Source organism: Populus trichocarpa, chromosome 10, assembly GCF_000002775.5.
Source record: "Populus trichocarpa isolate Nisqually-1 chromosome 10, P.trichocarpa_v4.1, whole genome shotgun sequence".
Lineage (NCBI taxonomy): Eukaryota > Viridiplantae > Streptophyta > Magnoliopsida > Malpighiales > Salicaceae > Populus > Populus trichocarpa.
Window position 1 is genome coordinate 7,644,816 of NC_037294.2, and position 132,714 is coordinate 7,777,529.

The 132,714-nt window shown below is 33.5% G+C and overlaps 13 protein-coding genes and 1 long non-coding RNA gene across 20 annotated transcripts; 6 read left to right on the forward strand and 8 right to left on the reverse strand.

The window, feature by feature from the left end:
- Nucleotides 1–1,175: 1,175 nt before the first annotated feature.
- LOC7492386 (L-tryptophan--pyruvate aminotransferase 1) lies at nt 1,176–4,576 on the forward strand. Its single transcript, XM_002315641.4, has 5 exons — nt 1,176–1,397; nt 1,609–1,912; nt 3,269–3,549; nt 3,711–4,003; nt 4,120–4,576. Exons 1-5 carry the CDS (start codon nt 1,291–1,293, stop codon nt 4,323–4,325), a joined length of 1,191 nt encoding a protein of 396 aa, XP_002315677.3. The 5' UTR covers nt 1,176–1,290; the 3' UTR covers nt 4,326–4,576.
- A 168-nt stretch (nt 4,577–4,744) lies between these two features.
- LOC7492385 (putative disease resistance protein At1g58400) lies at nt 4,745–6,811 on the reverse strand. Its single transcript, XM_052456838.1, has one exon. It carries the CDS (start codon nt 6,329–6,331, stop codon nt 5,000–5,002), a length of 1,332 nt encoding a protein of 443 aa, XP_052312798.1. The 5' UTR covers nt 6,332–6,811; the 3' UTR covers nt 4,745–4,999.
- A 4,726-nt stretch (nt 6,812–11,537) lies between these two features.
- On the reverse strand, nt 11,538–20,858 carry LOC127905819 (uncharacterized). Its single transcript, XR_008060262.1, has 2 exons — nt 20,793–20,858; nt 11,538–11,709 (listed from the first exon to the last, which is right to left on the reverse strand). It is a non-coding gene; the product is annotated as an uncharacterized LOC127905819 (long non-coding RNA).
- A 7,386-nt stretch (nt 20,859–28,244) lies between these two features.
- Nucleotides 28,245–32,715, reverse strand: LOC7492384 (AP-1 complex subunit mu-2). The gene is made up of 11 exons (XM_002314568.4): nt 32,366–32,715; nt 32,112–32,258; nt 31,942–32,004; nt 31,662–31,838; nt 31,450–31,553; nt 30,582–30,689; nt 30,339–30,435; nt 30,141–30,238; nt 29,885–30,026; nt 29,641–29,763; nt 28,245–28,852 (listed from the first exon to the last, which is right to left on the reverse strand). Exons 1-11 carry the CDS (start codon nt 32,492–32,494, stop codon nt 28,754–28,756), a joined length of 1,287 nt encoding a protein of 428 aa, XP_002314604.1. The 5' UTR covers nt 32,495–32,715; the 3' UTR covers nt 28,245–28,753.
- Nucleotides 32,716–37,468: 4,753 nt separating this feature from the next.
- LOC7460762 (protein POOR HOMOLOGOUS SYNAPSIS 1) lies at nt 37,469–39,878 on the reverse strand. The gene is made up of 8 exons (XM_002314567.4): nt 39,435–39,878; nt 39,204–39,320; nt 39,057–39,122; nt 38,840–38,943; nt 38,573–38,775; nt 38,432–38,478; nt 38,175–38,202; nt 37,469–37,810 (listed from the first exon to the last, which is right to left on the reverse strand). The coding sequence occupies exons 1-8, from the start codon at nt 39,738–39,740 to the stop codon at nt 37,752–37,754; spliced, it is 930 nt and encodes a 309-aa protein (XP_002314603.3). The 5' UTR covers nt 39,741–39,878; the 3' UTR covers nt 37,469–37,751.
- A 752-nt stretch (nt 39,879–40,630) lies between these two features.
- LOC7492383 (uncharacterized) lies at nt 40,631–48,163 on the forward strand. Of its 2 annotated transcripts, none has more exons than XM_024610370.2 (10): nt 40,631–41,216; nt 41,365–41,850; nt 41,965–42,122; nt 42,447–42,530; nt 42,610–42,662; nt 42,785–42,866; nt 46,057–46,164; nt 46,374–46,497; nt 46,853–46,938; nt 47,325–47,618. In XM_024610370.2, exons 1-10 carry the CDS (start codon nt 40,856–40,858, stop codon nt 47,421–47,423), a joined length of 1,641 nt encoding a protein of 546 aa, XP_024466138.1. In that variant the 5' UTR covers nt 40,631–40,855; the 3' UTR covers nt 47,424–47,618. The 2 variants fall into 2 exon arrangements, with proteins under 2 accessions (XP_024466138.1, XP_024466137.2); XM_024610369.2 differs by lacking the exon at nt 47,325–47,618 and adding an exon at nt 47,625–48,163 and having other exon boundaries at nt 40,637–41,216.
- A 289-nt stretch (nt 48,164–48,452) lies between these two features.
- Nucleotides 48,453–55,326, reverse strand: LOC7460761 (ribose-phosphate pyrophosphokinase 4). The gene is made up of 7 exons (XM_002314566.4): nt 54,803–55,326; nt 54,411–54,726; nt 54,095–54,190; nt 53,937–54,005; nt 52,900–53,028; nt 51,624–51,723; nt 48,453–49,014 (listed from the first exon to the last, which is right to left on the reverse strand). The coding sequence occupies exons 1-7, from the start codon at nt 55,198–55,200 to the stop codon at nt 48,869–48,871; spliced, it is 1,254 nt and encodes a 417-aa protein (XP_002314602.4). The 5' UTR covers nt 55,201–55,326; the 3' UTR covers nt 48,453–48,868.
- A 5,115-nt stretch (nt 55,327–60,441) lies between these two features.
- On the forward strand, nt 60,442–66,279 carry LOC7460760 (glutamate--glyoxylate aminotransferase 2). 2 transcript variants are annotated; one of them, XM_002315639.4, is made up of 14 exons: nt 60,442–60,718; nt 61,254–61,397; nt 62,273–62,338; nt 62,461–62,578; nt 62,948–63,029; nt 63,167–63,254; nt 63,445–63,603; nt 63,926–64,099; nt 64,195–64,326; nt 64,755–64,820; nt 64,938–65,002; nt 65,220–65,311; nt 65,412–65,568; nt 66,032–66,279. In XM_002315639.4, exons 2-14 carry the CDS (start codon nt 61,281–61,283, stop codon nt 66,159–66,161), a joined length of 1,446 nt encoding a protein of 481 aa, XP_002315675.1. In that variant the 5' UTR covers nt 60,442–60,718; nt 61,254–61,280; the 3' UTR covers nt 66,162–66,279. The 2 variants fall into 2 exon arrangements, with proteins under 2 accessions (XP_002315675.1, XP_024466139.1); XM_024610371.2 differs by lacking the exon at nt 60,442–60,718 and adding an exon at nt 60,757–60,913.
- Nucleotides 66,280–70,733: 4,454 nt separating this feature from the next.
- Nucleotides 70,734–71,691, forward strand: LOC7460759 (cyclin-dependent protein kinase inhibitor SMR6). Its single transcript, XM_024609787.2, has one exon. The coding sequence runs from the start codon at nt 71,167–71,169 to the stop codon at nt 71,500–71,502; it is 336 nt and encodes a 111-aa protein (XP_024465555.1). The 5' UTR covers nt 70,734–71,166; the 3' UTR covers nt 71,503–71,691.
- A 3,582-nt stretch (nt 71,692–75,273) lies between these two features.
- Nucleotides 75,274–79,032, forward strand: LOC7492382 (F-box protein At1g70590). 3 transcript variants are annotated; one of them, XM_002315637.4, is made up of 5 exons: nt 75,274–76,155; nt 76,511–76,644; nt 76,731–76,913; nt 77,491–77,671; nt 78,336–79,032. In XM_002315637.4, the coding sequence occupies exons 1-4, from the start codon at nt 75,636–75,638 to the stop codon at nt 77,656–77,658; spliced, it is 1,005 nt and encodes a 334-aa protein (XP_002315673.1). In that variant the 5' UTR covers nt 75,274–75,635; the 3' UTR covers nt 77,659–77,671; nt 78,336–79,032. The 3 variants fall into 3 exon arrangements, with proteins under 3 accessions (XP_002315673.1, XP_024466906.1, XP_052312627.1); XM_024611138.2 differs by having other exon boundaries at nt 78,341–79,032; XM_052456667.1 differs by having other exon boundaries at nt 77,491–77,657; nt 78,334–79,032.
- A 1,493-nt stretch (nt 79,033–80,525) lies between these two features.
- Nucleotides 80,526–82,747, reverse strand: LOC7492381 (uncharacterized). The gene has a single exon (XM_002314565.4). The coding sequence runs from the start codon at nt 82,585–82,587 to the stop codon at nt 80,755–80,757; it is 1,833 nt and encodes a 610-aa protein (XP_002314601.3). The 5' UTR covers nt 82,588–82,747; the 3' UTR covers nt 80,526–80,754.
- Nucleotides 82,748–99,375: 16,628 nt separating this feature from the next.
- On the reverse strand, nt 99,376–105,662 carry LOC7492380 (amine oxidase [copper-containing] zeta, peroxisomal). Of its 2 annotated transcripts, XM_002314564.4 has the most exons (13): nt 105,493–105,662; nt 105,155–105,331; nt 104,972–105,081; nt 104,573–104,878; nt 104,005–104,117; nt 103,566–103,896; nt 103,257–103,472; nt 102,912–103,148; nt 102,443–102,628; nt 101,418–101,558; nt 100,239–100,507; nt 99,840–99,921; nt 99,376–99,685 (listed from the first exon to the last, which is right to left on the reverse strand). In XM_002314564.4, the coding sequence occupies exons 3-13, from the start codon at nt 105,068–105,070 to the stop codon at nt 99,563–99,565; spliced, it is 2,103 nt and encodes a 700-aa protein (XP_002314600.1). In that variant the 5' UTR covers nt 105,071–105,081; nt 105,155–105,331; nt 105,493–105,662; the 3' UTR covers nt 99,376–99,562. The 2 variants fall into 2 exon arrangements, with proteins under 2 accessions (XP_002314600.1, XP_024466626.1); XM_024610858.2 differs by having other exon boundaries at nt 105,155–105,630.
- Nucleotides 105,663–116,484: 10,822 nt separating this feature from the next.
- LOC7460758 (60S ribosomal protein L27a-3) lies at nt 116,485–117,204 on the reverse strand. The gene has a single exon (XM_002314563.4). It carries the CDS (start codon nt 117,053–117,055, stop codon nt 116,615–116,617), a length of 441 nt encoding a protein of 146 aa, XP_002314599.1. The 5' UTR covers nt 117,056–117,204; the 3' UTR covers nt 116,485–116,614.
- Nucleotides 117,205–123,577: 6,373 nt separating this feature from the next.
- LOC7460757 (ABC transporter B family member 26, chloroplastic) lies at nt 123,578–131,378 on the forward strand. Of its 2 annotated transcripts, none has more exons than XM_024611362.2 (18): nt 123,578–124,447; nt 124,539–124,666; nt 124,822–124,864; nt 125,114–125,158; nt 125,278–125,400; nt 125,485–125,588; nt 125,810–125,864; nt 125,960–126,030; nt 126,185–126,287; nt 126,515–126,725; nt 127,397–127,470; nt 127,803–127,859; nt 127,940–128,014; nt 129,458–129,532; nt 129,612–129,893; nt 130,021–130,085; nt 130,165–130,225; nt 130,849–131,378. In XM_024611362.2, exons 1-18 carry the CDS (start codon nt 123,947–123,949, stop codon nt 130,927–130,929), a joined length of 2,154 nt encoding a protein of 717 aa, XP_024467130.1. In that variant the 5' UTR covers nt 123,578–123,946; the 3' UTR covers nt 130,930–131,378. The 2 variants fall into 2 exon arrangements, with proteins under 2 accessions (XP_024467130.1, XP_024467131.1); XM_024611363.2 differs by having other exon boundaries at nt 124,298–124,447; nt 124,539–124,677.
- The last annotated feature ends 1,336 nt before the right edge of the window (nt 131,379–132,714 follow it).

Genomic DNA, 132,714 nt, shown 5'->3' on the forward strand with positions numbered 1-132,714 from the left:
AATTTTTTTTACTGTTATTTTTTTTTAACTTTGACAAGTTTTTTAAACTATTATTGTTTTTCCTATTTAAGAAAACCAATAGAAGCAACAATTGCAGAATTTAAACCTTTCAAATTCTTATTTGTTCGAGTATGGAAATAAATCGCGAATATGATCCAAGTAATAAATGCCCAAGTTTCTTTTGGATTCACCCTTCAATATTAAATTGGTTAGTGATTTAGCTTCTGTATTGAGTCCAGATCCAGGATTTTAAAAGTTATGAGTTTAGAGGTTAACCCAAGTATAAGAGGTTCGTCTGGATTTACTTGATTTGTTTTTTAATTTTGTCCTTCATCATTTATTCAATTGGAGATTAGGCTCTGTTATTTTTATTTATTTATTTTTTGTTGAATTTTTCACTGATTTTGAAAATATCCCTAGTTATTTCGATTTTTTTTATTTTTCATTCTTTCTTGAATTTTCTTTGGCTAATTTTCTAAATTGATTTTTTTTATGATTCTATCATTCAATATTAAATTAATTGGAAATTGAGCTTTTCTAAAATAAATTTTAAAAAATTAAAATTTTTTAAAATAAATTTTTTAAATTTATTTTTTATATTAGCACATCAAAACAATAAAAAAAATATAAAAATTTTAAAATCTTTTAGCTGCAAGATTCGATCACATTCTCAAACAAGGTCTTAATTCATTGGTTGATATATTGCCTGTTTCTCATTTAGGAACTTCATTTTCTACAATTTCTCTCGTGATTTATGCTATGTGTGTTTTAAATATCATGTATACATGATCAGATTCTGTCTTGACAGGTTTTGGAGCCCGTGAACAGCGTTATATATGTACATTGCATGTGAGCTTTTTTTTCAACAATAAGGGTATTGAGATTATTATTTTTTTCTAGATAAATTAAAAATACACCCCTTATATCGGTTTAGTATGTTAAAAAAAAAACTAATAAATTCTCTTAAACGTTATCGTCAAAGTTTAAACCTGGAAAATAAAATAAAAAAGCAGCAAATATTCTAATTAACCATCAAACTAATTCTTTAAGATTACACATATATATGATGTTTGAATTCATTGTATCTTTCCGTCAATGATAATATGTTAATATGGGTTAATTAGGAATAATTATGGATTGGAAACAAGCAAAATTGCATTTGACAGATAATCATTAATTTAGTATAAATACAGGTATTTGCATATCCCATCAAAGCACGTAAACGAGAAACCACGAGCACTGACTGTAGTAGAGGAAACCAAAAGAAGAGAAGAAAAAGAGAAGAGAAAAATGGGCGGTTTAGAGAATGGAGCAACCAATAACCAAAACTCTTCTCCGACGACAACTAAGCCCACAAAGACAAGTCTCTCGCCGGATTCCATGATCAATCTAGATCAGTAAGTTCACGTTTATTAAATTCTTTTGTTTTCTATCGGAAATTAAAAGCATACACCACCTCGTTGTGGCTACATTGCGCCGGTGCAATGGCCTGGCTAGTCATTTAGGGTTTAACAGTTTTAGTTTGGTATAATTATCACGTAGTGTTGTTATCTGGGATAAAGTTTTTTTAACGTACGAGAGGAAGTGATGTGTTATGCGGAAATGCAGGGGAGATCCAACGTTATTCGAGCCATACTGGAGGAAAATGGGAGACAAGTGCACGTTGGTGATTGAAGGGTGTGATTTGATGAGCTATTTCAGTGATATTAGCAACATTTGCTGGTTTTTGCAGCCACAACTTGGTGATGCCATAAAGCGACTGCATCGTGTTGTTGGAAATGCAGTAACAGAGGATCGCCACGTCGTGGTTGGGACAGGTTCAACACAGCTCTTAATGGCTGCTCTGTATGCTCTCTCTTCTCCCGCTGATCGCCACCCCGTCAGTCTTGTAGCCGCCGCTCCTTTTTACTCGGTAGCCACCGCTCCCTTCCTCATCAAACTTCTTTCAGTTTACATAATTTGGTGCAAGTCTTTACATGCTTTCATCACTTGATCTGACGGTGTAAAACCAGACTCAATACTGGCTTAATAACCTACTCATGGAACTCAATGACGATCTTCAAACGATTGGATTGAGCTCCCTTTAATATAGGGATAGCATGATCCGTTATATTAAGAAAATCTATATATTAATCTAAATCACAATATTTGAGATTTATTTTACTTGGTGGGAAGAACTTTTTTTATTTTTAAAAGTAATAGCTATCTTCTTTATTTGAGAAAATTCAAATTATAAATTTCAAAATCAACGTTCTAATTTTGTTTTTTTAACATGACGAGGCATGTCGCCTCTGACATTAGAGGAGTCAGATCCTTTTAGGATGTATATACATAGGAGATCTGAAACCAGCCAAGACAGTTTTGACAAGTCAAAGTCAAACCAACAAGAATATATAATATAATAATTTTTGTTGTTTATTTGTCTTGCATAAAACAGAACTGCTTGAATTTAGTTTACTTTTTTAATTTCTCATGTATTTATTTATTTAGAGAATCATCTTTGCCTGGTTAAGGAAATTAAGCTTGGCCGGCAGCCATGAGTGAAAAAGTCGTACGTACGAGATCATTAAGATTATTTCTGAAAAAGAAAGAGCTTAATTTAATAAAAACATCACGTTAATGGTATTTCTTACAAATAAAATAATTCATTAATCGATAAATAAAAAGGAGTGCTGTTTGTAACAGAAGACATGGCGACAAACATGTTTCTTAAAGAGAAACTAAGATTTAGGTAACATGACCATGTCTAGTTTGTGTCAAAACTTGGGAGAACTTGCGCCTGGCGTTTGCTACGAGAGCAGGAACAAAGATGTTTCATCTTAGAAAATAGCAAATCCATCTCCCTGTTGCGGTCCTTGGAGCAGACAACTTTGCATGTTACCCACATTTTCCACAAACTTTGCTGCAGAACCTCATGCACTTGCTTAATATTATAACACTAAGTTCTTGAGTTCATTTAATTAAATCATGTGCAATTGGCCATCAACAGAGTTGCTTGACTGCTTGCATGCTTATTCACATGCATTTAATTATATATGCATATGTAATTAATTAATCCATAATGTGATTGCAAGTTTTCTTAATTTCCTGTTCATGTTACTTGACTGACAAAATACTAATTCAAAACATATATTGGTTTCTTACCTCATGGTACGTCTATGGTGAAAAAAAGAAAAGAAAAAAGAAGACGACAGGTCAATTCTCTGGCGCCGTTATTCGTCGTGGAAGATTAATTCATTTATGTGCTTGTGATGTTCATTGCCTGCAGGGATATAAAGATCAGGCAGAATTCCTGCGTTCAGGACTCTATAAATGGGAGGGAGATGCACACACCTTTGAGAAGGATGGACCTTATATTGAGGTCGTGACCTCGCCAAATAATCCTGATGGTGCTATGCGAGAAGCTGTGGTGAACCGTGGGGAAGGGAAGCTTGTCTATGACCTTGCCTACTACTGGCCACAATACACGCCTATCACTCAACCCTTGGATCTTGATATTATGCTGTTCACATTTTCCAAATGCACTGGACATGCTGGTTCCCGGATTGGGTGAGCAGGACATTCTTTAGTTAAGAGATTAATGTCGCAATGCATGACTTGTTGTTGGAATAAGAAGATCGCCACAATATATCATTCTGCTTTGCGGCCTGTGTTTAATTTGTAGTTCATTCTTGTTCTTTTCTGCTAATTATTTTGTTTCCAAATTGAAGCTGGGCACTTGTTAAGGATAAAGAGGTAGCTAGAAAGATGACTGAATACATGCAGATCAGTTCCATCGGTGTATCTAAAGAATCTCAGATTCGAGCTGCAAAGATTCTTGGAGTGCTTGGCGAAGGTTGTAGGACTGCTGATTCAGAGAACTTCTTTGAGTATAGCCATAGCATTCTGAAAGAAAGGTGGGAGAGATTGCGAAATGTTGTCAAGAACAGCAGAGTCTTCAGTCTGCCAAAGTACCCACGAGATTACTGCAACTTCACTGGAAAGTACATGGATTCAAGTCCTGGTAATGCTCATAATTAGATCAATATTATTTTTGTTACTTTTGAAATAGGACACCCCAACTTTAGTTTAGGCTCATTTGAAAAGGTCTTCTAACATATTTTGCTTTTCTGCAAACAGCTTTTGCATGGTTGCACAGCAAGGAGGATATAGACTGGGAGAGTCGTTTAAGAGAGCATAAGATAATAGCAAGAAGTGGGGAGCGGTTTGGGGCTAGTCCAAAGTATGTCAGAATAAGCATGTTTAGTCCACCAGAAGCCTTTAACCTTTTCTTGGAGAGGTTATCAGCAATCATCGACAATACCACTGGAAATGTAGTGACTTGATACATGGGACGAGAAGAAAGCTCTATCATCAAATAAAATGTTCTTAACACGCCTGTATTAGAGAACATTAAGAGGACACAGCAGGATCTAGGCTAACTAGGGATACAGGGTAGTTCATGCTCGTACATCCGATGGTGTTTTCAAATTTTAATGCGATGTAGATTGCTACGCCATTGATTCTATGTAAACACGGAATGGGATGTCTAATTTATATGAACTGTTGCCAATATAATAGACGTGTTTCTTATCTAGCAAGTCCAATTCCAAACGAAAAAAAGAAAATTAAATTTTCACTGGTAACCCGAAAGACAGATCTGTCTCCTTGATTTTCTAATGATTCAATCCTTAGAGAGAAATCTACAAGAAGGGCAATTCTATAGAATAATTAGATAATAATCCAGATATTAAGGAAACGCAAATAGATAAACACATCGTTCATCATTAAGATAGATTTTTTGAAGTCTAGTACACTGGTTTCTCCGCTGGAGATTGCACAAATTTAGGTATACAAGACAGTAGAGGTCCAGAGGATAGCATACTTCACCAGAATATTGAGGTAAATGAACAGAAAGCAGGAGATGATATTTGAGGAGTAAAGCAAAAGCATTTCATCCTTGAAAAACTTCCTATGGAAACTATTGTGGTTAATGTTTTTCCATTTCTTGGTTGGAAAATCAACGGTTCTCAAACCCCCGAATATTTGGGACATGCTTGATCTTGTAATTCTCTTCACCCATCAATCGCCTTTTAAGGTCTGGATTCCAGGGGAAGAAACACAGATCTTGAAGTGTGGAAATGTTCTGCAACCCTTCAGGAAGAAAAATCAAGTTTCTACAGCGACGAAAACAAAGATATCTTAAACGTGGAAAAGCTCCCGTTTCAATTTCAGTCCATTCCGCCAGGAACTCAGAAGCAATTGTGAGAGTTTCCAGCACAGGGAAACCACCTGCATTGCAAAATTCTTTACCAATGTGCCTTGCCTTGTAGGCTTCCCAGAGTTGAAGATGCTTCAATTTGGGAAGCAACTGAAGGACTGAAGTTGGATTCTCCGACAGATAAGAATAGAATAATGATAGGCGGGTGAGGTTTTCCATGGAGGCAAACCAAACGGGCATCTCAATTAATCCCCCAAGTAAGAAAAACTCTTGAAGAAGTGGCGGGGGAGAAAACGCATCCAATTCAGCAAAAATAGAGAAACTTGTATCTTCAAAGTAGTTGCGCTCTGCTTCTAGCGATAGGGATGTGAGGTTTTCCATCTTCTTTATAGCTGCAAACAGCTCACTGGCATGATCGTCAGTCACACGCTTAACGCCGAGCTCTCGTAGCTGGGTTAAGGCAATCAATTCTATGGCAATATCATCTCCACCATAAATACCAGACAAAGTGTGAAGACTTACCAATGTTCCAACGCCCTTCGGAACTCTAATTTCACAATCATTAATGCTGTCGGACATTAGAAGGTGTCTCAACTGTTGGATATGCAGAATTTCTATTGGTAGTTTGCGTAGATGTCGACACATCCTTATATCCAAAGTTTGCAGTCTTTTAAGATTCCCTAAAGTCCCTGGAAGCTCATCTAGATTTGAGTTAAACAAGCCCAAGTACCTCAGGTGAATCAAGTCTCCCAATTCATCAGGTAAGCACTCTATCAAGCCACGCAAATCCAGCACCAACAGAAAGTGCATACCACAAACATTTCTCATATAGGCCCGTGAAAGGCCTCGGGGAGCACCAAAAGAAGAATCACGGCGTTCACTAATAATAAATAGAGATTGAATTAGAAGGCCTTCAACGTTAGGATAGATATCCCTTCCATCATCTCTGATCCGTAAACGCACAGGTGAGTTTGCAGTTTTAGAAACAAAATCTTGTTTCTCCAATTTAAGAATACATAACTGGACATACGAGGCAGGGACTTTTACTTCAGTCTCTTGTTGTACTTGTTGAACTTGAAGCATTCCTAGGTCAATCAATTCCTTGAGAACATTTTCTGCTACATCCTCCATGATATCCCCTGGTCTGTCTTCTATAAGACCTTCAGCCAACAAAAGCCGAACTAGTTTTCCTATCTCTACACGATAAGATCTCCAACAAACAATGGCAGAGTAGTCTAGGCATGACTTAAGGTAATCAGGAAGCTTTGCATAATTTGATTTGAAAGATTCTGAAGAAGAACTCTCACCTGTGATGTCAGCGACTCTTGATGAGCGCGATCCTTCTGCTGCTGATGTGCTTAGAAAAAAACTAGCTTCAGATTCAATCCCCAGAATTTCCTCGGTAACAAGTCAGGTTTGCCTATCTCTTGAGTGAAGTTGAAATAAGGCATGGTTGGATATTATCAGCTCAAACAAACCCTAATGAAGTCCTGATTTGCATCTGCTGTGCATCTCAGAACAGAATTTATATTGGAAGATTATTTATTTTGTATCTAGTAATATCTGTAGTCAACGTCAGTGATGGCAATACCAGCCGAGGTGCTTCCTGTGTTTGGGGGGGGGGGGGGGGGGGGGGTTATATAATGCTTGGTTAATAAAAAATAAAGCATTCTTGACTCTCTCCTAAGCTCTATAATAAGTCAGTAGTTTTTTACTTACATTACTGCGCGAGTTAGATAATTTTCTTTTATCTTTTAAAAGATATAAATATATCGGAAATAAAAAATTTAATGTATATTAAATGAAATATTTTTAAAATATTTAAATTATGATGTATTTTACACAATTCTTTTAACAAAAAATTTTGAGCGTGATATATTGATCCCGGTCAACTATGGTAAACCTCTGAAACCCGTGATTTAAAGCTTGAGATGATAATGAACTTATGAAACCCATATTGAAACAAATTAGAAAATTTAATTTTAATGAATCAAATATTAAGGTCAGAAATAAAAAAAAAAAAAAAACACTTATGGTTAAAGACATTTTCTAATATGGTTAAAGGGGAAAATCACCTCCAACAGACTTTCTTCTTATAGCCAAACTCACTTACATCAAAATTGATCAGTTTCCTCTTATTTCTTTTTTTTTTTCTTTTTTCTTTCTCAACTTGCACAAACTAAAAAGTGAGGAAATTGTTGTTTAAGACCCCAATGCAAACTTATAAAACTATACTAATAAAATATAAAAAAAATTGAAAAATATAGAGGCTAAATTGTTTTTTCTCATGACCCATGAATATTAAAATAAACACAACGGATGCACAGTGGAATTCATAGTGTTTTGTTTCTAGAAAATAATAAGAATCATTAATAAAAATCTCCAAAACTTTTAGTTTTTTTGTCCGTAAGTTAAATAATTATTTGTAATAATTCCAATAATTTAAATCTTTGACTAAAAAATGTATTTTCTTAGTGAAATTTCCCCTTTTTATTCATAAATTTCTTGTTTTTACTAAAACATGTCTTTGTTTTCATAATTAAGGTTTTTTAAATAAAAATATATCATGATTTGAAAAGTAAGATACAATAAATAAATAAACAAATAAAAGAATCATGCTTCCGTATTTTTAAGAAATCACAGGACTACCACCAATTAAAAAAACGAATCTACTCTTATAAATGATTATTTTGATGTATTATAGAAATTTTTTTATAATGCAAGAATTTATTAGTTTTTATTTAATTTTTTTTATTAGTTTTGTAATAAAAAGTATAGAGTTTTGAAACCTCTCCATTAAACACTCCATTAGCAAGGATTTTATTAGTTTAAACACTTATTATTAAAGTAAAATTGATTCAATTCGAAGTTGTTGACATCTATCATTTATAAAATAATTGTTAATATTATCATAAAAACTATAATTTTATTTAAAATTTGTAACGCAACATGATAATGTTTTTAATATCATCTCAATAATTTTATTTAGAATAGAATTTTATTCTGTTTTTTTTAAGATAAAAAATTGATTGAAAAGAGAAGAAAAAAGGTGACGGGCAAAAAAATCAAGCCCAGGTGCACCTAAAGTATGTAAAAATACATTACATAGATAAATATGTAAAAATTAAAAACTTTAGGTATCAAAATAAACTTTTTCGTTCCCTAGGAACAATATAAAAAAATGCATCGCTCCCCTATAGTGCAATTCACGGTTGTTTTATGTCTAGGGAACGATTAAGATCTACATAAATCTTTTAGTTTGTTTTACTAGTTTATTATCCACGTGATGTCGCAGGGTCATTTTAAAACCTGTTTTTATTTGATTTTATGACTATTAAAATAAATACTTGAAATAATTTCAATAATTTGACATTGCCATGATTTTTTTTATCAGCAACATGATTTTTCAATACAAACTTAAAGAAATTAAATAAAAATTCCTAATAATTTAAATGATTTAAATTTAGAAGTAAAAAATTATTTCTTTAGACAAATCCCTTTGTGTTATTCATTCATTTCTTTTTTATTTTTCTGAACAATGCTTTTTTATTAGAAGCTTGTTTCTTCGTATAAAACCTTATCATGACTTGTAATGTAATTTTCAACCAACAAAAAAATCTTAATTTTTATGTGATGGTATAAAAAATTAAATAATTTGAGTTTTGTACATAATTATTTATAAAATAATTGTTAATATTACCGAAAGAAACTGTAATTTTATTTGAAGACCGTGGCATAATCAAATAAGTTTTATAATTTTATTTAAAGCTAATTTTATTAAAACATTAAAAAAAATGTAAGAAAAAAAACAAAAGGTGAAGGGCAATCACGTTTAGGTCTGGAAGGAATGACAGAATACATGTAGTCTACCCTATTTTTTAAAAAAAAAATTGAATGGACAACGCATTATCTGCTTTGGTAGACTATATATCTTCTACAGTACAATTTCCGAGTACTAGAAGAATCTGAGTTTTTTGGACCCCTAAAATCAAAACTTCAACTTATTTTCATCTAAAAACACCTAAAAATATATATTAGGAACCTAGATAACTTCATTTACAATCCTAAATTATCATTTAATCACTTAAAAAATCATAAATCAAGACAAAAAAAAAAAAGATTTACAGGCCTCAATCTACCTTTTCCATCATAGTTTAAGGAAAAATACCACCTCCATTAATTTATTTTTTTAAGATTAACTCATTAACACCAAGATCAGTCTCTTTTATGGCTAACTAAAATATTTATCTTCTTTATTTTTCAACGACTTTCTTTCTACTCTCTTAAAATTTAGGAATAAGAATATTGTGAAAATGAAGTTTGAAGACTAAAATAAACAAAACAAAAACTACATGGATTGAATATGAAAAAAAATTGAAAACTCCAATGATCAAAGTGTAAAATGAATAGTGTTTTGTTTCTTCCTAAACAATAGAGATTTCATAGGTTTTATCAGTGCTTGAACAATACCAATGCTATAATAAAATGCTTTGATCTACTTTTTGGTATGGTTAAAAAATAAAAACACCTTCATTGACCTTTTTTCTCTAAAACAAACTCATTAATACTAAAATTGATTTTTTTTAGGATAAACATAGATGAGTGAGAACTGAAATATTATAAAAATGAAGTTTGAAGACAAAAACTAACAGACTTTAAATTAAAATGACAAAAAATTAAAAGCTGACTAGAGCATTCAATCAATATTTTTTATTTGTAGGTGGACAATAGAGATTGCATTGTTTTTCCACAGAGTAATCCACCATGTTTTATTTCTATTTGAACAATTTCAGAGTTACAATAAAAAGTCTAGCTCTTTTAATATATTTACTAATTTTTTCCCTTGTGTGGCGGTTTTCAAATATGTTTTTATTTAGTTTTGTGGTAATTAAAATTGATATTTATATAAAAAAAATACAATGATTTAAATTGTGGAGAGAAAAAAATATTATGTTATGTGAGTTTTTAATTTCTTATTCATGTATTTTTGTTTGGCAAGAACATGTCTTTTTTTAATTAGCAGCATGTTTTTGAATAAAAACTAAAATTAATTAAAATAAATATTCATAAAAATATTAATGATTTGAATTAAAAAAGAAAAAGATATATATCTTTTTCAATTAAAAATCGCTTTTATTATTCACGTATTTCTTCTCGGTTTCCAAAAAACATGCTTTTTAATAGAAGTATTGTTTTTTAAATAAAGATTTATCATGATTTGAAAAGCAATTTTCATTAAAAAAAATATAAAAATCATGAATCAATAATTTGTACACAACAAAAGAAAAACATAAAAGAATAATTAATCATCAAAATTCTGTAAAAATTATACAATAAAAAATAACAAAATAGTAATATTCCTTTTTTAATAAGAAAGAATGGGTGCCACATTCTAGTTTGAATTTTTACCATTTGTATGATTTGAATTTAAAGTATGAGTTTTGCAACTTCAAATACTATTTTTCAATTTATTTTTATCTCAAAACATTTAAAAAAACATTTTAAGAACCTAATTAAACTCATTTTAACTCCAAAAACACTATTTAATCTGTCTAAACATCTAAAATCAAACCAAATAAAAAAAAACTTTTTAAGTCTTGATTTATGTTTTTGACAGGATAAAAGTTATAAACCATCTTCATAGAACTCATATTTGTAAGACAAATTCATTGATAACAAGATTGGCTTTTTTTCATAACAAGAATGTGACTGAATGACTTCTTTTCTTTTCTTTTTTTTTCTTTTCTAACATATCTCAACACTCGCAGACTAAAATAAATAAATAAATAAAGAAGTCTACGATTGAAACTTATAATTCTAAGACTATAGGGATCATTTATGCATAAATTAAACTTATATATATAAAAAAGAAGCAAATTCAAATTTAACTTGCAAGAATACAACAATAATGACAATGATCAAAAGAAAAGAAAACAATGTACCATTGTTTTTTTTTAGTATATAGTGGTAATAGTCAATATGTAACATCCCCCATTTCTGGGATAAAACCACAATCTCATGTCAATAGAAAAACAGAGTAGTTAAATTTTTTTTTTATATATATATATACATATTCATGGTCTTCGTATTAACATCTACCAGAATTTCGACAGAGTACCCCTATACCGGAAGGTCCCAAGTTACCGACATGTAACCTGTTTACACTTCTAACAGTTCGCATCTCATAACTTAATTCCCGACCCAATCATCCTGGGTTTCAATTCCACAATTATACTCACACCTATCAACCATAATATTTATGATATGCATTATATAACAAAAATATCATTATGGATGGATAATTTAAATAAATATAAATACATAGACATGAAATATGGTTATATAAACTACAACGTTAAATTCATCCAATCAAGTTTAAACATTTATTATACAAATTAAGTTATACAACCATTTTCATGTTTACAAAATACAAGGGTATACTCCCTAGAACCTAGACTTCAAAAAGGAAACATAAGCTAGGGTCTACTCCTGTCGTGCATGCGATGATCCTGAAACAAAATACATATTATTGCAAGGTGAATATTTCCATAAATATAACAATATGAATATCTAATAATTTCAACAGGGTAACATGCATTCATATTTCATTTACTTCTCCCTTCTAGTTTTTTTTTTTATTTAAAAATCTCTTCCTTATTCAAACTATTAATAACCGTTCCCTCTGCCACTATCAACCTTCATTCCAAACTTTATAAGATCAACGTGATTACTTTTGCTTATCACATTACCGATACCAATTTCACTGATATTGTCATCACCACCCCATAGGAGTCGATATAAGGCGATCCCTTTACCCGGAATCCTAACATACATTAAATGTATGGTGGCCATTCCATGGTGATCCCCTTACCCGGGATCCTAACATACACTGAATGTATGTTAGCCAATACGTGGAGATCCCCTTACCCGGGATCCTAACATACACTAAATGTATGCTAGTCCATTCGTGACGATCCCATTACCCGGGATCCTAACATACACTAAATGTATGCTAGACAATACATGGTGATCCCCTTACCCGAGATCCTAACATACACTCAATGTATGCTAGTTTATGCCTCAAATCACACTTCTAATATTTTCCTTTTTCAGTGATAATTTCATTACTTGGCAATTCACATAACAACTTTTCACCTTGAATACACATACATTCAGTAATTCACATTTCACATCAAAATATATTAAATCATGGAATTTAACTAGGAAGCATAGGTGTGAAACACCTACCTGCAATAGAAGCTCTACTCATGCTCCCCTGCTGCTGTTGTTGCACCACGTCTATGGTCCCTCCTGCAAATCACAGGTTTATCTCATAAATTTTCCTCACTCAAGGATATGTTTTATAATAACCATATCAACAACCAATAAGTCTTTCTTTCAGTCATTTCTTAGTACTTTATGTTTTTATCATCTCACTCATTATTACTGTCGTTCTTTGTCCAATCCTAGTTATCATTCCTTTCTTTATATTTGGACTTTCACTGTCCAACTGTTACTGCCTCGTTTTTGAACTGTTACTGTCTGACCTCTCCTCAGATTTTTAACTATATCTGGAGTTATAGAACTCCGATTCAAGCGACATTTGTGGCGTTGTAAAGGTAAGACATGAGGCTACAAGTTCTATGTTTTGAGAAGAACCCAGTTCTGCCTCTAAGGTAGTCAAAATCGCTCATTAACAAACACTTGGACTGTTACTGTTCAACTGTTACTGTCCATTTTTGAACTGTTACTGTCTGACCTCTACTCAGATTTTTAACTATATCTAGAGTTATAGAACTCCGATTCAGGTGAAATTTATGGCGTTGGAAAGGTAAGACATGAGGCTACAAGTCCTATGTTTTGGGAAGAACCCAGTTCTGCCTCTAAGGTAGTCAAAATCGCTCATTAACAAACACTTGGACTGTTACTGTCCAACTGTTACTGTCCATTTTTGAACTTTTACTGTCTGACCTCTCCTCAAATGTTTAACTATATCTGGAGTTATAGAACTCCGATTCAAGCAAAATTTATGGCGTTGGAAAGGTAAGACATGAGGCTACAAGTCCTATGTTTTGGGAAGAACCCAGTTATGCCTCTAAGGTAGTCAAAATCGCTCATTAACAAACGCTTGGACTGTTACTGTCCAACTGTTACTGTCCATTTTTGAACTATTACTGTCTGACCTTTCCTCATATTTTTAACTATATCTGGAGTTATAGAACTCCGATTCAAGCAAAATTTGTGGTGTTGGAAAGGTAAGACATGAGGCTACAAGTCCTATGTTTTGGGAAGAACCCAGTTATGCCTCTAAGGTAGTCAAAATCGCTCATTAACAAACACTTGGACTGTTACTGTCCAACCGTTACTGTCTATTTTTGAACTGTTACTGTCTGACCTCTTCTCAGATTTTTAACTATATCTAGAGTTATAGAACTCCGATTCAAGCGAAATTTATGGCGTTGGAAAGGTAAGACATGAGGCTACAAGTTCTATGTTTCGGGAAGAACCCAGTTCTGCCTCTAAGGTAGTCAAAATCTCTCATTAATAAACATCCAAAACTACAATTTCTATGAAGGAACTTGATCCTAATTCCTTCATTCTCCTACCCAAAATCTCTTTGAAGGTCAAGAGACGAAACTGTCCAGATTCATCAACCTTTCCATTTACACACAACACATGAAGTTCTTTACTTTAACAACTCTTACTCTTTTTTTTTCCTCAATTCAAGTCTAAGAACTCAATATATAAATTAACATCCAGGCATCAATTCATAATCGACTTGAAATGACTCATAAGACCATGTTTAGAATATCTTACCTGATGCGAATCAAGGCTTCGAACCCTCCTTTTCTTTCTAATGACAGCCGACCCTCCCCTCTTCTCTTCTTATTCAATTTTTTTCTTGTTAATCCCTTTCCCACCAGGGTTTATTTTACCTATAACCCTCAATCTGGGATGGGTTCTTGAAATTTTGGTGTTTCTCTCTTAATTTCTAAAAATAGATATAAAAACTCCCTCTTTTCTTTCTTTACGTAGCTGCAGATCTGTTTTTGGTGAGAATAAGAGTATTTATGCTCTATAATTATTCTTATTTGCATTTAGGCCCCATTTTCTTTAAGTGTATTGGTTCTTACCCCCACTTCTTTTTAGTTTAGTTTATTTTCTTTAATTTAATCCAGCCTTGGTTTTTCTCGGGATTTACAATCTCCCCTTCTAATAAAAAATTCATCCTCGAAATTCAAGTTACGTACCTATGTCGGAGAATAAGTGCGGAAACTTTTCCTTCATCTCGGATTCTCTTTCCCATGTTTCTTCTTCTATTTGAGAGCTTCTCCACAATACTCTCACCAAGGGAACTCTTTTATTCCTCAACAATTTCTCATCTCGATCTAAGATCTTGACGGGCTTAGTTTTCATGGTTAGATCCCCTTTAATCTTCATAGGAACTTGTGGCAATACCCGTGAGGGGTCTATCTTGGCCTTTCGTAGCAATGATACATGGAACACATTGTGAATCTTATCCAAATATACAAGCAATTCTAATCGATATGCAACTGGCCCGATTCTTTCTTTAATCTCAAAAGGGCCAATATATCTCGGGGCTAATTTCCCTTTTACTCCAAATCGAATGATGCCTTTCCAAGGAGCCACCTTCAAAAATACTTTATCCCCTACTTGGAATTCCAACAGCCTTCTTCGGCGATCTGCGTAACTTTTTTGTCTATCTTGGGCTTCCTTCATTCTCTTTTTTATCACCCTCACCTTGTCAGTTGTCAGTTGCACCATCTCAGGTCCCAAAAACTTCCTTTCTCCTACTTCCTCCCAACAAATTGGGGTACGACATTTCCTCCCATACAATGCTTCATATGGAGCCATACCAATAGTAGTTTGATGGCTATTATTATAAGCAAACTCCACCAATGGTAGGAGATCCTCCCAATTCCCTCCAAACTCCAGCACACATGACCTCAAGAGATCCTCCCAATTCCCTCCAAACTCCAGCACACATGACCTCAAGAGTTTGGATGGTCCTTTTAGATTGACCATCCGTCTAAGGATGAAATGTCGTGCTTAAATTCAACTTTGTCCCCATTGCCCTTTGTAAGCTAGGCCACAATCTTGATGTGAACCTTGGATCCCGATCCGATATAATTGAAACCGGCACTCCGTGAAGTCTGATTACTTCATTTACATACAATTTTGCCAGCTTATCCACCGAATCAGTCTTCTTCATTGGCAAAAACAAAGCAGATTTTGTTAGTCGATCCACGACCACCCATATGGCATCATTCCCCTTCTTTCCCCTGGGTAATCCCGTCACAAAATCCATAGAAATATCCTCCCATTTCCATTCCGGAATTGATAATGACTGTAATTCCCCTGCAGGTTTCTGGTGTTCTATCTTTACTTGTTGACATATCCCACAATTCGACACAAATTCTGCTATTTCCCTCTTCATATTTGGCCACCAGTAGTTTTCCTTTAAATCCATATACATCTTTGTACTCCCAGGATGAGTAGCAAATCGAGATTCATGAGCTTCTCTTAATACTTCATCTTTCAAAATCTTATCCTCATGCAAATAAATTCGTCTACCCATAGCTATTAGCCCATCGGATAACATTTGAAATGATGTCTCTATACCCTTGTTTACCCTCTCCTTGATCTCTTTTTCTTTCCCATCTGCTTGTTGAGCCACCAAGACCCTGTCTCGAAGCACAGATCGGATCTTTAACTGAGCTAACAGTGATCCTTCGGGCCCTACCCTTAGCCGCAAGCCCATTTTCTTTATTTCCACTATACTTTCTTGTTCCTTAAGCTCCATATCATTCATCACTGTTTTTCCCTTCCTACTCAAGGCATCGGCTACTACATTAGCCTTACCAGGATGGTAATCAATAACACAATCGTAATCTTTTATTAACTCCACCCATCTTCTCTGCCGCATGTTTAACTCCTTATATGACATCAAATACTTCAAACTTTTATGGTCTGTAAAGATTTGAACTTGTGTCCCATATAAATAATGTCTCCATACTCTCAAGGCAAACACCACCGCTGCAAGTTCTAGGTCATGAACCGGGTAATTCACCTCATGCGACTTTAACTGTCTTGATGCATAAGCAATGACACGCCCATTTTGCATCAATACACATCCCAGACCCCTTTTTGAGGCATCACTATATACCACAAACCCTTCTGTCCCTGATGGAAGGGCCAACACAGGAGCAGAAGTGAGTCTCTCCTTCAGTTCTTGAAAGCTTGCTTCACACTCTTCCGACCAAACAAACCGGACTTCCTTGCGGGTCAGCTTAGTTAAAGGTGATGCTATGGTGGAGAATCCTTCAATAAACCTTCGGTAATATCCAGCAAGACCCAAGAAACTCCGGATTTCTGTCACGTTGGTAGGCCTTTCCCATTTTAACACGGCCTCAACCTTTCTTGGATCTACAAATATTCCTTCTACGGATATTACATGGCCCAAAAATACCACTTCCTCGAGCCAGAACTCACACTTATCCAGCTTTGCATATAATTGATTTTCCCTTAAAGTATGTAGCACAACCCTTAGATGTTGTTCATGCTCCAAATGAGAGTTTGAATACACCAAAATATCATCAATAAATATAACCACATATTGGTCCAGGTAAGGCCGAAACACCCGATTCATCAAGTCCATAAACATGGCCGGAGCATTGGTTAACCCAAATGGCATCACCGAAAACTCGTAATGCCCATAACGGGTTCGGAAGGCAGTCTTTTGTATGTCTTGTTCCTTGATTCTCAACTGGTGATATCCAGATCTCAGATCTATCTTAGAAAATACCCTAGGACCCTTCAACTGATCAAACAAGTCATCTATTCGTGGGAGTGGGTACCTGTTCTTCACCATCACTTTATTCAATTGACGATAATCAATGCACAAACGAAGGGTGCCATCCTTCTTCTTTACAAACAATATCGGAGCTCCCCAAGGTGAGTTACTAGGTCGGATGAAGCCTTTATCTAACAATTCCTGAAGCTGGACCTTCAGTTCCGCCAATTCCATAGGTGCCATCCTATAAGGAGACTGGGCTATAGGAGAAACTCCTGGAATAGTTTCTATGGAAACTTCAATTTCTCTAACTGGAGGTAATCCAGGCAACTCTTCTGGGAATACATCTTGAAACTCCCTCACAACTAGGAATACTAGCCAAACCTATGCTACCCTTTTCCAGCTCTCTTACATGGGCTAACCAAGCAGAACAACCTTTCCTCGGTAATTTTCTAGCCACCAAGACTGAGATTACACAACTTGGAATTACCTTTCTTTCCCCTTTTAAACACTACTCTTTTATCACTTATTCCTTGGATTGTCACCGTCTTGGTGAAACAATCCACTTGTGCCTTATGTTTACTTAACCAATCCATGCCCAGGATCACATCAAAATCATATAACTCTAACGGCATAAGATCTGCCCTCAACTCTAATCCTCCAATATATAGTTTTACCCCTCTATAAATATCATCAATATGTATATTCTCTCCCAAAGGTGTACTAACCGTCACCCCTACTCCCAAGTTACTAGATAACACATGCAAGTTATTCACAATTCTATAAGATACAAAGGAATGACTAGCTCCAGGATCAATTAAAACATAAACTTGCATTGTATCTAATTGTAAAGTACCTGCCACCACATCAGGTACAGCTCTCACATCCTCGTAGGTCATGTGATATACCCGACCCTGAGTCCTCCCCTCCTGATTTTTGGGCCTCCCACGTGTAGCACTCGTGCCTGACTGGGTAGGCCTGATAGGACGATTGACTGTCACCGATTGCTGCTGGCTCTGAACCTCAATCCTCTGACCATGGGCTCCCTCGGTAGTTCTACGAGGACAATCCTTCTTTCGGTGACTCGTGTCCCCACAATAGTAACAACCTCTTCCTACATGCGGGCACTCTCTCCATCGATGCCCCTCACTTCTACAGATATAACATCTCCCCGGCATCGCAGAGCAATTTCCCGGGTGTCGCTACTCACACCTCTGACAAAATGGATATACTAGTCCCTTTTGCTCTGTAGACCCTCCAGCAGTTTTGACTCCCTGTCTAGACTGTCCTCCCCAAGCTCCTCTTCCACTGACTTGTCTAGATCCTCCTGAGCTCCCTCCTGGGGTGAAACTCCCACCCCTTCTCTGGAACTGTTCTGATGATGGCCCGCTCTTCCCCTTCTTTGGGAGAGGAGGTCTCCCAGTTATAAACTCAAAATCTCTCCTCTTAGCTCCCATTGCCTGACTCTGCTCGACCACTGGCTTCGGGGTATCCTTTATTACCCTCTCCATACCCTGAGCAGCACGTACCAATTCCCGTACCGACTGAAACTGCATGGCTATCAATATCATCCTCAATTCCCGCCTCAGTCCATCACGGAACCTCTCCACCCTGTGGCGCTCTGTGGGAAGGTAAGTGGAGGCAAAAGCTGCTAAATCCTGAAATCTCCTCTCATACTCCAGCACTGTCAAATCTCCATGCTTCAATTCCAAGAACTCCTGTTCTTTCTCCCTCTTATGCTCCCAAGAATAGTACCTCTCCTCAAACTCTTCACGAAAATCCCTCCATCTCAATACCTCCCCTGATCTCCTTTCTCTAATGGTCTCCCACCAAGAGTGGGCACCTTCAACCAATAGCTGAGTCACACAATCCACCCGTAGCTCCTCTAGCACCTGCATCTGATTTATAACTCTTTCCACTTTCCTCAGCCAATGCCCAGCAACCTCAGCATCCTCTTCACCCCGGTAAGTCATACAACCCATCTCTCTCATACCCTTCACCCATTGCACTATGGTGACTATTCCCCCTGATCTAGGAGTCGTATTGGAGGCCCCCGCTACCATTCCTGCTGCCACAGCTCTCACTATATGTTCCATAAAAGTAGGATCCGAAAATAGGTTTGATTCGGCTACCGGTGCCACTGGTGGAGGTATATTATCTCCCCCCTGTCTGTCTGATCCCTCGAGCATGGATACATCTGCCTGACGGAACAATGAATCATCTCGAAGTCTCACTGACTCGCCCCCTTCTAAGTACACTGATGCTGCAGGTATATGAGAGGAGGTGTCTGCCAAGGGATCCCAGTCTGGATCACTTTCATTACGAATACTCTGGCCACTTCCCCGAACTAGGGATGTATCAGTCCTGGCTCCTTGCCTTGTTCTCACCATCCTGAAACACATTCCAAAACCATATAATCATTCATATCCCCGGAATAGCAACCTGAGCTCTGATACCAAATGTAACATCCCTCATTTCTGGGATAAAACCACAATCTCATGTCAATAGAAAAACATAGTTAAATTTTTTTATATATATATACATATTCATGGTCTTCGTATTAACATCTACCAGAATTTCGACAGAGTCCCCCTATACCGTAAGGTCCCAAGTTACCGACATGTAACCTGTTTACACTTCTAACAGTTCGCATCTCATAACTTAATTCCCGACCCAATCATCCTGGGTTTCAATTCCACAATTATACTCACACCTATCAACCATAATATTTATGATATGCATTATATAACAAAAATATCATTATGGATGGATAATTTAAATAAATATAAATACATAGACATGAAATATGGTTATATAAACTACAACGTTAAATTCATCCAATCAAGTTTAAACATTTATTATACAAATTAAGTTATACAACCATTTTCATGTTTACAAAATACAAGGGTATACTCCCTAGAACCTAGACTTCAAAAAGGAAACATAAGCTAGGGTCTACTCCTGTCGTGTATGCGATGATCCTGAAACAAAATACATATTATTGCAAGGTGAATATTTCCATAAATATAACAATATGAATATCTAATAATTTCAACAGGGTAACATGCATTCATATTTCATTTACTTTCTCCCTTCTAGTTTTTTTTTTTATTTAAAAATCTCTTCCTTATTCAAACTATTAATAACCGTTCCCTCTGCCACTATCAACCTTCATTCCAAACTTTATAAGATCAACGTGATTACTTTTGCTTATCACATTACCGATACCAATTTCACTGGTATTGTCATCACCACCCTATAGGAGTCGATATAAGGCGATCCCTTTACCCGGAATCCTAACATACACTAAATGTATGTTGGCCATTCCATGGTGATCCCCTTACCCGGGATCCTAACATACACTGAATGTATGTTAGCCAATACGTGGAGATCCCCTTACCCGGGATCCTAACATACACTAAATGTATGCTAGTCCATTCGTGACGATCCCATTACCCGGGATCCTAACATACACTAAATGTATGCTAGACAATACATGGTGATCCCCTTACCCGGGATCCTAACATACACTCAATGTATGCTAGACAATACATGGTGATCCCCTTACCCGGGATCCTAACATACACTCAATGTATGCTAGTTTATGCCTCAAATCACACTTCTAATATTTTCCTTTTTCAATGATAATTTCATCACTTGACAATTCACATAACAACTTTTCACCTTGAATACACATACATTCAGTAATTCACATTTCACATCAAAATATATTAAATCATGGAATTTAACTAGGAAGCATAGGTGTGAAACACCTACCTGCAATAGAAGCTCTACTCGTGCTCCCCTGCTGCTGCTGTTGCACCACGTCTGTGGTCCCTCCTGCAAATCACAGGTTTATCTCATAAATTTTCCTCACTCAAGGATATGTTTTATAATAACCATATCAACAACCAATAAGTCTTTCTTTCAGTCATTTTTTAGTACTTTATGTTTTTCTCATCTCACTCATTATTACTGTCGTTCTTTGTCCAATCCTAGTTATCATTCATTTCTTTATATTTGGACTTTCACTGTCCAACTGTTACTGCCTCGTTTTTGAACTGTTACTGTCTGACCTCTCCTCAGATTTTTAACTATATCTGGAGTTATAGAACTCCGATTCAAGCGAAATTTGTGGCGTTGTAAAGGTAAGACATGAGGCTACAAGTTCTATGTTTGAGAAGAACCCAGTTCTGCCTCTAAGGTAGTCAAAATCGCTCATTAACAAACGCTTGGACTGTTACTGTTCAACTGTTACTGTCCATTTTTGAATTGTTACTGTCTGACCTCTCCTCAGATTTTTAACTATATCTAGAGTTATAGAACTCCGATTCAGGTGAAATTTATGGCGTTGGAAAGGTAAGACATGAGGCTACAAGTCCTATGTTTTGGGAAGAACCCAGTTCTGCCTCTAAAGTAGTCAAAATCGCTCATTAACAAACACTTGGACTGTTACTGTCCAACTGTTACTGTCCATTTTTGAACTGTTACTGTCTGACCTCTACTCAGATTTTTAACTATATCTAGAGTTATAGAACTCCGATTCAGGTGAAATTTATGGCGTTGGAAAGGTAAGACATGAGGCTACAAGTCCTATGTTTTGGGAAGAACCCAGTTCTACCTCTAAGGTAGTCAAAATCGCTCATTAACAAACGCTTGGACTGTTACTGTCCAACTGTTACTGTCCATTTTTGAACTGTTACTGTCTGACCTCTCCTCAGATTTTTAACTATATCTGGAGTTATAGAACTCCGATTCAAGCAAAATTTATGGCATTGGAAAGGTAAGACATGAGGCTACAAGTCCTATGTTTTGGGAAGAACCCAGTTCTGCCTCTAAGGTAGTCAAAATCGCTCATTAACAAATGCTTGGACTGTTACTGTCCAACCGTTACTGTCTATTTTTGAACTGTTACTGTCTGATCTCTCCTCAGATTTTTAACTATATCTAGAGTTATAGAACTCCGATTCAAGCGAAATTTATGGCGTTGGAAAGGTAAGACATGAGGCTACAAGTTCTATGTTTCGGGAAGAACCCAGTTCTGCCTCTAAGGTAGTCAAAATCTCTCATTAATAAACATCCAAAACTATAATTTCTATGAAGGAACTTGATCCTAATTCCTTCATTCTCCTACCCAAAATCTCTTTGAAGGTCAAGAGACGAAACTAGTCCAGATTCATCAACCTTTCCATTTACACACAACACATGAAGTTCTTTACTTTAACAACTCTTACTCTCTTTTTTTTCCTCAATTCAAGTCTAAGAACTCAATATATAAATTAACATCCAGGCATCAATTCATAATCGACTTGAAATGACTCATAAGACCAGGTTTAGAATATCTTACCTGATGCGAATCAAGGCTTCGAACCCTCCTTTTCTTTCTAATGACAGCCGACCCTCCCCTCTTCTCTTCTTATTCAATTTTTTTCTTGTTAATCCCTTTCCCACCAGGGTTTATTTTACCTATAACCCTCAATCTGGGATGGGTTCTTGAAATTTTGGTGTTTCTCTCTTAATTTCTAAAAATAGATATAAAAACTCCCTCTTTTCTTTCTTTACGTAGCTGCAGATCTGTTTTTGGTGAGAATAAGAGTATTTATGCTCTATAATTATTCTTATTTGCATTTAGGCCCCATTTTCTTTAAGTGTATTGGTTCTTACCCCCACTTCTTTTTAGTTTAGTTTATTTTCTTTAATTTAATTCAGCCTTGGTTTTTCTCGGGATTTACAATCTCCCCTTCTAATAAAAAATTTCATCCTCGAAATTCAAGTTACGTACCTATGTCGGAGAATAAGTGCGGAAACTTTTCCTTCATCTCGGATTCTCTTTCCCATGTTTCTTCTTCTATTTGAGAGCTTCTCCACAATACTCTCACCAAGGGAACTCTTTTATTCCTCAACAATTTCTCATCTCGATCTAAGATCTTGACGGGCTTAGTTTTCATGGTTAGATCCCCTTTAATCTTCATAGGAACTTTTGGTTCTTTCTTTTCATCTCCAATTCTAGATAATTATCACAAGCACAAATCCCATTTTTATAGGCCTAAAATTTCTTACGCAAAATAATTCATCTTTTTTGGATTTATTAGTTTTGTAATAAAAAGTATAGAGTTTTAAAACCTCTCCAACAATCACTCCATTAGCTAGAATTTTTTTTTAGTTTAAAAAATTATTGTTAAGGCAAAATTAATTCAATTCAGAGTTGTTGATCTTTATCATTTATAAAATAATGGTTAATATTACCATAAAAGCTATAATTTTATTTAAAAATTGTAGCACAGCATGATAATGTTTTTAATATCATCTCAATAATTTTATTTAGAATAGAATTTTATTCTGTTTTTTTTAAGACAAAAAATTGATTGAAAAGAGAAGAAAAAAGGTGACGGGCAAAAAAAATCAAGCCCGGGTGCACCTAAAGTATGTAAAAATGCATTACAGAGACAAAATATGTAAAAAAATAAAAACTTTAGGTACCAAAATAAACTTTTTTGTTCCCTAGGAACAATATAAAAAAAATGCATCGCTTCCCTGTAATGCAATTCACGGTTGTTTTATGTCCAGGGAACGACTAAGATCTACAAAAATCTTTTAGTTTATTTTACTAGTTTGTTATCCACAAGATGTCGCAGGGTCATTTTAAAACCTGCATTTATTTGATTATATGACTATTAAAATAAATATTTGAAATAATTTCAATAATTTGACATAGCCATGATTTTATTTTTTTTATCAACAACATGGTTTTTTCAATACAAACTTAAAGAAATTCAATAAAAAATCCTAATAATTGAAATGATTTAAATTTAGGAGAAAAAAGATTATTTCTTTAGACAAATCCCTTTTTGTTATTCATTCAATTCTTTTTTATTTTTTTGAACAATGCTTTTTTTATTAGAAGCTTGTTTCTTCATATAAAACCTTATCATGACTTGTAATGTAATTTTCAACTAAGAAAAAAAATTAATATCTTATTTTTTATGTGATGGTATAAAAAATTAAATAATTTGAGTTTTGTATATAATTATTTATAAAATAATTTATTAATATTATTGAAAGAAGCTCTAATCTTATTTGAAGACTATGGTATAATCAAATAATTTTAAAAATAAGTTTTATAATTTTATTTAAAGATAATTTTATTAAATAAAAAAAATATAAGGAAAAAAAACAAAAGGTGAAGGGTCATCATGCCTATGTCCGGAAGGAAGGGCAAAATACATGTAGTCTACCTTATTTTAAAAAAAAAATTAAATAAATAGACAACATATTATCTGCTTGGATAGACTACATATCGCTATTAGTATAATTTCTGAGTACTAGAAGAGTCTGAGTTTTTCGAAACTCTAAAATTAAAATTCCAACATCTTTTCATTTAAAAATACCTAAAAATATATATTAGCAACCTTGGTAACTGTATTTACAATCCCAAAATATCATTTAATCACTTAAAAAAATCATAAATCAAGCCAAACAAAAAGGATTTACAGACCTCATTCTACTTTTTTTTTCATAGTTAGAGGAAAAATACCACCTCCATTGAATTTTTCTTTAACCATTTGTTTGGAATTGTGGTTGAGGTTGTGGTTTAAAGTGTTTTTTGCTTAGAAATGCATCAAAATGATATTTTATTTATTTTTTAAAAATTATTTTTTAGATAAGCACATCAAAACGATTCGAAAACATAAAAAAATTAATTTTTAGCAAAAAAAATTAATTTTTTTAAAAACACGGATTAGACCACATTTCCAAACAATCCTTAAAATTAATTCATTAATGCCAAGATCAGTCTCTTTTATGGCTAGCTAAAATATTTATCTTCTTTGTTTTTCAATGACTTTCTTTCTCTTTTCTTAGAATCTAGAAACAAAAATATAATGAAAATGAAGTTTGAAGACTAAAATGAACAAAACAAAAACTACATAGATCGAATATGAAAAAAAAGAATTGAAAACTATAATGATCAAAGTGTAAAATGAACAATGTTTTGTTTCTTACTGAACAATAGAGATTTCATAGGTTTTATCAATGCTTGAACAATACCAAAGCTATAATAAAATGCTATGATCTACTTTTAGGTATGGTTAAAGATTAAAAGCACCTTTATTGACTTTCTCTCTTTATAACAAACTCATTGACATCAAAATTGATCTCTTTGTGAGATAAATATGGATGAGTGAAAACTTTCTCTCTCCTTTCTTATAATATAGGAATTGAAATATTATAAAAATGAAGTTTCAAGACCAAAACTAACATACTTTAAACTAGAAGGACCAAAAATTAAAAAATTAAAAGCTTTAGAGACTAGAGTATACAATTAATATTGTTTTATTTGTAGGTGAATAATAGAGATTGCATTGTTTTTCTACTGAGTAATCCACAATATTTTATTTCTCTTTGAACAAAATCAGAGTTACAATAAAGAATCTAGCTCTTTTAATATATTTACAAAATTTATGCCTTGTGTGGAGGTTTTCAAAATCTTTTTTCATTTAGTTTTGTGGTAATTAAAATTGATATTTGTAAAAAAAAAATACAATGATTTAAATTGTGGAGAAAAAAAATAGTTTGTTAGGTGAGTTTTTCATTTCTTATTCATGTATTTTTGTTTGACAAGAACAGTTTTTTTTTTAATTAGCATGTTTTTGAATAAAAACTAAAAATAATTAAAATAAATATTCATAAAAATATTAATGATTTGAATTAAAAAATAAAAAAGGTATCTTTTTCAACTAAAATTCGCTTTAATTATTCATGTATTTTTTTCTAGAAAACATGTTTTTTAATAGAAGTATTGTTTTTTAAATAAAGATTTATCATGATTTGAAAAGCAATTCTCATTAAAAAAATATAAAAATCATGAATCAATAATTTGTACACAATAGAAGAAAAACATAAAAGAATAATTAATCACCAAAATTATGTAAAACATATACAATAAAAAATAAAAAAATAGTTTCATTCTCATTTAATATTTATGAACATTTTTTTAAAAAAATTGCATGTTACCTTCTTATATCATAATTCACAAAGTAATGGTTCATTTTACCATTAAAAAGCTTTTATTCCAAGCTTTATTTTTTCTAATATTCCTTTTTTAATAAGAAACAATAGGCGCCACATTCTAGTTTGAATTTTGACTATCTATGATGATTTGAATTTAAAGTATGAGTTTGACGACTTTAAAAAAAAAAATTTAATTTATTTTCATTTAAAAATATTATATAAAAAAATATTTTAAGAACCTTATTAAACTCATTTTAACCCCAAAACATTCTTTAATCTGTCTAAACATCTAAAATCAAACCAAATAAAAAAAAACTTTTTAAGTCTCGATTTATGTTTTTAACAAGATAAAAATTCTAAACCATCTTCATAGAATTCATTTTTGTAAGACAAACTCGTTGATAATAAGATTGATCTTTTTCATAACAAGAATGTGACTGACTAACCTCTTTTTTCTTTTTCTTTTTCTAACATCTCTCAACTCTCATTGACTAATATAAATAAATTAAAAAAAAAAAGGGGAAGTCCAAGATTGAAACTTATAATTCTAAGACTATAGGGATTAAATATGCATAAATTAGACTTTAAGGACGAAACTAGATTTTTATGTGTCTTTCGAACAATAAATAATATTTTTATTACTAATTTTGATCCTTGTATCTTTAGTTTTTTTTTAACTATAAATTCAATGTTTAGAACAATGAGCATACAAAGAGAAGCAAATTTAAATTTAACTTGCAAGAATACAATAATAATAACAATGATAATGATATTCATGATCAAAATAAAATAAAACAACAATGTTATTTAAAAGTCCTGTCCAAATTGAGCACAATAATGTACCATTGTTATTTTTTAGTATATAGTGGTAATAGTTAACAACAGTAATAATATGATATATCAGCCCAATATCCTCTCTATCAAAGCTACACTTATTTAACTAGCACTTTATAATGGGTTGGATTTTTTTATAAAAAAATAAATGTGTATGTTTTTTTAATTTTTTTAAAAAAAATCAAAATCAAAAAACTTATATAGACATCTAATAAAATAAATTGAGAAATATATGTGTTAATAAATAAAAAGTCACTAACAATAAATAAAGATGAAAACTAAAAAATTGAAATTCACAAATAGACCAAGATATTCGGTCTTACAACTTGGATCTTCGAGACAGTTGTCTTTAACAATTTTGTTAACAAAAATTATTTTTTTATTTAAATAAGTGATAATAAAAATAAACACACATGAAATTAATTAAATAAAATAAAAGAAAAAAGGCATATTATGCATGGTTACACATATTAAAAATATTATCCTAAAATAATTTTTTTAAATGAATTTAATTTATATAAAATATAAAAAAAATTATAGATGAATTAAAATAATATATCAGAAAATTAAATGCATATAAAATAACTAAAAAATAATATTTATTTAAAAAAGTCTAGATAAACAAAATAAAAGAGAAATGAGGTATTATTTACATATAAATTTAAAAATTATTTTGTAAATATACATATAAAAAAGGGCATTAATAAAGAAAATATATATTTTTTTAAATCAGGCGATGCTAGGTCTGGCTAGCGTGCTTGTGCTTTAATTGTTTTTTTTATGGAGAGAACGGCATGTCATGGGCCCTAATTTTTTTTTTTTGAAAAATAATAAGTCGGTCAACACGTTGTCTGATATAGCTCAATTTTTAGCTACCATAATGGCCAGAAAAACAAGGAAAAGTTTTTTTCGACAAACCGATTTTCTATCTATTTTTGACCCAAAATACCTAGAAAACATCTTAGTCAACTTAATAAACTCATTCATTACCTCAAAAAACCTAAAATAACCATCCAAAAAACTAAAATAAAAAATCTTACCAACTTAAATTTGTTTTTCTAGGCATTTCAAGGTAAACCATTTTTTATGGTTAGAATTGATAACAATAAAAATTTTCTCTAGCACTAGATGAAGCAACTTTCTCTCATCTCTCTCAAATCAAGAGTTAAAAAATAAAAAAAATAAAAGTTAAAACCAAAATTGATCTTGCCCATAAATTTTGAAAACTAAAAGAACCCAATATTTTTAATTTGAATTTCACCCAAAATATGTTATAATGCCCTATGTTTTTCACTTTAATCTCTGGTCTTTCAATCCCATCTTTCCTCTAACAAATTGGCCTATAATTTGATTCAATAAGAGTCAAATTAAAAATAATAACAAAAAGGACAAAAGAAATACACTTAGATTTATAGTTAATAGTTCATAATAATAGTTAACAAGATGAGTTTCTACAGCACAGCCTCAAAACTTGTCCAATGTATCACTTATTCACAAGACCGACGGAAGAAAAAAAGGGCTAAGCCCCCTCATACGCATCCCAAGGAATGAAGTCCATCTATCAGGCCCCAGAGGAGCAATCAGATCGACTACAGGCCCAAAGACCCAAATTTCCATTTGCTCCCAGCACAAAATTCGAATAACATAAACGCTGAGAAATCTGAAATCCAATAACAGATAAAAAATTGCACAGGCCTAAAGGAATTCTAAATATTACAATAATGATGCACGAACAGAAGGTAACAAGGCCAAAAGGAAAAAGGTGGTAAGCTCAACCATCCATTAGACTATCACAGCCGGCTTCCCATGGCTCCCTCCAGTTTTGTCCTCAAAAATTCTACATTACAGATTGGAAACCTCAAGAGATATTTGAAAAGCAAATTGATAGAGCACCTTTAGATAAGCCTAAGCTCATACTCGCCGGCCATTGTTATGTATCTCACCCATGGGAGGGCCTGATAACCACTTTTCTCAATAATCTTCAGGTATCGAACCTACAAAACATCAACATTTTAATCAGAGATTAAATTACCTAAACTTGCTAAAGCAGTATTTTTGGAAATTTGAGCATGATTTATAAAATGAACATTTAACAAAATAATCGCTTATAGCAAGTTCCAAAATTCAAGCCATCCAGTGGACCAGTCATGTTTGAGAAATAAAACAGATTTCTTTGAAATCGTTGCTAACCTACACATAAACTACTAAGATTAAAAACTCATCAATTTCAATCAGTTCTTTTTCAACAACGCCACAATAAAAAAAAAATCTGCTTTTCAGAAAAAGAAATTTATTTATTTGTATTTGTTGGAATACAATGTGAAGTTCAATTTAAATCATGCTCCACATTAGTAGGGACATCTACATTTTCGATGAGAGAAACAGACGTGTTGCAGATTTATCGGTTATCCATTTGGAAATTAGAAGTTAAAAGATATAGACAGATCCTGTATTTCCCCATCTTGGTGAGACATGATGTTGCCACTCGCACACTCTGGATTATGAAAACAACAATTCTAGATCCCATTACACAAGAATCCAAACTTTCAGGTACCACAATTCATAGTTTGGGGTAATCAACACCAGCCCTGATTTGGAAATCTTGGCCCCTTTAACGTCATCCAAATTTAGACAAAAGAAAGCAATTCCAGAATGAACAACTCCATGATAATTGGTAAGTCTCGTCTCAGTCGGAGAGGCAGTGAGAAAGAGAGTTAAAGATATGCCATTCACCACCGGATATCATAAAATACAACAAACAATTGTGTTTTTCAAGGTGTACCTGTATTCCTGAAACAGTAAAATATGGTATTTCAAACTTCACTCGTATAGGAGCTTTTCTCTCAGGAGTTGCTTCTTCGGCAGTTATACTGGGAAGACTGAACTCTGCCCTCAACATGTACTCCTAGATCACATTTAAATGCAAATAGAATCCAAACAAGGGTGGTTACTAATACAAACTACAGGCCAAGGTTAACAAAGACTACAAAATGATCCCATTTATTTTTGGGAAAAAAAGAAAATACCTTCCCACCAGGAAAAGATTTAATTTTCCACAATAATGCATCATTTTCAGGTGCATATGATGCAGACCCCATTGACGTCCGAATATTAGGATTGGAAACATCGACTGACACCGGCAACTCAATCTCAACATTTGTTGCTGTACTGTGCAGTTAAATTTTTTTGAATACTCAGGAAACATAAACATTAGCAAACCTAAAACTCTGATCTATAGATTAAAAGGAGACTTGGTTACATATTACTGGTAAAACTTCATACCTACGCTCCTTGAACTGGCTCCTAGCCTTTACCATTATCTCAACACGACTTCTTGAATGCCTTTCAACTTGAGCTTCTACCCAAATCAGAGGCTTTACCTGAAACAAGGCATAATGGAACTCATCAAATGCTCAGAAAAGTAACCAAGGTGGTTGTCTTTTTCTTTTTAAGAAAGATCTCAAAAACTACAGAATGAACCTGAGTGCTGAGTCTATATGTCATGAGATCAAAAGCCCCATCAGGTGGTATAAATGATATTGTCCGATCATTTTCAAATCGAGCCAAACGCACACACCTGAACCAAATTGCGTATTTAGTTTCAAAAGGTCTAGATTGTAACGAGTAACCTTCACTCATAATAAATTGGCATCTATTTCCATGAGTAACAACTGTACAAACCAACACAAGAATTCAAGTAGACCAGAGAATTAAGCTACATACTGATGAAATTTGATGTCCTCCAAATCAATGGCCTTTCCCTTTGTTGCCCGTCCTTGGGCCTCCAATAAAACTCTATCATTTAGGCCAAGCTTACACTCAGGCATGCCGCTGCAACATAACCATGGAAAACTTGTAATTAAAGGTAAAGTTCTGTGCAAGTCACGTCACACTTTGAAGGTACACATTAATACATTTATAGAATGGAGTCACTTCATGCAATATTGCTAAATAGTGGAACTAACTCCAAAGTTCCCTTTCTGAGACAGTATGGCCCCATAGAATTGGGTGACATCATAATGAATAGATGGTTCTGTTTTTAGAAAAGTGAGCATGTTCTCCCATTTCAACTGTGTTACCAAACAAGTTAATTGTTGCATTATATAACTTAATATATTGGAAAAGAAGAAAAAAGTTGTGTTTTCCAGGAAAGTTTGTTGCAAGGAACCATGAGTTTGATTGACAAAAACAAGAGTCACAAAGTACTACATTTGGAAACAATTTGAAAGAAAGTAATGGTCTAGTCACAAAATTTCTCTACCACATTAATCAACAACAATACTAGCTGGCATATTAAACTAAGAGTTCAACAGCAAAACTTACAAAAATTGTGTAGCACTTCAAGAGCAGCATCACTAATGAGTGGGACCAAAAATTCATCAATACAAATACTTTACAGACCAGAACTACAAATATCTGCTTAACAAAGTAACATATATACCAAACAGCATCTGAATATCCTAACAGTTATCTTCACAAAACAAGCATGCAAGTACACTACCTTAAAGAATAACAAGCTAAACCGTAAATGAACCAAGAAAAAACTACCAGCAATGATTAATTCCAGATAACTGATTGTTTCTAACTGTACCTTAGATACGTTCTCATTTTTAAAGCCCCCACAACATCAGACCTAATCACTTGTCCATTGCTGTTGACAAGTATATTTACACTCTCAACAACATCCAAGAAAACCTGAGCAAATAATAACAAAGCTTCATCATCATCCAGTAATATTAATTATTCAATTAAAAAAAACAAGTTGCTCTGACAAAAAAAAGAATGAAAAGGATGAGAAAATACTTCATTCTTCTTGTAATTTATCCCTTCGCTGCGCCAGGACACTGCATTAGTGACAGCCATGGGAGGCCTCTGTGAAGTTTCCATCCTGTAGGCATTAGTCTTGATAAACTCGCTAAGAATTTTTGCTTCGGTATACTGAGGGTAACCAAAGTCCATCATTTCATCAAGTAACTCGTACTGACAAATGCACAACAAGGCACCACCCCTGTCATTGCCTCAATAATAATGATAATAATATGTTTTGAATCAAATGAGCAACAAAATTCATTATAAAACCTACCACTACCACAAAGTTATCCCTGAGTGATTCCTCTTCTAATTCTTCAAAATAATGCTTAAAAACCTAAAAGAAAAGGGGAAAAAACTATAATTAACATAGAAATGAAATTATTTTATTTATTAAATAAGAAACGGCATGGAATTGATAATTATAATAAATTACGGAATTACATCAACAACGCGGTGGAGAAAGGAGAGGAGGCTGGCAGCATTACAATTCTGCCTTGATGCGGTCATTAGATAAACATTGCTATGTTGTATGTACATGTAAGAGACTCCATTATCATACACTACTGGATCTTGAGATTGCGGATCTCCCTGTACTCAACCATAACCATAACCATAACCAGATCCACTCATTCATTTAATTAATTAATCAATTGAATTGAAGTAGGTGCAAAATAAATGAAGGAGAGGAAAGAGACCTCCTTCTCGATGAGCTTGGTGAAGAAGCGCTCGGCCTGAACGGCAGAGACATCGCCACGGTAGTCGCGCCACACAAGAACGCGCCCCTTTATGTCTAATAGAAACAGTGCGGAGGCTGCCCCGGCCATACTAGATCAGATCCGATGGTAAGGCTGCTTAATTAATTGGAATGACGATCGATGGATGATAGCAATCCAACTTCAGAAGGTTTCATTTTAGGAGCAGATGCATTATATAGTTGCTAATAACTAGAATCATCATCGCCAGCTCCCTCTCTCTTTTGTTTGATTTTTTTTTTCTTGACAGCTGAACATGCTTTCTCTTTTACTAGCTAATTAAACCTCGTTTGTCGTTGCGGGTTTTTCATCCAAAAAAAAATTTAGTGTTTTTGAATTGATTTATTTAGTTTATATTTATATATTAAAAATAAATTTTAAAAAATAAAAATAAATATTATTTCTATACATATTTAAATAAAAAATATTTTAAAAAGTAATATTTACAATATTTCCATACTTCCATGTACTCAATCTGCTATGCTATATGTTTTTTTTTTCTTCAAAAAACTATAGAGTATGCAAAGCTATTTTAATGTATTTTTTTATATAAAAACTTTAAGGTATAAATAAAAAAATATGTAATTAAATAAATAGATGATCATCTATATAAATAAACAAAAATATTGTTAATAATAATTAAAATAGAAATTAAGAAAATTAAAAAGTAAATAAAAATAAAAATATTCAATTATACAAAATGAGACATTTACCTGGTTGTTTACTGAACTTGAACTTGTTTATTTGAATCAATAAAAAATATTAGAAATAAAAACACAGATAAAATTAATTGAATAAACTCACACTCTAAAAAATATATAACTCAATGCCAAAAATATCATAAATATTATTTAAGAAAAAACATTTTTTGTTTTGAAAAATAAAGTCTATTGTATACAACAACAAAAATTATAGATAAATTAGAATATTATCTTAAAAAATTAAATACAAAAAAAAATATGCAAAACTCATTACCTGAATCATGAAACTAAAATAAATTTATAGAAAAAAAATTGAAGATGATAAAAAACTATTTTAAAAAAAAACTAATGTAAAATAATAAGATAGTAAAAGAAAATGAGAAAAAAAAATATTTAACCACATTAACTTTTCAAATTTATGACCAGTTTATGAGACCGGAGACACTATAAATGAAAAACATATGAAGCTCAATCCCCAATAAATCAAATATCAAATATCAAAGGATGAAAATCGGGAAACAAAAATCAATTACACAAAAGGATCTAAAATTAATTATAATTAAAAGAATAAAGGTGAAAATTAAAATAAAAAATAAATTAGAGGGTGACAAAAAATTAATTGGAAGATTAAAACGGATTAGAAAATAACATTTATATAAGGAAAAACAAATCAAAAGAATGATGGTCAAATTGAATAAAACAAATCAACATAAACTTTGATTGAATGATAAAATCGTAAGGCAACAAAACTTTAACAAAAAGACCAAGGAAAAAAAATTAAGAATAAAAAAAAAAAGGACCGAGATGAAGAAAATAACATGTGAGAAATTGTAATTGAAGGATTAAATTGAAAAAAAAAACTGTTATTAAAAAAATAATGAAAATAACAGATCAATAGAATAAGGATTGAAATTGAAACACAAGGAGCAAGGAGAACAGTCGTGCACTTTCGTAGGGAAAAAAGAGAAAAGGGAAAAAAAAGAAATGACCATCAGTAATAATTCGCCCATCATATACCATTTCGCGCCACACAAGAAGGAAGATGATACAATGACACTTCAAAAAAGACAGTGAAAAGCCAAGTTAGGCCACCAGGTAACGTTGCACTTGCCGTCTAAATAGCACAGACACCATCTACTCGTCAGCGTATAATGAGCATGGATCAACAACTTTTCCAAATAAAATTTTTATAAATTAACTAAAAAAATACTAAAACACTCATATTAACATTGAAAAATACAACAAAAAAAAAACATTTGAGATAACAAAAGCATCCCAAATGTATACCTTGTTTTTTTTTTCTTTATCTTTTTTAATGTCAAACATATTTCTACCATATACTAAGTAGGGAAACATCACAAATCTCTTGCCCAATTACTTTACATTTTGTTTACCCTAGGGTAAAAAAATATTTTTATTGTTTTAAAGCTCATTTGTCAACAACTCTAAATTTTTTTGATCTTGGGCCAAAAATGTGTTTTTAAATATAAAAATTTGAAAAGAACTAAGATATTCTAGAATAATCTCTAAATGACCAATAAACCTTTGAAAATGATCAAACTACCCTCAACACAAAGCCTTCCATATTCTTCATTCAAAGGATAAAAGGGTAATTTTATTGTAGCAATCCATAGTAAAATATATCTAGTGCTACAATAAAAAACACATGACATATATTTCATGTTAATAAATGAGTGGAGGTTGAAAACTAAAATGGGCAAAATCAAGACGATTTCTTATGTAAAAAAGACAAGTTATATATTATAACTAAATTATTGATTCACGCTAAGATGTGAATTGATCTAGATTTTTCTTCAAACATAAGAAAATACTCAGATATTGCTAATGTTTTTTTTTTAAGGAAAAAAATGTAAACCGTGTTAGAGTTGATCTGATGTAACTCGGTTGATTTTGTGCGTTCAAAAGCAACCCATACAACTTGTAAAAATATAGTTTGACTAAAACTAATTTCAAAATGACATTTTTTTTAATATTAAGATAACAATATATTAAATTGACTTGGGTTAACCCGGGTTAACTTGTCAAATTCACGACCTGGGTTATGAGACTAAGATAACCCAATAGAAAGCAAATCAAAATAAATTATGATGTCTAATTTCCAATCTATCAAATGTTGAAGGATGAAATTGAAAAACAAATCAATTAAAAAAAGACCTAAAAAATGATCCGAGTTAACCTGTTAAACTCACGACGACCCATATCATAAGACTGAGGTAACCTCATAAAAAACAAATCAAAATAAATTATGAATTTTGATTCTTAGTCAACTCAATACTGAAGAATGATATCAAAGGAAGAAATCAATTAAAAATAAAATAAAAATAACCCAAGTCAATCCACAAAACTCATGACTCGGATAAACAAATTGAGATAACCTCATAAAAAAATAAAAAATAAATTGATTTAACTCAGGTTGGCCTGCTAAATCTGTAAAAGAAATTATAAAGCTTAATCTTTAATCACCCATGTCGGACACAATGTTAAAACGCTAAAACCCATGACCTTGACAGTGAGACCAATATATCCTCATAGAAAGCAAATCAAAACAAATTATGAAACTCAATCTCATATTGACCTAGTGTTGAATGATGAAATTGAATTAAAAAATCAATTAAAAAAGGATATAAAACGACCCGAGCCAACTTAGTTAACCCATCAAGCATTATTCTTAGGTCATGAGGTTGGAATAACATAATAGAAAGTAAACAAAACAAATCACGAAGTCTAATTCTCAATCAACCTAATATTAAATGATAAAATTAAAAAAAAAGTTAATTAAAAAAAAAGCCTGAGTCAATAGGGGTAACGTGAGATCCATGTCATAAGAATGTGATAACTTAATAAAAAAACAAATCTAATATTAAAAGATAAAATAAAAAAAATTAATTAAAAATAAAATCAGATAAAAAAAAAATAAGGAGAGGTACAATAAAACTCCAATCAACCTAATATCAAAAATTAAAATTGAAAAAAAAAGTTAAATAAGGAAAAGAAAAAAAAATTAAATCAATCGAGTTAACTCATCAAACCTGTAATCCATGTCATGAGAGTGTGATAACTTAATAAAAAATAAATTTAATATTAAATGATAAAATTTTAAAAATAATTGAAAAAAATCAAAAAATAAAAGATAGAAAAAAGAAGCAAACCATAATAGTACGTACAATAATAATAATTTGTTATTGAATCCTGCCTGCTGCTGGAACCTAAACGACACCGTACCGTTTTCATTTGACATCTTTGTTTTGGTTAGAAACGATGACGTTTAAGACATTTCCGGATCTAAACACCACATGCTAAATCCTGCATGCTGCTCTGCTGGAACCTAAACGACGCAGTTTTTAGCTGAGTGGTTAGAAACGATGACGTTTACGGCTTGTCTGGATCTAGACGCCACATGAAAAGATATTATCAATTTTTGCCTTTAATGGTCAAACTAGGATGTTACCTTTCTGTTTTAAACTGCTTGAATAATGGACTTAAGAATTGAGATCTCAGAGGCCATACCAGACACCAGTATTGTGCATTCTGTTATATTTTTTCCCCTCCGCGCGTGATAAATGGAGCACACCATGCTATACGCAAAACAACAGCAACAAAGCTTCTCTTTTCTTCTGTATTGATTGCTTTGCCCACAAAAACTCAGCAGACCAACCTCCCACGTGCTATTCACCCTGCATAATTGCAACGGCTCCCGCCATATCTTTCTAGCAATAGTACAAGTGAAGAAAAGATGATCATGATCCTCATTACCAATATTAAAGAAAACATTAAGAGTCGAATTAAGAACACTGTAGTTAAATTCTTGCAGTCATGATATAGCGATTATGTGGGTACAGATGCTGATTGCAGAGCCCCTTGAACGCAAGTTACTTCACGATGGAAGCTGTCTCTGATCACCGTTGATCTGTGTTTTTTACAATAAATTGCGGCTTTGTTATAGCTTTCTCCGTAGCATGTACTGAAAACCCCAAAATGCCATTTTCATGCTAATTTTGTTTCAGTAGAGCTTAGAATGCAAGGAAACCATTGGTTTCCCCAGATCCAGAGGTTTTTTCAGCAGCCTCACCTCAGATTTAGGACTTATAGTACAGATCTGGAGCCAAGAAGTGCCTCTTTTGGCTATAAAAGTTTGGTAACAATCCCCATTCTTTGGCTATGGATATCTCATTATCTGAAACAAAAGGGGGAGTCTTCTATGACTCTTGGCTGCAGAAGGATTTATGAAATTGCTTTACGTTTTCATTTTACACATGATTTAGTTATTCTTTTGAATTCAATTCGTCAGCAAAACTTCTGAAGAGGAAACACATTAGAAGTGGGGTAAAAGAACATGGAAAAAGAAGTTTTGTATGGAAAGGTCCAGTAGCAAACATGCCATCTGGTTGTGGATCCTCACAACTATTTCTCGTTTCTATCTAAGCATTTTTCTTTAAATCCTATACAGGGTAATTTAAGCAATTAACAAAGTATTCCAAAAGAGAAACAAAGATTTAGGGATAAGGTCACTTTGCACATGGCTTTTGGCTGTCTGTGGTGACTGGTGAGGATCACGCACTGAAGAAGAAATTCTAAACTCTATACGTACTTCAAGAAGGCCCTGATGATTACAGCATCAGATCATCTCCAAGTTCATTGATAACTTTCTCCACTTTCGATAGCATATCTGGCAACGAGAAAAGAAAAATTGTGACAAATAACCAAAATAGTTTCCGTAAAGAAAGTGTTTACTCAAGTGCAGATATCACTAGCTCTCCAATTTGGTTTCTTTGCAAGGCCTAGTCCAAGCTAATAACTCTAAGCTAATGGCGCTCAGCGAGCTCCAAACAAGATGAAAAAATGGGATAACGTTAGGATATTATAATAAACTAGCTTAGGATGCTAATAAGCTTAAGTGGAGAGGACCAACAAGTATTCTCAGAGCAAACTTCCTTAAGCATGCTGCAATAATAAGAATGGACGCGTGCCTTGGAAACTGGGAGCTCATAGAAGATAGATTCTAATTTGAGTACACTGAGAATTTAAATTACCTTGGAAGGAAGAATCCTCCATGTATTTCTGCAAGAAAGCAAGATTATTATCATAATCACTGTGGTGTATTGTATAACAGCAAGAACAGGAAATAATAAGCTCAACTTAAGAACAGGAAATGATTATTATCGTTATTATTTTGGAAGTGTCAAAAGTGTTTCGTCCAATCCAAATCAAGATAAGCTCCAAAGCACCACTATCTATTTCTAGCAACTAGGCATTCATATAGATGTGACAAAAAGTAAGAGAGAGCTACCATAATTTGGGATTTGAGATCGATTGCATGAGATGAACTTGGCTGGCCTGCAGAGAGAGCATTTCAGGTAAGGGAAAAAAACATCAGTGAATAGATTAATGAACGAAAACCATCAAATTACATCAGTGACAGCCTGTATACCTTGTTTGACCTCAGAGCAGCAGTCGAGCAGTAATGACGTAAAGCTGGGAGGCATGACTGGAGAAATTCCTTCATTGTTGTGATTCAGAGATTTTTCCGTACTCAATGATGCTTGTTCAGCTTCCTTGTTCCAACTCAATTGAAGTTGAGGAGAATAATCTTGAACAGGACCCATCGTGCTCGATTCCTCCTCCACCCAAGCTCTACAGACAGTAAAGTTTGTAAATCTTCAGCGGAGTTGATCAATCAAGTTAGGCAATGACATACCTAGGTTTGTATCCATCAGTAGGCATGAACACAGATTGTGACGAAATCGCTGATTGAAAGTCGCTATCCAGACGTTCAGTTTCAATTGGATCCTCCAGGATAACCTGAAAACACAACCCAAACAAAAAAATAATAATTCAGCATTTCAAGGAGAGGAACTTAGCCATGAGCTTCATGATTTATTAACAACAATGATTTAAAATATCTTAACCGCCACCTTCAAAGCATTTATAAACGCTTCTGCTTCTGAAAAAGTTGAAAATCGAAAGCCAAACTTCTGGATCTGCAAACATGTGAAAGTTGAGCTACATTTTGACTTCAATTTCTATTCATGACAGGAAAAATCGAATATAATGTTACCTACCTCGTCAAGAGAATCCTTGAAGGTCACAAAGACGGCTCTGGTGCCCCTTGAAGGATATCCAGAAACGCACGAAACCTGAGGCCATGAGAAATGCAGCTTCCAAACATAGTGCTCTTCCTGCACCAACAAATTCAATTCATATTTAAAAAATCTGCAAATAATCCAAAAATAAACCAAATTATTCGATACTTTTAATCGATTGCTTCTAAAGGAAGAGTAAATACTACTGACAAGGACGGTGCCGTTTAAAGAGAGCCCGAGGATGGCGTCTTTGGAGTTGGATTGGTAGTTGAGGAGCTGGAGAGAGGCGGTAGCAGAGACGGAGGAGATCCAGGTGCCTCGGGTTGGGCGGCACTTCCGATTGTGAGGGAGGGGAATGAGAGACGGACACGTGGAAGGCAGAGAAGGATAGTTGATGAATCGAGAGAAAGTCACCTGCCATTGGTCTGTAGGAATGGCGGAGGGCACTCTTTGCTCTTCTTCACCACCTTCATGACCTATTATTGCTAGAGAAGATCCTGCCTCCATGTTTTTCATTCTGTTTTCTCGGTCTCCGCGCTTCTTCTTCTTCTTCTTTCAAATTAAGGGAGGGAAACTGGAGATTGTTGTTTGTTTCGTTTATTTTTTTCAAAAAACATTATTTGCTACTTATATACTACCAGTAAGTTCTCTTTTGTGCCTGATTTTTTTGTACCGGCTGGAAAGGCCCGTTATTATTAGCTCTTGATGACATGTTGTTTCTTAAAAATTAAAAAAAGAAAGAAAATAAATAAATGATATGGAAATGGAAATGGAAATGGAAATGGAAATATTTATAAATAAAATAATATTAAATTAGTTATAACCAACATTAGTTAAGAAATTAATTAATAAATAAATAAAATCACTATAATTATTTAATTCATCTAGTAAAGTCAAGGAAAATAATTTATAATTTATTAATATATATATATATATATATAAAAGAAAAAATATTTACTTTTTCATAAATAAACAAAAATAAAATAACTATAATTTAAAATGAACTTGGATTATTATATGCTATTAAGTTAATTCAAGAGTCATCATATAAATCTATATCAATTGTTTTTATTAAAATATTAATATGTTTTAAAATATATTTTATAATCTATATTATCAGATTTGAATTTATTAAATTAACTAAATTATAAATTAATTAAATGTAACCGAGTGAATATTTTTTTAATTTAATTTAAAATTTAATCTAGATGATGAATTTTTTAAATAACTATACTTATATTTGTCTGTAATGTTTGTTAAATTAATATATTTTTAGATATTTTTTAATTATTTTAATATTAAAAATAAAAAATTATTTTAATATATTTTTAATTAAAAATTAAATTTAAAAAACTTCACAAAACATCATCTCAAATTGTTTTCAGTCCGATTTAGCAAAACCTAGAAAGCCACGCCCAGATCGCATTTGAATACTCCACCTGTACATCATTAAATTAATATTATCGTTGAAATTAAGCACATCTCTGCAATTTTTTATTGTTTGGCAAAGTTGTTTGCATTTTTTAAATCAAAGTATCAAACCACCCGCTCTTTGTAATTTCTCTTAATTTAATCATTTTTCTTTAACTCTTTTTTTAAAAAGCCGGAAGGAAGAAAAAAAATAGACAACCATGAAATCTCTACTGAGTCCACAACCTTCTCTCCCAACTCACATCACCGAACCTCGAACCAATCTCTCCCGTTCAAAAGTCACTTCCTCTCTAAGATTCGATCGTGACCGTTGGATTGGACGGAAGAAGTGTGGTTTGACTTTGAGCGCTGTGCTGGACCCTGCAACAATTGATCAATTTGGGATTTCAGAATCCGAATTCGTAAATCCAGCTGTTTCCACTTCCTATCGGAGCTCCAAGTTGCCGAAACCCAACCAGACGGTCCTTGATGCTCAAGCTAGGGTTTGCACTGGTCCCACCCAGACCAAGCCTCTCAACGAGGACCAGGCTTTTAAAGTTTTCGATACCATTTTAAGATCCGGTGAGCTCATAATATTCTCTTCGCTCTCTCTCCCTCTCTTTTTTCGGTTTTTTTTTTAAATATTTTTATTCAGTTTAATATGATTTTATAATTATTAATTTAAGTTAGCGTATTTAGATAGACTGAATTTTGTATTAATTTTTGTTAGCTAGAGGGGAATTAAAAGATGAAGAGCAAGTTTCGAAAGCGCAACTTGGGGCATTTTTTGCTGCGATGACAATTCGTGCGAATGCCTTTCCAGAAGCAACCCAATGGAGTGAAGGTGAGAAGCATGCAGTGAGCAATTTTTGGCCCCACCTAGTTCGAGCGCTACCATCGGATGTAATCTTCATTGCCGATCCTGAAGGCTCAATAATGGGAGCTGGAAGTTCGATTGGGCCCCAATATGTTGGGAATGGTACGAGCGATATGAGATTGGTTGGAGCCCTTAGGGAGGTTTTGGCAGGTGGTCACCTTGGATATGAGGAAGTCCAAGGTGTTCTAAGAGATGTTCTTCCTTTTACATTTGAAGATAACAAGTGTTCCTCTGGAGTTAGTGAGACGTTGCTTTCGGCTTTTTTGATTGGCCAGCGTATGAACAGGGAAACCGATCGTGAGTTGAAGGCGTATTGCCTTGCATTTGATGATCAACTTGGTAGGTTTTGATTTATTCATTAGTTTTTTCACGTGCTGGATTTTAAGTGATGAATGGTTTAAATTAGCCTATGTATCTTTTTCTTGTTTAATGCAATTCTCAGTTGGGCATTAGGTCTCGCACCAGTTGCTGATGTTAGATCATTGACTCATTACGGTGAACCTTATGATGGAAACACTCGTTTCTTTAGGAGCACATTGTTTGTTGCTGCTGTTAGATCCTGTTATGGCGAATCTTCCTTGCTTCATGGTGTGGAGTGGATGCCACCTAAGGTCAGCCTTCTGCTTATTAAATGTTGCAGTGTGTTTGGTTAAAATTAAAATTTATCTGGTCCCTAATTTTAAGGTGATGTTGATGATCTCTCCTGTGAATTTATGCTTCCAATTGCAAGTCCTTTTGGAAGTAACAATGACAAAATGACTTGTTCTTAATATTTCTGATATTGGCGTATTCATTACCTGTAGTGGAAATTACTTCCAATGAAACTTTTTTTTTAGATGCTGAAAAAAGTATGGTAATACTATCTGCTTTCACAAGTTACGGAACTCACCGCATCCCTTTTCTTGATTATTTGATGGGTCTAGTATTGTCTTTAGGGAGGCATAACAGAAGAACAGATGCTGAAGTTTATGGGAGCAAATACAAGATTGACTCCTTTGCAGGCTAAAGAGCTTCTTGAGGTCTGTCACATTCTAATTACACAGTGCTACTTTACATTTGTCTCCTTGCTGTGCTGAAACTTTGTAACTGTCATTTCAGGATGAGGAGCTTGGTTTTGCCTACATAAGTCAGCGTGAAGCTTGCCCATCCCTGTATGCAATCTAACCACGTACATCTATTTCAACCCTTCATCTCCCTTCTTCCTTGCATGGATAGATATCTCCATCATGCCTGTTTTATCCTTTCCATGATTTTTTTGTTTTCCATTTTGCAGATATTCATTGATTGGGCTGAGGGAGCACATAAAGAAACGTCCCCCTCTGGCAACAACTGAAAAGGTTCAACAATTTGTGAAGGTGGGTCATGTTGTATATCACTATATTGATTGGCATATTTGTTTATCCGCACATCCAGACGGTCCTCTTTTCTTCTCTAAGAACACTTTGTTAGGTAGCACTTTATGCTAATAAATTTCTGTTTGCAACACCCTTGAAACGTACAGCGACTTAACATTTTTGGAAGGAGCTTGTTTTGCTCTTGTTCTGTGTTTGTTGTAGTTGTTTTCTAAGATAATTTAGAGATGGACGAAGGAAGTTGCAAAGATGAGAGGGAAAAAAGAAGAAAAAGAAGAAAGAAATGTTTTGAGATGAAGTGATAATTCATTACTTATTTCACTAGCTTACATCACACACACACACACACACACACAAGAAAAAAGTATAAAAATTACTTTACTACCCTTGCCTTTACACTTTAAATAATAAATGTTCCTAACAACACTCCCCCTCAAAGCAAACCCAACCAATGGTTTTTGGTGGGACAATATAGGACCAAGTTCTTGTAGGAACTCCATTGGAGTTCTGAACTTAAGAACTCTTAGTGGCATCTTATTAATGAGATATGTTGCTCCAAGAACTGCATCTCCCTGGTAGGTTTTGGGCAAATTCCTTGTGAACATTAGAGATCTGGCAGATTGTAGTAAGTGCTTGTTCTTTCGCTTAGCTAAACCATTCTGATTTGATGTATTTACACAACTAGTTTGATGAAGAATTCCATGTTCCAGCATATAGCTTTGAAAACCTCCTTCCATGTACTTTGTACCATTATCACTCCTTGAGATCTAAAATTTAGCATTAAACTATGTAGAGATCTTGTTATGAAGCCTCATAAAGCAAGAGAACACTTCACTTTTATTATGCATCAAATAAACCTAAATAGTGTGACTATAACAATCAATAAAAGTAACAAACCACCTATAACTAGATAAGAAAACAGCTGGACTAGGACCCTAAACATCTGAGTGAACCATAAAACGTTTACTACTTCTATTATTAGTTGAGGAATAAGTAGCTATATATGCTTAGCTAATTCACACGCATCACAATATAAGGTTTTTGTAGTAGATTGCTTAGATAATGCTTTGGAAAAAGCTTTCTTGGAACTACAAAAGATGAATGCCTCATTCGATTATGCCATAAAAGTAATTCTTGATTGACTTCTTTAAAGATGGTCACCAGCCCATGTTTGAACTCACTTGTGTTTCCTAAACCAACAAAACCAACTTCTAACAAATATAAGCCATCATCCACCCTACCAAAGTCAATCACTTTCTTTGTCTTTAGGTACTTGAACACATAATGAGTAGAGTAGAATGAGATTTTACACTCAAAATCTTTAGTTATTTTACTAATAGATGGAAGATTAAAAGAGAACTTAGGAACATGAAAAACTGAGGTTAAAGATAAACTTGGGAACCATCAACTATATGAGCTTTATCTTTACCCGAGAAAAGATTGTAAGATGAAAAAAATTTTGAAGACTGAGTCATGTGATCATTAGCTCTTGAATCTATCACCTAATGATCAGAATAAAAAATGTTGGAAGAATTAAAAGCTATCATTAGCATACCTACATGTGCGAAGTTGGATGAAGAGGAAGGATCAAGCTTGGCTATAAGATGTCTAAGCGTCTAAATCTTTTTCTTGGACAAAGTTGGGGGGTTTAATTGACTATCAAGAATTGAACTCTCAATTATCTTCGGTTATCTCTAACACAAGTGTTTGTGTTCTAGGAAAACCTATTATTTTCCCACCTTGTTCTTTTAAAGGACATCTATGTAACTGTCAGCATGTCTCCCTAGTATGTTTGGTTCGTCCACAATAATCACACTTCATTTGTGCTTTGTCAGCTAACCTTGGTTCACTAAGACTTGTAAATCCCCTAATAAAGTTATTTGATTGGAGTTAGGAATCATGGTTGATCTCGAATGAGTCAACATTGCATTTCTCCTACTTTCCTCTTGTTGAACATGAGAATATGTCTGCCTCAAGGAAGGGAAAGGCTCTCTCCCCAAAACCTGAACTCTAATATGGTCATATTCAATGTTTAACCCAACTAGGAAGTCATAGACATATTCCTTGTCAATGGAAACTTTATTGCATCACTTGGACAATATGCCTGGAATCATGGTAGAAGCCTAACTCTTGCTACAAACTACTCAGTATTGCATAGTATTAGGCTACAAACATGTCATGTTGCTTGGTATCATGAACCTTTTTTCATATCTCATAAGCCTGAGCATCATTATCCAATTGTGAGTACGTCTGGCTGGTAGCATTCCATATTTTTGAAGCAAAATCTAATAAAAGATAACCACGAGCAATCAAAGGTTGCATAGAGTTGATGAGCTAGGACATGACTAGAGAATCTCTAGCTATTGTTCTCTTCTCTTCTCCTGTGATGTACCCATACTATCCACGTCCCTTGATAAACAACAAACAAGATCGGGACCAAGCTAAATAATTATTTTCATCTAGTTTGAAATGGCTGATTTAGAGGGTAGAATTCTCATTCACAACTCCAACCTGACTCCCACTACTATCACCAGAGGCAAGATTGATTTTATCAACTGAATTCTTTTGTCATATTCACAACACTACCAAGAACTATATATCTAATTAGTCTCTAATTGACAACCATTTTATATGAAATTGACAGCTCAAACAACAACAATTATCGGTGAGACATTAGGGCTTTTGTTCATGAAGTCAAGACATTTTTCAATCTAAACATTGTGGTGATGTTGTGCTGACATCAGCATTGTGTTTTGCTGATGTTAGCAAAACAGTTACTCTCCCTTCAGAACAATGTTGATGCTTGAACTCGCTAGATTTGTTTGTTGTGCTTTGATACCAAGTTGTTTTCTAGAGATGGATGAAGTTGGAAAGATGAGAGGGAAAAAAATAGAAGAAAAAAGGAAGAAAGAAATGTTTTGAAGTGAGAGTTTACATCAACCCCCCCCCCCCCCACACACACACACACTGTGTGGAAAGAGTATAAAATTATTTTACTACCCTTGACTCTCACTATAAATAATAAACGCTCCTAACAACAGTTGTTCAGGCATTTTAATTTCTATAGTAATTAATATGCAGGGAATCTTATATTATGTATGTCATCTGTATAATTACAGCCTCTACTTTTCTTCCTCAACAAAAGTGGTGTTTATTTTGGTGTGTAACTTTTCAATTGTGTTTTTCTGAATAGGCTCGGGGGAGAGAAGCAATTGTTACTGGGTTTTATCATGAAGGCTATGAGGAGCCTCTTTTAATGCTTATGAAAAGAAGAGGTGTTCATTCTGGTTTGGTGGTGAAGGTATGGACTATGCATTTGCCATTGAACTCATAGGTTTCCCATATATTTACCATAATAAATCTGTCTTAAGAGAGACTTTTGATTTGAAAACAAGGAGTACAGTTTTCTGAAATGGTTTGCGTGAATTTGTTATTTATCTTTGGAGTATCATCAACTGAGTAATCAAAAGGAACTACTTGTACTTTCTCACTGTGGGGTGTTTAATTTAGGGCGAGGAAGGGGCCCTCTCAATGACAACAAAATTCCGATCTGCGAATGCATCAAAAGGACTTCCTGTGAACTACTGTTCAGGCTTTCGTTCATTGGGCATGGATTCTGCTTTTGAACTTGATGGTATTTGTTCATGTGTCTTTCTTACTTCCTATGAATGATTGTGGTCTTGTTAGTTTGTTCACGTGCTCATTTATTTACAGTCTCATAATAGAATGTGTATGCTTTGGTTGCACACACAAGAAAAAGAACTAATGCCCCACTCAAATATCTTGACTGAAATACCTTTAAATTGTATTTTCCATAGAAATAGTGTTTTTACTTATTTATATTTGACCTTCAAGTTTTGGTGATGATGATGTGGCTAAGATAATAACTAATGCCGTGATCTTAGCAAGTGCTCATATGTCAGTACTAGTGGACTGAGCGTGTCAATCTTCAAGCATTAAAATTGAAGCGTTTACTTATGATTTTTCAGGGGTGTCACGTCAGAATTTCAAAACTGAAGTTAATGCCAAGGACTTCGGTTTTGAACCCACTGATACTCCAAGAACTGATAGATCTGTAAGTTAAGTTTGTGATTATTTTCTTATATCTTCTTTGGTTGTCTTATCCTCCGAGATTGTGATTGATGGTATTGCTAATGCACACCGCTTGTCCAGTAGCGCATTGTTTAAAACTATTGATCTTTTTTTCACCAGAGGAAGAACTGGATGGTTCAAGGGATTTCACTAATCATGTCTCATGAGAACTATTTATTTATGGATTACAAATTTCGTTAAAAAACCCACAAAAAGAAAAGAGTTTACATTCTCTCACACACAGGCTGTATGCAAGAAAATACCTAAATTATAACATACGAACCATATAGCCTTTGGGTACTGTTTTCGAGTGCAGATCTTTTTTATTTTGCTTTCTGCTTTCAAGTATTTATGATGCCTTTACTTTAGGAAAAGAATTGCATCAGTCCAGGTTTTATGATCCTATATGTGTCTCTCTCTCTCTCTACATGTATAGAGAGAGAGTCTGCCCACCAAACCGCTCCTTGACATGGCAATCCAATTCCTGCCGCGGCAGCACTGAATCAAACGCACAAATCCTCATTTCAAGTTCAACAAACGAAACGTCACCACATGATTGACTGATGCACGCTGGCTTCTCTCTCTTCCAAACTCCTGTAGCCTTTTTTTTTTCCTTTCTCACAAGCCTTGCATTATGATACATTTTGTTTTTTTTTTTCCTGATAATAGGTCTCCAAGAATATAGAGTTGGGTTTAGGAGCTCTCCATGGCCAGAAAGGACCAGCATATGATCGAATTGTCTTAAATGCTGGAATGGTGGATCACCTGCTAGGATGTGATGGTGCAGAAGATGTATCTACAGCACTGGATAGAGCCAGGGAGGCCATTGATAGTGGTAAAGCTCTTAAAAAGCTGTTAAATTACATAAAGGTCTCGCAGAAAATGAGGTGAAGGATGACCAGCTGGTGCATCTGATGAACATGGGAAAGCAATAATTACTGGCTTGAGAAGAAATGAAAAACACATTACAGGATTTCCTGTTTCCATGCGTTTTTCCCTTCATCTATCTTGACCTTGTTATTTTCTTTTCTTTTCCTTTCCCTTCATTTATCTTTACCTTGTATAAACCTTGCTGTGGCCAGAGGAAAACGAAGCATGCTTCTGGAATAAACTGGTCAAGTCACCCAAGCATATTTCATTTGTTTTTTCTTCTTATTTTCTTGTAACATGAACATCGGATTAATAAAGTTGTGTTTTTAGTTTTTTAACTCTCGGTGATGGGAAATTACAGCTATTTGGAAAAATGATTTATCATAGTAGTGATGAAACTCGAAAAATTTTATAATGCTTAAAGAATGATAAATGGTATCATATTAATTATTTTTTCATCTAATTTTTATGAAAAAATACATATATTAAAGAGAGAAAATTATGACTAATATAAAGTAGTAAAAATATCTTCATCTAAATATCTTTCTTACTAGTATTTATTTTTTTTATAAAAAAATACATTTATAATAAAACTAATAAAATAACACTAGTGTAAACACAGTAAAATTATTCAATAAAATTAAAAAAACATCTTTATTGCACAGCTCAAAAGGCTAAAAACAGTGCTCCTCTAGAAATAACACAAGTGTTCCCCATAGCAGACTTAACTTTTCCCTCCGAAGTCCAAACATAAAACTTAAAAGACTGATGGTGATCAACAAGTGAAATTTACAAATTGCTTATTGAGGTGAAAATCCTACTTGAAAACTTTATTCTGCCTGGAAGTTCCTGTTCTCATAGTTTTTCAAAGACCAAAAACTTGACATCAATCCCACATGTCAAGATGAATGAAACATTAGTAAAACTGGAGGAGAAAAAAGAATTGAAAAATGAAAAGAGAAAAGAGGTGAAAACAAAATCGAAACTCTCATTATCAGCAGTTCTCACTGCTTTGACAGACACCATCAAGATGATCAGGGGAATTAGAACAACTGCCCGATTTGAAGGGCAGCTGCTATTGAACCGGCAAGACTTAGAACTTCAAATGGCGGTTTGTTCATCACTTCCTTCACCGTCAATGGGCATGAGTCTGTAATCCAGAAGTAGGTTAGCCCTGCCCCTGGGTGGCCTGCATAAAAACAAGAGAAACAGTCGAAAAGGGAAGAGGAAAAAAGCATAGAGAGAAGGATTAGACGATCGAACTTTGGAAGAAATATCATTTGATCAGTTCCATCTCAATTCTCAAAAGCAAACAGGAAGGATACACAAGTTCAAAGGCATCGATGAAATTAGAAAGGCAAATCACCATGAAAGTTAGTTAGAATGGTATTTCGGAAAAGAAAAATCCTACATAGTTCTTACGAAGGTTTCTCACTTCATGATGGGGCGGGCGCATCAGTGTCAGTAGCCCAGACCCACCTGCAATTTGGTGTCCTGGAGTGGTATCATGCAGTGCCGAATAGCACTACAAAGTTTGCACACAAAATTTCTGCTTGTGCAAAATTACTCTTTGAAAACCCACATGCTTATTGTCTATAGAAAGATGATGATGCGTAAGATACAAGTTCTTAATGGAGAAATTATCAGAAGAACCAAGGGTAAAAACAACGGCCACATCGGCTTTATGGCAACACACCAGTGTCACTGCCCCAAGAGACTTGCAAATTTGGACTGGCATTCCCACAGCATCAGAAAGAGGACCTAATCTTCGGTTCAATAATCCCAGAGTAGTTGCAGTTGGACCCGGAATCAATTAAAAGCCGTTTCATTTACATAAACAAGAGGTAGCTTTTAGTTAAGGTTTCGGAACAGAAAAGATAAGAGATAGTAAAAACAGAAATGTATTTGTTAAAAAAATAAAAAAATAGATATAAAAATAAATGCCTCAAGGGCAACATTTGTGTGAATTTTTATACTTTGAGTGAATTTTTATTCTTTGAGAACAAAAGTGCAGAAGAAACATGTTTCGAGAGACAATAATTATTGTTTCTTATTATTAAAATATCATTCTAAAAAACTCATAATTCTAAAATTGTCCAACACATATAAAGATAAAAATAATTATTTTCGCAATTTTAAAATCCAACTCGGGAATTGATCCATGACAAGACCCGAGTATGGTTTGGAATGGTAAACCCAGGTTGATCCGAGTCAACGTAAAATAAAAATGATTGTTATCATAGTTTTAAAACTCGATTTCGGGTAAGGCTTGAGTCATAGGTCAAGGTTGACTTATTTTTATAAAAAAAAAGGAATCAAAGTAATCTTGTTTTGACCAAAAAAAAGATTTCAAAAAAAATCAAAGGATTTTTTACCCGTGTTTTATCTCAGATCAACCAAAGCTTTTAACCAAGCCAGATCAGGTCAATTCTTCCTTTGTTTTTTCTTAAACCCAGATTGGTCCAAATTCCGATCCCTAAGTCAACCCGCCAGGCTAGTCCTAATTTTATAACTAGAGTTACTATAATATTATTAATTTCAACACTCAATATAAAATTAAAGTAAAAAAAATATATCTAATCAATTTTATTTAATCTTATCAACCATAACCAAACACAATACAAAGACAATCATTTTGTCTTGTACACTACTAGCAACCACAATTTTGTTCTCGTCTCATTTTTTTGTCGTCTCTATTGTTTGTCTTTTTTGTCCCGGAACAGTAACCAAATATTACCTTACAAATACTCTAAATAGTGTGGGGAAATATTGTCCCCTCATGTTGTGGTATAAGACTTATGGGCAATATGAATTAACTGTGCCCGTGAGTGTTTTTTTCATCCATTTTTTTTAATGTTGCCCATTGAATGATTGATTGAAGGCCAATTTGGCAAAAATTCTCAGGAAAAAGTAAAATCAATAGACAAAAGACTAAAATGAAACATGTTGGGAAGATAAGTGGTGTTATAATTTTTTTGTGAAATGTTCACCTTAGTCCTAATTCTTTACTAATTATATGAATTGGATCCCTTCAATTTTTTAAGTTTCAGCAAAAATCAATTTTCATCTAAAATTTTATTTTTTTTCCCTAGTTTGAGAGAGAAGAGAGAACATTACTGAATTCCAGTAGTAGAGAGAAAAATGACGTTGACATCAATCCTAACCATCAAAACGATCGATCTTTATGTCAAATTTCCATATGATAAGGGAAGTTCCACTTAAGTGTTTATTTTACCTTGAAAGTGCCTAAAAAACATAAATTATTTATTTTTAATAATATTTATAACATGTGTAACCTTACATAATATTTTTATTTTATTTTATTCAATTAATTTTATGTGTCTATTTCTATTATCATTTGATTAAATAGAAATTAGATTTTGATAAACAAAGTCATTATACACAACCGAATTGAAGCCTGTGTTGTAAGGTCAAATATCTTTATTTATAATGTTTTTGGTAGCAAAAAACAAATATCTATCCCACAGCAAAGCAAGTGTCAAATGGCTAATATATATAAATGCAGAAATCAATTATGAGAAGATATAGCAATAGATTATAAGAATTTCTTTTTTAAAAAAAGAGATTATTTTGAGAACACTGGTATGTTTATTAAATTTAAAATGAAGATCTACCATTTCCAGTTTTATTGCCACAAGAAAAAGGTAACCGTGGAGAAATAATTTTGTTTTCATTTTCAACACATCTATAAAACATCATGTCAGCTTGCCAACAAAAGGAAAAGGAAAAAACAAGTCAGTAAAATTTAAAATATAAATGACTACATGCATGCTGTACCTCCATTATCAGATTCAAAGCGCTCCCACGATCTATTTGGAAAAATCCCATGAGTCACGTAGGCACTTATTTTTGCCGCTCCATGGTTAGCCAATATTTTCTACAATACATGAGGACCATGAGAATGGATCAGCAAATATTTTCTTTGAAGCTATATATACAGTAATAAATGAAAAGGAAAAGGTATGAAACATACTTTTTAGAGATGCTGGGGACTGTGCAATGAACTTTAAAATAAAAAGGCATATATGATTAGGTAAAATTGTCGATCACCCTAAGAATTCTCATGACCATCCAAACCCAAGTTCATATAAATTCATTTTCCAGTTTAATCCATATGAATAAAGCGGTTAAATTTTAGATAAAAATGATACTTTATATCTACTCATATTTGTAGGTTTAAGAAAACTCAACAAACTGTGTTGTATGAAATATTCCAAACCTGAAAATGAATCTTTATGGGATATTAAATACAATTAAAGATCTTAAGCATCTAATAATAGAACTAAAAAGTGCATAAATAAACTCAATGATATGTTAAAAGCAATATCTCAACCAACACATTCGTTTCAGAACTTAGTAGAGATGTTAGAAGATCTTTCCAGTTTCAAGACATAATAGAAATATCAAGAGATGTTTCTACAATTTACCAACACCTGGTGGAAACATATAAAAAATGCAACATGTTTATATGCTTTTTAAAGGATTCAAGAACACCCCGTTATAGCATGTCAGTACATATAGATGCAGCTGTAGAAAAAGAAGTTTCTGAATTACCTCGTTTGATTTTTAGTTCTAAATATTTTAGTTTTTTTGGTAAACCTAATCTATTTACTTGGAAATATTATTATTTTTTAAGACCTTTTTATTTAATTAAGAAATCAGGATATTAATTAAGAGGTTTCTCTTATGTGTGTTTTCCTTTTTCATATTTGGATTTCTATTTTCTATTTAGTTTAGAACTATTAGGGCTTTTGGTGCCTATAAAAGTAGCAGCTAATCCATGAAATTCAGGAGAACTTTTGATAATGCAATTGTAAGGATTTTGGTTTAATTTGAAGGCTACACCCTAGGGCATCCTCCCTCCCTCAGTTTTTTAACTCTGTAAATTCCTGATTTCCTTACAAAATCCTTGATCTCCAAACTCGGCTCACCACTGATCCTTTGGGATGCAAATTTAAATGAAGAGAATACTAAAATGAAAAATGAGTATCAAACAAAGTAGCTGATGAAAATCAACATGGAGAAAAGGGGATTGTGTAAAATTATTAGGCACCTGACATTCTACCAGAGTGCCACCCGACTGAACCAAATCATCAACAATAACAACATGACGTCCTCGAGGGTCTCCCTCCTTGATACGCACAATTCTTTGGTCACCTTCCCGAACTTTAGCACAAATGATCTACATATCGGAGAGCAAAAATTATGCAGGCAGCTCAATGCACATTAAAAGCAAGTATGGTGAAATAAGAAAGTGGAAGACATGAGAATCCCTGACATACAGATGGTGTGATGCATTGAATAGTACTTAGATGCACACCTTAAGCTGATATTGCTTGTAAAATGTATAAGATTCAATTAAATGACTCGTATATTGTCATCTCTAGAGATAAAGCAAATGGAGCATACCCATCCATTTTAATTATTTTCTACACAAGTTCTCCAAAAACATTTACTACAAAAACATGCTCAGCCCAATATAACTCCGAAAACTAAGCCACTGCTTGTCGACAGCTCAGTATGTCTAATCTGTAATAGCAGTGTTTCTTTTACATGGTTTTGACTCAGTCAGTGGTTGGGCCTGACTCCGTTTGTTCGGTTCGCTGAGCTTACCCACAGTTGGAAAGTGCTACAGAAGCTTATACAGTTAAGATAAAGCAGTAGCAACAATTTCAACATTCTTGGTGAACTCCAGTGGCATTATTTTAGGTTGTATAGTAGAATTCTTTATGTCGTTATGGACGTTCAAAAACTAAATTCCAGTATACACCTACTTTATGGAGCTCCTTTATGGGGAACAAATGCAAGAAGAGGGGTGTACATTCTTACATGAAATCTCATATTTATTACTAAGCAAAAGTGGATCACGATTTTCAACAAGACTGTAAGATGCCCAAAGATTTCTACCAAGAAAAGCAACCAGTTTCCAAATTCCAGTTCCATCGATCAATTATAATGGAGCAAATAAGGAAAACAGACAAGGAGAAGCGACATGGATATCTATGCTGACACTCGTTTGGATGCCCAGATGCATGAGAAACACATTCATGAGCAAATCATAGTGTCTGAGTAACACAGACAAGGTATTACCGTAGGGAAATGATGCAGTTGTTTATGAAATCGTTTCCATGCACCATCATCAGGAAAAGCAATTGCTATCTGAAAAGTGAAAAAAAATAGCATACACACCCTCAGAATGATGATTGCTTTAAATAAATAAATAACCAGAAAAAACATCAAAGTCTTACTTTGTCAGAATCAGGGAGCTCCTGAAGCCTATTTTTAAGCAAAGGTATTCCACTCTCAAAGCATGGTAAAATATTATCTCCGAAGTAGAACCTCTCCTAATTAGATGCAATAATAAACAAGAAAAACAAATTAATTGAGTCACAAAATTAACTCTTTCAAAAAAAAAAAAAAAGAATCGGAGCTTATTGACTTGCTACCAAACAATAGCAGCAGCAAAGCCCGGGGCAGGCTATGTAAATCCTTTAGCCTCGATCAAAAGCCAAATCCTTGCTGACTAACACAAACTCAAGAGAAAGGGAAGGAAAGGAAAGGAACCTGAAGAGCATGGATATCAAAAGTGACCAAGCTAGTAGGACCTCCCCTGGAAGTTGGTATATTGGACAAGATCCTAGCAAGAGTGAAGGCAGTGGCAACATCTCCTTCGTCCTCCATACGCTCCGAAGTTCCAGTGGGAAAAAAGGGAAGGACGAGGGTGAAGGAAGAAATGAACAATTTGGGCAAAGCGTATATAATTGAAAGCTGCTCAAATATTACTTTGGGGGAACTAAAAGAAGCCAGAAAGGCTACATGCTGACCCCTAATTCCTTGTGCATTTGGTATAAATAAATTCGGAAACCCATCATCAAATGTCCTGCAATAGCAATTAATAATAATAGTAGTAATAGAATTTATCAAACGAAAAACAAAAAAAGGGGTGGCAAAATGACCTCCAAGAGATGGAGCGGAGCTCGATTGAATCGGACTCGGCAGCGATTCGTTGAGCTAAGGGTTTGGTTTCAGCGCAGTAGAAAAGGCAAACCCTTTTGGAAGGAGAGGACTCCGATGAGGAGGAGGAGGCGGAGGGAATTGAAAAGGAGGAAGGAGAAGGAGAAGAGTTTTGGATCGAGTGAAGATGGTGATTGGTTGCCGCAGATACATACCCAGCACTCCAATTTTGGGCGTCGCACCTAATCCTAATACTAATAGTAGTCTGTGATTTGGTTTTGAAGAGGAGAGAAGGGAATTTGGGACATTTGTTGTTATAGATGTAACTATAGTAAGAAAGATTTTTGCGTGAAGCGGTGGAGGAGGAGGAGGAGGATTGGAGTGGTGGTGTTGCCGCCATATCTCAGTTATTGATTTTGTTTTACGTTGAATTGATCTCTCAAATTTCAGACATGGTTAATTAACAACTAGTTAGATTCTCTCTCTCTCCTCTCTCTACCTACCACAGTTTCCTGCTGATGCTATTCTGTGTTGGCCTTTTTTATCTTTACTTTTAAAATCATGGGCTTTTTTTATCTGTACTTTTAAAATCATGAACTCCTATGCAATTTAGGCGTTTTTCATCTACTTTTGTTTTGTATTTACGGTGAAATAAACACAGTAAAATATTTAGTAACAAATTAAATTATATTTTATATTATATAATTTATTAAAATATTGAGCTTGAAATATAATTTTTATACAGTAGTTTTTATATATTTTTTTAACTGAATTTTATAAAATGTTTATTATTTTTGCGTTTCAAAAACATTTTAAAATTTTTTATTTTATTTTATTGCTTCAAATTCATATATTTTTTGTGTTTTTAAATCATTTTGATGCGCTAATATCAAAAATAATTTTAAAAAAATAAAAAAATATTACTTTAATGCATTTACAAGTAAAAAAAACATTTTGAAAAGCAACCACACTTTCACCAAATATTTTATACATGTTTTTTGCTACATATAAACTTCAATCATAATTTTTACCAAACACGTATTTAAATTCAACTAACCACAGCTAACCGTATTTTTTAAAAACTTATTTTTTTAAACCACAACCACAAAAACTACCTCAAAAACAAATACACTCTTAGAATGTCTTTAGCTTCGCGGTGCAACCATCATTTCTCAAAGTTTTTAAATTTATTTTTATTTGATTTTTTAATGTTTTTAAAACGTTTTGATGTATTGATATCAAAAATAATTTATAAAATATAAAAAATATTATTTTATTATTTTAATGTATTTTCAAGAAAAAACACTTTAAAAAGTAGTCACCACAACACTCCTAAATATCCTCTAAAAAAATGACGGGCCATAAATGTGCAAGACTCGCACCCCCTTCTTACACTAAATACTAATAACATCGCCATAATTGAGTTTCGTAAAATCTTGTTTGTTTTTATATTTCAAAAGCGCTTTTGAAAGAATTTAAAAAATTTTTATTTTATTTTTTGCTTCAAATTGATATATTTTTTTGTATTTTCAGATCATTTTGATGTGCTAATATCAAAAATAATTTTTAAAAAATAAAAAATATTACTTTGATGCATTTCCAAGTAAAATAATATTTTGAAAAGCCACCACACTTTCACTAAATATTTTATACATGTTTTTTGCTACACATAAACTTCAATCATAATTTTTACCAAACACGTATTTAAATCCAACTAACCATAGCTAACCGTATTTTTTTAAAACTTATTTTTTTAAAACCACAACCACAAAAGCTACCTCAAAAACAAATACATTCTTAGAATATCTTTAGCTTTGCGGTGCAACATCATTTCTCAAAGTTTTTAAATTTATTTTTATTTGATTTTTTAATGTTTTTAAAACATTTTGACGTATTGATATCAAAAATAATTTCTAAAATAAAAAAAATATTATTTCATTATTTTAATGTATTTTCAAGAAAAAAACACTTTAAAAAATAGTCACCACAACACCCCTAAACATCCCCTAAAAAAATGACGGGCCATAAATGCGCAAGACTCGCACCCCCTTCTTACACTAAATAATAATAATATTGTCATAATTGAGTTTTGTAAAATCTTGTTTATTTTTACGTTTCAAAAGCGCTTTTGAAAAAATTTGAAAATTTTTTATTTTATTTTTTGCTTCAAATTGATATTTTTTTTGTGTTTTCAAATTATTTTGATGCACTACTATCAAAAATAATTTTAAAAAAATAAAAAAATATTACTTTGATGCATTTCCAAGTAAAAAACATTTTTAAAAGCCACCACATTTTCACCAAACATTTTATACATGTTTTTTTTAATAATATTAATATTGTCATAATTGAGTTTCGTAAAATCTTGTTTATTTTTACGTTTCAAAAGCGCTTTTGAAAAAATTTGAAAATTTTTTATTTTATTTTTTGCTTCAAATTGATATTTTTTTTGTGTTTTCAAATTATTTTGATGCACTACTATAAAAAATAATTTTTAAAAAATAAAAAAAATATTACTTTGATGCATTTCCAAGTAAAAAACATTTTAAAAAGCCACCACACTTTCACCAAACATTTTATACATGTTTTTTTGCTACACATAAACTTCAATCATAATTTTTACCAGACAAGTATTTAAATCCAACTAACCACAGCTAACTGTATTTTTTTAAAACTTATTTTTTTAAAACCACAACTACAAAAGTTACCTCAAAAACAAATACACTCTTAGAATGTCTTTAGCTTCGCGGTGCAACCATCATTTCTCAAGGTTTTTAAATTTAAATTTATTTGATTTTTTTAATGTTTTAAAAAAGTTTTGATGTATTGATATCAAAAATAATTTTTAAAATAGAAAAAAATATTATTTCATTATTTTAATGTATTTTTAATTAAAAAAACACTTTAAAAAGTAGTCACCACAACACTCTTAAACATCCCCTAAAAAAATGACGGGCCATAAATGTGCAAGACTCGCACCCCCTTCTTACACTAAATACTAATAACATTGTCATCTTCGAAGTGTTTAATAGTGTGATAGTGGTTGTTTTTAAAAAAATTCATTTAGAAATATATTAAAATCATATATTTTTTATTTTTAAAAAAATAATTTTGATATCATCACATTAAAGCTAAACAAAAATATATAAAAAATAATTTTTTTTTTTAAATATCATTTAGAATGAAATTCCAACACATTAGAGGCTATGCCTAAATCAGTACCACAGCCATTCACATCCATTTTTGAATTCAACAATCTTGTTCTGTATATCAATTATAACAAAAGCTAAATGGTGTGAGAAAATTATTTTAGATCAAGAGATCTTTTACTGTGAATTGTAATAGTAACTTTACTTTTAATTTTTTATCCTTTTGCGAGACGTTTCTTTGACTTTTTTTTCCCTCATCGAGTGGGTGGCGCTCACGCCATTAAGGAGACGCATGTGACGCTTCTTTGTGGCCAAATATGGTCATTCACAATTTCACTGGATGCGCAGTCATGTCTTTTTCCACATGGTGTGGCGCGTGTAGACAAATAATGGCTGGATTGCTGCCGATGATCAATTGTTTGTGTTTTTTCTTTATTTTTTATCTCATGACAACTAAAGTACATAATTGTCCTTCTTATTTGTTGTTTGTCAAATCAGACATGTTTATCATATTCAAGTATCCTGGGTTTGGCATGACTGTCAAATCTAGATGTCTGGCCCTGACAACCATGCCAAACCCGCGCCTAAGTAAAAAAATTTAAAATTTTTCAAAAGCATAATTATACTGTAAAAATAAACATTGCCTCATTCAAGCATGATTTTTCATTTATATACAATATAACTTAATTGTAAATTTTTTTTTATTTGTATAATTTATTTTATAAATTTGTTAGAGCCAATATGCTACTGCTATAAAAAAACACTGTGATACTCCAAGTTATTGAATCAAAAGTAATACTTCCATGCGACATTTAAAAATCACAACACATTGTAAAAGGTTAATTCTCAATTAAAAAATAATTAAAAAAAAAATAACAACCTATGTCTTCATATCTACAACTGAAATTACAATTGATTTTATTCCTACAAAAACACTAATATTTTCTTTTTAAATGATGATTAGAGTATCTTCAAACCACTTTATATGTCAATCGAGATTAAGTCTCCCCTCAAGTAATTTCAATAACACACCTCCCATATCATTATCATCCTAGTATATTTTAATGAATTTAATAATTTCTTTTATAAATTAACAAATTTTTTTTTTTTATAAATTATATATGAAATATTGCCTCACAAAATAGATATAGACACACTTCACACCAAACAATAAGAGATAATGATAATTGTTCAAGTTATTATACCACACCCCCATCACTCCACCTTCACCCATCAACTTCTATCATCATAACACATTACCATATTTTTTATATATAATTATTTATCAAATATTATAATTCTTTTCACTAATAAATTTTTTTGTGCAAAACAAAAAACCAGAGATAAAAGAGGGATTTTTAGGCCAACATAAGCGATTTAAATCACACGACAAGCGGCTTAAAAAGAAGATTATCTCATTCGAGGAGTAGCGAGAATTTATATGCATCATATTTTACTTTCTTAATCAATATTTTACAAAAATAAATCTCTTGTCAAGAGATTTTTTAAAGAACAAATTTAGGTCCATGGGCCTCTACGGAGGCCCATTGTCTACTGGTCCAGATTCTATACCGGGCTCAAACTATGCTAGACAGCCCACCTAAACAGGAGAGTAGCTCGACGCATCCCATGGACTACACTGCAAGGCCTCGCCCAACTCCTCCTCGTCCACGTGTTCTTCTCTGACTTTTTCCTTGCATGCCTCCAATTTGGCCATGAACTCTATAATTTATGATGGCTTTTGCACTCATTCAAAGGCTGGAAGGCTTACTTGCTTTTCATTTTGTCCTTGTTAGGCCTTTAAGCACCCCGTGATCATATTATTTATATTATCACCACATTACTAATTACTCCCTGGTTAATCCATTATTTATGCATCAAATCCAAGTGAAATTTGATCAGATTTTCACGCAATTTGTTTCGAGTTTAATTAAATGGTATCACATATGGTTGATATTGTTATAATAATTGATTTTTAAATTATTTTTTATTTAAAAATATATTAAAATAATATATTTTTTTATTTTTTAAAATTTATTTTTGATATTAACATGTAAAAATGATGTAAAAATATAAAAAATTAATTTAATTTAAAATAAAATAAAAAGTGCCCACCAACTTGTTTTTTATTTTTTATAAAAAAGGTGCAAAATATCAATCATATCCACAAGAGAGAGTTCAATCAAGGAATAAATATGAACCACTACAGGAGTCGAGAGGGACCACTACTTAGTACTTAGAGATGGTGTTTATAAAGACGTTTAAACCGATTTTTTTTTTAAAAAAATCTGATATATTTTTTAATTTTTTTAGATTATTTTAATGAGTTGGTATTAAAAATAAATTTAAAAAAATAAAAAAAATATTATTTTTATATATTTTTATATGAAAACTACTTCACTACCAGTCTACCAGTCTACCATACACTCTCTAACTCGTGCCAAAATAAAACAAAGAGATATAACAACAAAAGACTGTCTCCTTACTTATCTACCAAGAACTCACAGTTCGAAGCTACACCACACTTGTTGAATCCTGATAACTTTATCCCTTCGTGTTAAATAAATAAAAAAATTTCAGTGGCTCTGGTGCTTGCCAATATTATGTGCATGTGCTGCCACATAGTTGTAAATATATATAAATATATCCTCACACCCAATTTATTTCTGACACAAAAAAGGAAAAATTCTTCCCTTGTGCGTGCAGCCCAGCCCCAGCAGAAAACACACACGTCAGTCTCCCATCCCAAGCCGCCAGTGTCACAGACAGGTAATTTCACTAAACTATTTGATGTTTTTTTTTTAATCCCTTGAAGGAAAATCTCGTTGGAAATGAATTCAATCGTTGGCCCATTTCACCTCTTAGATCCATTTATTTGTTGTTTGATTACTTTTGTTTAGCAAAACAACAGTGTGCTTCTTTTGGAGTTTTGCCCAGTTTCAGTGCTTCGCATGCGTCACCATTGTAATTTGGTTTTTTCTTTCACAATCTTGGGTTTGATTTCTTTTTTTTTGTCCCTTTTGAAGTTGTGTTAATATATTCTTTGTCTGATTCTAGAATCTTAATTTGATGCTTGTTATTGAAATTTCTGACGCATTTGCTGAATATTCATTGGTTGCTGTAAATTCGTATGTGGAAATGTTATTGTTAGATTAAAATTCTGACAATTGGGTGTATTTTTTTCTTATGATTTGAGTGGCCATGTTGGTGTTTCATTTAATGCTTTGTTTTGTTTTCATTCCAATGTTTACCGATGAAAATTGTTGACTAGAAACTGAATTTGCTCTCTTGCCTGATTTTTCAGACTGAGTGAGAAGCTAGACTAACCATCATGGCACCTAGAGCATTAGACTATGAATCGTTGAATGAAAATGTCAAGAAGGTTCAGTATGCTGTAAGAGGCGAGTTATATCTTCGAGCTTCTGAGCTTCAAAAGGAAGGGAAGAAGGTATTTATATTGAATTATATTATATTATATTAAGTCTGATCAAATTTTCTTCAGAAATATTGTTGTTCGTTAATTTAGCTTATGATGTTTGGCGGATTTGAAAGTTAACTTAAATAAATGTGTTGAAATTCTACTGAATTTATGTGGATGCAACAACTAGAGATTTTTAGTCGATTTTTCACACATATCAGCTGGCCAATTTTATTACTAGCACTGCCATCACTGCTTCTAGTTCCGGTTGCTGATTCATTGTCTTCCAAGTGTTCGTATACGTCACTGCCAATTCATTTGTTGGATGCACCTCTTGTTTGTGTTCTATATTTTTTCCCTTTTGAATTCATGAAGGAATTTGTCAAATGTAATGCACGCTTTTCATTAGAGGGAGGCTTTTTCTCTCATCAATTGTGAAAACCTAGTCCTATAGGAGATGCATATTCAATTATATTTTGTATTCCATATAATTTGTATGTTAAAGTACAGCATGTTTTGCCATTACATGTACTTGCATATTTTGTAGCACAGCCATGAGCCATGCAATAGCGATATATGCTCCATGATCTTGCACTAGGCAATCAACGATAATCTTGAATGTTAGACCTTCTAATATGATTCTAGTGCCTTAACCTGTTACTTTATGTGTAAAACCTTACTTCACATGTGATTTAATTCCTTGTAAAACCATGGGAAGACGTCTGTATTTTGGCTTTAAATCGACCAGTACAAAACATTTAATACATATATATATATATATAGATGTATGTATATATACATATATATGTGTGTGTGTGTGTGTGTGTGTGTCTATTTTATGTATGTATTAAATGTCATTAGCCTTTGCCTATTTCTTCGAGTCTAACTGCAATTTTATTCTGTAGATTATTTTCACAAATGTCGGCAATCCTCATGCTCTTGGACAGAAGCCACTTACCTTTCCTCGCCAGGTAAAGTTGCAGTATCTTAAATCTCTGTATATGTATCTTTTGTATTTACTGCTTAAATGAACTGTTTTGAGTTGCTTATGGATTCTTATCTATATAGTTGAGTTGAACAATGTCTATTGTAGGTGGTTGCTCTCTGCCAAGCACCATTTCTACTAGATGATCCAAATGTGGGGTTGCTATTCCCTGCGGATGCTATTGCAAAAGCTAAGCATTATCTTGCTATGACTACTGGTGGTCTAGGTATCTTCTTTTTACCTGCCTTTCCTTGCATAAGTTTTGGAAAAGGGTTGAAACATTATCAAGTGCATTGGGGTATCTTGCATTTACAGGTTGGTCAGTGGAGGGTTATTAAATCACACAAGTACTGAAACATTAAGAATTTTTTTTAGGTGGTTGTATTCTAGATGCTTCACCTTATGCCTACTCCACACGTTCCTTTCCTAATTGTCATTTCATTGTCTCCCATATTCCTTTCTTAGATGTTCCTGCCTTGAGAACTTTATGGTTTTCAATATCTTGCTGCTCTAGCTAGTTAAAGAGTAGTTCCACTGTGACACAGCCATGAGAACCTGCAATGCAAATTAAAGTTACTCTTGTTCACATGTTTAGGTGCTTACAGTGACTCTCGAGGTATGCCTGGAGTTAGGAAGGAGGTAGCAGATTTCATTGAAAGGCGTGATGGATATCCAAGGTGATGTTGTTATATACAATGGTCATTTTCTGCTCTCTCTATCTCTCCGTGTGCAGTTGTGTTTTGAATAAATAGCTGTTGTCTTTGGTCTGCAAGTGTTAAGCTGAAGTTCACATTGCTGCTCACTTTGTTGACAGTGACCCAGAACTCATATTTCTCACTGATGGTGCCAGTAAAGGTGTCATGCAGATCTTGAGTACTATTATCCGTGGTGAAAGTGATGGGGTAAGTATACTTCCCTGCAATGAATGGAAGTACTACTGTCTCCTTCTTTGATTTAATGTAGGCTTCTTCTAAATCTTTTCCCAGCCCCTTCTTTCTTGTTGGTAATGATAGAGGTTTTCTTTATCTTAGTGTTATTATCATACCATTTACCAGACAATGCCTGTTAATAAAAAAATCATGTATTTGTCAGGTTTTGGTTCCAGTGCCACAGTACCCGCTTTACTCTGCTGCAATTTCTCTATTTGGTGGTTCCCTCGTTCCATATTATCTAGAAGAGACAGAAAACTGGGGTCTTGATGTTAATGACCTTAGACAATCGGTTGCACAAGCTCGCTATAAAGGAATAACTGTTAGTATGCTTTGACTCATCCTTGTATATACCTCGTATACATGCAATTGCTTGATATCTATTTGGAAATTGGAACCTTAGAATTTAACAGAAAACTGGAAGAACAGAATGGATAGGGTATCAATTTTAACTGTCTGGATTTTACTTGTATTGGCCAGTTATTTGGACGATTACTCTCGGAAATTCTATCTACTCGTGAAGATTGGTCTATTGTCCGCTTCTATCTTAATATTATATGTGCATGCATCAGCTGCTGACCCAATGTGTCTTATAATGCTCATTACTGCAAACTAAATCTTTAATATATTTGATATATGGTCAGGTAAAAGCAATGGTGATTATTAACCCAGGCAACCCCACTGGTCAGTGTCTTAGTGAAGCTAATTTAAGGGAAATATTGCGCTTCTGTTACCAAGAAAACTTGGCTCTTCTTGGAGATGAAGTTTATCAGCAGAACATTTACCAGGATGAACGTCCATTTATTAGTTCTAGAAAGGTAATTATTGTTTTGCCTCTAAATTCAAGTATATGTTACCTGGAGTTACAACTGGTATTAAATTATTAATAATATTTTTGCCGTGACTTTGAAAGGTTTTGATGGGCATGGGCCCACCCATAAGCAAGGAAGTCCAGCTTGTTTCTTTCCACACTGTGTCCAAAGGATATTGGGGTGAATGTGGGCAGCGGGGTGGATACTTTGAGATGACAAACATTCCTCCAAAGGTTTGCTTTTTATCATATAGATATTTGCATCCTTCTTTGAGTTGCAAGTTATGTGTTTCTTGCAAATATTAATTTAGGCATTCATACAATAAAAACAATTAGGCATTCATAACCAAACAAAATATAAAAGAACTACAGAACAATATAAAATTTACAGAAAGCTGGGCAAAAAAAAAAAAAAAGATGTGGTTGACTAGAATTCTCTTAGCTTATATCATTTCATATGATTCACAAATTCTCTTAGCTTTATTCTATCTATTGATAAAACATATTTCTTTTTTTCATAATAATTGTTCAATGTTTTTAATCTCATGTGTTTTATGACATGCAATATGGAAATTAAACGTTAGAAGAATCTTTCAATTCGAGCAGCATTTGAACTACAAACATTCAAAAGTCATCTTTGTTTATAATGATTTATGCTGCAGACTGTTGATGAGATTTATAAGGTTGCATCAGTATCACTCAGTCCAAATGTCCCTGCGCAGATATTTGTAAGTAGACCTGCATACTTTCTGCTGTGGTAATTTTATCTATTTAGCTGGGAGATCCAGTGCTTGTTTCTCGTTAGTGCTCCAGTTCCTGTTAAAACAAACTCAAGCTATTTACAGATGGGGCTGATGGTCAACCCGCTTAAACCTGGAAATATTTCATATGAGCAGTTCATTAGGGAAAGGTACGCCTGCTAAGATTTAGTTTCTAAGGAGTTAATTCAGTATTCACGATGATAAATGAAATTGAACCAAGGACATTCCCCTTTGATTTAGTACTTTGCTAAACTGTCAATCTGATTTCCAAACTAGTTAATGGATACTATTAATGTCCATTGTCAAGTCAAAGAATTGTCTACATTGAGCAAGGAATAACAATGTTTTATGATCAAAACAACGCAGCAAAGGAATCATTGAATCATTAAGGAGAAGAGCAAGGATGATGACTGATGGATTCAACAGCTGCAAAAATGTGATATGCAATTTCACAGAAGGTAAATTGTTGTTTCTTAGCTATTTTAACATCTTGCATTTTGTGATCTCACTCCCAATCTGTACCTGGACGTTGTATGACATTGTAGAATTTGGTTTTAGGTGCTATGTATTCATTTCCTCAAATACGATTGCCACCTAAAGCAATAGAGGCTGCCAAAAAGGCTGGAAAAGTTCCTGATGTTTTCTACTGTCTCAAGCTTTTGGAAGCCACTGGCATTTCCACAGTCCCTGGTTCAGGATTTGGACAAAAAGAAGGGTAACTTCTGATTTTTCTTTTTTGATTTAAACTCTGGATTTAGCTGTAGCTAAATGCCATTTTCCTATTGCATTCTTTTTAATAGTTTTACAGGACTTGAACACACAAGCATGCATGCACACAGACACATATGAGACAAAACAAAAGAAAACTGTCTTGAAAAGTTCAGCCAATTCTCTTGGCTATGTTTCTCTTCATGCGGATTGATTTCTTGCCACATACTGAATTTTTTTTATATTCGCATCATAATTTGAATCATGTATTTATGAAGACTACGCGTATGCTTCTGACAGGTATATGGAGAATTATTTTTCTCACTTCTCTCCTTTTGTTTCTGAAGGGGGTTTTGCATTTCCCCCCCTTTATCCTTTTCTTTTGTGGGTGTGCAAAAGCACGTCTCTAGATGAGTCTGTTCCTAAACTGTAATTAAATGCTAGTGTCTGATTGTTATGCTTTCTTGCAGGGTCTTTCATTTAAGGACAACCATTTTACCAGCAGAGGAAGAAATGCCAGAAATCATGGCCAGTTTCAAGAAGTTCAACAATGAGTTCATGGAGCAATATGATGACCGCAGTGGTTATTCAAGGCTGTAAGAAATCCTTCAAATTCTGCAAATTGTATCATATTATTGGGCAATTGCAAGCTGTTTCGTGTATGCTTCATTGAATTGCCTGTATTTGGCTATATAAACTAAATTCTGTTGAAGACTCATTCTGCTGCTAATCATCACTCAAATATCAATCGACTGGATGAATGTGTACTTAATCTGGCATCTAATACTGTCATTCGTAAAGGTGAAGAAAGCTCAAGCTTCACTTAATTAGTCTGATGAGCTAGCTACTAAATGGCTGCCTACCTCTGCCTCTTCGCATCAATATCTTGCCCTAAGCAACCGATAAAATAAAACCATTAGCTGGCCTGGAATTTAAGCGTTTCGTTCCCTTTTCTGCTTAACATAAATTTAGTCTCGCTTCTTGTGTGCTCCTCGTAAATAAGGCATACAACCTCCCTTAAGTGCTTGCCCTCTAGGTCTGCCACCCTTTAATGCTGCATTCCCTTCATGTTGACTATGATATAAGCAACTTTTTTATATATATTTTTATCGAGGTAGCCAGTCATCGATGTCTTATTTGAGATTATAATAATTATTATTTTTTAAAATATTTTTTTAAAAATATATTAAAATAATATTTTTTATTTTTTAAAAAATATTTTTTAATTAACGTTTTAAAATGATTCAAAAACATAAAAAAAATAATTTAAATTTTAATAAAATATTATTTAGGCTGCGTTCCAAACAGGTGTTAAGTCTGATCCTGTTTATTTTTATGTTTTAAAAGTGTTTTTTTTTTTAAATGAATTTTTATTTTATTTTTTTCTTTGCTTCAGATTAATATTTTTTTGATATTTTTATATTATTTTAATATGTTAATATTAAAAATATTTTTTAAAAAATAAAAAAATTATTTTAATATATTTTTAAATAAAAAATATTTTAAAAAATAATTTCAACCACGCTCTCGCGAGATCGAGGCACTGATATTACATTTTAATGTACATGATACGGAAAGGAAGTAACCAGTGAAAAGGGCAAAAGACTGGTAGAAAAAAATTGATCAGGGGTTCAGGTCCCTTTCACTTTAACCATGACCAATATTTTTTGCTTTTTCCAGCAAGTTGCATGTCTGAAATTTCAAGAGCGGAAATCAAGGGTTAAACGGTGCTTGTAGTATGTGGAATCGAATTTTCTATTAATATTGTAAGCTTCAAAACACTTTCAAGTATCATTTAGTCAATTAATGTTCCAATCCAAAGCAAAACTAGGGTTTGTGGAATTTTGAAAAGGGTCTCTAGTTAATGATCTTGATAACTCTGTAGGTGATCCTTTACATGTACAAATACACAAGGTATTTGTACAGGTATAAACAACCTATACTGTACATAACCTTAGGGCTAGCACAAGTGATGAAGGAGATGGCTTGAGTTCAAGTGTATATAAATAGATTGAATCGTGCACTTCTAGAAAAATTAACCATTGAAAGCCTGAAAATATATGACAAATTAAACAGGCTGATTGAAAGAGAGCTTTAGTCCATCTTTTTTCATTTTTGGTTAATCATGGGGATCCGAGGCAACTTACGCGTACCTCGATTAATCTTTTAAGGCTCTAAAGTTAACGATTATATAAGCCTCTAGTAGTCTTGAGATTTGTAGCACTTGAACTAGTAACCTTTGAAAAGCAAACCCAGAATTTAACCAATTGAGTTACACCTCTCTAGGATTGTTTTAGTCCATCTTTATAGGCTGCAAAATATAATGAATGCCATGTGTTTTTTTTTTTCATATATATTTGACAAATGAAAGTTTCTTTGATAAAAGAAAATGAAAGGATAACCCATACAAAGTTCAAAACAAATAATCAAATAAACCTTGTAAACTTAGAATAAACTATTATAATTATTATTATTTAAAAAATAATTAAAAGAACATCATTTAATTTTTTTATAAAAAAAATTATTTAACTTGGATCAACTCGAATTAATCTGTTCAACATATAACTCTAATTAGGGGTGTTCATGGGCATAGTTGGGCTGGGTTTAGATTCATAATTATAATTAACCCCACTTCTAATATTTTATAAATTGTCAATCCCACCCATTCAATTTTTTTGAATATAAGAAGTTGGTATAATTTTTTTTTATGAATATTACAGATATTCACAGATGAGTACATAACATTTATTATTTTTTTGACGATCCTAAGAAGAATGCACTTACAAAGACAGATAATTGAATAAATTAAATTATTTTATCAGACATATTTGAATTACTTTCTCAGACCGGTAGAACTCTTATCTGTAATATGCATAACATGAAAATAAAATTATTCAAGTGACGGAAAAAGAAGTAACTTTGCGAAAGAAAAGATAAAATTAATATCCGTTGTCCTAGGTTTATAAGACACATCAGATTTCTCTACTTTCTTATTAATATTTTATAGCTAGCTGTCAAGAAAAGTGCTATTGATACCAAGAATTTTCTGGCATTACTTAAATATATTTAATGAGATATAAATATTAAATCAGGTTAAGATGATTTTAAATATTTTAATTCATGATATTTATTTATTAAATTTATTTATTTACAATCATTTATAGTATTCATTTTAACTAATTTTAATGAATTAAATTGGGTTAAATAATATAAATTTTATTAATACCCTAATTTTTTTAAATACACCTAACTCAAATTACAATAATATTTTTTTATTAACGTGGGTGTCCGGACCAGCTTGCGCGTATCTCAACTAATCTCACGGGTCTTGAAATTAATAATCATGTAAGCCTCTAATGACCCTAAAATTTATAAAACTCAAACTTGTAATTTTTAGGAAGCAAATCTAGAATCTAATTAGTTTTTAAAAGTTAAATTACAATAATATTAATTATACTAGTAATATTACTAATAATTAAAAAAAAAAACACTAACTTTGTAACGTCCTTTTCTAAGAATTTTCACAAGACATTGGGTGCAATAAAGGAAGGAAAAAGAGGCAGTGGTGATTGATTGATGATCCCGATGTGATGCCCAAAAGCTTTGGCGCCAAAATCCAAGTCAATCAATCTCTATTTTCAAGTTCTGCTGCCATTGGCCAGCTTGTTTCACGGGCACTCCACTCTCCTTTTTTTTTTTTTTTTTTACTTTTGTTTGTTGAAAAATATATAATTTTTTAAATATTTTTTTAAAAGTAAATTATTTTTTGAAAATAAAAAATAAATTGAAAAATATTTTCTAGTGTTTAGTTATGTCATGAAAAATAATTTATTAATTTTTTTTTAAATTTATTAAAATAATGAGAAACAAATCTTATAAATTAGTTGAATGAGAATTAAATTAAAAAAATATTTAATTTCATAAATTATCTCAAATAAAATAAATAAAAATTAAAATAATAGAGATAAAATCTAACAGTTGAAAAAATTAAAAGATGATAAAATTAAAATAATTATAATTATAATTTCATAAATTATTTCAAATAAAATAAGTAACAATCAAAAGAAAGATGATCAAATTTAATATATAAAAAATTTCAATTAAAAAAACAATAAGAGAAAAACAAATAATAATCATAAAATAAAAATTAAAGTTAATATAAAACCAAATTAAATTAAATTAAATTTTAAGGGATAAAATTGAAAAAAAAATTCAAAACAAAATATATAGCAATCAAAAGTTTGAGAATAAAATTTGATATAATCAGTAAATAATATGATATTTTTAAATTTTTTACAACTTCTAGAAAGTGTTTTCCGTCCAAAATAAAAGGAAAACACTTTCCTGAAAATAAAACCAAATTTTTTTTGACTAAAAAGTATTTTTCGTTGTCCAGTTTTTCTAATGACAAACAAATATAAGAAAGTTTGGAAATTAATTTCCAGTAAACTACTTTATGTAAAACAAACAGGCCTTAGGTTTATTTTTATTTCAAAATATATTAAAAAAATAATATTTTTTTTCAAAATATTATTAATATTAACATATTAAAACAATTTAAAAATGTTAATTTAAAATAAATAAAAAATTTTAAAACACACTTCTGTTTGTTATTATTTTAAAAATATATTTGTTTTAGGAATATATTAAATTAATATTTTTAGTGTTTTTTTCGTTGTCCAGTTTTTCTAATGGCAAACAAATGCAAGAAAGTTTGGAAATTGATTTCCAGTTAACTACTTTATGTAAAACAAACGGGCCTCAAGTTTATTTTTATTTCAAAATATATTAAAATAATAATATTTTTTTAAAAAATATTTTTATTATTAACATATTAAAACAATTTAAAAATGTTAATTTAAAATAAAAAAAATTTAAAAACACACTTCTGTTTGTTATTATTTTAAAAATATATTTGTTTTAGGAATATATTAAATTAATATTATTTAGTGGTTTTTAAATGATTTTGATGTACTAATATTAAAAATAAAAATTATATATATAAAAATTATTTCAATATATTTATTAGTAAAAAATATTTTCATAAATTACTCCCCACCACGATTCCACTACCAACTATTGAGAAATATTATCTTTTGATTTAATTACTAAATAAATCTTAAATAGATCAGCTTATGTCACGAGGTTTGTCCTCGGGTTCTCTTTCTTTGCTTTTCTTTCTCACTCTAGCCACGAAGAATCTGGTTGGTATAAACAGAACATTGGACATCACTGATCTAGCTAGCTTGCCAGCCAGTCCTCCTCCACATTTAAAGCTTTTTGCTTAATCAGTACACTGCTTTCCTTTCCTTTCCTCCATTTATTCCTAGCTCGTAGCTTCCCTAGCTAGCTTCACAAAGACTCTTTCACAAGAATCTAACCAAATCTCCTCTTTCATCTTCCCTTAACAACTTTTCTTCTGCTATTCACTTTCCTCCTGGTTTCATTTGATTCTCTACCGATCCCCACACAAATCACAGAACCTCTCAGCTTTATTTATTCTCTGTGTGCTAGCAAGCTTTATTCCTTATTCCTTGTTGGCTACCTAGCTACTCCTATAATAACACTGTTGGTTTGTGCTAGTTTTGGATCCAAAACATACCATATGGGGTTCTCGAAGAAGCCTCCAGCCGTGGATGGTGGCTTGGACTTAGATGGTGGTAAGAGATGGGTTATTGCTGGGATTCCTTTAAGAGCTCCTTTAAAGCCCATATCTACAAATCCAGTGGAGAAAGAGATCAACGAAGATGATGATCAGAGTAACTGTACTACTGCTTCAACAACGCCTACCAGTGAAGAAGCAAGAATTCCTTCTAGACTGGTGTGCCCTCCGGCTCCCAGGAAGCGAAAAGCTACTTTCAAGTGTAATTATACCAGTGGTGTTAGGGAGTTCTTTACCCCCCCTGACTTGGAAACCCTTTTTGTACAAAGGGCAAACTGATCGTCATTGATTCATTCCTTCCAAGTTCAATTTGCCTCCTCCTCTTCTCATGATTTGCTTCTACTTTTTTCTTTTTAATTTCCTTTGTTTGATCCAGTTAGGCAGGCGCCGTTAGCTTTTTAGCAGGAGGATCTTAATTATTGTTTGTACAGGTTTTATAAGTAAATAAAATCTGGAATAATTCACTGACATGTTTTCTTTGTATGTTTAGCAAATTAAATTGTTCTCTTCATCATCATTTTTTTTTATATTCTTTGTTCTAGTAGTGGCTTTATTTTACAACCATGTTCAAGAGAAACATAATAACTAAGGTAATATCTCTGTATTTTTTAGGTTAATTAAAACACGCCAATGTTTTGTTTTTTTTGTTTTTATTATAAAAGAAAATTAAACACATAATGTTTTAGAACAACACATCAGCTTCAGCTGAGTTGCAACCACCGAGTACAACAGTTTCATTTTGTTCTCATCCTCTGACACAAGCTGTAGATATCTTTCCGTCTCTGTGTATGGGGCTGTTCATGGCCATGCGTGCCAAATGACACATGCAAGTCAACATCTAAGTAAAGGTAAATCCTTTTCAAAGATAAGAAGATGCTCCATGGCCTGATTGACCGAGACAAAGTCCCCTCAACCGGCCTGATTGACCGAGACAAAGTCCCCTCAACCCTCGCTGCCATTGACACCTTAATCAAACCTTTTATGTATTGATTATCCTGTGATTTTATATGAATTCCACTATAAAATTCCCTTATAGGAGCTTATAATTTATAATTTCTTTTTAATTACAACAGTAAAAACTATCAAGATATCAAACATGCTTGTTCTCTTAGCTAGTGACCCACCCCACCCACCTTGAACTCTCACGGTAGTGGGGCTTGCCGGGAAGGTTCTCTCCAAGTGTTTTCTCCGATATAACCATTAAAAAGGACAAATAAAATATGGATCGGTAGATTAGAATCCTATGCCAGCAAGTTGAGTGGACCTTATTTAAAATTCTCAAGCTCAAGTTCGGCATCTCATAGACTCATACCAATAATTGACGAAGCCACTTACACACACACACTTATCTAGTCTTATCTAATCCTAAAAATCAAGGACACCCAATTGTTTACTTGGTACTGAATATTGATGTTCATCATGAAAGCAAAGCATATGTTACAACAGCGACAGCATGTCTAGATAGCGAGCTAGGGGACGTTCACCTAATCTTGGGTTTCTTTTAGTTGCATTAAAGAAAGCTTTCTCGGGATCGGAGCTGTACCGAGGCAATGGATTTGCACCACGTCTGTGTAAAAGCTGCGATTCTGTCTTGGCACCTGGCTAGATAGCAATAGTTTATCGCCTTTGTTTGAACTTAATTTTTTTTCAAACAGTAGAGAAATAACGTTGTTTATCCTTAAACACTGTAGGGTAACATTGATAAATGTTGAGCTACAAGAATGGAGGTGTAACAGTGATGAATTTACAAGGACGAAAACACTCTTCATCCTTAATATTTTTTTTTTTTAGTTTAACGTGGGTGTCCGGGCCAGCTTGCGCGCACCTCGACTAATCCCACGGGCCCTGAAGTTAACGACTATGTAAGCCTCCAGTGGCCATCATATGAGCAACTACAGGGCTCGAACCTGAGACCACAGAGGGAGCAAACCTCTTGGTCCCAAGCTTTTACCACTGAGCCACCACCTAGATGGTTTCTTCATCTTTAATATTGATTTGTTGAGTGGAAGCATATATAGTAACTTCATTGGAGATCACATGAAGCGCCCTCCATGGATATCATATATGATTGGCGATTAGTGTAAGCTTGCATATTAATTAATGTTCAACTCTCGAGAAGTTTTCTATTTTACCATTAAGCTAGACAAGAGAGCAAAGTATTTTAATCGGTGCATGACACCAATTATGCAAGCAAAGCATATGCCCAGGGATCGAGTTTGGAACTTCGGATTTGGATGTTAATTCTCTAACCACGTTAAGTTTTTATTCTTTTAATCAACGAGTTACCCTTTGATTGGCATTTTACAGTTTTTCCTGTACAGTTACTTGAGCTCCATCTGTTCTGCTCTGCATCTCTGTTCTAATGAGAGCAGAGAGAGTATATATTTTCAGGGAGGTCGCTCTGTTTTCAGTCTTTAATGGTCAGTACTTTTTTTTTTATCCATCAATCGCACATAGTAGAATGTAATTGAGAGGTCAGCATGATGGTTTTTTTATCCATAGAATTGAGAGGTCAGCATTTGTCATTTCTATTTTGATCACTTATTATTGCCTTGTCTAGTGTCAGCATAGTAGAATGTAATAAATATTAAATATTTATTCAAAACATAAAATCTAGAGGTGGGGTTAGAAGTTTTTTCTTAAAGGAGAAATTGATTTTAAATAAGGAGTTTTTTCTTATAATTTTTTTATATATATTCAATTAATAATCGGATGCACAGAAAAGAAAAATTAAATAGCTTCCTTAAATTTTGATTTATCTATTTATTCAAAAGATTTATTAAGCCATTAAGCCTTTTAAATCCTATTCCGACAAAGAACAGTAAGAAGAGGTTGTTTAATTATGAACGCCATCTTCAGCTTAAGCAAGCAGCACATCATTCCTCGGAGAAGGTGACGAGATTTTATTTCTGGCATACTGTGTTTAATAGAGAAAGAGCACTATCACTTGTCAACATCCTCTTGGCTCTGGTAAGCTTGTGGGGTCGTGAACACTGGGATGTATAATTGAAAATGAGGTACCTCGAACAGTAAGTTCTACCGACCATAAAACTCTAGTGGCCGACGGCCGATGATATTTCTTAAAGTTTTTTTTTTAAAGATATATTAAAATAATATTTTTAATTTTAGCACTCTAAAATATCTATAAAAAAAATTAAAAATAAAATAGACCAAAATATCTGTGGATTCTTCAGGCCAAGCCTATAGTCGTGTTCATAGTTTTTGTGGAGCCAAGCCATCAAGTTTGACTGTCTTTCTCGTCGATTCCAATTTTCTTCAGAATAACGATAGATTCCGAGCAATTTATGCCTCGAATTGATTCAGAATTTTTCCCAAATGAAGTGGATTACTGGATTCTACATGGAATCGCCTCATCAAATAGTTTAAATTGAAAATATTACAAATTACTAATGGTGCTGGCTTGATGTAAGATAAGAGGCAATGATTAGTGTGGAATTTGCCTGGAGCATCGTGATTCAACCTTCTGATATGGAAGATATGCCCAGATGATATAAACTCATTTTGTAAATTACAAGGATGAGATATCTTCCATAAGTATACTCATTTATTTATTATCAAGGAAAATATATCTATTTTTTTTTATTTGATGGGCAATACTTGATTGAAAATAGAAGTTAAATAAATTCTTTTTTCTTGTAATAAAAAATATTCATGGATCAATTCACATATTAATTTATAGTATTAAATTGCAACGTTCATTAAACTTATTTAGTTAAAGACTCGGGTTATAAGTTGGATAGATTAAACGGTCAATTAAAATATATTATTTAAAATTTTTATTTTTAAATAATATTATTTTGAATGTTTTAAAAATCTATCTGGATGATGGATGATGAATTGACTTATCAAATCAATCATATTAATTTTAAATTAATTTTTTTAATAACTCAACACTCAAGTTAAAAGCCGAGTCGATATGCTAGAACAAGCCGGTTTTAATAAGTGTGTGGATAGAACGTAAAGAGATAAATATTTTTTTTATAATAAGAAATTCACATATTAAATTATATTGGTCTAGTGCATTAATACAAATTGTGACATGTGGTCTGGAATGGGCTTAGTTGTCATGGACAAAGCCCGCCAGTATTGTAGTTGGCGTCATTTATGGATCCAGGCCTTTTTTTTGGTTGGGCTTGGCCTCTTGGGTGATGAAACAAATACAAATCTTTTTCTGAGGTTCTAATTCCATCATAAACACAAGAAAAAGGATATTTGAGAACGTAACTTCCCCCGGAGCTCAACGGCCCCACTTGATCAATGACGTAGCTTATGGAACGGTCCTCGTATCTACTCTCCTCAAACCGTAACAACGTTTCTCGGTGTTCCGTTCCTTTCCATCAGAAATCTGGAGCCCGTTTCACTGTTCACACTCACCACTTCAACCGAAGAAGATGAAGCAGAGTACCTGGCCTGGTCGATCAGACGGCTCTCGTTTCAAATCGCTCCCGATCAAACACCAATTCCATCAATCAGAGTTCAAATCTACCTCCAAATTCTGGTCAGCATCATTAGCTTCTCGGCAAATAAGATCATCAGATGGTGATTTCTCGAAACTTCCCTTCGATATACTAACCAAAATAGCGGCATCGTTCACGCTGCCTAATTTGCAAGCGGCGTCGTTGGTGTGCAAGTCATGGAGCGAAGGGCTTCGGCCGTTGAGAGAAGCGATGTTGTTCTTAAAATGGGGAAAGCGGTTCAAGCATGGGCGAGGAGGTGTGCGCCCTAATTTGAGCAAGGCTCTCGAATCCTTTTTAAAAGGTGCGGCTCGTGGGTCCACCCTCGCTATGGTTGATGCTGGTCTTCTTTACTGGGAAATTGGCGACAAAGACAAGGCAATTGCCCTTTATGAGAAGGCTGCTAAGCTTGGAGACCGCTCTGGACAGTGTAATCTTGGACTTGCTTACTTGCAAGGTATCTAATTCTTAATTTCTTTTCTATTCATTTTTCCTTTGTTTCTGTTTTGTGCAATGCAAAGGGAGCAAAAAAATTGTAGAAAAGTTGAAAAAGGTGCTAAATTGAGTTGTCAAATATTCGTTTGAAAGGGAGCGACTGGCTCTCTTGATTGATTGATTCCGGATAATATCTAGTCATGACATGAACGTACTTTGTAGTTTTAATCGCTTTTAAAATAACCCAGAAAGGGAAAAACATTGATAACAATAATAAATAAATAAATAAAAAGGTTTGGCTAGTAGCTTCCAATAAAGCAAAATCTGGTCATGAGTTGCTAGTCATGTGCTTGTTATGATTATTATTGTATGTGCAGCTGAACCTTCGAAACGTAAGGAAGCAGTAAAATGGTTATTTCAGGCTTCAAAATCTGGTCATGTTCGAGCTCAATACCAATTCGCACTTTGTTTACATCAAGGTAGTGGGGTGAATTGTAATCTACAAGAGGCTGTAAGGATCTCTCTTCTTGTCCTTCTACCATAAATTTGTGGATTAGCCAGTTCACTTCAGAACTAGTGAGCTTTTCTCTCATGCAGGCTAGGTGGTATCTAAAAGCTGCTGAAGGTGGATATGTGCGTGCAATGTACAATGTTGCATTGTGTTACTCTGTTGGGGAAGGTTTGGCTCAGAGTCATCGACTAGCAAGGAAATGGATGAAGCGGGCAGCAGATCGTGGTCATAGTAAAGCTCAGTTTGAGCATGGACTTGGACTCTTTTCTGTATGTTATTGCTGATTTAACCTATATTTATTTGAATATGCAGGACAGGCAGTGGATAAAGTAAATTAATTTAATTTGTTCTCTGAAAGGTTGCATTAAGGTGGAGATTATAACAAATGTGGATGGGAAGGGCATTGTTGAGAGAGCAGGATACTTGCACATTTGACTTGCATGTCTTTTTTGCATTCTCCCTTTTTTCCAAGGGTGCCCACGTGGCATTGTGTTTGTTTGGACACGTGTTTTCGAGTTGTGATCTTTTGCTTGCTTTCATCTTTTTGGTGTTCTTTTTTTTTTTTTTTTTTCATGTGGAAACCTGTGATTCGGAAAAGAATGAGGACTGATGCTTTGTCGAAATACACGTTGCCAACTACCCAAGCATAACTTTGCAACCCACCCTAAGAAAGCTAAAACCCAATGTCAAAGCCCCATGGCATCTTTAGAGGTCACGTGGGATAGGGCTAATGGTTCAACAGTTTCTTTCCCCATCATATCTGCAACTTAGATATGAACTATGCAGATAGTACTTCTATATTACTTTTTGGCTTGTTTAAGGATCTTATGGTGATATTTTGGGCAGGAAGGAGAGCAGTTGAAAGCTGTAGTTTATCTGGAACTTGCCACTCGTGCTGGTGAAACAGCAGCAGCTCATGTCAAGAATGTAATTTTACAACAACTATCAGCAACTTCACGTGATCGTGTCATGAATCTTGCTGATAATTGGCGTGCTTTACCTTCATCTCGCTGAGTTATTCATCCGGGTTTGTAAATCTTTGAATTATAGGCTTTCCCTTCACTTACATGCTTTACAAGAACTTGTCCTTGTGCCCTTGATCATGAAATGTCATTCTATTTGTGGCATACTATAAATTTATTGGCTGTAGACCACTGTATTGGAGACATAGGTTGTTTGCATTTCAATATTCTGTAATTGAAAAGGAATAATAAACTAACAAGATTTTTTCTCGAGTCCCATGAGCAATTACAGAATCTAACTGTATGCTTTCCCTAAAATGAATGGGGAAGGTTTTGCGATAGCAAATTGTTGTTCTCAGGACCTCGCAATTTAAAATAAGTGGCAGCATAAATGCAACAATCACACTAATTGGCCAAACATTATAGTTGCTTATTTCAGCATCAAAGGTATATAAAAAAGTTAAATTGAGAGTACAAAGGATTAATTAATTAATTAGATACTATCTCTTGAATCCTTCTAAATTTTGATTTTTGATTTTGGTTTTTCATTATATATCTCGCTAGTACTTTCAATCGAATAGATTAGAGATTTGTTTTAATACACTTAAATTCTAATCATAAATAGACACCTTTTGTTTATATTTGCAAGAATTACTGGTTAATATAAGACGCCTCAATGTGTGTCTGTAAGAGCTTCTCGGTTGACTAATTGTTTGATTGGTTTTGTAGATCAGGATAATCTCATGGCCTATTGGTTGCAAGACATTAAATTTTAAAATCCCAAGGTCAAAATTAGGGGCATTATCTATGCAGACAAATTTCAGCCTTTGCTCGGATATCTTGGCACACTTCCTATCCATTTTTGTGCTGTTTTCTTTGGCGAAGAGGGAAAACATTGGCATGATACCATGGAGAGCAATTATGCCATTGAGCGTGGTTAAAATGTCGTCTCCGCTGCTTGTTCTTTCATCAGTTGAACTGTCAAAACTTATGTTGCTCGGGTATGACCATTCATGAGACGAAGTCCTGGTTAGCGGTCACCTTTGATAATTTTGGAAGGTTATGGCTACGACGAGAGTGTGGAATGGTTCATAGGTGTGTATGGTGGTGCTCCGTGTTAATGTTAAGCAAACTGCTATGTGCTGTGCCACTAAGTTCTGGGAGCGTGGGGCTTGCACTATTCTTCTGGTCATCGTGATGACCACCAAGAAGATTGGAGAAAAATAATGTTGTCTTAGTGGGGAGTGCAACCAAGATTATAAAATTATTTTGGGAGTCCAATTAGAGAAGTTCTGTTGTAGTAGATAGCATTGTCGTCGATGGTAAAATTCTGTCTGGCGTACTCTACTGGTTAAATGTTCATGCTTGTGGGATGTTAACGCTGGCATTTTCTTTAACTTTAAGGTGGCACCAACTTTTATTATTATTTTTATTTTTAAAAAAGCGAAATCATTTCTAAAGCATTAACATTTTTATTTAATTTATTAACTGGTGTCCAGGCATCTCGAATAATTTCACTGACCCTGAAATTAACGATCATGTAAACTTTAAGGTTTGTGAAACTCGATGACTTTTAAAAAGCAAATCTACTGAGCCATAAGTTGTATTAACTTTGTTATTCTTTTATTCATGCAATTAAGTTGCTTTTCAGACCGTGTTTATATATACATTCAAGTAGACACCCCCACTATGGTGAATTTACAAACGCTTTTTTCGCAATTTTTTCTTTGCCTAATTACGTGATTCTTTTCAATTTGATTGTTCTGCATTGATTCGATTTGAGGTCTCAAAAACATATATGCTAACATTGTCTTTGCGATCGGTCTTATAAGTTTTTTTTTTTTTCATTTTTCTATATAAAAAATTAAAACAAAAAAGGACTGAAATTGACATTGAGAAAGCGATGTGGATATTTTTTTATTTGTCACTGTTTTGTAAGTGTTTTTTTTTCAATTTTTTTGACTAGGGTTTTATTAAAAATTAATTTGGATCCTTTGAATCTTTACTTTTAGGTGCAAAAGTTCCTTTCTTTTATGCTTTAATCCTTAAATTCTAAAAAGAGAGAGAACCACTGTCAAATGGTTTAGGAGAGAGAAATTGTTTAATTTTCCACATTTCATACACCAAAATACATATTCTTGGTGTAGATGAGTTCTATTCAGCATTTAGTAAGAGAAGTTTCACTGAGCAGGGTTGAATTTCTCAGCTTTTCAATTTAATTTTTGATTAACATTATAAACTGATCGTTTTTCTTTCATATATCAGTTATTTATATACAATTAATTTTCTTTTTCATACTTAAATTATCTACACTTTTTTATTTTTTGTTAATATTTTTTTGTCCGGTAAAAGACCGAGTATGTGCCAGCTAAATGGTAATTTTCTATTGATTATAACAAATCTTTTCTCCCCAAAAAAGTACCTTTAACTACGAGAAGGATTTCTCCATTAACGAGACTTGGACACCTGCGAAAAATAAATACCATGCACTTGACTGAAACATATTCAAGAGCTCTCACTCCATCCACTAATGCATGCTGGGTGTCAGCGTCAGCAGATAGATATTTCCTCTTCGTTGGAGCATCATGCATGCTTGCTAACGAAACAAGGAGTAATCAAACAAATGATAGCTGCTGTTCTCAAGCCATTTCATCCTCGGAGACTAACTGAAGTTATTGAAGGCTGAAGAAGTTGAGGGCTTCAAACTGACTAAATATCAGAAATCATTATGCCTCAAACGATCCGAGGAACACAAATTTTAGCCTCGACAGTGTAACTTTTTTTGCCTCCATCATTAGCAATCCAATACTGTAAAGGAAGGGGCAAACAAAACCCAGGAAGGAACGCACAGCTGGTTTTATGCGAACGATAAACCATATTGATGGATAAAAAGGGGATCAACTTAGAAAAGGGACCAGGTAAATTTATAACTAATTTGATTTATTTGTAAGGCATGAACAAATTGTTTTAATTACCAATAATATCCAGAAAACTCTGTTATGATGACGTGTTACTGTGTTTCTATATGAACCAACTCTGTTTCTGTACTCTTTGAGTTTTTTAAAAGGGAATAACCTGACCGAGCTATGAACAATAGGATAGTTCTACCAAAAAGTATGGTGGATACCCTAACTCACAGATTTGGTGTTCAAGGCACATACAGCAGCCTTTGAGAATGCGTTCCGGCGTGATAGAGATTGATGTGATATATTGCCTTGGACACCAGTTCTTTCAAATCAGGAAACTGTGCAAGCATTTTCTGGTCCACTCCCTCAAGGGCATTCAACACCCTAGCCTGTTCCAGAGCCTCACTATTGCCAGCATGTAATGCAAGGTAACAGAGAAGAATCAACCCATGCAACTGCGCCGGTTCATTTCCCCTAAGCAATCTCATCAAAGGCGGTACACCACTGAACTCGATTATTGCCTTTGCATGCGCAACACAAAGAAAATTCTCAGGAGTAGCAAACTTCCCTAGTGTGATGGCAGCTTCTGCTGCCACTTCTTGGCTCCTGTTGCTAAGGTGGGCAACCAAAGGGCCAACTACTCGAGTCTCTCTAGCTGGGAAAGTCCTGGCCAATGAACCAATCGATCTTATAGCAGGAACTTGCAATTCAGGACTATCCAACTCTTTAATCACCCTTAAGAGCTGATCAACAACTGCCTTGGCAGCAGGGGAATTAGCCTTAAAAGCAGCACGTCTAAGGTCCGCATTGGACTCAGCTGCAGCAGTTATCTCCTGTATCGTCATCAAACAATTGAACTGCAACTCTCCCTCTCCCTTCTCAACCAATTTAGCCAAACAAAGAAGCCCTTTTGTTTCTGTTATCCTCTTACTATTTAACACACTATCTCTGGCAAGCATCCACAAAGCCTCCGCACAACTAATTTTCAGCTTATGCTTAACTTCAGGACTCTCATTCTCCCTCTCTCTCCTATGATTACTCCCTCCCCTACTACTCCCCTCCGAACTATGAAAACTCGAAAAAGAACTCACATACGGGCGGTAATGGTGATTATTATTCGAATCAATTAACGATTTTTTCTCCATTTCTTGGTTAATCTGAACAAGAGAATGAATACTCTGCTTACCCACAAAACTCTTTTGATCATCCATGAAGGTCTCGAAAGACAACAAAGTCACCAGCGGTCGCATCGCATTCTCCCTTGCAAAATCATCCTGAGCAATCGAATTGCGCTCCGCCATTCTTGCCACCAAACGCGCCACCCAAGTTTGAACCCTCATTGGAGAATCCGCAAGCACTTTGACAATAATGGGAACCCCAGCTTCATCCAGAATAGTCGTCACCCTGTCCTCATCATTAGACAAGTGATAAAGCGAAGTGGCAGCAGCAATTTGAGCATCAGGTGAAGTAGTCTCACTTAAAAGCCTAAGGAATGGGGGAACGCCCCCTTCTTCCACAATGATTTGCTTGTTTCTATCATTATCATGAGCAAGTGAGGCAAGCTGATTAGCAGCTTCAATTTTTTCAGGCAAAGGTCCCATGTGAATGGAACTTATAGAGGACCAAACCCAAGCCAGAATCGGATCGTTGCTAGCAATGGGTGGAAGGGTTATCACAATCCCGGAGTTATCATTGTTGGAGTCCAGGATACTGGACAGCCATTTCATGTCACCAACCGAAGCTTCTAGGAGATTGATCACTTTCCGAAAATCGGCGGCGCTGATGATGGTGAAGACACGGCGGAAGACGTTACGGCGCTTGCACTTGCGTACAAGGGTTAAAGCGCGCTCCAGGTTCTTGCAGACCTCCGCGACTATGCGGCGAATGGGACGCTCGTAGAAGGATTGGGCAGAGCGGACGTGAGCACGCAGCTTCTCGACGATGGTGTCAACGTGCTTTCCCACGTGGTTGCACTCGGCCTTGAAGGATTCGGCCTCGTCGACGGCGGAGCGAACCCGTTCTGCTAGTAGGATCGCACAGGCGAGTTCCTCTTCGATTCGTTTCTCTTCAGCCATAAATAAACAGTGACTCAGTAACTGAGTCGTTGGATCGAATTGGGTGGCGTTCGTTTGGTTGATTGGCTCACCTGAATTGAATAACTATCTCTTCCTTGGATGGGAGCTGGTGGTGGTGTGGGTTGGGGACGAAGACTATGATGACTGGCCTCTCTCTTTTCTTTACGTTTTTAACTGTTTGTTTTATCTTTTGAGTAAATTATAACTTAGTCCCTATATTTTAATATAACTAATTAATTAGTACTTACAATGTCAGAATATGTATTTACTATTCTTAAAACTATTTATGAGAATAGTTGATTTCATGTTTTTTTTTCCGTTTTTTTTATAAAATATATTAAATAAAATAACAGATGTAAAATTTATCACAAAATAAACTATGAAACGAAAAAGCAACTACATTGAGGATGATCAATGCTGATTGAGGGACGTTTTCATTATTAATAATACTATAGGGATTGATTAATTAATTTTGATAAGCGACATGGACTAAGCTGTAATTAACTCTTTTTGGGCTTTTAAGCTGAGTTGGTTTATTCTTTAGTCGCATGTTTGTGTCCTTGTTCTTTTAGGTCTTCTTGGGAATTGTGTAAGGAGATGGTGTCGGAAAGCGCGTGGACTGAGATGGTAAGAGGGAGAGAAACGGGTCAAAAGAGTCTTTGGATAGAACCGTCGTCGTTTGTGTCATCGAACTGACCATTTGTCATATGAAGGAAGGAAGTGAAAGTGCGATGGCATTTGCTTGGAAGGAGCGTGGAAAAGGAAAGGGGAGTTTCTTCTTTTATTTACAACGTATTTATCCATTTTATTTTTATTTATTTTTTAAGTCACTACTGTTACTATTACAAATGTTTTGTAGAAGCTGTTGATTAAAACTACCTGGAGAGATTAATTTGTAAAATGTTTTTTAAATTATTTTTATTTAAAATATATTAAAATAATATTTTTTATTTTTAAAATTTATTTTTAATATCATCGAATTAAAACAATAAAAAATTATTTTTTTGGTCAAATAGTGTTTTCCTTTCTTACTGTTGGGCAAGACGGCAAGCCAGTTTTGGTGGCCTTCGAGACATAGTAAATATCGAAGGCCCGAGACATCTTTTAACTCCAAAGCTAACTTTAGTTAGTTGTTTAGTAGCTAGTTTATTCTGAACTAAACTCAAAAAAATACAATGTGCTGCCTTTGATTTTTCCACAATCTTAGGTTGAGAATTAGGAAATAATCCTAGGATGCGCGTAATAGCAAGAGCACGTTTAATACATCTAAACGACCCTCACCCCTATGAACATATTTTATGTGTTTAACAGTGTAAACGATTATTTTTTAAAGTGTTTTTTATTTAAAAATATATTAAAATAATATATTTTTTTTAAAAAATATTAAATATTAGCAAATCAAAACGATTAAAAAAAAATATAAAAAAATAAAATTTTTTTTTAAAATAAAATTTTTTAGAAACATTATTTAGAACATAATTTCAAACAACTCATTTCCTAACGCGGACAAAACTATCAGGGGGTCGGATGGGATTTTCAGAGATAAGGAGTGGAGATCTAATTTCATCCAATTGTTTTTCTTAAGAAAACAATAGATTTGATTTTTTTTTTCTTTGAAGAAAAATGTTTTCAAAACAAATGGGAGTTCTTCTGTCTCAAGTGACACCCTTCTAGGATTAGTGGATACAAGATAGTCTACGAGTTGATTTTTTTTTTTTTGTGGAGATTTTGAACACATCGATTCCTTTTGATCACATATCGTTCACCAGTCAAAGTGGGGAATATTAGCCATAGTGGCATAGCACTCCTGCAAAGTTGTGCCTTGCGTGAGCTTCTCGACCAACCCACTTGCATGACAACGCCTCTTCTTCTCGTCTCTTTTCCCTGCCAAATGATAATAATAGCTCACACACTAGTTTTCCACCCTTCAAATAATTATAAATTTTAAGATTAAAGAATTTGCTTTCCGTGTCATTTCATGTTCGAGCCTCGTAGTTGTTAATATGATGGTCACTGGAGACTTACATGATTGTTAATTTTAGAATACGTGGGATTAATCGAGATGTACGTAAGCTAATCCGGACAACCATGTTAATTAAAAAAAATTATAAATTTACTTCTTTTTCTAACGAAGAGATCCTCAGATAGACTCCTACTACGTACTCGAGGTCAATGCATGTGTTGAGGCCACGTCTTTTTATTTATTTGTTTTTTTCAGCTATTATTTTTATTCTCTACGTATAAATACATGTTTAAACAAATGGAGGACGTGACCACTTTTAAAACAACTGTACTCGAAAATAAGGAAAAACAAAAAAAGAAGACAGAAAACTCACCAATGGACCCCTGCATATTACTTAACATTTTAAGAATGTATTAATTATGTTTAAAATCACAGTCACGCTTAGCCTTGGAATTAAAAACCGACCGATCAATCTGGATTCCAGGCATTAAATTAATCCATTAGCCTTGGAATTAGAATATATTAATTATGTTTAATATCAGATTTGACAGTTTGACTAAAGGAAATTTTTTACGATATTTCCATTAGCAATCTATTGGTACGTAAATTATTGAAAGATTTACGGATAAAAATAGTTTATTAAAAACAATTTATCAGTAATTTATGATTTGTTGATAATTTTATCAGTAATAAATATATCAATAAATTTATAAACAGATAAAGCATGCCACAAAAAAAATTTACTCGTTTTATTATGTTGGTATCTTCATCGGTAAATATAACAAAAAAAATTTTTTATACCAAAATTGAATTCTTTTAAAAAAAATTGAGGCACCAAAATCATATAATTTGTATTATTTTAAAAGTTAGAAAACAAAATGTATCTTTTTTGAAATTTTTGGAACACTACCTATATTTGATATCTTTTTTATTTTCATCTTTGTTTTTTTAATTTTATTTTTAAATAAAAAATAAAAAATAATTGATCTTAAATTAAAATTAAATTGTCTAAAATAAAACAATGGCTTGTAATTTGGATATGACAGCATGGCTCTGTTCACAATGACGAGCAAGGATAGACACCAAAACAATATCTTCAAAAGTATTTTTAAAATTCTTAATTTATCTCTGCATGCATTTTTTAAGATTTCATATGTTGCTTATGTTTGGCAAAATAATAGGGTCTTAGTGAGATTTATTATTATTTAACTGATAAATTAAAATATGCAAATAATAGACATAAGAATTTTTTAGCATTAAATAATCAATTTAATTTTTCATATAAAATATTTAAGAATATATTAATTACAAAAGTTCTTAGTTATTTCAATTATAATAATAATTATACTAGTTAAATTTATTTCACAAATCAAATATGATAATTTAATTGGTTATGCAAGACAAATTAATAAGATATATAAATTAGGATGTACAAATAATGTCTAACCAAGAAATTTTAGAGATCAAATTTAAAAAGAAATGATTAAAAAATATTATTTAATGCATTCATTCATTAAAGAATATTAAAATGAAAGCTTTTTTTAAAACAAACGGGGGCTAAACTTTTATTGCATCCTCCTCCGTTTATTTCCATCAACACCATATATGGAAACCTCTTTGAAAATACTAAAATCAAATTTTCTATATCGACGACTTTCCAAATCATTTGCACATACATGCAGCTTGTGTGTACTAACATCATTAATTACATCAATGTATATTTATTAATCATTTTAATACTAATAAAAGTTTTTATTTCATAATTTTGATATAGGGATTTGAACATAGTTTTGAAACCCGATCCGATTATTAATCCGGTCAAGTGATCGGGTCACGGGTCAGATGAGTTGACTCAGGTTGACCCGGGTCAACAAAAAAAAAAACTGAGGGCTGAGGTGACTGGGTTAGAGAAACTTGAAATTGGGCTATTAATGCTCTTTGGATTCTCTTCTTCTTCTTCTTCTTCTTCTGGTCAATGTTATCGCTTTCCTTCTCCACTTTATCATAATCTGATTCATCTGACTGCTCATGCAAGCTTTGCCTTTCTTCAATCGCATCCATTAAATGAAGTCCTCTTCCTGCACATTGAGAAGGATTTTAACGAAGTTAGCAAAACATTTAAGAAAGATGATTGGACTTTTAATAATGCTTTTGAATGCGAACAACACGGTTCTATTTGAAATCAGGCTATAGAAACAGAGGTGACCGGCATAAGAAAAGACAGAAATTGATGCAGAAATCGGGTTAGAGAAACATACCTGAGGGCTGAGGTGACTGGGCTAGAGAAATTGATGCAGAAATCGGGCTAGAGAAATCGATTGCAGCGAGTGAAAGAAGGATTATCGCAGAAATTAGGATGTTGGGCTGAAATTGAAATTGATGCCAGAAATGAATGAGAAAACGACCAAGAATAAAGAAAACAGAGAGTGAAAGAAGGAGATTCAAACCTTTTTCACAGAGATCAATGGTCAGACGTTCGCTGCTCCTCAGCTGAGTTTCAAAGACAAAGAGTAACATTAATTAGGTTTATTGCTTCATTCTTCTTCTGTCTTCAGTCTTCAGCGTTTTGGCATTTTAGATGGCAAAAAACTACGTCGTTTAATGACAGTGAAAATAAAAAAAATTGACCGGGTCTCACCCGGGTTTGGCCGGGTGGACCGGGTCCCGGGTTGACCTGCCGGGTCAACCTGGTTTCCCGGGCCAATTCCCGAGTGGGTTTTTGCCTCAACCCGGACCGGTCCCAGGCCCGGGTCGGCCAGGTCCCGGGTCGACCTGCCGGGCCAGTCCAGATTTTAAAACTCTGGATTTGAACATGACACAACAATAAAGTAACTCTCAATTTATGTCAGGAAAAAAAGAAAGACTCCAATCCAATACCAAATATGTTTTCAATACCAAAACCCTAAATGAGGAGGTTAGTAATTGTAATGTTAGTGATGAGAACGTTGATACCAGAGAAACAAGAAGTTTTGTGTGGAGGCATTTAAAAAAAAATTGATGAGGATGTTAAGGCAAAGTGTAATTATTATTCAAAGATGTTTTGTGAAAATCAAAATATGGAATAAATCATTTATTGAAACCATTATATGACTTGTAATAGGAGAAAACATCTTGATGTACAATAAAAAAATTTAACTTGGAACCAAGAAGTTTGTCCTCCTGTGGTTTCAGGTTCGAGCTTTATGGTTGTTGATGGCCACTGGAAGCTTACATGGTCATTAACTTTAGGGCCCGTGAGATTAGTCGAGGTACGCACAAGCTGGCCCGGACACCCACATTAAAAAAAAAAAATTAACTAAAAATATTTTCATGAAAGGAGAGATTCAAAAATTAGTTACATACATTTTTAATCAAGAGAATTCTCGGAGATAGCTTGCAAATGCAATTATTTTACATGAGAACCCACTTTCTATGGTGGAGCATGTTGGAATTTGGAGGTATTCGAATTTACTTCAACCTTTGTTCAATATTCTATGCCAAAATTATAAAAGTTTATGATCATGAGAGAGGAAGGACACTGCACAAGTGATAGAACAATGTTAGTAGAGTAGCAATTACAACATATATGTGGACTTCTAACTATCAAAAGATGGAGTTCATGCCTATTAGAACACATTTTATTCCTAAACTCCACATAGAGAAGGTAAATATGAATAAACTTTCGGAGGAAGACATGAATAATAGTACAAGCATTTGAAAAACAAGAACATGCACGAGACCCTGGAAAGTTCTACCGAAGCAGGCCTGACAAAGTTTCTTGTATTTCATCACTAATATTGACGCAACATATAAACGATGAGAAAGTAATTAGGCTTTTTCAAGTCTCGGATCGAAAGCTGTGCTTGTTTTCGTCAGAAATCAGGGCTTGACAGTTGACACAGTTTATTGTATTTCATCACTAATATTGACACAACATATAAACGATATGTAATTCGGAGGCCTAAATACGCCCACTTTGCCGAAACATTTGCGCTTTGGCCCAGATTATTGCCAAATTTTTGTATAATCGTATAGCTAATGATGCCTTGATAGATGAGCTGAATGATAAATTGCAAGTTAGTTCTTTGGTATTATATTGAGCTAGATGATTTAAAAGAATATATGCAAATAAAAGACATAAGAGTTTTTTAGCATTAAATAATCAATTTAATTTTTCATATAAAATATATAAGAATATATTAATTACAGAAGTTCTTAGTTATTTCAATTATAATAATAATTATACTAGTTAAATTTTGTTTCACAAATCAAATATGATAATTTAATTTGTTATGCAAGACAAATTAAGAAGATATATAAATTAGGATGTACAAATATTGTCTAACCAAGAAAGTTTAGAGATCAAATTTAAAAAGAAATTATTAAAAAATATTATTTAATGCATCCATTCATTAAAGAATATTAAAATGAAAGCTTTTTTAAAAAAAAATGGGGGCTAAACTTTTATTGCATCCTCCTCTATTCATTGCCATCAACACTGTCTATGAAACCCCTTTGAAAATACTAAAATCAAATTTTCTTTAGTCACACAGTAAACTCTCAAAATTACTGAAATACTTCTAATATAAAATGTTATAGATAATAATGTTGGGTTAATCAATCAATCTATCCTCATATGTTAAGCATATTCTCCTAAATGTTATTTTATAAACTAATATAAAATCGTGTTGGCTTGACTAAATTCATTTCCACTCAGTTACAAAGTCCGGTTTGTTTTTGCGTTTCAAAAGTGTTTTTGAAAAAAATTAAATTTTTTTTATTTTTTTTGCTTTAAATTAATACTTTTTAATGTTTTCAGATCATTTTGATGCGCTGATATCAAAAATAATTTTTAAAAATAAAAAAAAACATCATTTTGATGCATTTTCAAATGAAAAACATTTTGAAAAGTAACCGCAATCATATTCCCAAACATGCTTAAAAATCCATAACATTGTATCAACTTTTGTTTCTATGGAAACTTTCATATAAAATTAGGAAGATGAACCTTCAATTGAAATTTCACAATATAGGAGCCAATCTTAGTAAGTAAAGTAGCTAGAATGTCATGGTTAGTTGTTGCAGCTATGTCAAAAGCAAAACAAATGTTTACATGAGGAGAAGGTGTTAGAAATATTTGAAGGAGAAAAAGGAAAATATAGTCGAAACACATCTCATTCATATAATACTACTCTTCTAAAAGAGGAAGTCTCAATGTATTTGAACTTCAATTACAATACTTAACATGCGTATTTATACTAGTTTAGATATAAATCAAGAGACTCAAAAGGATAAAAACTCTTTAATAGTTATACATGTATATACAACAACTAAAAAACATTTTGAATGAAGAGTTTAGAATTAACTTCAACACTCCTCCTTAATTTTAAAAGTCTCGCAATTTTTGAAATTTAAAATGTGTTATAGTCATTATCTCATTGTAGCTGGATCGGCTTGCTGCCATCATTTTCTAGATCTTCTATCTTATCTTGAGAAGATCTCACTTACATCTTTATCTTAAAAATTCCTTTCATTATCGTTAGCTAATGGCATCTCTTTGCCATCTCTTCAATCTCTTTTTCTTTAGCAATTGTATTTGCTTAAAATGACTCAACTTAATTAAGTCATTTTTATTATTTTATGGCTACTGTCATATTTTTCTAGCAAAACATCTCACTTTCAAGATTTGGCTTTTCAAGTGGCCATTCTATTTTGACTCACTTTTCATCAGGTTGATGCCTTTTTCTTGTCATGGCTTAATGGCCATTTTTAATCTTTTTATGTAGGAAGAGTTCTCTCTTATTTTATTTATATACGGTCTGTTTTGGACCACACCTCATCTCTTGTGTAAGAAGTTGTCAGCCTACACCAAATCTTTTTTTTAGGCTTCTTCTATCTCTCTTGATGCAAGGTTCTAATTTTGTTATTAAACACTATCCTTCTATCTCTCTTGATGTAAGGTTCTAATTTTGTTATTAAACACTATCATCTTGCATCTTTATTATTATTATTATTTTTGGATATCACTAGTCCATCCACTCTATTTTGGGATTTTTCTCTAAAATCTTCACACATATTTTAGCCTCTTTAAACTCTTTGGATCGAACTAGCTTTGATATCATGTTAGAAATAATTGAAGGGGGAAAAGGAAGCATGGTGGAAACATATCTCATCTATATAATAGTACTCTCCTAAGAGAGGAAATTCCAATAGACTTTAAATGAAAATTTTAAAATTAATTCCAATAAAAGGATGGTAAGGTTAAGAGCAAGAGGAAACTGCCGGAGAGGAGAGAGCAAGAGGAAACTGCCGGAGAGGATAGAGCACGATTGCAATGAAAGAGAAGCCGCTAGAAAGGAGAGTATAAAGTGTTACGTTTAGGCAAAACTCTCAACTTGTGTGTGTAGCTTTAGCATAAACGAGATGATATGCCCGCGCGCTGCCGCGGGCTTATAAAACAAATGAATTTGATAGTGTTATAATTGTGAACCAGCGCTAGATAAGTAATAAAAATTAAAGGCATGATGGAGCAAATATTTCATGAAGAAAAAAAAAGTTGTGTTGGTGATCCAAAACTTAGAGACTGAACAAAATGATTTGTAGTAATTTACAGTGTTTTGTGAGGAAAGATACAGTGCTTTCGCCACATGATTTAGCTTTTCAGTTAATAAAAAGAAAAAAAAATTACAAAGCTAAATTCTCTACCAACTTAATATTAAAAAAAAAACCAACAAAGATAATTTTGGAAGGAAAAAAAACCCATGAGAAAAAACATTGTAGCAATTGACAATGTTTTGTGAGGAAAACTATAACGCTTTTCCCAATAAAATAAAATAAAAAACCATTTAGAGAAATATTGTAGCAATCCACAGTGTTTTGTGAGAAAAACTACAACTCTTTCCTCATATGATTTAGTTTTATTGTAATTATAATTCTTAACCAACTCAATATTAAAAAAAATCGACAAAGATAATTTTGAAAAAAATCATAAAAAAATCACATGGAAAAACACTGCAACAATTCACAGTGTTTTAAAGAAAAAAATTATAAAGCTAAATTCTTAATCAGCTTAATATTAAAAAAAAATCGACAGAGACAATTTAAGAAAAAAAAATAACAAAACAAACACCAAAAAAAGGAAAAAAAAATCATGTTGGAAACACTGTAGCAATTCACAGTGTTTTGTGATGAAAGCTACAGTGCTTCCCCACATGATTTAGCCTTATTTGTAATGACTTGTAATTGTAATTCACAAACAACTTAATATTAAAAAAATAAAATTGAAAAGGATAATTTGAAAAAAATTATAAAAAATACCATGTGGGAAAAAACACTGTAGCAATGAACAGTAATTTTCAAAAAAAGTTATAGTGCTTTCCTCATATATTGTAACTGTAATTTTTAACCAGCTCAATATTAAAAAATAAAATAAAATAAAAATAATTTTGGAGAAAAAAAAATCATGCGGAAAACACTGTAGCAATCAACAATGTTTTAAAGAAAAAAAATTACAAAACCAAATTCTCAATCAGCTCAATATTAAAAAAAAATCGACAAATATAATTTTGAAAAATAAAAAAATAAAATAGAAAAACTAAGTGGAAAAACATCACAGCAATCAACAGTATTTTAAAGAAAAAAATTACAAAGCAAAAATTTTAACCAGGTCAATATTTAAAAGGTAAAATAAAAAAAATAATTTTGAAAAAAAATAAATGAAAAATAAGAAAAATAAGAAAGTTGAAAAAAAAATTTGAAAAAAAAAAGAAAAAAAGAAAAAAAAAGGAGAAGAATCATTGTGGATTACTGTTGTAATCCACAGTGTTTTGTGTGTGGGGGAACAGTAAATCCCCCACACGGTTTAGTTATATGTATAATTTTCTTGCTGCGATGAAATATATGGAGAATCTTGCTCATTATTAATTGCATATGATGATTGCAAGCGTTGGCGTCGGGTAGTCATGTATGTATAAAATCTAGTTAAAAAAAAAAACTTTGGAAAAAGCTTAACATGAAATTAGATAAAGAAATGGTGCAAGGAAAAAGCGATAATAAAATTGAGTGAAGACTTAGAGCAGAAACACTAACATGATAGGTATAAAATCAATCATTGAAGTTGTATAAACGTAAGGGTTTTATATTAATTAGAAAAATTTTGTTTTTTCATTTAATTTTTTCATATTGGATTTGTTTTTTATTTAGTTATCATACTTTTATAACATAGATTATATATCGGACGGGTTAACTTAATTGACTCTTTTTTTTCTTTTTCTTAATAAATTTTTTTTTCTAATTGCATCATTTATATTGGCTTGATTTAAAATTAGATTTCATGATTAATTTATTTTTTCTTTGCATTATATTATGTCGATCAAATGATTTGAGAATAGTGTTCAAATCGTAGACCTAAATTGACTTCTTTTTGTTTGTGTTTTTTTTTTCTAATTCCAGCAGTCAACACTTGGTTCATTCCATATGTTCTGATGGTTGATGTTTTATAGCATGTTTACTGCTTCACTTACAGAAAGTGTAATTGGAGCAGTATCAACAGCAGGTGTTGCCTGGAAATATTCAAGGAGCTTGCATGGTAGTCCACTGCCTCCTCACTCTATTTTTTATTGTAAATATAGTCTTAGAATTGAATGTGTCCAGTAACTTAAGGATGAAAGAGGATTCGAATTTTATTATTTCGATTGAGCCACATCACAATGATTTCTGTTTACAGTTGCACATGTTAGTTTATCTTTTAGTGAAACCTATTTCTACTGTTGATTGCTTAGTAACTTGCAAGAGATTTCTACTTTTGGGAATTGTGTTTTAGGCAAATCTAGTATGCTTTAAATATGCATAAATATGATTTATAGGGACATAGAAATTATAGGACAGTGGTATCATATTCTCAGCCTTCTTGTCTTTTTTGTTCCTTTTTCTTTACATGTTAAGAGTTTTATTGGTGGAGATATCTTGGCCTTAAGATTAAGGTTGTTGATTTTGACATTTGAACCCTAGTCAAAAAACATTTTTTAAATTTATTTTTTTACAATTATCTCGGTTTCATGATCAAGCTCATGGGCCCTTAAACACTGGATTTGCATTTTAATGAAACCTCGTGAGAAAGATAGTTACAGCACAATAATGCATAAACAAAATCCAGCGTATCAAATATTTATTTTCTATATTTTTTGTTATTATCTAAAAAACATTGTAGGAGTGGATTAGCATATTAGAAAATTAGCATATTAGGCCAGCTTTAGCAGGTTAATTAACTTGGTTTTTGCCATCGTCAACATATAACGATAATGATGACTCAAGTAACAAATTCAATATTTTTTTTTGTTAACCAAGTCTGATAAACTTTGATTTAACTGATAAAAAGGACATGAAAAAAAAAATTTGTGGTGTAATTGCAACACCAGCTAGAGAATTTACTATAAGTGAAGAAAGAATAATGAATGTTGTCTATCAATTTATTAGAGTTGTCATTTTTAAGCTGTGAGCATTTTGCAAACAATTTTGTTGGAAAAAATTAAATCCTTTTTTGAATACATATCCAACAACTTTGTGCTGTTAGTTCCATTTATTACATTTTATGTTAATTCACTAAAATTATGGGTTTATCTGATTACCAACATTTGTTATAAACTGCATCTTTATCTAAGGTAACAGGAATGTTATAAATTATGGGTTTAGCTGAATTATCAAATTAACAACTCCTAGCTGTAAGAGCACCCTGACATTTATCTATGATATTTTTTATTCCCTTTTGTCCGACGAAAGCATTGTTTTGTGGTTTGCTGATAACTTCTACTCAAATTTAGTACCATGCTTGTCGAGGAAACTTGCATATTTAGATTGCTGTAAAGTATCTAGTAATTGAATTTTTCAGGTCTGTGGGGGTGGGGTTTTATTATATGATTATGATTGTGATAATGTGAAATGTATATGTTATTGAAGGAATGACAAATAAGAAAGTGAATAGAAGCCCCTGCTCTGATTATTTGTTTTCTGTTTTTCTTTGCTTACATACCCTTGGTCCAGCCTGTCTTGAGGAATGAGCAATTTATCATTTTTGTTTGTTCGTTGGTTGTATTCTATACGTTTTGTCAACGTGCCTTGGTCTGTCAGTTGTATTTATGTTTTGTAGTGGTTCATTGCTTCCCTCATTTATGTTACGCACTTAATTTATATCTTTTGGCTGGCAAGCCCTATCTTACAATTCATGTCCGCTTGAATGAGGGATGTGGGTTCCATGTTGCTAGATCTCACACGATTCTTCTCAGATGTTAATCTCTAGCAGCTAGGTGTTTGTTTGGGTTGATAAGCTGTGGAAATATTAAAAGTTTGGTGGCAGCTTTTATGATATTACTGAGTTTGGGATAATTTGATTTAAGGCAATATGACACTGTGATGTAACCATGAAAAGAGAAGTTTTAGGTTTTGTATGCATGGAAATTTGTTTGTTTGTTCCCCACTGGCTCTGTTTTTTTCCCGAGACATAGACCGATCAAAGACTTGGCATCTCCTTCAACTGAGGTTCTATCCCAAAGTAAATCTGATCTGAAACCTTGTGTTTTGGGTGAGGTCAGATCTGGCATGGTTTCTTGTTCGATCCTCCCATGTCCTAGATTAAACAATGCTTTGGTGTAAAAAGTGTTGTGTGATGGACGGTACATCATGTGAAAATTACGTGCTGAAATGGCGTCTAAATTTTATGGAATTATTGCTTTCAAGGTTAGTTGAATAGCATATCCTGTCTAAGACCGGCTTAATAGCTCGAAAATAATTTACTTTTAAAACATGAAAAAGTATATTATTGACAGTGCCATGAAAAAATAAATTGAACTTAACACATAAATTTAGCTAACATGTAAAACATGAAATATTACTATTTCATTAGTACCGACCGTAGACAAAGAATTGTAGACATACACGCTTGGAAATGGGGAAAAGTAACAAATAACTTGAGAATAAAAGGCTTACTTGTCCTGTGCAAGCGTGATGGTTGTTCTTAACCAAATAGAAACGCAATATCTAGCTGCAGTAGCAGACTTTTAAGAGAGACGGAGCAGAAGCAAGACACCGAATCAGTAGGAAAAACACCAAAAGCTGAATATCGTCTGCCAGGCACAATTGCAAAATAATAAAGAACAAAAACTGGGCACAAAGCAGGACAACCAAACCAGACAACACAAATAAAAAAATCAGAGAACTGAAAAAAAAAAAGCCTTAACTTGAAGAAGAATTGAAAATGTTGCATCTATAAAGTTTGAAGTCTGCATGCACATGCTAGATACAGGCATGACAAATATATAAAATAGACGATGATATCCTCCAACCAACAAAAGAGAAAAAAACAATATGGAAGTAAAAATGATTAGGATCCAACAAAAGAAGCAAACAGACGACTCCAACAACTAAACAAATTAATATCCAACAACAGCACAAATGAATCCCAATATCATCTGTTTTCTATTTCCATATGCTTGCTGACCTTTACACATCACAGTATACTAAAAATAGGAACTCAGTCTTCTCATTCTCAAGATGCCAAGGACAACGTAACATCATCTGACAAATTTATAAGTTATTGATCGTGGCTCTCTCAAACCGGGAGAACCATTTTCAAAGATTAAATGAGCTGAATTATCAATTGAAAAAAAATAAGAGAATGGAACTGATCAAAGACCTAGCATCTCCTTCAACTGAGGCTCTACCCCAAAGTAAATCTAAGTAAATGTAAACTCAATGCTTTAAAGTAAAATATCAAATTATGTGATGTATGGCCCATTTCTTTTAAATCAAAATGCTAAATTCTTAAGTCAATGTTTGGCTTTTTGTTGATTAGAGAAATCTCCTCGGGCTCCACATCCATAAATATGCATTGAACTCTATAATTCAATTGAAGGGAAACCTGAAAAAAAAGCTAGCAAATTATTAACCCCATCGACATGCATGTATAAGTGTTGAAATGGAGGTAGTGTGGCTGATAGTTTTACTGTGGTTGTTGTGTATGTCAATAGAGATCTGAAAATTTCATGCATGTGACTGAAAATGTGAGCATCACTAACATGTATTATGGGAACCTAGCAAAGTGGAACCTCCTATGTTTGACATCACAATCACCAGCCATTAAATTTTTAAAGCAAAAAAGAAAGCTATGACTGGAATCGGCAATTTTCACTAAGTTTTTAATCAGTGGTCCCATGATTCAAATAATTATTAGCCTCTCAGTTCAACATGATAAACACTCAAATCCAACACTGGTGCAATACTATTGAAAGGCTAGCCACCAGAATTTCAATGAAATTCGTGTAAGAAGGGGAAGAAAGTTATGCATAAGATGACACATGATCCCCTGCCTCAAACGTTGGGGTATGATTGTAGCTGGTTAAATCTCACTTTGGGTAATCAGAGCATGTCGGGGTCATCCTTAATTGAGGCAGCCCTTAAAATGCCAGGAACATGACAACACGACCACACCGAAGTTTTTTATTGGACAAAGCACAACCAAAACAGTAGATGGTAACAAATGACAACAAAATAGAAGATGCTGACAAACAAAAAAAGAAAAAGGGAAAATCAAAACAGCAACAACACGGTAAAAGCAATTGAAAAGGGAGAAAAGAACCAGAAAGATAGATGAATGGAAAGGTAGATAGATGAATGGAACAGCAAACCACAAAACAAAAACATCTCGTAAACTCAACAACCATAGCAGAATAAGAAAATGAACAACACTTTAAAAGATAAAGAAACCGAGGGCAATGCTTACCAAGATGCAGAGAGCAGAAGAGTCTGAAGTTTAAAAGGTGGATGAGCAAAGATGACCAAAGGCCCCTGTGGAACACATGAACAGCAAATAAAATCAGCCTCAAAAGACAAATGGCAAACCAATTAAACAATCAAAACAAATGAGAATGCAACAACCAGCAGGAAAGGCAATGGAGAAAAAACAAAAGAAAGTGCAACAACCAGTGGCCAAAGAAATATAGACTTGAATCTAAAAGAAACCAAAAAAACATCAATAGCCTACTGCAAACCTTGGAACCCACCCGCAAGAAAAAAGATTGCCATAATAACTCTCCAGAACTGATATTTTACCACCCACAAAACAGCATAAAGGAAAAGCCAAAAACACCACCGGTAGAAATCCATTGAGACAGACAGACTAAAAGAAAAAACATTTGGCTGCAAACTAAAAAGGAACAGGGAATATAGAATTTTTGGTCAGATAAAAACCAATCACATGCAAGGAAAACAAAATCTTATCTGTAACAAACGTGACACTATTTCCCAAACAAATCACAGCAGCTCTCCTGAGTGACAGCAAGCAAGTGTTATTAATGATATTACTGCCCCACTTATTTAATGCACAGATTGTCAACAAATCACAACAAATACAGGCTGAACAAATAGTACTGTCTCACTTATTTAATAATGCACAAACCCAGAGAAAGGATATGCAGGTTAAACAAATAATAATGCACAAATCAAAAGAAAGGATATACGGCCTGAAAAGAAAACTGTTACAATCCACAGTAAAATGAGTCTGAATGAACAGTATTTTTATAACATGATTTAGTTTCTTTGTTAATGTAATGTTTTCAAATTTTAAAGTTATTAATGCATTTTGGGTCAAGTTTGGGCCGGGTAGAGCAATATTCATAACTTACTTAAAACCCCATTTTTTCCTTTGAGTTTTATCCGAACCCAGTTGGGTAAAACAAACTCCTATCCATCAAGTCTATGTCTATCAGATTTGGGTGGAATTACAACCCCTCAATGGGTGGAATTGTATTGATTATGGTTTGCTGGCTTCGATCTATGTTGATTGTGCACTGGATGTGTTAAGATTTTATGGCTTGGATCCCTGTTGTGAACGGTGCTGGTGGTGGTGTTATTACTGACTGGGAGGACATGAGCTGAGCTGGGAGGTTTCTCCAGATTCATATACCATTCCTGGGGGGCAGAGCGTGTTAGCTGCTGGAGATAAAAAGGACACGTGAATAGGCTTTGTCCTCGAATTGAGTATTAGTACTGTTTTGTAGTGGAGGTGGTTGACCTTTAATTTCAGTTTTTCTAATCAAGACTCCATGAGTTATTACGTAATTACGTAAACAATATCAGTGATTTTGATGCTTCCTCTTGCTTCGCTGCTGCTCTGTAGTCTTTCAGTGCGGTTGCTTCTTTCTGTATTTAAATCTAGGATTTCGGAACTCTTGCTTTTAATTTGACTTGTATGGTATATTCAATTCCGAGAGGTTTTTTTCTTCATTTCCTTGCTTTGCTAAATTTTTAATATTATTATAATGATTATTTTTTAAATTATTTTTTATTTAAAAATATATCAAATAATATTTTTTTTATTTTTTTAAATTTATTCTTAATTTCAGCACATCAAATCGATCTAAAAACACTAAAAAACACATTGCCTAACTACTTCATATCAAAATAATTTTTTTAAAAACACAATACCACCTCAAAAACAAACACTACCGAACTATTTTAAAAATATTTAAAAATAAAAAATATTTAAAAATATAATTACATTTATTTTTCAAAATATTTTTCATCTAAAAATATAATAAAATAATATTTTTTATTTTTAAAAATTATTTTTAATATTCATTCATCAAAACAATCTAAAAATATATATATAAAAAAAATTAAAATTTCATGATAGCGTTTCCAAAAGGTTTCTTCGTATCTATAGGAGACAGCAACGGGCTAGTATTGGTCAATTTGACCTGCAGGCGGCAACGGCATATAGCATTCTGCTTGTTGCAGCACGCCAGTATCTGGATATGAAGTTACTCCAAGGCAAAAAAGGCACTAACAATGACATCTGCCCCCAATAAATGATCTTATTAACGGAATTTCAAAATATAGAAGTAATTGTTCGTGAAGATGCGCCCGTGACAAAGGTTGGCCATGCCAAGCAACGGTGCATATAATAATAATAATCAAAGAGCATTTGCTAGAAGTTGGGCAATTGTTAACTTATTCAAGGAAAAGTAAGTGGCACCCAACTGTTCAGAGCTTAGCGAGAAGCCCATTCTGGATTGGCTTTGCAGCTACCACATTGTCCTTGAGATCCAGATCAGATGCACTTGGAGGGACATCAACCGCCGGTGAGCTATTAAAGAACCCATATGGCTGCATCACGAACAGAATCAGAGCAGCAGGATCACAAAGTTTGCCTCATTGGTAAAGAACTTGTACTTTAACTCCATAAAACATGTAAGAATCGCTTTAGAAGTGCAATAATGTATGAAAATAGATACTGTTATTACTGAGATGAGTAAAATACCATAAGCATAAAACCAATTCGTTCCACCGGCATGACAGGCCAGTCTTCTAGCCGAGGAATGTGTGTAACACCAAATACATACCTGCAATATTTGATATCATGATCAGAAAGATCTCTCATATGTGAATAAACCAATGATCTGATGTATTTGCATGGCAAATGATGCTTAGCGTGCTGTATTTTCAACACTTTTTGGTAGTTCGTTAATACCCTATTGTATTATTTATCCAAGACAAAGTGTATGCTGCTGCATCAGATATACAAAAGCACGTCTAATATCCAGTGTAGAGTTTCGTGATAGAAAATCAGGATATTATTTCCATAATCAAATTGATAGTGCCAATACAAAATGAAATTGTTTCTCTTATAGAAACAAGAAATATCGGTAAGCGGACTGACCAAAGAACTACATCAGTTTCTTCAAGTGATCGATTTTGCTTCACCCAAGTAGCCAATCCCTCACCAACACGTGGATTCTGATTAGGAAACTCGCCTCCAGGATACATTTCATCACGTGCATATGGCGTAACCCAAAGGTTATGTTTCAAGAAAGCAGCTCTTCTCAAGAATTTTGCCTCAGAACCAGCTAGCGGTAAACAGTTTGAACCAGGCATCAGCTTGTAACCTGTTAGCTGCCCGCTCCGGTTGACAGTTCTTGTGTTTCTGATCTGATTTTATGAAATGAGGAGCACAAACCAAAACAATCAAAGATGGGAATAAATAGTAAAAGATATGAACAAGTCCTCCCCAAAAAATAGACCAAGAAACAACAGTTTAAAAAAGACAGTAGCAAAAGATGACATCCTTTCAATTTATACAACTAGAACAGCTGCAAATTAACTAAACGTTAGTATGCATACCTTCCAGGAGACAAAAGTAACGAACATATTGTTCAGTCAAAGCAAATCCGACAAGAATTTGCATGTTTAAGCACAAAAAATTCATGCACAATCCAATTTTTCAAATGAAATGTGAAATTCCAAGACAAACATCATGGCAGTATGAGCACTAAAAGTTGTTTGACGTTGATACAGGATAACAAGTGAAGCAAACTAAATTTTTCTCCCAATTTGCACCCAAAAATAATAAAAAAAATCATTATGGAACATAAACCAAAGCATAATTTTATTAAGGATATAGCCTAGTAAGCAGAACGTCTGCTTCCCCAACAGTTATGTTATTTGAAAATAAATTGAATTGTGCATGGGGGCATGCTAATCTCAAGACATTGCACCAATCCAATCAACCTTACTGTCCCGGGACCTGTTTAGGAGTGTGGTAGAGGTTGTTTTTCAAAGTGCTTTTCGCTTAGAAATGCATCAAAATAATATTTTTTATTTTTTAAAATTTATTTTTGACATCAGCACAAACAAAACCAAAACGATCCAAAAACACACAAAAATAATAATTTGAAGCTAAAAACAATTTCAAAAGCACCGTTGGACTACAATGACAAACAAGGCCTCACTCTCTGCATATTGCCAAAATCAACCTTCACAGTGCACACTATGACCATATGACAAATATTACAATTTACCCAAAATGACAAGGAGTCACAATGGCGGCAGAAGTACTTACAATCCAATGGCGAGCAGATAATGGATTACAATCTCGCATTGCTTGTAACTCAGATCTGAGCAGTTCCTCTTCAGCATAGAATGCATTGTTATGGACATTATCCTTTCCTGGCTCTTCAATTTTAACATTCACCTCAACGACCTATAAGAAGTTAGATAAAGAAAGTAGACATCCCTTAGCGAGCATGAAAACATAACAGCAGTGGAGATTAATTTAGTCACTTGGAATACAACTCTGTAATGGGACAGAAGAAGAAAACAAACTCTATTTGAATTAGTTAATTTTCTTTTACTTTGATATACTGTACTGCGACTTGGTCTTCATCACACATTTTTTTAATGATATTAGATCATATAGCCTGGAGAGAGGGACCAAAAGAAAAAAGGAAGGGACGTAGAAAAAATAAATAAATCAAGACAAGCCCAGATTCCGGTGGACAATTTCAGCAAATGCTAAGCATAAAGAGTTCGAGAAACCACAACAATAACAAAATATCCAAAGATAGCCAATGTAAGAGACACCTGATATTCTGCCTACTGAAAAGAACCAGCATCCCTGTTAATAAATCAGGAAAGCTGCTTGAACATAAAACTCAAATATCAATATTCCAACTAATAACATGTGTCCATGAGCCATAAAATTGCCTAGAATTTACCCTGTAGCACCCGTGATTTTTCCCTCTCAAACTACTCAAATGAGGAAGTTACAAACAGACTCAATCTTGGAGAAGCCATCTAGCACATTCTATCTTGACCAACCAAACCTAAATTAACATTAAATCATGAAAGAATGACCAACAGCCTTCAAGAACGCTACCACTATAGAACATATTGATGAGTACTCAAACGACCTCCCAGAAAGAGCAACTTATGGGGACAGAGAAGAGCCAGAATTAACTAATCCTTCAAAATGTCAGAATGCAGTAGCTCTTATTCACAAAAGAAATAAGGATTTAATTGATCATAAGAAATATTAAAATAAGCCTATCACAAAAATTGCAATATTACAGTGGATCAGAGACTTACCTGATTGAATGTTTCACCAGGTCTACAATCAACAGCCATATCCATACGTGCCACAAAAAAGTGTTGATGGACAGGTGCGTACAATCCCGGAGCAATTGTTGTTCCATATTTTCGAGTTTCTCCAGGTGGAAGTGCTCCTAAGCTAAGAATTCCAGTTAGTTTAACCTCGGCTTCAATTTTTCCATCCTGAAAGAAGGAATGACTACAGGCATTATGAATACATTAAGGAACTATCTTTTGACAGCCTCAAGGAAAAAACTCTAAAGAAGATAGCAGTAAACTGTAAAAGCACTGCAATATTCCTCACTTGAAAACAACCCCATTTTTCCATCAAGATGGTAGCTGAGCATCACAGCCACATTCAAAGAGCTTTGCATAACACATAAGATAAAACTACTATCAAGAAAAGACTGAACGATCAAGGATTTATGTAAAGCAAGCAGATTATACCACCAATTGACTGACTTGCCTGATAAAAGTGCCAGAAAAATCCATACTCATAATTAGCAACAGTGCACACAAAAGACACTGAAAGCCTTCTAGAACGTCGGACTTCTGCTAATCCTGTTCTCCAATCCTGATGCTTCCATAAGATCCCATGATCCTCTTCATGTAAACAAACACAGTTCTCAATCGTTTCAACACCTCCTGTGAAATTTGTAAAGTGTGCATCGAAGTACTTTATATAGCCTAAACAATCACAACCCTGCAACGTCCACTTTATTCAGTTATTGAGTAGCATAACATGGATTCTAAAATTTTAAACTGATGGAAGAAAGTAAAAAGGGAGATGATAGAAGAAAATAATTCTCACCTTCTTAAGAGAATGTGCATTTTTACCCAGTCCATCTTCTCCAGCATCAAATGCATTCTTCCTATAGTGTGGGTCATTAGGATCTCCATAAGGGACCACCATCTCAACAAAACTTAACCTGTGAGCCACAGGTCTCCGACCTCGACCATCATCAACATATGCAACAGAATAGATGACTAAGCCCTCCCTGGGTGTGAAACCAATACGAAAATTCCACTGCCAAGGAAAATGAGAGCAGAAAAGAATACTGATCAGTTGATTTGTAGCACTTGGAGAGTTAGTTATGTAGCTCTACAAACAGACAAGCACCTTCTGCCATTCGATGAAGTGTCCACTGACACGAAAACTTGGACCTTCAGGTTGAATGATCTGTAGAGGTTTAATATCACTTCTATCAACACCTCCTCGAGTTTCGCCTGAAGTATAATTTCTCAATGGATCAGCAGGCGGTAAGGGAATCAGTTTACGGTCTTCAAACTCAATCACGACCATATTTTGCATATCAACAAGAACATGGATTCCTTCAACCGGGCGGGCATAACCATTTTCCATAGGGCAATCACTCTCAGTTCTGCAAAAGATAAGAGGTTTAGCAAGCCTGCGGCTAGGAGCATCAGAATCACTGTGATATCCAGCACACCTGGAAAAAAAATTGGGAACACCCAAAATATTATAATGATTGCAGGGGGATACACTGGAACATAATTTTACAGAGATAATTGATGTCAGTGCCAACAAAGAAACTAACCACGGGTCCACCATCACAAGATCCATGTCGTCAATACCCCTCTTTTTCATTGCCTCGCGAAATGGAGGGAAATCTTTCACCACAGCTTCGCATTCAGCATATTCCACAGCATCCTGTAATTTTGAAGCAAATGAAAAGGTAGAATCCATTATGTGTATTATTCTATTTAAGATCACAGCAAAAACTACCTCAGATTTTTTTTTTCCAGGATTCATACAAGTACCCCACTGCCGCATAGCGATTTCAACAGACCCAACTGGAACTTTCTTCCTATTCTGATTATGTTATAACCTTAACCTAACAGTTGATCATTTAATATGTAGCCCATACATGAAGAGTGGTCGTTAGAGACAGGAGCTATCAAAGATGCATTACAAAATCTTTTTAAAAAGGCCAGGCACTCCTGTAAAGTTCAAAATGTTTCACATAATTCACCCTGTTTCCAACAAATTTAAATTTATGTCATTATCACAGACAAGTGACAAAACTTAACCAAGTATAAAATTCTTGATGAAAATTTCATTTTTTTAGCACAGCAGCCAGAGCTAAAAAAGGGTACTTTACATACCATGGGAGGCTGAACATTCGGAACAACTTCAGATGAAATGACTTTGCCCCTGTGGTGGCCACCTCGAGTTGTTGCACGAACTTCTGCCAGTTCAACAATCCATATGCTTGTCTCATTTGACCTTTTGCTGTAAACAACAAGTCTTGCTCGTCTCGGAGGAAGTTTAGTGGGAATCACTGGTCCACCTTTCGTTCTGGGAAGTAATGAAGGCTGGAAAGGAGGAAAGAAATACGCATCTGCCAATGCAACCACGTGCTTGACAGGCTCCACCAAAACTACTTCCACAAATCGCATGCTATCCCTCACCTGCCAAAAAAAAAAAGGAGTGAAGTAAACAGTTAATAAATTCCTTTATGAAATCAAAGTTAGTATAAGTCATAAACTTAGTTTAATTAAAACCTCAGGGGTTGCTCCAGCTGCCCTAACAGTTGCCACTGCAACAGAAATCTCAGCAGCAGTTAGTGGTTCTAAAGGGTGGCAGGTTTGCGCCCTCGTCATTATCGTAATCCCTGTCCAAAAAAGATTAAAGATGAGACGAGAAAAAAATGGAATAATTTTCAGAATGCAAGTGTGTTGAGTTACCTTTAGTATTAGGATCAGGTGAGAGGGAGGAAACAGGACGGATCAGGGAAACCGAGGTGGGTGATCTCTTGGTGATGGGATCCTGGGAGGGATCGGTCCAGCTCTGCAAGACCCCATCTGCTGCTGCTGCTTTTCCAGCAGCAGACGCAAAGGAAGTAGGCGTCGCCTTTTCCTGAGCTGTGGCCATTGTAAAGGGTTAGCAAGCTCACCGTAATAACTGTCACTGTAGTATTTCGCTGTCATACAGCAAAAAAATTCTACAACTAAAAATTGTGTAGCTCTAGCTAGCTAGCAAAGGTAAGGTAGGATTCAATTAGTTGAGTGATTTGATTCTTCACCTAAACTTTCTCGACTTCTTGCTCAAGCCCTTTCCTTCTCTTTTTTATACGATACCGAGAAAGAAAGAAGATGGATTGGTGCGAGTGAGACCGAGTTGAGTTGAGTTGAGTTGAGTGAGAGAATAAAGAAGGATGAGGATTTTGCTTTAAGATTTAATTGCCTACAGTACCCCCACCCTACCTACCCCTTATTTTCCTAAATTTTACACTCTGACCCTGGTGCTGCTGCATTATTGAAAATCTTGCCGTGTCCTTTTATTATTATTATTATTATTTATCATAGTATTTAAAAAAACAATTAACTGCACCACATCGGCAATAAAAGAATCTATGCATATTATTTGCAGCAGCTCGTTTTATTAATTTTTAGATTTTTTAAAATTATTTTTTTTAATGTTTTTTAATTTTTTAAATTTACTAAGATTTAAAATATTTTTTTAAAAAATATAATTTTAATACATTTTCAAATAAAAAAATATTTTAAAAAGTAACTTTTAATCTCAATCACTGTCTAAAAAATTTTAAAAATTTTAAAATTGCTTTTTGTACTTTTATCCAGTCTCATTTTTATAATTATAATTTTTTTAATTTTTTTGTTGAGCTGTTCCATTTTTATAATCTTTCACGTTTTTGGGATATTATCATGTGGTAGCTAGGCTCCAACCAGAAAACGGATTATTGTCGGTGAATTTGGTATGACATTTATGATTCCTCGCGTCAAAATTCAAATGTATAATAATTGAGTAATGGTCAAAATTCAAGATTTCAAACCTTGAGAGCCATTGTTTGCGGGATAAAACCTCAAGGCTGCGTGGCTAACAGGGACAATATCTTGCAGAAATTAAGGTTATGTTTGATATCATGTTTGGTAGACAAAATTATATCAAAAGTTGAGATTTTTAACTTTCAACTTGTGAATTATAACTTATAATACATTTAAAACAAGTTTTTTCAAGTCATTTTTACTAAATATATTTATAATTTATTTTTATTTGTAACTTATTTTTATAGTAAATTATTTATAGGAAATAAATTTTGATTATGACTCGAAATCAAAAAACATAATTCAAGAATAATGTCTAGCGGACTTTAAGTTAAGATCATCGCCCATTTAGGTATTTTTTATATATTTTTGATATCGACGCATCAAAACGATCCAAAATTATAAAAAAATTAATTTGAAGCAAAAACAATTTTCAAAAACGTTTTTTGAACACAAAAACAAACATACTCTTAGAGTGTGTTTGTTTTTATGGTTGAGATTTGAAAAAAAAAAACATAGGCTTAGAAAAATCATTTTTAGTTATGGTTCATTTGATTTAAATAGGTGTTTAGTTAAAATTATGATTGAAAATATTATTAAAAAACATGTTAAAACTGTTTATTTAAAGTTGATGTTGTGACTTAAATTACCTAGAAGGACACTAAGTTTTTTCTTAATTTGCTTAGCAATTATAATACACTAGAATAAGAACAATAAAATAAAAAGACACTGATTTTGTATAAATTACCGTAGCATGTTACTTTTTGTTTACTTATGGTTAGACCATAAGTTTTAGATAGTGTTTGTTTACGTGGTAGCTTCCATGTTTAGATGCCTTTCACAATTTTGATGTGTTTGGTTAGCTACAAACCACACATTTTAATTGTTGGGACCCATAAAAACCCGTGTTCGAACCACAGGCTATGTAAAAGTCACTTAAGCTTGCTTTTGAGTGTGGGTGTAATTCAGAAAACATGGCTTTATTTTTTTTTCTCCAAAATAGCCTTGTTTGGTCTTCTCCTCTCGTCGATCTTTCCCTACTCTCTTCATTGTGCTTCCCTCTCTCATTCCAACCTCACACAGACCGCACACCGTCCTCTTTTTTTGTAGCCAATTGGAGATTCCGGCCATCTTTGGGAATATTTGAGTCTGTTAACAGATCTGCTGCCTTCTTCTCTCATCGATCTTTCCCTGCTTTCTCCATTGTGCTTCCCTCTCTCATTCCAATCTCGATAAAGACCTCACACACTCACCTTGTTTTGTAGTCGATTCCCTGCTCGCGCCACTATTCTTCCCTATCTCATTCCAACCTCACACAGACCGCACCCAGTCACCTTTTTTTGTAGCTGATTGGAGATCCCAGCCATCTGCCAACAAATTTGTTGCCTTATTCAACTCTTTTCGCGGTGATGGTACTTCTTCATAACCCAGAAATGGATGAAGACACACTAACATTATTATGATTTTCAGAGTAATTTTCTTGTGAATTTATTTTAAAAACTTTATGTAACACCAGATCTGTTGCAATAACCATACCCTTCTTCTTCCTTTCGTATAATTTGTCTCGTTCTGTTTGGATTCAGGAACCAATGAGCTGACATCCTTGTATCTTGGGAAGAATAACAAACTCCCGATCTATGTTGAGGCGTTCTATTTTCTGTTCGGAACCAAAGAGGGCTTGCAAATCTGTCTCCTGAAAAGCACATCAAACACCCAATCTCTGTTTCGGTTGATCCTACAAATCAAAGTCAGTTTTTTTGTTTTTTCTTTAGTTACATGTTTTTAATTTTTAGATGGTTTCGGGAAAAATTATAGTCATGTTCTTATATATTTTTTCATGCACTGCCACTGGATATCGGGTGTATTAGTATTATCCAAGTTAAATGGTTTAAGGTTTAGATTTTTTTGTTTATAATATAATGAATTGTGTGCTGCTTTTGTATGGGATCTTTCTAAAGCATTGCCACTATATATGTCGATATTAACATTATCTACGTTAAATTGTTTACGGTTTTGATGTTTTTTTGTTTGTAATATTATGAATTGTGTGCTGCTTTTATGTGGGATCTTTCCAATGCACTGCCATTATATATGTCAATATGTGCATTATCTAAGTTAAATGGTTTAAGGTTTAGATTTTTTTGTAAGTAATATTATGAATTGTGTGCTGTTGTTATGTGGGATCTATCAATAGCTTAGGAATAAATTAACTTGATTATGTGTTTTATGCTTTGGTTTGCTCATTCTGTAACTCTTTTTTTAAAAAAATTTCATGCTTTCTTTTAATTGTTGTTTGAAGAAACTTGGTTCAGTCCATGTCTATTACATCGCCTTTAGAAAATTAACCTATTAATTGTATGTTAGAAAAAACATTTTAACCAGGAACATGGAATATTCTCAATCACAAGATAAGGCTTGTTGGACTAGAGAGATGTTGAACACATTTTGTGATATTTGTATCAAAGCAATTGAGAAAGGTATGCGACCAAACACAAATTTCGACAAAGCTGGTTGGAAATATGTTATGAATTGTTTTAAGGAGCGAACTGGCCATGCATTAACGAAAGCACAACTAAAGAATAGGTGGGACGGAATAAAAAAAGGATTGGAGAATATGAAAAAAATTGATTTTCAATACGGGAGTAGGTTGGAGTACTGAAATTGGAACAATTTCGGCAACTAATGAGTGGTGAAAATCTAAAATTAAGGTTTGTTTTTTTTTCCAGTACGTGTACAACTGCAATAAACTGTTTTATTGTTTGTTCTTATAATAATTAATGCATTTATATGTTTATTGTCCCTTGTTGTAGGAGATACGAGGAGCCAGGAAGTTTAGGCATGTTGGTATCGATCCCGCATTGTGTTGTAAATATTTTATCATGTTTACAAACATTGTGGCTACCGGTTAATATGCTTAGGCTCCATCACAGGGTTTGAATTTTGATGATGATGGTTTCACTAAAAGGAGAAATAATGCATCTAATGAGTAATGAGGATCCACATCTAGAGGAAGGTAGTGGTGATTCGGAGGAGGATACTTTATCAAATTTTGTTGAGGATGTCAATAATATGGTTACTAGTGTAAATTTTGCCAATAATATTAGCAATCCTAGTAGTAGTAGTGGGAAGAGAAAAGGTGTTCAACAATGTACACAAAAGAGTGGAAAAAAAAGGTTCGGGAATGGGAGCGCAACTGTTTTCGCATTTAGATCGATCAGTTGATAGTGTATCTCCTAGGTGAATGCACATCAAGTGGTTGGGATAAAAAAAAGGATGTAGCATAGAAGAAGTCATGAAGGAGTTTCACTCCATTGAGGAAGTGGTTTTCGGCAGTGAGCTTTATTGTTTTGCAACTGAGTTTTTCGTGGTTAAAAATAGAAGGGAAATGTGGGCAACACTTGGAGATAACAAAAGAAAAATTCAATGGCTGAAATTAATGTTCGAGAGAAGGTCAAACGTAAAACCTTGATGTAAGTGTAAATCTACTATAATGTACTTACACTTATTTATATTCTATTTGTCAGCAATTGAAGTTGATTGTGTTGTCATATGTTTTTTTAGAGTATTACATGAATTTCATATTTCAAGTGAAGAGTTGTTGGATTGTATATAACACTGATTCTGTCAACGTATTTTAATGATCTATGAACATATTTTGGTGTTGTGTGTTTTGGCAGTTATAAGAGCACAATATGAATCCTTAGGCTAATTTGCACTTCATGAGTTGTTGTTGCTGCTGTGTTGTTCTAATATGGTTCAATATACGTGATTAGCATTGTTGTTTTTTCACATTTCTAATTTGTAACGTATACTATGTTGATGTATTGCATTTTATTTGTATCTGTTAGATAATGGTTGTTGTTGGAGGGTTGAAAATTATGTCGAAATGCTTCATGTTAGAAGCTGGATTATAGGTGTTGAATGTGGTTTGAATGGTTGTAAACATTTGGGTTGTGTTTGCTATTTTAATATGGAATTGGATATTGGAATTTGTAAGTTTGAATGGTCATTAACATGTTGACTATTAGCTTTTGGAGTTTGGAATTATTAGTGTAAAGTTGGTTTGAATGGCTGTTAAAGGTTGGCATTTGTACGTTTGTTTCCTCATGTCTTCCATTGCCTATTTAAAGCACAATTTGAATTGCAACACATTCATTTAAGCTGCCAACATATAACAAGCACTGCCACTTGAATTGCACTATTTTGAGAAGGTTAGTTGTCGGTTTTGAGGTTATATAATAAATCAGTTTTATGTACAATCATAACTTTGTATTCACCTTCTTTTTTTATATCTTCATTCCTCTTCAATTAATTGCTCACATTATCGCAAACTTAACTGAATTCGTAAATAGTATGCTTGTGATGCACGTAATATTGTATTAATTAATTATTACTAAAAGATCTACGATAATTTGGGAATGCTTCATAGTTATTGTTTTGGTTTAAGTTCAGGTCGACATGAAATTTTAATATTTGAAACAGATTCCTCCATGTACATGTATTTATGGCAATTTCATGGGTGAAAATTATGTTGTATTGTAGATATGGATGTGAATTGGTTTAATGATATATTTGATGATAAGTATGACAATGTTATGAATAATGTTGTTTAGTATGTGTCAAATGGTTTGGTGGTACAAGTATTGGAATGGTTTGGTGGTACAAGTATAGGAAGTAATGGGAACAATACAGATGACGACGATGCAAATAAACACGATGATAATGAGGAAGGCGATTTGTTTTGGCTTAGAGAGTGTGATCACAATAAATTAATATTATGCACAGTTGGAGCACTTGCTTTGTATTATAATAATTATATTTACAAAGAACCATGTATGGTTTCATACAACACAGGAATGAGATGGTTGAATGAATTTTAAATGGGCATTGGGTACATTGTGTTAACATGTTTCGGATGGATGCAGACACATTGCAAAGTTTGTGTGTTGATTTGGAAACGATGTACGGGCTAAAACAGTCTAAAAGAATGAGTGTTATTGAGAAGGTATGCATGTTTCTCTATACTTTAGCTCTAGGAGCTTCAAACATGAAAGTTCATGAGAGATTTCAACATTCAAGTGTAACCGTAAGCAGATATTTTAAATGGGCATTGGGTACAGTGTGCTTGCTAGCTGTTGATTTTATCAAACCGGTAGATCCAGAATTCTCAACAACACCAATGGAAATTGCAATAAATCCAAGATATATGCCACATTTCAAGGTGAAAAATGCTTTATCTATGTTATTAAATAATTGAAAAGGTTACAAACAAATATTTGTACTACATTTAAATTGATTTGTAAACTTTTTTTTTTGTAGAATTGTATTGGATCGATTGATGGAAACATGTACGTGCTTGTGTATCACAAGAAAATCAAATACCATTTATTGGTAGAAAAGATGTACTCGCTCAAAATATTATGGCAGCATGTAGCTTTGACATGCAATTTATATTTATTTAGGCTAGGTGGAAAGGCAATGCACACGATACAATAATATTTCTTGAGGCGATTGACAATCCAATATAAGATTTTCGAAGCTACCAGAAGGTATCGAGAAATAAAAAAAGGGGGTGTTGTTCAATTTGAATAATTTTTTTTTTATTTGCAATAGGAAATAAGTTTTGAACTATCATTATCTTGATGCAGAGAAGTATCATCTCGTTGATTCGGGATATCCAAACGAGTACGGTTACTTAGGGCCATATAGAGGTGAGAGATATCATCTTCCATAATTTCATCGATGAGGACAACCGCAAAGTCGGGAAGAAATATTCAACCGTGTCCATTCATCGTTACGATGTGTAATAAAACGTACATTTGGAGTTTAGAAGAAAAGGTGAAGAATCTTGCAAAACATGCATGTGTTTCCTTAGAAAACACAAGTTCAAATTGTTGTCGCATCAATGACACTTCATAACTACATTCAAAGGAAGTCGATCCAAGATTTTGCATTTAACGAGTTTGATCGCCATCCTGATTTTGTTCCTACTAATACTTTAACCGATGTGGTTCCACAATCACAAACACGTGGGCACCAGAGGGCTTCACATATGGATTATGTTCGTGATGGGATTGCAACAAGTTTGATGGGGCAATAATGTTCATTTGTTTTAATAAAAATGAACAATTTTCTTTTTATACCGATTATTGTTTGTACTAAATATTATTTTTCCAATTAAAACAAATAATAAATTAATTTATGTCCTTTTTAGTCATTTTATATACAACATCAATCTCAACCACAATTTTAACCAAACACACATTTTATATGAACCAACCACAGCAAAAGTGATTTTTTTCAAACCATAACCACAACAATTACCATAAAAACTAACATATTCAGAGTGTGGTTGTGATTCCTTTTCAAAGTGTTTTTTACTCAGAAATATATTAAAATATATATTTTTAAAAAAATATTTTTAATATCAGCGCATCAAAATGATCGAAAAACAACAAAAAATATTAATTTGAAGTAAAGAAAAGAATAAATTTTTTTTAATTTTTTTCAAAAGCGTTTTTAAAACGTAAAAACAAATAGGGCCTATAGCAGAAGTTGTTACAAAAATAAATACAATTTTAGATAGTGTTTGAGATTATAACAACGATTACTTTTTAAAATACTTTTTATTTAAAAATATATCATAATATTTTTTTTTTACTTTTTAAAATTTATTTTTAACATTAATTATCTAAAAATATAAGAAATTTACTTTGAAAAACAAAATTTAAAAATTCTCAAAAACATTTTCTAACAAGAAAAACAAACAAAGAAAAGCTCGCCCTTTTCTTCTTAATTAACACGTGAGCAAAACTTTACCTTGTGATTGAAAAAAGAAAAATGTATTTTTGAAGTTTAGAACACGATAAATTTATCTATGCATCTAGTAAGATCCTCTCTCGCGATTCTCCAATTTATTCTATTTTTTTAATGAAAAAGTGCAAACCGCGTTTCTAAAAAATTCATTTTTTTTATTTTTTGTTAAAATTTAATATAGTTTGTATGTTTTGGATCGTTTTGATGTGCTGATGTCAAAAATAATTTTTAAAAAATAAAAAAAACATCATTGATATGTATTCCGGTACAAAAAAATTATTTAAAAAGCAACCGCTACCACACTGCTAAGCATGTTCTAACAGTTTAACTACAAAATAAGCTATTCCCAAATTAAAAGTTTATCATCTCATGAATTTTTTAGAGGAAATGTATTAAATAAAAGAGATAATAACACGTGTGAACTTTGATAATTTCACAACCGAGTGTCAATATTTATTTTTTAAAAATAGAAGTGTAGACTATTAAAATTATAACATGAATTTAAGGGATAATGCAGTGGGATTTAAAAATTTGTCAGATATAACATGAAAATCTTGTTTAGGTGTCATTTTAGTACTAAGATGGTATATATAACATGAATTTAAGGGATAATGCAGTGGATGATTAATCATGTGGCGCTAATGACAAGGAAAACACTTTTAAAGGGAAATTTCCTCTTCTTTTTCTTTTTACTTTTTCAATAAAAATAAAAACCAAATAATATTGAGACTATTTTTTAAAGTATTTTTTACTTAAAAATATATCAAAATAATATTTTTTTTATTTTTAAAAAATTATTTTTAACATCAACACATCAAAATAATCTGAAAACACCAAAAAAAAATTAATTTAAAATAAAAAAAAAATAATTTTTTTTTAAAATACTTTAAAATACAAAAACAAATAAGGACAAACAGGTCGTTAACCTAACAAGAAATTAGAAGTGTTCCCTCTTCTTCTTCTTCTTTTTTTTTTACTAAATATAAAAAACAATTAATTTTTCTTTTTATTTTTTCTTGTCTTTATTGCCATGCCATCTCCTAGATCCATGTCATTCCTGTCATAAATACTAAAAAAAATATCCAATTAAACATTCATTTTTTTAAAAAGAAAAATATTGATATAATTGATTGTAAAATTTCTCAAAATACACACATCTTTCTAAGTGAAGCTTTTCACCACCACACGAAGGAGAATAAATTATAAACTAGTCATTTTAATTTTGGAAAACAAATTAAATCGTCCTTTTAATTTTAAAAACTCACTAGTCTCTATCATGAATTTTTTATTTTATGTTTTAGTTTTAAAAATAAATAAATAATATGGAAAGATTTGACGAGGGAAAAAAACATTTTTTGGAATAAAATTATACATGCTCAACGTTGATTAAAAGACTAAATAATTAGTTTTTAAAATCAAATGAACTACTTAATTTGTTTTGCAAAACTACAAGAACTAATTTATAATACACTTCAGGAAGGAACATAGCTTTTCAGTGCAAGTTTTTTCCAATGTTTAAATAAAGTCCAGCATACTTTCATTTTAACATTTGTTATTAAACAGCGAAAGTCCAATACACTAAGATTTTAACATTAAATGTTCCTAGGGGTGGCATTTTTACGTTCACTAAACTGAACTGATCAAAATAATTCCACTTAACGGTCATTAACTTCAGAACCCGTAAACTTAACGGTCATTAACTTCAGAACCCGTAAAATTAATCAAAGTATGCACCCAAATACTTAATTAAAAAAAAAATAGACACCAATACCCAACAGAGGTATTGTCTGAGTATTCACATAAGCTAACAATAGCAATATCTGTATGTTCAACCAATTTCTTGTTAGCTTGCTTTGACAGTATTGCTTGCTATTCACTAAACTGATCGACCCCTGGCAGAGCTCGGCATTCAAATATTAACCTTACAATTGCCTTAAGTCTCTAAACGCTGGTTTCCGTCCTAAATCCCTGGGAGAACCCTCCACGGACAGAGGAACCCTGGCATTCGAGCACTATAATTGATTGGACCACCATGATAATATTTCATCGCCTCAATTTGAGTTCGTTCGTTTCTATAATGGCTAGTGCAACTTCAACCTCGATTCCCACTAGAGATGAGCAAACTCCTTTGATAAACCCAGTAAACCTAATGCTATAGAATCTGACTTTCACTCCTCAATCCCCCCATGTATCCAATACAAAAGGTATTTCCACAATGTAGGATTCGCAGCTAGAAACATTAAAACCGCAAGTCCATTGGATGAAATAAGACAGCTCTGAAAACACATACAAATAGGCCAAAATTCAAGCACGCCAAAGAGTCAATGACAAGAGATGGATACCAAACTCTATGATGGAAGAATATTGCTGGCAGGCATGGTTAGAATGCCAAAGGAAATTTAACAATCACTCGAGCCAAAGAGTCAATGACAAGGGATGGATACCAAACTCTATGATGGAAGAATATTGCTGGCAGGCATGGTTATGATGCCATGCCAAAGGAAATTTTACAATCACTAGAGAGTGATTTAACGGACATAAACAGAATCTCCATAAAGCACAAAACACCAGGGCCTTAACAAAGCAGGTGGAACCAAATTGCTGATACGCAAGTACAGGTGATAGCAGACAGTCATATTATAGTTCATGCACAAAAATTCCTAATAACATATTAATTTATCAATAAAATGAGTATTCGTATTTCATACTGATCGAAATGATACTTAAAACATTTGCAAATAAGTGATAAAAAAACATTATAAATATAAAACGATATTTGTGAGGAAAAATCAGCAAGCACACCAGAATGTCTTCACACTATTGTTAAAATCTCCAGTCACTAATGCTAAAATAAATAATGCAGAAGGAACATGAGCAATAGGTTTGGTAGAAAACCCACCAAACAGCATTAATTTATTGAAAAATGAATTTCGGGTGTGGATTCGTAGAGTCTCTCAAGTCTACTGATATTCTATTTCCTTCCCACGAGCAAAATGCGTCATGATTGGAAATCAAATCTGAGCAAATTCCTATAAGAAACTTGTAAACAAGACACTTAACGAGAGAATGTGATAGGGCATATCCCAAAAGAAACCAACTATCGAGAGAATGTGACAGGGCATATTCCAAAAGAAACCAGCACTGAGAAATGAATCAGACCTAATTGCATTTTCTTGCAATGCATATAAACTTCAATTGCCTGATTGGAAACGAAACTTTCAAGAGCAGTTTCATTTACAATTCAACTCTATAATGGCAACTAAAGATTTTTATATCCATGCAAAAAGAACCCTCATAAACAAGTCAGCATTAGGAAGAGTAAGGTTTCATATTCACAAAGCACCACAGTGAAATTAGCATCATCAAACAATCAATTCAATTCGACCCGGCCATGAATGCAAGAGACAAAGCCATAAATAAGCCAATACCAATAGATTTATAAGAAAAACATAAAGTATCCATAATATCAAACGGTCCAACAGTATCACTAATCTCTTGAATTTAACAAAATCAAGGACAGCTCAAAATCTTAAAAACCCTCACCTAAGCAGTAAGCACAACAGCCCCACCAGCCTCTTTAATCTTCTTCTCGGCAATCTTGGAAATAAGCTTGGCCTTGACAACGATTGGTTGCTTCTCAGGCAAAACCCCCTTCCCAAGAACTTTGAAGTACCCGAACTGAGTGACATCGATCATCGGCACAGTATCCTTGGTTGCCTTGTCCTTAACATCCTGAGGGACCATGGACCAGAGCTTGTCGATGTTCACGATCGGACAGTGGAACTTGTTGCGGAGCTTGTGGAAGTAACGCATACCGACTTTGCCAAAGTAACCAGGATGGTACTTGTCGAATAGAATCCGGTGGTGGTGCATACCTCCAGCATTACCACGACCTCCTGGGTGCTTCCTGTGCTTGCCGATACGTCCATGGCCAGCACTGACGTGCCCTCTCTTCTTCCGGTTCTTCTTGAAGCGGGTCGTCATTTTTTGGTGAGAGGGGTAGATATCAGTTGTCTAGGGTCTGAACGGCGGCAAAGAGACCAGAGTGAACGGTCTTAGGGTTTGGAAAATATATATATATATATGTGCGAAAGAAAATGTGTGGGATTTTTTATTGACGATTTTGTCCTCCGGTTTTGGATGTGGCAGCGGCAGCTGTTAGGGTTTCAGAAAATGGGCTTTAAATAACTGGACCAGAAATTCTGAACTGGGCTTCCCTCTCATGCTCGCTCCACTTCTTTTTCTCTTGCTTTTTCCTTCTCTTTTTTATGCTCACAGTGACTAAAGTTTTTGTATTTTTTTTACTATGCATTATCGAATACATATAAAAAAAATTAATCAGTTAATTCAAATAAATAAGGATCATTGTTGATGAGCTGAAAAAATTATTGGTAGGAAGATTGGAGATGTTTTTCATGGACGGGTAAAAGTAGATATAAAAGACTTGGTGAGCCTGATAATATCTACAAAAAAAAATTACTCAAAATCTTAAATTATATAATATTTATTCAGGTAAAGAAAAATAAATATTTTCCAGCTTAAATGTTTTGTTAAAATCAATTATTTAACACATAAAAATATATATCATCATGTTTTTTTTTATAATTGTAGCATGCTCTACATCATTTGTAATTAAAATGAGGGGTATTATAGAAAAAATATAATTATTATTTCTTTATGGAAACCAATCATTTTAAAATTCATAGAATTTATATCAATTACTTATTGATTAACACCTTAATTCATGTATAAATTTGATATGAAATATTCGTTTGTAATTTTTTTTTAATTAATGCGGGTGTTCGGGTCAGTTTGTGCGTACCTCGACTAATCCCACGAGCCCTGAAGTTAATGATCATGTAAGCCTCCAGTGGCTATCATATTAGCAACCACATGGCTCGAATCTGAGATCACAGGGGGAGCAAACCCCTTAGTCCCAACTTTTTACCACTGAATCATCTATTAGATCATATAAATTTTTTTTCTTAATAGACAAGGAGATGGTTATCTCTTTGATGAGACTCATAAAGAAATAATTTTCCTTAAATAATAGATTTCTTGACTTACCACTAAATTAGTTCAATGATATTAATTAATTAGTTATTGTATGTAATTTAAAAAAATAGAAATATTGTTGATTCTTATATTATTCGACTATGAAATATAATTGCTATGATTGCACGATCTGATAAATAGAATTATTATAACAAATAAAAAAAGAGATTATTACACTTAGATTTGTCAATTGTCGTAGTTTGAGTATGCCTGCATTAATGGGTAAATAGGAGGAAATTTTACAAATATTGAAATAAAACAACTTCGGAGATATCAATCTTAATCCTAAGTAAGTTAAATCCTTACGAAATAGGAGGAATGTTTTGTCCTCACAGGAAAGAATGAAATGTTTTTGTTTTTATGCTTTGCTGAGCAAACAAGGTTAGACCAATCTTCATCTTAGCTTGGGTTCCATCGAAGAATCTTCACCTTTACCACCGAGCCCTTGATGACCTCGAGTCATGTTATTACCAGTCACACACGCAAATAAAATCCAATCAATACTAGAAAATGACAATGGTGTGTTTGTTATTGTGTTTTGGAAGTATTTTTTAAATATTTAATTTTATTTAATTTTTTGTTTTAAATTAATATTTTTTTTATTTTTAAGATCATTTTATGTGTTAATGTCAAAAATAATTTTAAAAAAACAAAAAAAAACATTATTTTGATGTGTTTTAGAATGAAAAACACTTTGAAAAGCAATCGTCACCACACTCCCAAACATAAATGAAGTCATCATCAGGCTATCAAAATACTAATTTTCCTTTTACCGATATCATTTGGAATAGTAATTTCTCGAACAAAATAATATTTGACGTCAATATATTTTGTACTCTTCATAAATATTTGGCTTTTTGTTAGTTATAAACAATAATATAACCATCACAATACGTAACTGAAGATGTCTTAAATTCCAAATAATTTAAGAATAAGGTTTATATATCGGATATTTGGTTAATCTCTTTATTCAAGCAATTTGTTTTTCTCTTCTTGGTCAAGGTGACTGGTAGTTGGGACCTGAAAGAAGGTTTTTATATATATATATAGATTTTGGGACTATCTGATGCTTAAGTAAATATCTTTCTAGAGGGAGAGTGCAATGATGTTTTAAAGAGATGCTCTGAAAATATGTATGCAATAAAGATTGTGAACCTGGCTCTTTGAAGGAATCTTCCGGTCATTATAATTTATGAACCTTGTCCTTTTATGAAGAGAAGAGGTTAAAGTGTTATCTTGCTCTGATAGCATTTAAAAAATGATAAATATTTATTATACATTATTAATGATGGATAAAGTAACAGGTTCCCTATAAGACTTTTATACACCTAGGGATATAGAGAGATTAATATTTTTTTTACCTTAATTGTTTATGTTAAGGGTCACGACAAAAACAAATAGAGTCTTGTAACCTAATAGGGAGCCTAAAAATATCATCGGTTTTACATCCATCTAGGCTCGACGAGATGTCGAGCCCAAGGATGCTGGATCTAATAGCCTACCATACTCATATATACGTGGGCTCAGGACGTAGCTGAGCTTAGAGATGTTAGGTTTGGCAGTCTGCCAGAGACACATGTACACGAGCTTAGTACGTAGCTAAACCCAAAAATATTGGGTCATCACTTTGCCTTTAGTCCTTTTGTTTAACATGGATTCCAGGCAAAAATAACATAAAACACATTGATCTATGAGTAGCCCTCCAAGTCTTTGCATATTTACTACGCAAAGATTTTGAAAGGTTACAAACCTTAAAAAAAAAGTCTTTTTACCTAAAAGTTGTTTGTCCCATTAATGAGGGACCTTTTAACTTCCATACTAGATTTGTCTTTCAAAAGCTTTTGGGATTATTTGTGGCCATATGTCTCATCCTTATTTGAAGGGATGATCAAGTAACTTGTCTTTATTAAAAGAAGGTGTCATTTGGAAACAGAACGGTGTTGTGCATTCAATGCAGCAATTGAATAAACTTCTAGAGATCCGAGATGATATAAAAGGTCATTTATCCAACGGTGATGGTGAAAAAATGTTTCCTTTATAACCCTAATCATTCTTGCTTTTATCTTTTTTTTTTACTTTCACTTTCGATAATTTCTGAAAAACTACTCTATTGAAAAAAAAAACCTGAACCAATTTTGCTGTAGTTCGAGAAGAAACCCTCATTCTATGTATTTCCCGCCCAAGGCTTCTTTTTCCTTTTATACTTTAAACAGAGAAATAGATTAAAAAAACAGATCTATCTTTAGAAAAAAGGATGGTATTGCCTCTTATAAGGAATTTTAGTTTCAATACGGGACTAGGGGAAATAACAAGGGACAAGGGTCCATCAGACTGGGTCTCAGAACTAGAGGGGGTGGAGCCCCAACACCAACTTATGGTAGAGGAATAGTCGTTCTCCCCGCGAGAGAAGTACTTCTCTAGCCATTGCTAGTGAACCTTAAGGAAGATAAAGGTTGCGTTAAGCCCCTGAGGATGATGCTCCTAGCACTCTAGGCGTGGAGAACATTGAGTTCGTTAATGTTAAGGAAACATGAGAGTACATAGCTTAAATGTCTGTCAAGGCTAAACTTATCAACCAATCAACGTTAGGCTTTGCTCAAGGTCATTTTAAAATTACAGTCCCTTTTTAAGGAAAGTTCATTAAAAGGATTTTCATCTCTTATCTTGAGTAGAGGCAAGACTAGAGAAGAGATAGAGGGCAACCCCATCATTATTGATGAACTCCTTGTCCTTAAAAATACAATGGTGGAGGCCAAAACTCCTACAGAAACAAAAGCTATGGGTAATCATATTTTTCTTCCTAGGGGTCAAACAAATTTGACCCCTCCTAAAATGACTGCAGACGTCATGGCTTGCTTTAAAATAATAAGGATCTCTACCCCTGTGAAGACCAATGTTCTAGCCTCAATCATAAAGGCTCATATAGAGGCATTTCCTTTGCCTCAACTACTTTGTCTATAGAGGCTACAATAGTTGGGCCCTCTACTTGGGTTATTCATGAGGAAGCTGAATTTGAGGATTTTTTTTGCCTCGCTCTTGGTCAAAATCTTTTCAGTTTCCCTATCTTGACTAATAAGGAGAGACAACTCATGGAAGCTGTTGTTGGTGGAAGGAAAGGCCTTAGAGAGACTGACCTTTAGGTGGTGAGACTATTAGAAAGGATCCTCACTATTTCATCAGATATCTTAATAATATCTTATGGGATCTATTATTGCCATTTGGCTTTAAATTGACAGATGACCTTCAATGTAAAGAACTTTCTTGTTTATCCTTGTAGTTTGGTTTTATGACCATTATTACTAACACTTGTTTTTGGTAGATTTTCTTAATGTGCAAATATTCTTAGAGGTGTTGAATGACCAAGAGAAACCACATAAGAGAGGTCATTGCTAAAAATAGAGGAAACCAAGTTGTCTTTAAGCGACGAAAAGAGGATAAAGCTATTGTGAAGGCTGAATTGAGGAGCCTCAAGGTGGTTTAGTTATCACTGAAGGAACAAATAAAAGGTGTTGTTCTTCAGTTTGGCTCCATTGATAAACTGCTTTAGGTCGCTTATAATCAAGTGGATATCCTGAAATGAAAGATTTTTTAGGTGAAAACCACTTAAGACGATCTGAGGGTTGAGCTTCTCACTGTCAGGAAAGAAGCCTAGAGTTCTTGGGCTCAGCTGAAGGCTTTGAGGAACTCTTATGGGGAGCTCTATGAACTTTTTAGGGGGTTCATAGCTTTGTCCGAGACAGTTAGAGACAAGATCTTTCTTGTCATGTCCAACATGTATTTCTTAAATCAATCAAGAGGAATGCATATAGACTTTAGTGTTGCCTTCCATCTAGTCCCGATGCTTGATTTTCTGGATGTGTTCCTTGTCAGGGTTACTGCTGCCCATCGTGGAGAATATCTAGTTGGAGAGCCCGGGTTAGATATCCTATTCCCTTTCCCCCCCATCTCCCCTTACTCATGTATATAGCCTCAGTCCTGTGGGGTTTATCCATGTAACATATATTTTATTTTATTTTATAAATTTTATTCTTTTCATGTTTATATTGACCTGTGATGTTTATATGGATCTAATGCCCATGATAAAAATTACACGGGATTCGAGCCCTTAAGAAAAGTTTTGAAATTTTGTATGGGTTTAACACCCGTACTTAGAAAAATATCGAGGAATTCCCTAATCTGTATAAGTCTAATGCCTATACTAAAAATTTTATGCAGGGTCTAGAAGCCCTTATAAAATTGTTTAACATTTGTATGGGTTCAACACTCATACTTAGAAAAATATTTATCAAATTTTGATAGGAATCGAGCTTTGATTTTGCCTAACCTTGGTAGGATATGCCCCTTACTTGAAACCAAGAAGAATCCAAGGTACGAGTGTATCTTTATATTTCCAACAAATCGTTGAGATGGCTCTAAGATCACACAAAGATTGGTGTTATTGCATTGCAGGGATAAAGTCAATTTTTTTTGGAGTTGTGGGGTTATTGCCCTGAGGAAATCGCGTCCATCTTTATTATTGAGGTCACTTTCATCCCATCCCTGAAGAGTTATGCAATCGTACTAGGAAAATCATGCCAATTATTTCCATGGTCAATCATTTCTATGATTATTAGCTCATATCAAAGTTCAATATATAAACATTATAAGAAGATTTTATTTTTTCAATGTGAGATTGAAGACCTATTAGTATAGATACTCTGTGTTCATAAGAAAAAAGTTGTGCCAATGTGGAATAAAAAATATTTTTAGTTTAAATACTTAAACTTAAAAGAATAAGATAATATTTTTTCAATGTAGAGTAAAAAACCTTTGGAAATAATAATTTTTAAACTTTATTATTTACAACAGTTACATCTCAAATCCACGCTACCATCTTTATAAATAACCCCTGTGCTTCCCATTAAAGGTCCGCTTGTTTACCTAGTTGGGTTGTGCTTCGCCATAATTATAGAATGAATACCATTTAGTTAATAAAACAACCAAATAATTTTACATGAGTTTCACTTAAAAATCTTTCATGGACACTGGTTAAGAAAAAACTAAAAATAATTTTTTTTTAAATTACAACTATAAAAATCATCATAATTCTAAAAAACACCAATAAGCCATTTAGTTTTGCAGCCCAACCGCGCTTCTAAAAAGTTTTAATTTTTTTTGTTTTAGATTATTTTTTTAATATTTTTAGATTGTTTTGATGTATTGATGTTAAAAATTTTAAAATATATATATAAAAATATTATTTTAATATATTTTTAAGTAAAAATTATTATAAAAAATAATTTATCAAAAATTAATTAAAAATACACGTGCTAATAGCTGCAGTGAGCCCGAATTTTTGGCACCTCACGTCCAAATAGCAAGCAGGCATCGAGCTCTATCAACAATGTAACCTACAATCCTCTCTTTCTTATGCTCCTGGTGTCTATAACTCCACGACAACAAAACATATAGCAGTAAAAAACAGCAACTAAAAAGCTCCCCCTTCTTCCTAAAACTCAAAAAGCCCTAATCTAGATGTCGAAACCAAACGAGCCATAGAGATGATCACTGGTTCACGGAGAAATTAATTAAAGAATAAAAAATTGATTTGGAAAAGGAAGAAAGAAACAGTTTACAAGGGGCTACCACCGGCTTGGTAATTAACCAGCCTAATAACCTCTTTATTTTTAATCCAATGGTTATTAATGACCTCTCAAATAATTCAACTGAAGACTTGCTTAAGAAACACTCCTTGGCAACCAAATTTCACAACGCAAAGTTGCAAAAAGAGAAGAAAGCGGTGCACTCCTCTTACTTCTCCATTTCTTCAATCGTATATCCATGGCCGTGCTGATTTGCAGCAGCAATGTCAACTTAATAAAGCCTCGCCTTCTCTCTTCGCCTCACCACCACAAATATAAGCAACGTCGTCTAATCCGTACCTGTAGGAACCTCGTCCGTTTAGACACCGGTACCGGATTTCAATTTTCCCTTCATAATAATAATAATAATAGAAGAAGACCACTTCCCCCAAAATCTTCATCTTCTTCTTCATCATCATCAGTAAACGGCTATGGCAGTAACATAGAACAGTATTATGGCAGCGAGCAGCGGGTGGAGAGAGAGGAAGGTGTTGAGTTAAACAAGAGGATTCGGAGATTTATCGAGTTTCTTCCGTCAATTTTGCCTGGAGGAAACTGGTGGAGCTTTTCTGATGAGGCGGATATTAAAATTATGGCCAAACCGGTCACCGTGTGGCGTGCACTTACTCGCATGTGGCACCTTGTGGCTCAGGATCGTTGGGTCATTTTCGCCGCTTTTACTGCTCTCATTGTTGCAGCGGTGCGTGTGATTTTCTTGAATTTAATTAATTAATTAATTTTAACTAGTAGGAGTAGTGCTTAATTTGTGCACGTGCTTGTGGTGGGCTCAGCTTTCGGAAATCTCAATACCGCATTTCTTAACGGCATCGATCTTTTCAGCCCAGACTGCAACCGTTGCAGTATTCCACCGAAATGTGCGTCTCTTGGTTGCCCTATGTGTTGTAGCTGGAATTTGCAGGTTAAAATCTTGTATGGTCAAAAATCCCCTTCTCCTCTGTAGCTTGCATGCTAATAAAGCATGGCCGTCTGATATATAGTTAATGCAACAATTTCCTACGTCGAGCTTTCAATTTGACAGCTGCTGACATTGTGCCTTGTTTATTTGAAATTCAGTGGAATACGGGGTTGTTGTTTTGGCATTGCAAATATGATCCTGGTGAGTCACTCCCTGGTGGTTAACCTCTCCGGTTTCTAAACTAGCATTTCACTTGTTGGTCCTATCAGTTGTGTTATGCCAATGCCAGAGTTCATATCGTTGGTAGTTACGAGTTACATTCTAAAATTGCTTGCTTAGCTTAAAGAAGATGTTTAGACTTGAGTTTTTCAAGATACTACTAGAGAAGAGCTGTTTTGTGAAACGCTATCTCCCGTGAAGTATCGTTCTGACTTCTGTAGTATTTTGTAGGTGAAGCGAATGAGGGAAACATTATATTCTGCTCTTCTTCTCCAGGTTTGTTATACTGTGATCAGCACTACTGCTTTGTACGTCCTCTAATGCGATTCCAGGCAGTGCTTGTTTGGATTTAATGGTTTATGGATTAACTTATGATTGTGGTGTATCTATTGTAGGATATATCATTTTTTGACAATGAAACAGTCGGTGATTTGACAAGTAGGCTTGGGTCAGATTGTCAGCAAGTGTCTCGTGTTATTGGCAATGATCTTAATTTGATATTGCGCAATGTCCTACAGGTTATTTGCTGGTAAAATCATCAGTAGTTATTAGTTTGTTTACAATATGATGATTGAACTTGTGTTCCTTTTGCTCTATTCTAGGCTACAGGTGCATTGATCTACTTGATAATTTTGTCCTGGAAACTTGGTTCATTCACACTGTTGATATGCACAACTTTAGCAGCAGTGATGCTGATCTACGGCCAGTAAGATTTTGTATCTTTTCCTCCCGACCCCCCCCCCCCCCCCCGCTAGAAACATGATGTGCTTTGACTCTAGATTAGTGACTTCAACATGCAGTGCACACAAATTTAAAGACCAATGATTTGGGCTAATGTATAATTTGTATCATCCCCTCTTTTCTATTCATGGACTTATTTTTGAACACTGCTGATTATTACTTCAACTTGGTTTTCTTTTTTGTTAGGTACCAGAAGAAGGCAGCAAAGTTGACTCAAGAGTTCACTGCTTCTGCTAATGAAGTAGAATACAACTCATCCTTTAGATATTGAAGGAAACAGTTCCTTTTTCTTCTTAATGATATCACAACAAATGGGTTTGCATTATTTTTATGTAGGTGGCGCAAGAGACATTCTCTTTGATGAGGACAGTTCGTATTTATGGAACAGAAAAGGTTGAACTTGGAAGGTAAATATGCTTTTGAATCCTGTATATGCTTGAGCACATCTGCTTTTTAGCTTTGCAACCCCCAGAAAATGGAAAACATTGCCATCAGGCATACATGTTTTTTTGTAGCTAAATTGATTCTGGCAGAAAAATGTTTTATATCATTGGTCCATAGGTACAAGCTGTGGCTGGAGAAATTGGCTAATATAAGCTTACGACAAAGTGCTGCATATGGATTTTGGAATTTGAGTTTCAACACTCTTTATCACTCAACTCAGGTCCATTTTTCTATTTTTTAAATCTAGTCTGTCATGTTGTCAATTTTTCAAACAAACTATCTTCTAACTTTTGAATTTGAGTGGTTTCATGGAAGTTTCTAGTGTAAGGTGTTCAATGATCCACTATGAAAGTTAATGCATCTGGCCTTGAAAGTATTAGTAAACCTAAACTTCGTGGTCTGGTTTTTAGTCCCTTCCTGCTTATTTTGGCAGTTTTTATTTTATAGGTCATTGCGGTGCTAGTAGGAGGAACGTCTATTCTGGCTGGTCATATTACAGCCGAGCAACTTACAAAGTTTATATTATACAGTGAATGGCTGATATATTCTACATGGTGGGTAGGGGATAATTTATCATCCCTGATGCAATCCATTGGGGCAAGCGAAAAGGTCTTCGGATTGATGGATCTATTGCCAAGCGACCAATTCTTATCAAAAGGCAAGCAGTTTTGAACTTTGATAGGATCTTGCTTATATTCTTTTATTTTGTTCTGTTCCTCTTTCTTGCTCTTTTGGATACATGGATGGATCCATCTCTTGTGAGATCGCAGCAATTAAAAGGGAGATGCATTCTAACTCCCCCTTGTGAGTTTGAAGCATCAGTGGTTTCCAAATTGAGGATCAAAGATTTGGAGGACAATGCGTTAATTCAGTGTTTCTTAGTTGACACTGCTGACATTCTACAATGTCTGGGTAGTTTTTCAATGCAAACCTTTCAGACATTCTATGATGATTTGATGGTTTTCCCTTCAACTAGGCACTTTGGGTTGGGAGAAACTTTGTCCAGAGTTGGACTGATGAAATAACTCTTAAGTCTCTGACCAATAGGCCTTAGAGACTGCCTTGAGATATCATCTACTAAGGTGTATCGTAATTGCACACATGTAGTTTTTTTATTTTTCAGCAATATCTAATTCCATAGAACACAAAGGAAAGCTGCCACTTTGGCTGCCAAAAGATTGCATTCAGAAGAGAACTTCCTTGCCTGTATTTTATTTACTGGTGAATTTCCGGTTATAATAGTTTGATTTTTTAGATTTTGCTACTGTACAGGATTTAAGTTGTTTCCATTTATATTAGTTTGATTTTTTAGACTCTACTGCTTTACAGGATTAAAGTTGCCAAGGCTGATGGGACATATAGAGTTTGTAAATGTGGCTTTCTATTATCCTTCAAGAGAAATGGTATGTTTCTTAACTTCAGCATCAATTATGCTTCTGCCTCCTGATTCCATGCCTATTTTTTCCTTAAGACATACCCTCTCATGCTTCACTCTTCGATGACTGTAAATAGCACTAAAACTGTAACTGTATAGTAGTTCCATACCCTATATTGCAGTGAATGCTCCAGAAAAGAGAGTACTTTGAGGAACTGTATGGCTATGGGTGAATGTGAAAGGAAACAACGTGGAGCGATTTTTAGATGTCATATTTACTTTTTTATGCTGGGTTCTAATTTTCTGAAGTTTGTCATCATGCTGCTTTGAAACAAAATAATCATTTTAGCATCTGAACAGGTTCCTGTACTGCGACATGTAAACATTTCAGTGCATCCCGGTGAAGTGCTTGCAATTGTAAGAATGTTGTTTCTTTGATTCCAATCCTGCTTCAATGACGATCATTGCTAATAATTTGCTCATCTAATTTCTCTTAGGTTGGTCTTAGTGGTAGTGGGAAAAGCACCATAGTGAATCTGCTGCTTCGCCTTTATGAGCCAACAAATGGTCAGGTAAAAGTTTTGACATGTGACAGGACTCCAATAACTTTTATTTGTTGTCTGATATGGAAGGATTTGGTACTTTAGAATTGAATAATCAACGTAGAAGAAAATGTGGAAATCAAGGTGAAATCTTATATTCTGTGCTATTTGTTCCTTTGAAGGTGTTTAAATCTCAGTTGCTGAATAGAGGATTAATTATTAGCAGCACCTTTTTCAAAATCAAGTATAAGACTGTAAAAGGAAAAGGTAAAAAGTCATCAAGGTTCCTTCTCTACTTCCTGATGTAGAGGGATAAGCAAGAAAAAACCCACCCCTTTAACCCCACCCCCACCCCATCCACCTGTTTCAATTGATCATGAAAATAGATGTCGTAGGTATAGAAAATTTGTGCTCATATTGGTACACCAAAGTCCAAAAGAGTCCTATTCAAAAAGGGATAAACTCCAAACAAATAAATCCCAGTAGCAATAAAGTCCTACTTAAATGCCAATTTTTTCTAACTTTCTCTCTGTTTTTTTTTTGGAATGGAATATATATGAGATCCCTATAAATAGCATCATGTTATTTTCACGTCTTTCTTATTCTTAAGCAAGTCTATGAGAGTGCTTCATTGATCCATAATTTTGTGTTTCATCTTTTGTGTCCTTTCCTTCGTTTTGAGAAATATGACGATCAATTCCATTTTTTATTGCAAATAGAAAACTTCCTAAATAAGGACAAAATAAAAAATTAATAAAATTGCAAATAATTTGGAGATAGTTTTCCTGCTTGTACTATATCAGTTTAGAGGACTGGAAAAACTTGACCTTGAACTCTGTTTTGTGGAAGTAAGTAGAGGTATATTCTAAATTGGTACGTAAAAAACCTCCAGTTTGCATGGATAACACATCGAAACTGATTTTTCCATGGGGATTATTCAGTTACCATTAGTGATTGGTACAACTAGTGCATGGCTCTCAACTTTGACTTACAACAACTTTATCCTCCACATCATGCTCGGTGATATTTGCTGTAATAATAGAGGCCTAGAAAGATGTATTTAGTATTCTGAGATCGAAGAAAGATAAGCAAGAGAATTCACCTCTCAAATACTTGACGAACCCATCTTGCACCAGAATCAGAGATTCAGATGATGGTCATGTTTCTTGTGTTTCTATTAAAGGCTGCGCCTGCTTCCTTCGTCCTTTTCTTTTCTTTTCTTGTATTTGAAAAAGGAAACTTGACCATGAAGTTATTTCCCCCCTTTATTCAAATTTAGTTTGGGTTCATTCAAGAGTTACACACTAAACATGGGCAATCATCATTTGATTTTTAATTTTGATGGATGCTTGCCTCTTGAAGATTGTAATGGGAGCTGTTGGCAGATGATACTCTTGCATTTCAATGATCTATTGATTAGTGCGGTAGATGAACAAATATGAATCTCTTATGTAATTGTTACTTTTCTTGCAGATTTTAATTGATGGCTTCTCTCTTGGAGAGTTGGATATCAAGTGGTTAAGGGAGCGGATTGGATATGTTGGGCAGGTGCTTCATTTACCTCCAGAATTAATGAATTCCAGTAAACTCAAAGACTTTCCTCCTTACTATGAATATTTGTAAACAGGAACCAAAACTATTCCACATGGATATCAGTTCAAACATTAGATATGGATGTACACGGGATATAACACAGGAGGATGTTGAGTGGGCTGCAAAGCAGGCATATGCTCATGAGTTCATTTCGTCTCTTCCCAATGGTTACAAAACACTTGTTGATGATGATCTGCTCAGTGGGGGTCAGAAGCAGCGAATTGCCATTGCTCGTGCTATTCTTCGGGACCCAGCCATTTTGATCCTTGATGAAGCCACTAGTGCACTGGATGCAGAGAGCGAGCACAATGTTAAGGTATCTTCTTTTGGAATAACACACGACAAATAAACCAAAACAAAAGGAAAAGAAAAGGTTGAGAGAGAAAAGAGTGGAATATGTGAGGTCAGTAACTTGATGACTTCAATTTGCCATCTGCTTGTAGGGTGTACTTCGTGCTGTTAGAAGTGAATCAATGGCAAAGAGAACTGTAATTGTTATTGCACATAGGTAGGTCTTGGTCTGCTGCACCCACCTACTTTCAAGTGTCTTAATTGAGAGTTGAAGTTTGCTTGTATTCTTTCCCCAGGCTCTCCACCATACAAGCTGCTGACCGGATAGTGGTAATGGATGGTGGTCAAGTTGTTGAGGTCAGTGCTCTGTTAATTCCATCTGAATTCCTAAATATTAACTCCATCATTATTTTGAAAGTTGGAATTTTCTTTTCGAACCTCTTTAACTATATGTTTTTTCCTGTTTTTCTGCACTACCAAAGCTATTACTTGCTCACAAATAAAAAAATGTATCGAACCTGTCCCTCAGGTAAGGGCTTTGAAGGCATATTTATCCCATAATTTCTCAATGCCACTGCAGTTTTTTTGTTGTTCTTTTTTCTGAGAAAAAAGTTGGCGTACTAGCCCCTTGTTCCACAGGAGGACATTGTTGACACAACAATAACTGATGACCAATAATATTCAGGCATATTTGTTACTGATTGCAAAGTGGAGAGAAACTGCATCCCTTGTTTCTTCTAGATTGAGTTAAAATGTTCATAGTTTACAATAGAGATTCGAGACTAGGATTAATAAGTAGACGATGGAAAAGGCATATAGGTTTCTACATACTTCCTTTCAAACTCGGGCAATTTTAATTTTCAGGACATTTATCTGGTTCCATTTACCGTTCTTAACAATCCTACCGAGTTTATTTAGTACAAAATTTAGTAAAAAGGTGCAAGTGCCCCCATTATTATTCTTTCTTTTTCATCATGCAGATGGGCAGTCACAGGGAACTTCTCCATCAGGATGGGTTATATGCACGATTGAATAGACGACAGGCTGACGCTGTGGCATGATAACATGGCATGCTGACATATAATAGATGTACCAGATATTTCTTTCGATCCGTTCTTTCAATTATTCCGTCAGGCATCTTTTTACCACTGCCGGAAGTGTTCATCATCAACTGAAATTCAACCGTCTTGGAGCAAGGAAAGGAGATCCAGAGGGATAGCCTGAGAAGTTTCTGCTATCCAAGTCTGTAGAGTAAGAAAGGCACGCAATACAGAATGCTTACAGCTCATTGTTTGTTCATCCACCGGTAAAAAAGAACAGAACTTTACACCCCTGCTCTTGGAACTCTGATGCAAGAGTGTATTTTAGTAAAGAAAGATGTTTATTGTGTTTCACTCATGGCCACATGAGACGTTGATTATACTGCTTCCCCATGAATGCAGTGATATATTTACCAGACTTGGAACTAGTGAAAGCATTATTGTCGGTTTTGGTGAGCTGATCTTCATCATCTCCTTGCTGTAGTTGGGTTCCGGTTGATTTTCTTTATGATTTTTTTTTAAAGGTACCTATCTTGCGATTTGGTACAAAGGGATGAATTGTTTGACCATTAATGCTTCTGATCTCTGTGCATCACTCACTAGACAACTTGACACAACAGATTTGCATATAAAATGCAACGAAGTGGCTGCTGAATCCAATGTCCCCTGCTGCTCAACTCTGTGATTCCCACTTGTATTTTTCTCGCTTTTTTCTTTTAGAAATGGGAATTTTTGGTGGATAATCGTTTATACTAGTTAGTCAATTTCTTTTTTCTTTTTTGGGGTCAACTTGCTCTCTTTTTCTATAATAAAGAGAAGGAAAAGGAAAATTATAATTTGCATTTTAAAATTCATTTTATTTTAAAAAATATTGAATTATTATTTTTTAATGGTTTTATGTGATGAAATAAAAAATTAAAAAATTAAAAAAATATATTTTCAAGCAAAAATCAGCGCCACAGTACCCAAACACACAAGCCCATCAAGCTAATTAACTATAACTAAAAGGGATCAGTGTTTTACTATAGACTGAATTACTATGTACTTTGAGTATTTTTATTGTGGATTGTACTGTTTGGTACTGTGGAGTGAATTACTGTAGACCGTGAGTGATTTTACTGTGGATTGTACTGTTTGGGGGGGGCATGGTGAAGCTGCAAGCCCGCTCTTCTAGGTCTGCAGACCCCGTAACGAAGAATAACAAATTTGTTTGGTGGGGCATGGTAAGGATGCAGACTCTAGACATTGGCTGCAGACCCAGGCAAGCAGGTCTGCAGACTTGCGTGCTGGGTGCAGACCCACCCCTCGGGTCTCTTCTGACTTGCACTTGGGTTCTACAGACCCCCTAGGGGTTGGAGACCGGTGCAGCTGGGTCTATAGACCCTCTAGAGAAGAAAAATGAAAAATAATAATTATTATTATTATTATTATTATTATTATCATCATCGTTAATAGTTAATATTTTTTTTAAAAAAAAATTATTACTATAAAAACTTTGGCCAAATAAATTAATATTATTATTAATATGATAAATATTATTATCTTTATTATAATTAAAAGTTTAATATTAAGAATATTATTATTGTGATATAAATATTATGATTTTTATTATAATTAATATTATTCATATTAAAAATACCGTTATTGTTATTATAAATATTATAATTTTGATTATAATTAATATTATTCATATAATAATTAATAAATTTGTAGAAAATATTATAAATATTGAAAAGCAAAAATAGATTTGATTTGTAGGGTAAAATTGAGAATTAATATTACTATTATTGTTGTTGTTATCATCAT

Bases quoted from the DNA above. Each gene is read 5' to 3' on its own strand.
- LOC7492386 (XM_002315641.4), top strand. From the start codon at position 1,291: ATGGGCGGTTTAGAGAATGGAGCAACCAATAACCAAAACTCTTCTCCG. The intron at 1,398-1,608 runs GTAAGTTCACGT...GCGGAAATGCAG, and splicing joins TCCATGATCAATCTAGATCA to GGGAGATCCAACGTTATTCG. The intron at 1,913-3,268 runs GTAGCCACCGCT...CATTGCCTGCAG, and splicing joins CCGCCGCTCCTTTTTACTCG to GGATATAAAGATCAGGCAGA.
- LOC7492385 (XM_052456838.1), bottom strand. From the start codon at position 6,331: ATGGAGGATGTAGCAGAAAATGTTCTCAAGGAATTGATTGACCTAGGA.
- LOC7492384 (XM_002314568.4), bottom strand. From the start codon at position 32,494: ATGGCCGGGGCAGCCTCCGCACTGTTTCTATTAGACATAAAGGGGCGC. The intron at 32,005-32,111 runs GTAATTCCGTAA...CTTTTCTTTTAG, and splicing joins TTCTCCACCGCGTTGTTGAT to GTTTTTAAGCATTATTTTGA. The intron at 28,853-29,640 runs GTACACCTTGAA...GATGTTTTGTAG, and splicing joins TTACTGTTTCAGGAATACAG to GTTCGATACCTGAAGATTAT.
- LOC7460762 (XM_002314567.4), bottom strand. From the start codon at position 39,740: ATGAAAAACATGGAGGCAGGATCTTCTCTAGCAATAATAGGTCATGAA. The intron at 39,123-39,203 runs GTAGGTAACATT...ACATGTTTGCAG, and splicing joins TCAAGGATTCTCTTGACGAG to ATCCAGAAGTTTGGCTTTCG. The intron at 38,944-39,056 runs GTGGCGGTTAAG...TTGTGTTTTCAG, and splicing joins CGTTTATAAATGCTTTGAAG to GTTATCCTGGAGGATCCAAT.
- LOC7492383 (XM_024610369.2), top strand. From the start codon at position 40,856: ATGAAATCTCTACTGAGTCCACAACCTTCTCTCCCAACTCACATCACC. The intron at 41,851-41,964 runs GTAGGTTTTGAT...GTTGGGCATTAG, and splicing joins TGCATTTGATGATCAACTTG to GTCTCGCACCAGTTGCTGAT. The intron at 42,663-42,784 runs GTATGCAATCTA...TCCATTTTGCAG, and splicing joins CGTGAAGCTTGCCCATCCCT to ATATTCATTGATTGGGCTGA.
- LOC7460761 (XM_002314566.4), bottom strand. From the start codon at position 55,200: ATGGCGGCAACACCACCACTCCAATCCTCCTCCTCCTCCTCCACCGCT. The intron at 54,191-54,410 runs GTTCCTTTCCTT...GCATCTAATTAG, and splicing joins TTGATATCCATGCTCTTCAG to GAGAGGTTCTACTTCGGAGA. The intron at 51,724-52,899 runs GTGCCTAATAAT...CATGTATTGTAG, and splicing joins GCACTCTGGTAGAATGTCAG to AAAATATTGGCTAACCATGG.
- LOC7460760 (XM_002315639.4), top strand. From the start codon at position 61,281: ATGGCACCTAGAGCATTAGACTATGAATCGTTGAATGAAAATGTCAAG. The intron at 61,398-62,272 runs GTATTTATATTG...TTTATTCTGTAG, and splicing joins TTCAAAAGGAAGGGAAGAAG to ATTATTTTCACAAATGTCGG. The intron at 64,327-64,754 runs GTTTGCTTTTTA...TTTATGCTGCAG, and splicing joins TGACAAACATTCCTCCAAAG to ACTGTTGATGAGATTTATAA.
- LOC7460759 (XM_024609787.2), top strand. From the start codon at position 71,167: ATGGGGTTCTCGAAGAAGCCTCCAGCCGTGGATGGTGGCTTGGACTTA.
- LOC7492382 (XM_002315637.4), top strand. From the start codon at position 75,636: ATGAAGCAGAGTACCTGGCCTGGTCGATCAGACGGCTCTCGTTTCAAA. The intron at 76,156-76,510 runs GTATCTAATTCT...TTGTATGTGCAG, and splicing joins TGGACTTGCTTACTTGCAAG to CTGAACCTTCGAAACGTAAG. The intron at 76,914-77,490 runs GTATGTTATTGC...TATTTTGGGCAG, and splicing joins ATGGACTTGGACTCTTTTCT to GAAGGAGAGCAGTTGAAAGC.
- LOC7492381 (XM_002314565.4), bottom strand. From the start codon at position 82,587: ATGGCTGAAGAGAAACGAATCGAAGAGGAACTCGCCTGTGCGATCCTA.
- LOC7492380 (XM_024610858.2), bottom strand. From the start codon at position 105,341: ATGGCCACAGCTCAGGAAAAGGCGACGCCTACTTCCTTTGCGTCTGCT. The intron at 103,473-103,565 runs GTGCTTGTCTGT...TTTCCTTGGCAG, and splicing joins ACTTCATCGAATGGCAGAAG to TGGAATTTTCGTATTGGTTT. The intron at 102,629-102,911 runs GCAAGTCAGTCA...TCCTTCTTTCAG, and splicing joins TTTTCTGGCACTTTTATCAG to GATGGAAAAATTGAAGCCGA.
- LOC7460758 (XM_002314563.4), bottom strand. From the start codon at position 117,055: ATGACGACCCGCTTCAAGAAGAACCGGAAGAAGAGAGGGCACGTCAGT.
- LOC7460757 (XM_024611362.2), top strand. From the start codon at position 123,947: ATGGCCGTGCTGATTTGCAGCAGCAATGTCAACTTAATAAAGCCTCGC. The intron at 126,288-126,514 runs GTCCATTTTTCT...TTTATTTTATAG, and splicing joins CTCTTTATCACTCAACTCAG to GTCATTGCGGTGCTAGTAGG. The intron at 130,226-130,848 runs GTCAGTGCTCTG...TTCATCATGCAG, and splicing joins ATGGTGGTCAAGTTGTTGAG to ATGGGCAGTCACAGGGAACT.